The 142,187-nt window shown below is 41.5% G+C and overlaps 2 protein-coding genes and 2 pseudogenes across 11 annotated transcripts; 2 read left to right on the top strand and 2 right to left on the bottom strand.

Moving 5' to 3' along the window:
- The first annotated feature begins 998 nt into the window (after nucleotides 1-998).
- On the top strand, nucleotides 999-1,976 carry LOC129024655 (14-3-3 protein theta-like; annotated as a pseudogene).
- Nucleotides 1,977-26,862: 24,886 nt separating this feature from the next.
- CENPI (centromere protein I) lies at nucleotides 26,863-98,050 on the bottom strand. 10 transcript variants are annotated; one of them, XM_063660702.1, is made up of 24 exons: nucleotides 97,958-98,050; nucleotides 97,667-97,762; nucleotides 96,178-96,434; nucleotides 95,680-95,797; nucleotides 94,944-95,182; nucleotides 91,594-91,731; nucleotides 84,382-84,500; nucleotides 83,975-84,082; nucleotides 73,136-73,184; nucleotides 72,801-72,847; nucleotides 66,819-66,908; nucleotides 66,352-66,480; nucleotides 65,953-66,120; nucleotides 64,782-64,902; nucleotides 63,551-63,642; nucleotides 61,305-61,422; nucleotides 61,154-61,218; nucleotides 52,145-52,239; nucleotides 47,658-47,793; nucleotides 46,581-46,705; nucleotides 45,042-45,090; nucleotides 44,692-44,910; nucleotides 31,260-31,301; nucleotides 26,863-30,032 (listed from the first exon to the last, which is right to left on the bottom strand). In XM_063660702.1, the coding sequence occupies exons 5-24, from the start codon at nucleotides 95,167-95,169 to the stop codon at nucleotides 29,898-29,900; spliced, it is 2,271 nt and encodes a 756-aa protein (XP_063516772.1). In that variant the 5' UTR covers nucleotides 95,170-95,182; nucleotides 95,680-95,797; nucleotides 96,178-96,434; nucleotides 97,667-97,762; nucleotides 97,958-98,050; the 3' UTR covers nucleotides 26,863-29,897. The 10 variants fall into 10 exon arrangements, with proteins under 10 accessions (XP_063516772.1, XP_054328908.1, XP_054328907.1 ...); XM_054472933.2 differs by lacking the exon at nucleotides 95,680-95,797; XM_054472932.2 differs by lacking the exon at nucleotides 95,680-95,797 and having other exon boundaries at nucleotides 96,313-96,434.
- A 1,775-nt stretch (nucleotides 98,051-99,825) lies between these two features.
- On the bottom strand, nucleotides 99,826-116,909 carry TMEM35A (transmembrane protein 35A). Its single transcript, XM_054473141.2, has 2 exons — nucleotides 116,598-116,909; nucleotides 99,826-101,614 (listed from the first exon to the last, which is right to left on the bottom strand). Exons 1-2 carry the CDS (start codon nucleotides 116,715-116,717, stop codon nucleotides 101,231-101,233), a joined length of 504 nt encoding a protein of 167 aa, XP_054329116.1. The 5' UTR covers nucleotides 116,718-116,909; the 3' UTR covers nucleotides 99,826-101,230.
- A 9,824-nt stretch (nucleotides 116,910-126,733) lies between these two features.
- Nucleotides 126,734-126,867, top strand: LOC129025607 (U2 spliceosomal RNA; annotated as a pseudogene).
- Nucleotides 126,868-142,187: the final 15,320 nt, after the last annotated feature.

Below are 142,187 nucleotides of genomic sequence, written 5' to 3'. Positions count from 1 at the left end.
AGAAGACATGCAAATGGCCAACTTATATATGAAAAAATGCTCAACATCACTAATCATCAAGGAAATGCAAATGAAAACCCCAACAAAATACCACTTCACTCCAGTTAGAATAGCTATTATCAAAAGACAAAACAAAATGGTTGTTGGCAAGGATGTAGAGAAAGGAAAACACTTATATACTGTTGGTGGGATTGTAAATCAGTACAGCCATTATAGAAAATAGTATAGAGGTTCCTCAAAATATTAAAAATAGAACTTCCATATGATCCAGAAGTCCCACTACCGGGTATTATTCTAAAGAGATAAAAACAATATTTTGCAGAGATCTCTGCACTCCCATGTTTATTTATATTAGCCAAGATATGGAGTTAATCTAATGTCCAACAATGGATAAAAAATGTGGTATATATATACAATGTGTGAATATAAATATACACACACACACAAATGTGGTGTATGTATATATATAATACACACACACAATGGAATACTATCCAGCTATAAAAAAGAATGAAATCCTGTCATGTACAACAACATGGATGAGCCTTGAGAACATCATGTTAAGTGAAATAAGCCAGACACAGAAAGACAAATAACATCTGATCTCCCTCATATGTGGAATCCATTTTTTTAAAAAGGCTGATGTCAAACGGTCGCTTCTATCTTGGGCCGGCCGAGCGGGGGTGGTGGGAGCGGCGGCAGCTCGGGCTCCCAGCGCGCTGGGCCTCTGCACCGCCCCCGCCTCCTCCCGCCGCCGGCAGCGGCCTCCCCGGGCGCCCAGTGGCGGTGGGGTCGTGGGAGAGGGAAATTCAACCGGCCGCCCTGTGTCAGAGATAAAAGCGGGCTGCTGGCCCCATTGTCTGACGGCGCTCCCTCCCTGCTTTTTGTTCTCGCCTCGCCGCCCCACCCCTCCGCAGCTCTGGAGGCTCCTCCCGCTCTGGGTCGGCGGCCGCCCTGGCTTTCCGCGGCCGCCCTGGCTTTCCTCGCCCTCAGCCCGGGCAGGCCCGGGCCCCGCGCCCGCCATGGAGAAGACGGAGCTGATCCAGAAGGCCAAGCTGGCCGAGCGCTACAACGACATGGCCACCTGCATGAAGGCCGGGACCGAGCAGGGCGCCGAGCTGTCCAAGGAGGAGCGCAGCCTGCTCTCCGTGGCCTACAAGAACGTGGTCGGGGCCGCAGGTCCGCCTGGAGAGTCATCTGGAGCATCCAGCAGAATACCTACACCTCCGACAAGAAGTTAGAGCTGATTAAGGACTATCGGGAGAAAGTGGAGTCCGAGCTGAGATCCATCTGCACCAAGGTCCTGGAATTGTTGGATAAATATTTAATAGCCAATGCAACTAATCCAGAGAGTAAGGTCTTCTATCTGAAAATGAAGGGTGATTACTTCCGGTACCTTGCTGAAGTTGCATGTGGTGATGATCAAAAACGATAATTCCCGAGGAGCTTACCAAGAGGCATTTGATATAAGCAAGAAAGAGATGCAACCCACACAACCCAATCCGCCTAGGGCTTGCTCTTAACTTTTCTGTATTTTACTATGAGATTCTTAATAACCCAGAGCTTGCCTGCACGCTGGTTAAAATGGCTTTTGATGAGGCCATAACTGAACTTGATACACTGAATGAAGACTCATACAAAGCACCCTCATCATACAGTTGCTTTGAGACAACCTAACACTTTGGACATCAGACAGTGCAGGAGAATGTGATGTTGCAGAAGGGGCTGAAATCTAAATCCATACAGTGTGTCATCCTTCTTTACTTCAAGAAACCTTTTTACACATCTCCATTCCTTATTCCACTTGGATTTCCTATAGCAAAGAAACCCATTCATGTATATGGAATCAACTGTTTATAGGCTTTTCACACTGCAGCTTTGGGAAAACTTCATCCCTTGATCTGTGTTTGTCTTGGCCTTCCTGGTGTGCAGTTACTGCTGTAGAAAAGTATTAATAGCTTCATTTTATATAAACATAAGTAATTTCCAAACACTTATACAGGACTAAAAATGTATCTGGTATTTAAGTAATCTGAACCAGTTCTGCAAGTGACTGTATTACTGTGAAGATATGAAAATGTAGTTAATTACAGTTTGAAGAGTGTTCCACATAACTTAATTTCTACATTCCCTCCCTTACTCTTCGGGGGTTTCCTTTCAATAAGCAACTTTTCCATGCTCTCAATGTATTCCTTTTTAGTAGGAATCCAGTAATATTAGATTAAATGGAAAAGCACTTGCCATCTCTGACTGGGAGTCACAAATTGAAATGCCTCCTGTATCACATAAGGAGGTCATGTATATCTGTGGCAACAGGGAGTTTCCTTATTCACTCTTTATTTGTTGCTGTTTAAGTTGACAACCTCCCTTCCCAATAAAAATTCACTTACACCTCCAAAAAAACCAAATGATACCATAGAAGCATAAAGTAGAATGATGGTTACCAGAGATTGAGAAGGGGAGGGAAGAGAAGGGAAGATAAGGAGAGATTGGTCAATGGATATAAAGTTACAATTAGTAGGAATACTTTCCGGTGTTCTATTGTATAGTAGGGTGACAGTGGTTAACAATAAGGTATTGCATATTACAAAATAGCTAGAAGAGAGGCTTTTGAATGTTCTCGCCACAGATAAATGATTGTATGAGGTGATGGATATGCTGAACACCCTGATTTGGTCAGTATAGTATATATATAGAAACATCAAATTGTACCTCGTAAATATGTACAGTTACAAACTGTCAATTAAAACTACGAAATCACCAAATTATAATAAAATAAAATAAAATGAAAAAAAATCAGCCAGGCGCTGTAATCCCAGCACTTTGGGAGGCTAAGGCAGGTGGATGATGAGGTCAGGAGTTCGAGACTAGCCTGGCCAACATAGTGAAACACCGCCCCTCCCCCCCGTCTCTACTAACAATACAAAAATTAACTGGGCGTGGTGGCGTGCACCTGTAGTCCCAACTACTTGGGAGACTGTTGGGAGAAAAGCTGAGTGTTGGAAGAGAAGCTGAGGCAGGGCTTGCATGTCTGCTAGACTTGCTGGCTCCTTGCTTCTAGCACTCCCATTATCTCAAACAGCCATGTGCTTCTCATTCACTTGATACACTGTTTCCTTTCAACCCCCACATCCTCACCACCTGTTTCTTTGTTTGAGCACCAATAAATCATGTGGGCTTCCAGAGCTGGGGGCCTTCGCAGCTTCCACACTCGCGATGGCCCCCTGGTCCCACTTTCTCTCTCAAACTGTCTTTTTCTCATTCCTTTGACTCCGCCAGACTTTGTCGTCCCCGTGACCTGGTGTTGGGTCTGATCACCCCAACATTCCTGGCTGCCCAACGTGGGACAACAAAGACCCCGGTGAAGGAAAGCTAGAGCGTGTGAAAGCAGAGGACGCATCGTCAGAGGACACCCAAGGATGTCTAAAAGATGTCCTAAAAGAAGCTCGGTGGAAAAGCTGAGCACTCGGAAGAACCAGGGTAACAATGGGACAAAGTGAAAGCAGACATTCTGCTTATTTAAATTTCTTAAGGGATTTATTACGAAGAGGGGGAGTGAAAGTTAGTACTCAGAATTTGTTATCACTCTTTAGTATAGTAAAGCAGTTTTACCCATGCTTTCCTGAACAAGGGACTATGGAGTTGGATGAATGGGAGAGAATTGGAAGAGGTGTTAAAAAGGCGTATAAAGAGGGAGCAGAAATTCCAGTTTCCGTTTGGTTAGTGTGGGCGCTAATAAAGGCAGCTCTTGAGCCATTTCAAACAGATGATGAGGCAGATTCAGATGAGGAAGAGGAGGACAAGTGTAAAAATCTAACTTCAGATTCTGAGTGTGAGGAACAGCTACTGGAGGAGATTAAAGAAAAGAAAGGAAAACTAAAAAAAAGTATGTTTTACTAGCCCGTCAGCTCCACCTGCTGAATTAAGTGAATGACCACCTCCTCTCTCTCCCCTTAATGGGCAAGAAAATAAATTAGCTGAAAAACTTATTGCTCCTGTAGTTGCACCATTGAAACCTGGAGCAATTGGCAGTGCTATACAAAATTCTATTCAAAAAGCTAGAGCTGAGGGAGACCTTGAAGCATGGCAATTTCCCATTACTATAATCCAGCAGGGAGGAAAGAATATAGCTAATTGGGCCACTTTTCCTTTTAAGTTACTAAAGGAATTTAAACAAGCCATTAGTCAATATGGACCGAACTCTTCTTTTGTGCAAACTTTATTAAAAAATATGGCTCTTGATAATAGATTAATACCATATGATTCAGATACTTTGACAAAATCTGTTCTCATTCCATCTCAGTACTTGCAGTTTAAAACCTGGTGGGCTGATGAAGCTCAAACTCAGGCAAGGGAAAACACACAAGCACAGCCACCTGTGCCTGTTTCCTTTGAACAGTTAATGGGAGTTGGGCCTAATTGGGGTCGATTAGAGAATCAAGCAGTAATGGAGGATGTTGCCATTGTTCAGCTGCGCTTTGTGTGCTTACAGGCATGGGAAAGGATACATGTTACAGGGGAAAAATATCCTTCTTTCAGTTCTGTCTGCCAAGGACCTAAAGAACCATATATTGATTTTATTGCTTGGCTCCAAGAGGCTATGTATAAAGCCATAACTGATAAAATGGCTCAGGATGTTGTAATACAGCTTCTTGCACACGATAATGCTAATGCAGAGTGTCAAACTGCTATTAGACCCGAGAGGGAAGGCTCATTTAGCTGAATATATTAAGGCTTGCGATGGCATTGGAGATAACTTACATAAGGCTACTCTTTTAGCTCAGGCTATGGCTGGATTAAGAATAGGAAAGAATATGCCCTGTTTCTCAGGCTCTTGCTTTAATTGTCGGCAATTGCAACACACAAGAGAGGAATGTAGAAAAGGAAATCAAAAGGCAAAAATTACTACCATCAATCAACAGAAAAGTCCCGGTGTATGTCCCCGGTGTAAGAAAGGCAATCACTGGGCAAGTCAGTGTCATTCTAAATTTAGTCAAGATGGACATCCTCTTTCAGGAAACGGTAAGAGAGGCCCACCTCAAGCCCCTCAACAAACTGAGGCATAACTGGCACAGCCAGTGCCCTTACAAATGTACAAGAATTGTCCCCCGCCTCAGCAGGCAGTGCTGCTGTAGACCTGAACAGCACAATTCCCCTCTCCTTACTTCCTGGGGAGCCACCAAAGAGGGTCCCCATGGGAGTTAGGGGACCCTTACCCTCAGGAACAGTCGGTCTATTACTTGGAAAGTCTAGTCTAAATTTAAAAGATGTTACTGTACATATGGGAATAATTGACTCTGATTATACCGGAGAAATTCAATTAGTTATTAGTTCCTCGACTCCATAGTCTGCCTCCCCAGGAGAAAGAATTGCTGTTGTTGCTGTTACCTTACATAAAACTAGGAAGCAGCACAGTGAAAAGAACAGGAGGCTTTGGTAGTACTAATCCAGCAGGAAAGGCTGTGTATTGGGTTAATCAAGTGTCTGACAAAAGACCTATTTGCACAGTAACTATTCAGGGAAAAGATTTTGAAGGACTAGTAGATACTGGAGCTGATGTCTCTATTATTGCTATAAATCAATGACCCCCTCACTGGCCTAAAGAAAAGGCATCCATTGTTATTGTTGGAGTAGGAGCTGCCTCAGAAGTTTTTCAAAGTTCTTTGATTTTACCATGTCAAGGGCCGGATGGTTAGGAAGGGATAATCCCTATCATTACACCTATTCCTGTTAATTTATGGGGTAGAGACTTATTGCAACAATGGGATGCTGAAATATCTATTCCTACGGATCAATATAGTAATAATAGTAGACAAATGATGAAAAATATGGGATATTGCCTTGGAAAAGGACTAGAAAAAGATAAAATTGGCCAATCAGAACCTTGAGAATTAAAAGGGCAAACAGATCGGACCGGATTGGGTGTCATTTTTAGGAGCGGCCATTGTTGAGCCTCTGGCTCCCATTCCTCTTGTTTGGCTAACTGCCAAACTGGTTTGGGTGCAGCAATGGCCGCTGAAACAGGAAAAACTGGAGGCTTTAAAAGAACTGGTGCAGGAACCATTGCGAAAGGGACATATAGAGCCTACTTTCTCCCCTTGGAATTCTTCTGTATTTGTCATTAAGAAAAAATCAGGGAAATGGACAATGTTAACAGATTTAAGGGCTGTTAATGCTCTGATTCAACCCATGGGTGTACTACAACCAGGGCTGCCCTCCCCAACAATGATCCCAAAATACTGGCCTCTCATAGTGATAGATCTAAAGGATTGCTTTTTTACCATTCCTTTAGCTGCCCAAGATTATGAAAAATTTGCTTTTATTGTTCCCACCATAAATAATAAAGAACCAGCAGACAAATACCATTGGAAAGTACTGCCACAAGGCATGCTAAATAGCCCAACTGTTTGTCAAACTTATGTCAGGAAAGCTATTAAGCCAGTTAGAGAACAGTTTAAAAAATGTTATATCATCCATTACATGGATGATATTCTGTGTGCAGCTGAAACTAGGGAAGAATTGATGTTGTGCTACAAGCAGTTAGAAAAGTCTGTAAATGCAGCAGGGTTAGTTATAGCCCCTGATAAAATCCAAACTTCTACTCCCTTTCAATATCTAGGAATGAAGGTAGAGCAAAGTGCTATTAAGCCTCAAAAGGTTCAAATTCGAAGAGATAATTTAGAAACCTTAAATGATTTCCAAAAATTATTAGGAGACATTAATTGGATTCGTCCAACTTTAGGCATTCCTACCTATGCTATGTCTCACCTCTTTTCTGCTTTATGAGGTGATTCTAACCTTAACAGTAAACGCTCCCTGTCCAAAGAAGCATTGGAGGAACTTCAGTTAATTGAGGAAAAAATTCAGCAAGCACAAGTAGAACGGATTAATCCAATACAGCCATTACAGTTTTTAGTTTTTCCTACTAAGCATTCGCCTACAGGAGTTATAGTTCAACAGGATGATCTGATTGAGTGGCTTTTTCTACCTCACAATACAACCAAAACACTCACTCTGTACTTAGATCAAATTGCTGTGCTAGTAGGACAAGCACAGCTGTGCTCAACAAAGTTAATGGGATATGATCCAAATAAGATTATAGTTCCATTAACAAAACAACAAATTCAACAAGCCTATATTAATTCCCAAGAATGGCAAGTTAATTTGGCCGGTTTTGTTGGCATTCTTGATAATCATTATCCTAAGTCTAAAAGCTTCCAGTTTCTAAAATTAACATCCTGGATGTTACCTTCTATTACTCAAAAAGCCCCTATTGAAGGGGCCATTACTGTTTTTACTATTACTCAAAAAGCCCCTATTGAAGGGGCCATTAGTGTTTTTACTGATGGATCTAGTAATGGAAAAGCCTCATTTGCAGGACCTCAACAGCAAATTTTTCAAACTGACTTTGCTTCTTCTCAAAGGGCTGAACTTATGGCTGTGATAACAGTGTTAAAAACTTTTAAACAGCTAGTAAACAGTGTTTCTGATTCAGCCTATGTAGTGCAAGCCATGCAAAATATTGAATGTGCCTTAATTCAAAATATGACTGATGAACAACTTAATCTTTTATTTCATTCTTTACAGCAAGCAGTACAACAAAGGCATTCACCTTTCTATATCACTCATATGAGAGCACATACTAACCTCCCTGGCCCTTTAACTAAACTTAATCAAAGGGTGGTTGCACTGGTGTCTGCAGCCTTTGCTGATGCACAAACATTTCATTCTTTAACCCATCTTAATGCCACAGGCCTTAGAAAAAGATACGGTCTATCATGGAAACAAGCTAAAGAAATTGTGCAACATTGTTCTGCTTGCCAAGTCCTGCATCTGCCACATCAAGGAACAGGAGTTAACCCTAGAGGTTTATCTCCAAATTCCATCTGGTAGATGGATGTAACACATATTCCTGCTTTTGGAAAATTGTCCTTTGTTCATGTTTCATTAGATACCTATTCACATTTTATTTGGGCCACATGTCAAACAGGGGAAGCCACAGCTCATGTTAAAAGACATCTTTTATCTTGCTTTTCAGTTATGGGAATCCCAGAAAAATCAAAACTGATAACAGCCCAGGATACTGTAGTAAAGCCATGGCTACATTTTTTCAACAATGGAATATTACCCATACTACGGGTATTCCATATAATCACAAAGACAAGCAATAGTGGAAAGAGCTAATTGTACTTTAAAAACTCAAATACAAAAGCAAAAGGGAGGAGACTAGGAATATAAGACACCACATATGCAATTGCATTTAGCTTTATTAACATTAAATTTTTAAAATTTACAGAAAGATCAACCCATGACTGCAGCTGAACAACACCTGACAGGACAAAAGGAAAATTCAAAGGCTGGAAAAGATATATGGTGGAGGGATGCACATACAAAGAGCTGGGAAAAAGGAAAGATAATTTTATGGGGAAGAGGATTTGCTTGTGTTTCTCCAGGTGACAATCAGATGCCTGTGTGGGTGGCCACCAAACATCTGAAGATCTATCATGAGCCACAGCATCTAGTGGATCCACCTGTACAGTGCAAATTGAAGGTTTAAGGATTGTTTTTAAGCCTCGATTTGCTTTCTCTGTGCCTTCTGTTAGAAAGGGCCTGCTTCTTGTTATCAACGGTAAGTTTTACCCCGTGGTAATTAACCAAAGAGGCAGAAGCTGAGTTACAAATGCTTCAGCAATGGCATGCCTCCCGGCTACAGCCTCAAAAGTTTTTGCTTCTGTTTCAGTAGATTTACTAACATGGGGGGTGAGGGTATGCTTGTGTTTTTGTAGGAGATGAACAAACCATGTAGGTGCCCTCAAGATGTGTATGACCATGGAACATGAGACTGGAAGGACCCATGGATCCAACCATGGACTGGGTTCCCCCAGTACAAGCCACGCTGAGAAACTGCTGGAGCGCCAGGGTTTTACCTATAGATGCTTAATGGACCAATGCTTTCTGACTGAACTCCTCTCTACCCTGAATACAATAGACCCTAATAGGTAGGCAGGAGTATCATCGCCCCTATTCAGCATGAAGAAGTTACAGAAGACGGACCTTCATCCTTCTGCAGCCCCTAGGATTAAGGGTCCTCTTGTAAAAGGGAAAGGGGAGATATGTATGAAGCATTTAAACCAGAGCAACCCCATTTTGAATAAGGGCTAAAAAAAATGAAGCTGGATCACCAACTGGCAATTAAGGGCTGCACAGCCTGCAATTGTCTTGCTCAATTAATTTTTTTAAAAAAGGTCACCTTATGCTAATAATAATGATAGCTGTGGCGGCTTTTACAAAAAAGAGAAGGGGAGCATGTTGGGAGAAAAGCTGAGTGTTGGGAGAGAAGCTGAGGCAGGGCTTGCATGTCTGCTAGACTTGCTGGCTCCTTGCTTCTGGAATTCCCATTATCTCAAGCAGCCCTATGCTTCTCATTCACTTGATACACTGTTTCCTTTCAACCCCCACATCCTCACCACCTGTTTCTTTGTTTGAGCACCAATAAATAGTGTGGGCTCCCAGAGCTGGGCGCCTTCGCAGCCTCCACACTTGCGATGGCCTCCTGGTCCCACTTTGTCTCTCAAACTGTCTTTTTCTCATTTCTTTGACTCCGCCGGACTTTGTCACCCCCACGACCTGGTGTTGGGTCTAATTACCCCAACAGGAGACTGAGGCAAGAGAATCGCTTGAACCTGGGAGGTGAAGCTTGCAGTGAGCCAAGATCGCACCACTGCACTCCAGCCTAGGCGACAGAGCGAGACACCGTCTCAAAAAAAAAAAAGAAAAAATCCTAGAAAGACACAAACTACCAAAACTGACTCAAGAAAAAGGAGAAAATGTGAATAAATATGTAACAACTAAAGAGATTGAATTAGTTATTTTAAAAAACCTTCCCACAATTAAAAGTCTAGAACCAGATGGCTTCACTGATGAATTCTACAAAATATTTAAAGAAGAACTGATGCCAGCCTTCAGATACTCTTCCAAAAACAGAAGAGGAGGGAGCACTTCCTAACTAATTCTATGAGGCCAACATTACCTCAATACTAAAATAATCACAAGCAAAGAAAACTACAGATTAATATCACTTATGAATATAGACATAGTAAATTATCAAAAAAAAAACTAGCAAACCAAATCCAACCACATATAAATGGTACTACATGCCATGACCAAGTGGCATTTATCCCAGGAATGTAATGTTGAGTCAACATACAATAATCAATTAATGTAATACATCATATTAATAAAGGATAAAACCAAATCATCACATGTCAATAGACACAGAAAAACCATTTCACAAAATTCAATATCCTTTCACAACAAAAGCACTCAGCAAACAAAGAATAAAAGGAAACTGGGGCCAGGTGCCATGGCTCACACCCATAATCCCAGCACTTTGGGAGGCCGAGGCGGGCGGATCGTTTGAGGTCAGGAGTTCAAGACCAGCCTGGTAAACATGGTGAAACCTCATTTCTACTAAAAATACAAAAATAAGCTGGGCGTGGTGGCCCACGCTTATAATCTCAGCTACTTGGGAGGCTGAGGTGGGAGGATCACTTGAACCTGGGAGGCGGAGGTTGCAGTGAGCTGAGACTGCATCACTGCACAAAGTGAGACTCCATCTCAAAAAAAAAAAAAGGAACTGGGCCGGGAGCAGCACTCCTAGCACTTTGGGAGGCCAAGGCAGGAGGATTACCTGAGTTCAAGACCAGCCTGGGCAATATAATGAGATTCCCATCTCAACAAAAAATTTTAAAAATTAGCCAGGCCTAGTGGCACATGCCTGTAATCCCAGCTACCTGGGAAGCTGAGGTGGGAGGATCACTTGAGCCTGTGAGGTCAAGGCTGCAGTGAGCCATGATCATGACACTGCACTACAGCCTGGGCAACAAAGTGAGACCCTGTATCAAAAATAAACAAATAAATAGAAGAAAATGTCTTAAACCTATAAACAGCATCTACCAAAACCCAACAGCTGATATCATACTTTCTATTAAAAGACTGAAAGCTTTCTCCCTGAGTTCAGGAACAATAAAGGGATGTTCACTCTCCTCATTTCCATTCACCATTGTATTGGAGGTTCCAGCCAGGATAATTAGTCAGGAAAATGAAATAAAAGACATTCAGATTAAAAAGGAAGAAGTAAAAATATCTCTATTCACAGATGACATGATCTTGTATATAGATAATTCAAATAAATCCACTCAAAAACTATTAAGGCCATTAAATGAGCTAGCAAGGTTGTAAGAATCAAGATCAAATTACTAAAATTAGTTGTATTTCTATATGCTTTAATGACAAATGCAAAAATAAAAATATTTCATCTGTAATAGCATCGAAAATAATAAAATACTGAGGAATAAATTCAATAAAATAAGTATAAGACTTGTACACTAGAAACTACAAAACATTGTTGAAAACCATACCTAAATAAATGTAAAGACATCTGGTGTTCATGTATTAGAAAACTTAAAATTGTTTTAAGTCAGTAATTTCCAAAGTGATCTACAGTTTCAATGTAATTCCTATCAAAATTCCAACTGCCTTTCTTTGCAGAAATTGACAAGCTAATCCTAAACTTCATATGGAAATGTAAGGGACCCAGAAAAGCCAAAAGCAATATTGAAGAAGAATAAAGTTTGAAAGTCTCATTCTTCCCTATTTCAAAATTTATCACAAAGGTACAATAACAAAGACACTGTGGTACTGATCTAAGATGAGACATATAGATCACTGCAGTAGGATTCAAAGTCCAGAAAAAAAAACAGCTCCGTACTTCTATAGTCAATTGATTTTTGACAAAGATCCTAAGAAAATTCAATAGAAGGTAAGACTAGCCTTTTCAACAAATGGTGTTGCAACAAATTGATATCACCATGAAAAATAAATAAATTTAGACCACCTCATACCATATTAAAAATTAGCCTGATCCCATCTCTACAATAAAATAAAAATTAGCCATGTGTGGTGGCATGCCCCCATAGTCCAAGCTACTTGGGGGGATGCAGTGGGAGGATTGCTTAAGCCCAAGAGGGCAAGGCTGCAGTGAGCCATGATCACATCACTGCACTCCAGTTTGGGCAGCAGAGCAAGACTCTCTCTCTAAAACAAAAAACAAAACCATTAACTTAACATGGATAAAATACCTAAATATAAGAGCTAAAACTAGAAAACTCTCAGAAGAAAACAATGATGTAAATCTTCATGACCCTGGACTAGGCAACAGTTTCTGAGACATTACACCTAAAGTACAAACAATTAACAAAAAAGTTAATTGGACTTCATCAAAATCTAAATAGTTTGTGCATTAAAGGGCACTATGAATAAAGTATACAGATAACCTGCTATTTGCAAATCAGATATCTGAGAAGTGTCTTATATTCAGAATATATAAAGATGTCTTACAACTCGACAACCAAAAGACAAATAACCCAATTTAAAAATGGGCAAAGGCTGGCGGTGGTTGCTCATGCCTGTAATCCCAGCACTTTGGGAGGCAGAGGTGGGAGGATCACTTGAGCCCAGGAGTTCAAGAACAGCCTGGGCAACATAGTGAGACCTCATCTCTACAAAAAATAAAAAAATTAGCCGGGTGCTGTGGTGCACACCTGTGGTCCCAGCTACTCAGGAAGTTGAGAGAGAAGGATCACTTTAGCCCAGAAGGTTGAGGTTACAGTGAGCCACAATCATGCCACTGCACTCCAGCCTGGGTGGTGGAGCAAGACCCTGTCTCAAAAAAAAAGGTCAAAAAACGTAATTAGACATTTTTCCAGAAAAGATACACAATGGCCAACAAGACATGAAAAGTATGTTCAACACCACCAGTCATTAGGTAAATGCAAATGAAGCTATAAGATATTACTTCCTACCCACTGGCATGACCATAATAAAAAATAACAATAGTTGGCAAGGATGTGAAGAAAATAGAAGCCTCATACATTACTGACAGGAATGTAAAATGGTACAGCCACACTGAAAAAGTTTGGTGGTTCCTCAATAATTTAAACATAGAATTACCATAAGGTCTAGTAAACCCACTCGAAACCCACAAGAATTGAAAAACAGGCATTCAGGCCAGGCGCAGTGGCTCACGTCTGTAATCCCCACACTTTGGGAGGCCGAGGTGGGCAGATCACCAGGTCAGGAGATCGAGACCATCCTGGCTAACACAGTGAAATCCCGTCTCTACTAAAAAATACAAAAAATTAGCTGGTCGTGGTGGCAGGCGCCTGTAGTCCCAGTTACTTGGGAGGCTGAGGCAGGAGAATGGCGTGAACCTGGGAGGTGGAGCTTGCAGTGAGCCGAGATCGTGCCACTGCACTCCAGCCTGGGAGACAGAGCGAGACTCCATCTCAAAAAAAAAAAAAAAGAAAGAAAAACAGGCATTCAAATAAACATTTGTATATATGAATGTTCACAGCAGCACTATTCACATCAATCAAAAATGGAAACAATCCAAATGTCCATCATTGATGAAGGAATAACAAAATGTGCTATATTAATACAAAAGAATATTATTCAGCCATAAAAAGGAATGAAGTTTTGATACAAGTTATAACATGGATGAATCTTGAAAACATCATGCTAAGTGAAATAAGCCAGACACAAAAGGCCACATATTGTATGATTCCATTTATATGAAATATCCGGCACAGGTGAATTCATAGAGACCAGAATGCATATTGGTGGTTGCCTGAGGCTGGGAAAAGGGAAGGAATGAGGAGAAAATACTTAATGGGTACAGGGTTTCCTTTTTGGGTGATGAAAAATTTCTGAAACTAATATTGGTGGTAGTTGCACAACATTATGAATATACTTAATGCCATTGAATTGGACTTTAACATGGTTCCAATGGTAAATATTATGCAATGCGTATTTTACTAGAATAAGAAAAAGTAGTAAAATGCAAATCAGTTATCTTATCAAAACTCGCCTTTAAAAAATGCTTAAAGAAATCAAATAATTCTAAAACATAAATTATGAAATGTTTAAGAAATCAAAGTTAAATCTATTGGTATAGAATAAAACAAAATGCTAAGAAGAAAAAATGTAATGCTCACTGATAGCAAAGAAATTCTGAAATTTAGGGTAAGAAGAGCTACTGTAGTTATTAACCAATGTGAGTACTCTTATGTAAAGTGGCTTATAGGGTGAAAGTTCTTTAAGCAGCATAGATCCGGCCAGGTGCGGTGGCTCACGCCTGTAATCCCAGCACTTTGGGAGGCCGAGGTGGGTGGATCACCTGAGGTCAGGAGTTCGAGACCAGCCCGGCCAACATGGTGAAACCCCATTTCTAATAAAAATACAAAAATTAGCTGGGAATGGTGGCAGGCACCTGTAATCCCAGCTACTCGGGAGGCTGAGGCAAGAGAATCACTTGAACGCGGGAGGTGGAGGTTGCAGTGAGCCGAGATCATGCCATTGCACTCCAGCCTGGGCAACAAGAGCAAAACTCTGTCTCAAAAAAAAAAAAAAAAAAGAAGAAGAAGAAGAAGAAAAGAAGCAGCAGCAGCATAGATCCTAAGGAAGGGGCTTCAAGATAGCTGACTAGAGGCATCTGGTACTCACCTTCACAAAGAACCAAAGTAGCAAGTAGATAATCATATTTCAAACGGATCATTTAACAGAGAACACTGGAATTAGAGAAGTGACAGGAAACACCTAAAGCGAGGAAGGAGAGGGAAGCGAAGCAGCCTGCTACCTGGAATCAGCTGGGAACCTGGAGAGGCTCCAGGGGAGCCCCTATCCAGGGGAAAAGATATGTGAGTGACCCCCAGTGGTCCACATTTCCATTGCAGACTCCTTCTTCCTAGCCACAGGAAAGCCTCCAGACTCTTTCAGGCCCTGAGAATAAGCTGCCTGAAGAATGCATGAAGACACGGCTCCAGAGAGGGGGCTCACACTGGGTCCCATACATACTCCAAGCCCTAAGCAGCTACAGCAAGGCATCGTATTGGTTGCTAAGACTCACCAGACTGCATCCTGCCTGGGGGCCCAATAGCCCCTGCATCTCCACATCTTTGGAGCCCCCTTGACATTTCACACCCACAGCCACCATCGCAGCTCACTGTGCCACGAGGGCTAAAGCGCAAGGGAAGGCATTGGCAAGGATCCTGCTGCCCCCAGCAGTGAAGCTGCAGCACACCTTCACATGGCCTGAGGACAAACTCCCTTACCAACAGTAGCTACCACATCAGACTGCCTCCACCAGGCCCAAAGTGTGAGCACCCACCTGCATATGACTGCTACCAACTGAAAGCAACCTGTCCTCTATAGTAGCAGGGCTGTTGCACAGTTGCTGTTGTCCCCACTCAATCATTCTGCCTCGAGCTTGAGGAGTGCCCTGCCTCTACCTAACACAGCCAATGCCTAAACGCACCACCTGGGGAACAGAGGACAGGTCCACCCAGCCTGGCTCAATGCTCGCTGTGACCTACCATGCCGTCCAAGGGCCTAGAGGCTGCCCAGCAAAGCCCACCACTGGTGACAAATGGGCATTCATCTTGAAGGCCTGAGGTCGGGCCCACCCAACCTGCCACTGCGGGTACCCACCTGCAGCTGGTACTCACCTGCACATGCCACTTGCAGGCCTCAGGACTATCTTGCATAACCCATTACAGCCATCATAAATACCAGTGTGGATAGCTTGGGAGCAAAAGGCTTGTCCCACCACTGCAACTATCATTGACCACCCCATACCTGCATCCAGGGGACCAAAAACCTGCCCACCTTCCCAGCTTGCCACTGCCACTACTGGCACCCAAGAAAGCCACCTAGGAGCCCAAAAGACAGCCCCATTGGATCTAAAATAACACTGGTGTCAACATACACCATGCTGAGACCCAAGGACAGGTACATTCAGCCCGCCACTGGAATCAAGGGACCAAGGACAGGCCCATGTGGTGTCCCTGTCCCCAGGAAAACTTCACAACAGCCTCCACCAATAATAGCATCCTAAGCCACTGAGGAAATCACAAACATCACCATATACAAAATCAACTCAGCACAGTAAAGACTGAAACATAAGACCTGAAACTATAAAACATTGGTCTATGCAAAGAACTTATGGCTAAGACCTCGAAAGCACAGAAACAAAAACAGACAAATGGGACTATATACATAAAAAACTTTTGCACAGCAAAGGAAACAACCAACAGAGTAGAGACATCGTTGAACTGAAGAAAATATGTGCAAATGATTCATCCTACAAGGAACTAATATCCCAAATATACAAGGAACTCAAACAACTTAACAAGATAAAACAAACAAACCCATTAAAAAGTGAGCAAAGGACATGAATAGACAGTTCTCAAAAGAATACACACAATTTCCCATTAGGTATATGAATAAAAATGCTGAACATCACTAATCATCAGGGAATGCAAATCAAAACTATAATAAGATATCATCTCACCCCAGTTAGAATGACTATTAAAAAGAAAAAAATAACATGCTGGCAAGGATGTGAAAGGGGAATGCTTATACACTGTTGGTGGGATGGTAAATTAGTATAGCCATCACCGAGAACAGTAGAGGAGGTTCAAAAAACTAAAAATAGAACTACCATATGTTCCAGGAATCCCACTACTCTGTATTTATCCAAAGGAAAACAGATCAGTATATCAAAGGGACACCTGTGAGCTTACAGCAGCACTATTCACAATAGAAAGATATGGAATAAACCTAAGTGCCTATCAATGGACTAATGAATTAAAAATGCACATACATACACACATACAACGAAATACTATCATCTATAAAAGAATAAAATCCTGTCATTTGAAGCAACGTGGATGGAACTGGAGGTCATTATGTTAAGTGAAATAAGCCAGGCACACAAAGACAAATATCACATATTCTCACTCATATGTGGGAGCTAATAAAGTTGACTATATGGAGGTAGAGAATAGAATGACAGATACCAGAGGCTGGGAAGGGTGTGGGTTTGGTGGGGGTTGGGGGAGGATAAAGAGTGATTAGTTAATGAGTACATTCAGTTAGATAGAAGGAATAAGTTCTAATGCTTGACAGCACAGGAGGGTAACTATAGTTAACAATGTATTGTATATTTTGATAGCTAGAATAGAGGACTTGAAATGTTCCCAACACAGAAATAATAAATACTCGAGGTGTTAGACATCCCAAGTACCCTGACTTGATCATTACACAGTCTATACGTGTAACAACGTATCCCATGCACCCCATAAATATGTACAAATATTATGCATCAATTAAAAATAGAAGTATAGATACTAGAAAGGCTCAATTACTGTCCAACCTCTAGGAGCTAAGTTATAGGCCAAGAATCCTTCAGCTCTTTCCTTCAGCTCAATTCATTTCCAAACACAAGGGGAATAGTATTTGAAGTTAGGACAAGAAACTACAATTTTATTCTAACTCCTCATTCAGCACAACATGCTCATTTTCTTTCTTATTTTCTTTCTTCCCATCCATGGAAATGGTAGGATCATTTTCTTTACTTTAGCTTTCCCTGCAACTGTAGAGGCTAAGTTGCAGAGGCAGAATTCTTACTTCCTTATAATGGGGTAAATATCCAGCAGGGGTAGGTGGTAGATCTATATAAACTAAAAAGCTGTTGCACAGCAAAGGAAACAATCAACAGAGTAAAGCAATAACATGGGATTCTAAACATTGCTAAGATTTTTTCACACAGAGTATCTTAAAAAATGGGGTTGTTATTGAAATAGCGTAATTGTTACAATCCTCACCTGAAATTAAATAGATTAATACATTTTTAAAAAATATTTCAACTTGGTTTTTTTTTTTTTTTTTTGAGACGGAGTTTTGCCCCTGTTGCCCAGGCTGGAGTGCAATGGCACAATCTTGGCTCAGCACAACCTCCACCTCCCGGGTTCAAGTGATTCTCCTGCCTCAGCCTCCCGAGTAGCTGGGATTACAGGCATGTGCCACCACGCCCGGCTAATTTTGTATTTTTAGTAGAGACGGGGTTTCTCCATGTTGGTCAGGCTGGTCTCAAACTCCTGAACTCAGGTGATCCGCCCGCCTTGGCCTCCCAAAGTGCTGGGATTACAGGCGTGAGCCACCAGGCCCAGCCTAAAATTTCAACTTTTATTTTACATTCGGGTGGTACATGTGCATGTTTGTTACCTGGGTATATTGTGTGATGCTGAAGTTTGGGGTATGATTGACCCCATCACCCAAGTACTGAGCATAGTACCCAATAGGTTTTCAACTCTTGCTCCCCTCCCTCCCCCCCAGTAGTCCCCAGTGTCTATTGTCGCCATCTTTATGTCCATGAGTACCCAATGTTTAGCTCCCACTTATAAGGGTGAACACGTGGTATTTGGTTTTCTGTGCCTGCATTAATTTGCTAAGAATAATGGTCTCCAGCTGTATCTATGTTGCTGCAAAGGATATAAGGTTGTCTTTTATGGCTATGTAGTATTCCATGGCATGTATGTGTCATATTTTCTTTATCCAATCCACCACTGATGGGCACCTAGGTTGATTCCATGTTTTGCCATTGTGAATAGTGCTGCAATGAACACACGAGTGCATGTGTCTTTTTGGTAGAATAATTTATTTTCTTTTGGATATATACCCAGTCATGGGATTGCTAGGTCAAATGGTATCTCATGGGAGATACAGATATGGATATAGATATAGATAGATATAGATACACCCAGTCATGGGATTGCTAGGTCAAATGAATTGCTAGGTCAAATGGTTTTAAGTTCCTTGAGAAATCTATAAACTAATTTCCACACTGGGTGAACTAATTTATATTCCCACCAAGTGTATAAGCATTCCCTTTTCTCTGCAGTCTCACTAACATCTATTGTTTTTTGACTTTTTTATAATAGTCATTCTGACTGGTGTGACATGATATCTCATTGTGGTTTTGATCTGCACTTCTCTGATGACTAGTGATGTTGAGCATTTTTTCATACATTTTCTGGCCACTTGCATGTCTTCTTTTGAGAAGCATCTGTTCATGTTTTTTGCCCATTTTTAATGGGGTTGTTTTTTGCTTGTTAAGTTCCTCATAGATTCTGGATATTAGACGTTTGTCTGATAGAATTTGGCTGTGAATCTATCTGGTCCAGGATTTTTTTTGATTGGTAGGTTTTTTATAAGATTCAATTTTGGAACTTGATATTGATCTGTTCAGGGTTTTAATTTCTTTCTGGATTCAATCTTGGGAGGTTGTGTTTTCAGTAATTTATCCATTTCCTCTAGCTTTTCTTGTTCGTGTGCATAGAGGTGTTCATAATGGTCTCTGAGGATCTTTTGTATTTCTATGGGATTCATTGTAATGTAATCTTTGTCATTTCTGATTGTGCTTAAATAGATTAATACATTTTTCTACATAAATTACCATTTAAACACATGAGAAAGCTTCCTAATTCTATTTAAAACATCATCACTTTGGTTGCATCCTCATTCAGAACTGTGGAAATTCTGTATGCCTGTAGTCCCAGCTACTTGAGAGGCTGAGGTGGAAGGATCACCTGAGCCCAGGAGGTAGAGGCTGCAGTGAGTTGAGATCACACCACTGCACTCCAGCCTGGGTGACAGAGTGAGACCCTGCCTCCAAAAAAAAAAAAAAAAAAAAAAAAAAGAGGCCAGGTGTGGTGGCTCACACCATAATCCCAGCACTTTGGGAGGCCGAGGGCAGATCACGAGGTCAGGAGATCAAGACCATCCTGGCCAACATGGTGAAACCCCGTCTCTACTAAAAATACAAAAATTAGCTGGGCATGGTGGAGCACGCCTGTAGTCCCAGCTACTCGGGAGGCTGAGGCAGGAGAATCGCTTGAACCCGGGAGGCGGAGGTTGCAGTGAGCCGAGATCGCACCACTGCACTCCAGCCTGGCAACAGAGCAAGACTCCAGCGCAAAAAAAAAAAAAAAAAAAAATTCCTACAACTACTTAATAGGTGCACAATGATCATATACAATAGTCTTTGCATATTCCTAACTTCCTACACTGGAAGAGGGCATGGTAAGAGACAGAAGATAATCAAATAATGATTTTATGAGTATAATTTTTCTAAATGTATTATACAATTAAGATGATCACTATGCAAATATAAGAGCTTTAAAATTACTCATTTCATCCATTTCCAAAGGACTTAGTCCTTATAAGTTTTTAAACATTGATATGTTACATAACAATTTATCCATTTAAAATGTACAATTCAGTGGTTTTTATATTTACATAGTTTAAAACTTTCATTGCCTCAAAAAGAAATCTCTTATCCATTAAGAGTCACTCCCCATTACATGCCAACTATCCCAATCAGCCCTAGGCAACTACTTTTTTCTGTCTTTATACATTTACATATTGTGGACATTTTCATGTAAATAGAACCATAAAATATGTGTTTTGTGATTGGATTATTTCATATAGCATATTGTTTTTGAGGTTTGTCCATTTCATAATATGTTTTTTTTTCCTACCAAACAATATTCTGTTAAATGGGTATAGCATACTTTACTCATTCATCAGTTGGACATTTGCATTGTTTCACCTTTTGGCTATTAAAAATAATGCTGCTATGAACAATCTGTGTTCAAGCTTTTGTGAGGACATATTTTCATTTCTTTTGGGGATACGCCCAGTGGAATTGCAGGCTCATATGGCTACTCTATGTTTGAAATTTTGAGTAACTACCAAACTCTATTCACAACTGGCTGCAATATTTATGTTCCAAGCAGCAATGCATGACTATTTCAATTCCTCCGCATCCCCACAACACTAGTTATTGTCTGTCTTATTATGCCTGTCTATCTTACAGGGTATGAAGTTGTAGACCATTGTGGTTTTGACTTGAATTTACCTAATGACTCATAATGTTCAGCATTGTTCCATGTTCTTATTATCCATTCACATATCTTCCTGGGGAGAAATATTCAGATCTTTGGTCCATTTTTTAATTGGGTCATCATTATTTATTTATATATTCAGAATAAAATAGTTTTATCAGGTATGATTTGCAAATATTTCCTCTCATTTTGTTTCCACCTCACTTAATGGTGTCATTTGAAGCACAAATGTTTTTAACTATGATAAAGTTCATTTTTTTCTGTTATGTATGCCTTTGCTGCCATAGCTAAGATATCACTGCCCAACCCCATGTCACCCCATGTCACAACGATATACTCCTATGTTTTATCTAAAAGTTTTATAAGGCCAGGCATAGTGGCACACGCCTGTAATCCCAGCACTTTGAGTAGCTGAGGTGGGAGGATTGTTTGATCCCAGGAGTTTGAGACCACCCTGAGCCACAGACTTCGTTTCTACAAAAACTCAAAAATTTAGCCAGGCATGGTGGTGCATGCCTGTGGTCCCAGCTGCTCAGGAGGCTGAAGCAGGAAGATTGAGTGAGCCTGGAAGATCAAGGCTGCAATGAGCCGTGTTTGCGCCACTGCCCTCCAGCCTGGGCAAAAGTGTCACCTTGTTTCCAAAATAACAAAAAGTTTTCTGGTTTGGGGCTTTATATTTAGGTTTTTTAATCCATTTTAATTTTTATTTATGGTGTGACACAGAGGCCCAACTGGATTCTTCTGCATGGGGATATTCAGTTGTCACAGTACCATAATGAAATACTATAGTCTTTTCATTTTAAAAAAATTGTTTTATAATCTTTTCAACTATTATATTGTCCCAGTACAATGGGGGACTATTCTTCCCATTGAACTGTGTTGGCTCCCCTGTGGAAAATCACATTGGCCCTAAATGTATGGGTTTATTCCTCAACTCTCAATTCCATCCCATTGACCTATGTCTACCCTTATGCCAGTATCACACTGTCTTAATATAGCACTGTAGTCTTTGAAATTGAGAAATGTGAGTTTTCCAAGTTTTTTCAATATTGTTTTGATTATTGAAATAATATTGAAAAATATATCGTTCTGGGGTCCCTCAGTTCCATTTGAATTTTTGGTTCACCTTGTCAATTTCTGTAAAATGCCAGTTGGGATTTCAATAGAGACTGCATTGGAGGCCAGGTGCAGTGGCTCACTCTGTAATCCCAGAACTCTGGGAGTCTGAGGCGCGCAGATCGCTTCAGCCCAGGAGTTCAAGACCAGCCTGAGCAACACGGCAAAACCCTGTCTCTACAAAAAATACAAAAATAAGCTGGGCATGATGACACATGCCTGTAGTCCCAGCTACTTGGGAGGCTGAGGTGGGAGGCTTGTTTGTGCCCAGGCTGAGGATGCAATGAGACATGACTGCACCACTGCACTCCACCCTGGGCAATGGAACAAGACCCTGTCTCAAAGAAAAAAGGAAAAAGACTGCTTTGGAAAGGTATATCAGTTTGGGGTGTATTGCTATCTTAATAATATTGTCTTCTAATCTATGAACATAGGATATGTTTGCATTTATTAGATTGTCTACTTTTTAAAAACAATGTTTTGATATGGTGTATGATATTAACTACCTTTTGGATGTTAAATCAACCTTGCATTCCTGGGATAAATCCCAGTTTGGCATGAAGTATAATCCTTATGTAGTCCCGCATCTCTGAACAACAGTACCATGTCCTGAGAAATGTGTTAGGCGATTTTATTGTGTGAACATCATAGCGTATACTTACACAAGTCTATGGTATAGCCAATTACTCCTTGGCTACAAATCTGAACAGCATGTTACTGTACTGAATAGAATACTGTAGGCAACTGAAACACAATGTATTTGTGTATCTAAACACAGAAAAAGTACAGGTAAAACACAATAAAATAGGTACAAAGCAGTACACCTCTACAGAGCACTTAACGTGAATGAAATTTACAGGACTAGAAGTTGCTCTGGGTGAATCAGTGAGTGACTGTGAAGGCCTAGGACATTACTGAACAATACTGTAGACCTTATAAACACTGTACACTTAGGCTAAATCTATAAAAAGCTTTTCTTCAATAAATTAGCTTTAGCTTACTGTAACTTTTTACTATACTTAAAATTTTAAAATTTTTTACTCTTTTGTAATAACACTTAGAACACAAACACATTGTACAGCTGTACAAAGTATTCTTTATATCTTTATTTTGTTAGCTTATTTCTAATTTTTCACTTTTTTTAAAAAAATTAAGCCACAGAAACATACATTAGGCTAGGCCTACACCAGGGCAGGATCATCAATATCACTGTCTTCCACCTCCACATCTCTTTCTACTGGAAGGTCTTCGGGGGCACTAATAAGCATGGAGCTGTCATCTCTGATGATAATGATGCTTTCTTCTGGAATACCTCCTGAAGGACCTGCCTGAGGTTGTTTTACAGTTAACTTTTTAAAAGTAAGTATGAGTAGATGCTCCAAAATAATAATAAAAAGTACAGTAAATAAATAAACCAGTGACACAGTCGTTTATTCTCAAGTATTATCTGCTGTACATAACTGTATGTGCTGTTTTTATGTGAGTGGCAACACAGGTTTGTTTACACCAGCATCAACACAAACATGTAACACGTTGCACTATGACAGCACTAGGTGATGGGAACTTTTCAGCTCCACTATAATCTTATGGGACTACCACCATACATGTTGTCAATCATTGATCAAAATGTTGTTATGTGGTGGTACATGACTGTATATTGCTGGATTTGATTTGCTTATATTTCCTTGAGCTTGTTGGATGTGTAGATTGTTTTTCATCAAGTTTGGGGCATTATTAGCCATTATTTGTTTAAATATTTTTTCTGTCCCCTTCTCTCCTCTTCTGGTATTCCCATTATCAGCATATTTGTGTCCCACATTTCTCTAAGGCTCCATTCATTTTTCTTCATTTTCAAGTCCAGAATTTCCATTTCTGTGTATAGAAATGGTGTATGTGTATATTCTATACTTCATTGATACAATCATTGTCATCATATCTCCCTTTAATTATTTAAACATAGTTTCTTTAATTTCTTTGAAGATACTTATAATAGCTGCTTTGAAGTCATTGTTCACTGAGTTCAATATCTGGTCCTTATCAAGGTAATTTCTAGTCTTTTTTCCTGTGTATGAATCACATGTTCCTATTTCTTTGCATGTCTCATTTTTACTGCACTGAACACTTTAGGTACTACACTGCTGCAGCTCTGGATAACGATACTCGCTACTCCAGGATTTGTCGCTATTGTTTGTTTACTTATTTGGTGATGTGGCTAGACTAATCCTGTGAAGTCCATTTCCCCAGTGTATAGCCTCTAATGACCCCATTTAGATTTTTTGTTAGTTTGTTTTTATCTTTAAATCTGGCTTCCTAAGGGTCATCCTTAGGTCAGTACAGTTTAGCAGTCAGCCACTGATAGATCAGAAGTTGTGCTTAAGCCCCTTGAGCCAGTAAGATTTTTTGTTTTGTTTTGTTTTTGAGAGTCTTGCTCTGTTGCCCAGGCTGGAGTGCAGTGGGTGATCTCGGCTCACTGCAACCTCCACCTCCTGGGTTCAAGCAATTCTCCTGCCTCAGCCTCCCTAGTAGCTGGGATTACAGGCACACGCCACCATGCTCAGCTAATTTTTGCATTTTTAGTAGAGACGGGGTTTCGCCATGTTGGCCAGGCTGGTCTCGAACTCCTGGCCTCAAGTGATCCACCCTCCTCAGCCTCCCAAAGTGCTGGGATTACAGGCGTGAGCCACCATGCCCGGCCCCAATAAGGTTTCCATTCTTTACTGTTTGCTCTGTAGCTTGGAGACTGCTTTCACACTTCAGGGAGTTTATAATTTTGTCTCACATTTAGTCAGGAACTAATAGCAAAGCAATTCCTTCTTCAGTTGCTTCTGAGATAATGCAGATTTATGTATGTGTACACTTTTCCATATCACCAAGTATGACCGTGATTTTAGCAAGGCCTCCTTTGCTCTTTCTCTGATCTCCCTTTTAAACTTCTGGCTGGTCTTCCTCTATAGGTATTATACCATGCTGTTAGTCTCCACATAAAGTCAGGCCTCTCAGGAAGGGCCAGGGTCTTGCCAGTCTTTAAGGCTTGCCCTAACCCCCTCCCTTAGCAGAGCCTCTGTATTATGGAGCAGTATCTGGAGGAGATGGGAGTTCTACTTTGGACCACGCCCATTGGAATACTTCTTCCATAACAATAGTTCTTCCGCAACATGAAGTTGGGTGGGAAAGTAAGTGCAGCCTCTAGTTCAGATGTTATGACCTCCACTATTATTGAGTTCTGTAAATTTTGAATAAATTGAGTTTCAATTTTGTGAATCTTCTGATCACTCTCCAGAGACTCTGAATGATTGCCTTTGCTAATTTTAAGCAATGAAACAGGTATTTCTCTGGGAAGAAGTTCCACTGAACTCTTCACAGTGCCACCCAGAGGTACCCCACATTCCAATTTTCAATTGATTACGCAGAAAGTGGTAATCAAGTTTGAGAATTTAACCTAGTCCATAAAGCTGATTATAAATGCAAAAATGATTCATTTCTAATTTTTAAAAGCTGGAATTAAAGGTTAATTAAAAAAATTATATACTATGTTCTCCCTTATTACCCCAGGTAACAGTAAGTTGCATACAAATGGGTGCAAGGGCAACGTACAACACAAAAAAATCAGTCTTGTTCAATTTCGTAGGTGTCATTATATCCAAGGCTGGAGTACTCATAAATGCCCAGGATGTCAGTCTATTAAATACGTGTTCATTCATTCATACTTTTTGCATTTTGTCCAAAAAGGCTCAAGCAATCTGTTCACCCATGAAGATTCCCAAATGCAAATTATCTCAGTAAGAATTACAGAGAATCACTTTTCTAGTAAACAATTCTACTATGTTAATAAAAGTTATGTGTGACACCATAGCCTTACTTTTCTTTCCAGATCAACCCCAAGATCAAAAGGAAGGAGAAAGTATAACAAAAAGGAAAAAAAATGGGCCGGGTGCTGTGGCTTACACCTGTAATCCCAGCACTTTGGGAGGCCAAGGCGGATCACAAGGTCATGAGATTGAGACCATCCTGGCCAACATGGTGGAATCCCGTCTCTACTAAAAACACAAAAATTAGCTGGGTGTGGTGGCATGTGCCTGTAATCCCAGCTACTCGGGAGGCTGAGGCAGGAGAATCGCTTGAACCAGGGAGTCAGAGGTTGCAGTGAGCCAAGATCGCGCCACTGCACTCCAGCCTGGCAACAGAGTAAGACTCCATCTCAAAAAACAAAAGGAAAAAAATGTTAGAACTCTAATAGCAACTTTAGTATTCTTTAGTATTGAACATTAAGTCAATATTAATAATGCCACCAATTCTACACAAACACTGGGTAAAGAAAATACTTTTTTACAACTGCAATAATAAACCAAATTTTCCATTTCTTTTATCTTCTAGACATGTTTTGCACCAAAGCAAAATAGCTATTCTTTATTTAACTATTATGGTTTTTGCCATGAAGAATCTTTAAAAAATACGTTTTCAGATAACTATATTTGGCTTATTTGCACTGCCATATAATCTTAAGTGAGTTAAAAAATTAAAAGAAGGCTGGGTGCGATGGCTCATGCCTGTAATCCCAGCACTTCGGGAGGCCGAGACGGGTGGATCCCGAGGTCAAGAGATCAAGACCATCCTGGCCAACATGATGAAACCCCATCTCTACCAAAAATACAAAAATTAGCTGGGCATGGTGGCACGTGCCTGTAGTCCCAGCTACTCCGGAGGCTGAGGCAGGAGAATCGCTTGAATCTGGGAGGCAGAGGTTGCAGTGAGCTGAGATCATGCCACTGCACTCCACCCTGGTGACAGAGTGAGACTCCATCTCAAGAAAAAAAAAAAAAAAGTTAAAAGAGAAATAGACACAAAAAAAGGTATCCAGGTATGTCTAAGTATTTTATTTGTGGGGAAAAAAAGATACCCAGGGAATCATTATTGAACAAAAAGACAAACCTAAGGGAAAAAATATTTTTCATAAATTTTAGAAAAGTTTCTTTAATGATAAAATAATCAAATCCCTTCTCACAATGGAAAGTTATACATGACCTTAAGGACCAAAATATCATGATCTGAAAAGCAATATGGAAAGTTATTTGCAGTACAAACTATCACATTTACTTAAAAAGCAGCTGAAGTTGCTTTTTTCCAGGTATATAGGCAACATTCCACACCATTCAATACTACCTTCCTTTTGTGAAACATTTTCTTCTGATGGCTTCCAGAATACCAGCCTCCTGATTTTTCTTCTAGGTCACTGGTGGGTCCTTCTCAGGCTTTTGCTGGTTCCTCTTCTTCTCTACTTCTCAATGCTGGCATACCTTAGGTCTCTGTCTTTTGCCACCTTCTCTTCTCTAGCTGTACTAGGTGATCTCATCCAAAGTCATGGTTATTCCCTAATGACTCCCAAATTAATTTTCTAGTCCCAAATCGTACTCTGAAGTCCAGACTAGGATATCCAATTGCCTACACAGCATTTCCAACCTAACATAGCCAAAACAGAACTTAATCTCAGAGTTCACCCAATTGACAGGTCAAAAATCTGAGTCATCCTTTACTCCTCTCCTTTTCCTCCTCATATCCAAGCTATCAGCAGACATTATCTTCTCTACTTACAAAACAGAGTCTGAATCCAACCTCTAACCCCTCCCACCTCAACATTTATCACACTAGTCCAAAACTGTTACCTAGGACACTATAATAACCTAACCAGTCTCTGCTTTCCTCTTTAATCTTCTTCAGTCTAACCTTGACATTGTAGCTCCGTATTTCATAAAGGTAAATCAAATTATGTCACTCCTCTTCTCAATCTAATTGCTTCCCATTTACATATCCATGCCAGGCTATAAGGACCTGGCTTTCTTCCTTATGTCACTTCTTACCATTCTCTCTTAATCACTATGCTGTAACCTTACTGGCCTCTTTGTATTCCTCAAACATGCCAAGTAAGTTAACATTTTAGGGCCTTTTCACTTGTTTTTTACCTTTGTCCAGAATGCTCTTTCCCCAAATATTTATATGGCTCATATGCTTACTTCACTGGGGCCTCTGCATATGTCATCTCTTCAAACAGGCTTTCCCAAACCATCTTATCTAAAGTTTCAACCCTCTCCACATTCTGTCCCAGTGGGATTCATCCCGGGATGCAAAGATGATTCAATATACACAAATCAGTAAATGTTATATATCATGTTAACAGAATGAAGGACAAAAGCCATATGAAAATCTCAAAAGATACAAAAAAAGCATTTGACAAAATTCAACACATTCTATCCCTATTCCCTGCCCTTTCTTTATAGCATTTGATATATGTTATTGTCTGTCTTCTCCATTGGAATGTAAACTCCATAAAAACAGGTACTTTGGGCTGGGTGCAATGGCTCACACCTCTAATCCCAACACTTTGGGAGGCCAAGGCGGGTGGATCACTTGAGATCAAGAGTTCGAGACCAGCCTGGTCAACATGACGGAACCCTGTCTCTACTAAAAATACAAAAATTGGCTGGGCGTGGTGGCAGGTGCCTGTAATCTCAGCTACTCGTGAGGCTGAGGCAGGAGAATTGCTTGAACCAGAAAGTAGAGGTTTCAGTGAGCCGAGATCATGCCTCTGCACTCCAGTCTGGGCAACAGAGCGAGACTCCATCTCAAAAAACAAAAAAACAAAAACCCAGGTACTTTGTATTGGTCATAACTGTATAACCAGCACACATAAAGGAGCTCAATAAATACTTATTGAATCAATTAATGAGTCAATGGATGAATGGGATTTCTAGTCTGAACGCCATCCAATAATACAGTTTAGGGTTTCTTTTTTTCAATGGGGAAAAAAAAGAACCCCAAGTATGCATCCTTAAAGACAAAAATTAATTCAGCTTGATTCTTCTCAAATGATATGAATTTTATTAGAAGGGAGAGTTATTCAATAGCATTGAGGTAATTTTTTTTTTTTTTTTGAGACAGAGTCTCACCGGAGTGCAGTGGTGTGATCTTGGCTCACTGCAACCTCCGCCTCCCGGGTTCAAGCAATTCTCCTGCCTCAGCCTCCTGAGTAGCTGGGACTACAGGCACGCGTCACCATGCCTGGCCAATTTTTTGTATTCTTAGTAGAGACAGGGTTTTACCATATTGGCCAGCCTCATCTCGAACTCCTGACCTCATGATCCACCCACCTTGGCCTCCCAAAGTGCTGGGATTACAGGCGTGAGCCACCATGCCCAGCAGGCAAAATTTTATAGTACATTTTCAGCAAGATATTCTAGCTATTATTAATTTTTTTAAAACTTCACAATTCCTTCTAAAAGTAAAATTTCAGTTAGTTTATTTAGTCCTTACACTTAAAAACTGAAGCTACAGACACACACATACACACACACATACACATATACATAGACAATACACACAAACAAAATAGAGCAGTTCCATGAAATCAGACATATACGGGAATGTCTTGATTATCCAAGAAATCCTCTCCCCTTCCTTCCCTCATCAAATTGCTATGATTGAAGGCCCAGGAAGTTACCAACTACTTAGGGCTTTTAGAGTCATACATGTTGCATCCTGTTAACTTGGTGTTGGTGCTGTTGCTCACAGTAAGGAAAATGGCAATATCCCCAGAGGCAGCAAAGTATTTTGCATGTTTATGTCTGTGAATTAACTGTCACCACATATTGCCTGCTGTCTTCCATCAATGCAGCTCATAGTACCCCAAAATGTGAAAAAACCCTACCACAAAACAGATGTGTCTTTTTACATACAATTTGGTAGAACGCAGAGCCTGATGATGAAGGGGTCATTTTTCACTGGTAGGCTAAAAAAATCTAAATTTTGAAAAATCAGTTAGGCACACCAAGGCTCTCCTAAGCCATGAACAGAAGGCCAGTCTGAGTACTCCTTGAGGATGGCAGTCTGTCAGTGAAATGAAAATGGGAACTCAAGATAAGCCACTTTGCTCTAGCAATGAGGAGTGAGTTTAGTCCAGTATGCTCAGTTTATGTCAACATTCATTTAATATTGATTGTTGCAGTTTATGCCCTCTGCTCTGGGAACGGACGAATGATGAACACTACTTCTTATAAAAAGTTTCAAGCCTTGTAACCCCTGTGAAAATAAATAGTCCAAATACCAGCTCCATTTCTTTCCCTGCAGGCACAGAAAAAGGAAAATTACTTATCGAATATTTTACTATGCTTTTTCTCTATTTCCTCCTCTTTCCCTAGGAAGTGTTTGCAGCATCCTGCATGCACATATCAAAATTAGTTCGGGGTGGGGAAATGAGCTCAGTCACTAAGTAACATTTAAACCAGAAAGTACCCAATTCCAAGAGCTAAACGTCCATTTTATTATGTTGGCAAAAAAATTTAAGTACTGTGCAATGGAAATGTGTCATCATTCTCACACTCTAGGAGATAACATAGGAGCAGGTATTATTACATTACTGCCTATATTAAATGCGTAAATAGCAGTTTTTGATAATGAGATAATTATATATGTATTTTTTTTTGAGATACGGTTTTGCTCTGTTTGTTGCCCAAGCTGGAATGCAGCAGTGATCACAGCTCGTTGTAGCCTCGACTTTCCAGCCTCAAGCAATCCTCCTGCCTCAGCCTCCCAAGTAGCTGGGACCACAGGCATGCGCCACTATGCCTGGCTAATTTTTTAAAATTTTAGTACAGGCATGGTCTTGCTATGTTGCCCAGGCTGGTCTCAAATTCCAGGCCTCCGGGTGCGGGGGCTCACGTCTGTAATCCCAGCACTTTGGGAGGCCAAGGCAGGCAGATCACTTGAGGTCAGGAGTTCGAGACCAGCTGGCCAACAGGGAGAAACATCTTCTCTACTAAAAAAACAAAAATTAGCCAGGCGTGGTGGTACACACATGTAATCCCAGCTTCTCAGGAGGTTGAGGCAGGAGAATCGCTTGAACCCGGGAGGCAGAGGTTGCGGTGAGCCGAGATTACACCACCACACTCCAGCCTGGGGGACAGAGCAAGACTCCTTCTCAAAAAAAAAAAAAAAAAAAATCCAGGCCTCAAGAGATCCTCCTGCCTCAACCACTCCAAGTGCTGGGATTGCAGGCATGAGCCACAATGCCCAGCCTGTGTATGGTTTTGTTACACCAGTCTCATTACAATCATACTTTATATACATGCAACTGTAACTATCAAGAGTTATATCCTAGATAAGACTAGAAAGAATAAGTGCCAATAAATTCACATTAAAGTCACTGGAATGAATTTGGAAGGCAAACACTTCATTTTGACTTTGTGGAGGCAGCAGGCTTAAGGTTTGAAAAAGAGGAAAGGTATACATTCTCTTGATGAAATTAAGCTGTATGAAATCCCTCAACATGATGAAAGTAAATTTATTTACCCGAATAGAGCTCACGTTTACTGTCCTTTCTTCTGGGCTTTCCTTAAAAACAAACAAACAAAAAACAAAACAAAGCAAAACAAAAAAGAAGTAGGGAGATATGGTGATAGAAATACTTGGTTAGTACAAATCATCAGAAAATTAAGATGGCAATTCACTTGCTCATTTTCAAAGTTCTATTCCTACCATCACTCTTGGATTCCTTTCAAATATCCATCAGCTTTAAGAAATAACATTTTAAAAATTATTGCTAAGTGAAAACTCTTAAACTATGTAAAACAGGCCGGGTGCAGTGGCTCATGCCTGTAATCTCAACACTTTGGGAGGCCAAGGCGGGCAGATCTCTTGAGACCAGGAGTTCGAGATCAGCCTGGTCAACATGAGACCCTGTCTCTATTTAAATAAATAAACTATGTATAACACAATGCCTTTTTAACAGAATTGTTATAATGATTAAAATAGTTGTTTTAGATGTAGGCAGGTTTTTATCATATATCATTTTTATAAACATAAGATAGTAAATATAAACGAAATAAACTGGTGAAAGTACTTCTAAAACTTCATATTCAGAGTAAACCCCTCTATTCAGAGTACAACTCCTCTGAGTTGTGGGATGTCTGTATTTTTTCACACATCATCCTCTATGCCATAGAGTGTTGGTTATGTACCATTTCTTTTTTCTTTTCACTGACACATAATAATTGTACATATCTATGTGGTACAGTGCAATGTTTCAATATGTGTATACTTTGTTTAATGATCAAATCATGGTAATTAGCATATCTATCACTGTAAACATTATTTCTTTGCTGTGGGAACATTCAATGTCCTCTCTTGGCTATTGGAAATATACAATGCATTTTTTAAAAGAACTAAAAGCTAGGCTGGGCATGGTGGCTCACACCTGTAATCCCAGCACTTTGGGAGGCTGAGGCAGGTGGATTACAAGGTCAGAAGTTCGAGACCAGCCTGGCCAACGTGGTGAAGCCCCGTCTCTACTAAAAAAAAAAATACAAAAATTAGCCAGGCATGGTGGCGTGCACCTGTAATCCCAGCTACTTGGGAGGCTGAGGTGGGAGAAATGCTTGAACCTGGGAGGCAGAGGTTGCAGTGAGCCGAGATAGTGCCAGTGCACTCCAGCCCAGGCAACAGAGCAAGACTCCATCAAAAAAAAAAAAAAAAGAACTAAAAGCTAAGGGTGCTGGGGTCTCAATTATGTAAAGCTAACTACTTTTGGCTCCTGCTTTAGGAAAGTCCATTAACAAGTATGAATCACTGCTTCTGCCCTCCCTCCCTCCAAATCATTGGGTTTTTGAGGATTACAACAATGCTCCAATATTGTCTCCAGATTTTTTCCCCAAGCTGCTGACATCCATCCTGCAAAGTCTGATTCTGGCAGTCTGCCTGTGCACACTCCAATAGCAAATGACAAATATGCCATGATTCCTACCTGACTGACAATGATCACAACAATGTATCTGATCTCTTAGAAGCAGGAAAGTGGAAAAAAAAGTTTTTGAAATTGATGAATATACTACTCACTGATGAATTCATATTCTATTTATTTCTCTAGCGTGAACATCTCTTCTGAACACCAAGCCCCAACTGACTACTTACATTTTTTTCTTGGATATCTAACAAGCATCTCAAATTTTAGCAGGTCAAACAGAACTTGATTCTCAAATTGTCCTCCTCACAAAACAAGATACCTCTCCTGTTCTCTCATCAGTATTCCTCTTAATAATAAATGGAACCACCATCAACCCAACTGTTCAAGTCAAAAAACCAAAGAGTCAGCCAGGTGCGGTGGCTAACACCTGTAATCCCAACACTTTGGGAGGCCAAGGCGGGTGGATCACCCGAGGTAAGGAGTTCGAGACCAGCCTGGTCAACATGGTGAAACCCCGTCTCTACTAAAAATACAAAAAAATTAGCTGGGCACGGTGGCGAGCGCATGTAGTCCCAGCTACTTGGGAGGCTGAGGCAGGAGAATCGCTTGAACTCAGGAGGCGGAGGTTTCAGAGAGCCAAGATCATGCCATGGCACTTCAGCCTGGGCAACGAGAGCGAAACTCCATCTCACAAAGAAAAAAAAGGCCAGGCGCGGTGGCTCACACCTGTAATTCCAGCACTTTGGGAGGCTAAGGCGGGCTGATCATGAGGTCAGGAGATCAAGACCGTCCTGGCTAACACAGTGAAACCCCCTCTCTACTAAAAAATACAAAAAATTAGCCAGGCGTGGTGGCGGGTGCCTGTAGTCCCAGCTACTTGGGAGGCTGAGGCAGGAGAATGGTGTGAACCTGGGAGGTGGAGCTTGCAGTGAGCCGAGATCGCACCACTGCACTCCAGCCTGAGCGACAGAGTGAGACTCTGTCTCAAAAAAATAAGGGTCATTTTCTCATTCCCACTTCCAATCAAACTATCATCAAGTCCCATCTGTTCTACCACTGCAATATACCTCAAATCAGTCCATTTCTGTCAATTTCCATTACTATCCCTTGCATACAAATCACTGTCAATATCTCTTGTCTAGACTTCAGCAGTAGCCACCTAATTGGTGTTCCTATTTCCACTCGAGCCTCTTCTTATAACCCCATACTCCATAAAGAAGCCAAAGTGATCTCTATTGGCCAGGCATGGTGGCTCATGCCTATAATCCCAGCACTTTGGGAGGCCGAGGCGGGTGGATCGCTTGATGTCAGGAGTTCAAGCCCAGCCTGACCAACATGGCGAAACCCCGTCCCTACTAAAAATACAAATATTAGATGGGCGTGGTGGCGCAAGCCTGTAATCCCAGCTATTTGAGAGGTGGAGGTATGAGAATCACTTGAACCTGGAAGGCGGAGGTTGCAGTGAGCTGAGATCATGCCACTGCACTCCAGCCTGGGTGCCAGAGCGAGACACTGTCTCAAAAAAAAAAAAAAAAAAAGTGATCTCTATCACATCAACGCAGACCACTTTACAACCCTACTTAAAAATCATTCCAGCCAGGCATGGTAGCTCATGCCTGTAATCCCAGCACTTTGGGAGGTTGAGGCAGGTGGATCACCTGTGGTCAGGAGTTCAAGACCAGCCTGGTCAACATGGTGAAACTCCGTCTCTACTAAAAATACAAAAATTAGCCAGGCGTGGTGGTACATGCCTGTAATCCCAGCTACTCGGGAGGCTGAGGCAGGAGAATCGCTTGAACCCAGGAGGCGGAGGTTGTGGTGAGTGGAGATTGCGCCATTGCATTCTAGCCTGGGCAACAAGAGCAAAACTCTGTCTCAGGAAAAAAAAAAAAAAAAAAAAAAAAGCCATACTGCCCAAAGCAATTTACAGATTCAATGCTATTCTTGTTAAACTACCAATAACGTATCCATCAACAGATGAATGGATAAAGAAAATGTGGTAGCTATACACAATGGGATATTATTCAACCATACAAAATAATGAAATTCTGTCATTTGTGGCTAGATGGATGGAAGTGGAGTACATTATGGTAAATGAAATAAGCCAAGCACAGAAAGACAAACATTGCATGTTCTAATGCATATGTGCGAGCTAAAAAAGTGGATCTCATGGACGTAGAGAGTAGAATGATGGTCATCGGAGGCTGGGAGAAGGGGGTGGGGGACAGGTATGAAGAGAGGTTGGTTAATGGGTCCAAAATACAGTTAGATAGAAGGAATAAGTTCTAGTGTTTAATATCACAGTAGTGTGACTATAAGTAATAATTTATTGTATATTTCAAAGTGGCTAGAAGAGATTGGGGATGTTCTTAACATGAAAAAATGGTAAGTGTTTGAGTTGATAGATATCCCATTTACTCTAACTTGATCATTATATATTGTATGCTGTATCAAAATATCATATAAATACCCCATATTAAAAAAATGAAACAACCAAAAAAAAGTCCTTTTTTTTTTTTTGAGACAAGGTCTCACTCTGTCACCCAGGCTAGAGTTCAATGGAGCAATCACAGCTCACAGCAACCTTGACTTCCTAAGCTCATGTGATCCTCCCACCTTAACTTCCCAAGTAACTGAGAGCACAGGTGCATGCCACCAAACCCAGCTAAGTTTTTAAAATTTTATGTAAAGACAGCATCACACTATATTGCCAAGGCTGGTCTCAAACTCCTGGGCTCAAGCAATCCTCCCACCTTGGCCTCCCGAAGTGCTGGGATTACAGGCATGAATCACAGTGCCCAGCCCCAGTGTCCTCTCTTGCTTGTTACTGATCTAGGGTCAATTTACTCCACCTCTTTGAGTTAAGCTTCTTCTCCTGTAAAACAGGGATAGTGATAACTAGTTTTGAGGCCTAACACATATATGTACATTATAGTCCAAGTCTGGTGAGTCATAAGTCTTCAATAATTGTTAATTCCTGGCCATAATAAAAAAAAATAAAAAATAATAGATGTTGGCGTGGATGCGGTGAAAAGGGAACCCTTCTACACTGCTGATGGGAATGTAAAATAGTACAACCACCATGGAAAACAGTGTGGAGATTCCTTAAAGAACTAAAAGTAGAACCATCATTTGATCCAGCAATCCCACTACTGGATATCTACCCAGAGGAAAAGAAGTCATTATACAAAAAAAGGCACTTGTGCATGCATGTTTATAGCAGCAGAATTCGCAACTGCAAAAATGTGGAACTAACCCAAACACCCATCAATCAACGAGTGTGTAAATAAACTGTGGCATATATATATATACGATGAAATACTACTCAGCCATAAAAATGAATGAATTAATGGCATTTGCAGCAATCTAGGTGGGACTGGAGATTATTATTCTAAGTGAAGTAACTCAGGAATGAAAAAAAAAACATCGTATGTTCTCACTCATAAGTGGGAGCTAAGCTGTGAGGATGCAAGGGCATAAGAATGACACAATGGACTCTGGGGACTCGGGGAAAGGGTGGGAAGGGGGTGAGGGATAAAAGACTACAAATTGGGTACAGTGTATACTGCTCGGATGATGGGTGCACCAAAATCTCACAAATCACCACTAAAGAACTTACTCATGTAACCAAATAGCACCTGTTCCCCAAAAACCTATGGAAATAAAACATTGAAAATAATAAATAAATAAACAAATAAATAAATAATTGTTCATTATTTTTCCCTTTTAGCAATAAATCAGTCTTCCTGAGGCTATTCCTTTCACCTTTCAGATGGGAATAATGGTGCCTAACCTTACAACCTCACAGGACTGCTTTGATAATCAAAGAGTCAATGTATATTGTGGTACTTAAAAAAAGAGGATAAGGCGGGAGCAGTGGCTCACACCTGTAATCCCAGCACTTAGGGAGGCCAAGGAGGGAGGACCACCTTAGGTCAGGAGTTCAAGACCAGCCTAACCAACATGGTGAAACCCATCTCTACTAAAACCACAAAAATTAGCTGGGTGTGGTGGCGGGTGCCTGTAATCCCAGCTACTCAGGAGGCTGAAACAGGAGAATTACTTGAACCCAGGAGGCAGAGGTTGCAGTGAGCCAAGATCATGCCATTGCACTCCAGCCTGGGTGACGAGAGTGAAACTCTGTCTCAAAAAAAAAAAAAAAAAAAAAGAGGATAAGTTATTAAACAAAGGCAAGGCAAAACATTAGCATCATCATAATAATTATTATCATTACAAATATTTATGACTGCACTTGACTCACTTGTCTTTATGAAGTTCAATATTACATCATAAAAGTCTTACATGACAATGTAGCCTGAGCTATTTTCCAAACTAAACTGGTCACTTATATGCTTTAACATTTTTTCTTCAATAGTCAAATCTGTTTCCAAGAATCTATAAGACTTGTAAAAAGAGTTTTTGGTTGCCCTTCCTGAATTTAGTAAGCCTGTGTGCTATAGAGGGTTACAAAACAAAAAAAGTACCCAGTAATGTGTAAAAGGGAATTTTTATCCATCACCAAACAGGATTTATTCTAAGAATGCAAGGTTGGTTAAACATCTGAACCTCAATTAATGTAATATACCATATCAGTAGAATAGAGGAGAAAAACCACAAAACCACATTTATAGATGCAGAAAAATGGTTTCACAACATCTAACACCCATTCATAATAAAAAACATTCGGCCAGGTGTGGTGGCTCACGTCTGTAATCCCAGCACTTTGGGAGGCCGAGGTGGGCGGATCACCTGAGGTCAGGAGCTTGAGACCAGCCAGGCCAACATGGTAAAACCCCATCTCTACTAAAAATACAAAAATTAGCCGGGCGTGTAGGCGGGTACCTATAATCCCAGCTACTTGGGAGGCTGAGGCAAGAGAATTGCTTGAAACCGGGAGGTTGAGGTTGCAGTGAGCCCAGACTGCACTACTGCACTCCAGCCTGGGCAAGAAGAGCGAGATTCCATCAAAAAACACCATTCAACAAACTGGAAATAGAAGGGCAGTTCCCCAACCTGACAAATGACAAAGTGAAATGTTTCTCCCTATGATTAAGTGGCCATTCTTGCCATTTTTTTTGACATACTACCTGAGGTTCTAGGCAGTACAATTAGGCAAGACAAAGAAAAGGCATTCAAATTTAAAAGGAAAAAACAAAACTTCTCTATTTGCAGAAGACATAATCTTGTATATGGAAAACCCTAAGGAATATATCAAAAAGCTATAAAAACTAATAAATGAGTTCAACATTATGAGATATAAGATCAATATACAGATGCAGATCAACTGCATTTCTATATAATAGCAATAAGCAATCCAAAACTGAAATTAAGAAAAATATTCCATTTATGATAACATCAAAAAACACAGTACTTAGGAATAAATTTAGCCAAAGAAGTATAAAATTTATAATCTGAAAACTGCAAAACATTGTTGAAAAAACTGAAGACCTACATAAATGGAACGACATATGATGTTTATGCATTGGAAGACTTAATATTATTAGGATGGCAATACTACCCAAATTTCTACAGATTACAAGCCATTATCTATCAGAATCGCAGCTGGATCCGTTTTTTTGTTTTGTTTTGTTTTGTTTTGTTTTTTAGACAGCATTTTGCTCTTTTGCCCAGGCTGGAGTAAAGTGGCACGACCTCAGCTCACCGCAACCTCCGCCCCCTGGGTTCAAGCGATTCTCCTACCTCAGCCTCTCAAGTAGCTGGCAGCTGGGGTTACAGGTGCATGCCACCACGCCTAGCTAACTTTTGTATTTTTAGTAGAGAAATGGCCAACATTTCACCATGTTGTCCAGATTGGTCGTGAACTCTTGACCTCAGGTGATCCACCCATCTCAGCCTCTCAAAGTGCTAGGATTACAGGTGTGAGCCACCATGCCCGGCCTGGATTCTTTATAGAAATTAATAAGCTGGTCCTAAAATTCATATGGAATTCAAAGAACCAAGAATAGCCAAAACAATTTTGAAAAAGAAGAACAAGTTGGGGAACTCACATTTTCTGATTTCAAAGCTTACTACAAAGCTATACTGATCAAGACAGCATTTACCGGCATGAGGATAGACGTACAGATCCATAAAATAGAATTAAGAGTCCATACATCTATGGTCCGCTGATTTTAGACAAGGGTGCCTAGACATTTTAATGGGAAAGAGTAGCCTTTTCAACAAATGGTGTGGGTACATTTGTGTACTCACACACACAAAAATGAAGTTGTATACTTAAATCACAACATATACAAGAGATAAAATTGATTTAAAAAACCCAAATATAAGAGTTAAAACTATAAAATTCTCAGACAAAACAGAGGAGCAAATCTTTGTAACCTTGGGTTAGGCAGTGATTTCTTAAGCTCTGACAACAAAAGCATAAGCAATAGGAAAAAAAAGTGAAATTTCATTTCATCAAAATTAAAAACCTTTGTAAATCAAAAGACATTAACAAAAAAGTGAAGACAACCCACAAAATTGGAGAAAACGTTTGCAAATTACATATTTGATAAAGGATTTGTATCTAGAATATAAAAAGAACTATTATAACTTGATAATAAAATCACAAATAAACTCATTAAAAAATGAGCAAAGGGCCAGGCATGGTGGCTCACACCTGTAACCCCAGCACTCTGGGAGGCCAACCTGGATGGACCATTTGAGCCCAGGAGTTCCAGACCAGCCTGGGCAATATGGTGAAACCCTGTCTACAAAAAATGGTCAGGAGTGGTGGCGTGCGCTTGTAGTCCCAGCTACTCAGGAGGCTGAAGTGGGAGGATCAATTGAGCTCTGGAGTTCAAGGCTTCAGTAAGCTGTGATTGTGCCACTGGCCACTGCCCTCCATCCTGAGCTACAGAACGACCATCTCAAAAAAGAAAAAAGAACAAGAAATTTAAAAACTTTAAAAAAATTTAAAATGAGCAGAGTCTGATAGACAATTCTCCAAAGAAAATATATAAATGTTCAATAAGCACATGAAAAGATGCTAAACATCAACAGCTACCATGGAAACGCAAATCAATACCACAATGAAATACCATTTCACTCTTCCAGGATGGCTAGAACCAAAGAAACAGATAAAAAGTGTTAGGAAAGAGGTGGAGAAAATGGAACCCTCACATACTGCTGATGGGAATGTGAAATGGTGCTGCTACTTTGGAAAACAGTCTGGAAGTTCTTCCAGTGGTTAAACATAGAGTTACCATATGATCTAGTATTCCCACTCTTAAGTACATATACCAAAGGTATATATACCCAAGAGAAATGAAAACATATGTCCACACAAAACCTTTTACAAGAATATCTATTCATAATCACCAAAAAGTGAAAATAACAAAAATGTCCATCAATTGATAAATGAATAAAATGTGTCATATCTATATAAAGGAATATTATTTATCAGTAAAAACAAATAAAGTACTGATACATGCCATAAGATAGCTGAATGTTGAAAACATTATGCTAAGTGAAAGAAGCCAGTCCGGGCACTGTGGCTCATGCCTGTAATCCCAGCACTATGGGAGGCCAAGCAGATTACCTGAGGTCAAGAGTTAGAGACCAGCCTGGCCAACATGGTGAAACCCTGTCTCTACTAAAAATACAAAAAATTAGCCGGGCATGGCGGCACATGCCTCAGGAGGCTGAGGCAGGAGAATCTCTTGAACCCAGGAGGCACAGGTTGCAGTGAGCCGGGATGGCACCACTGCACTCCAGCCCAGGTGACAGAGCAAGACTCTGTCTCAAAAAAGAAAAAGAAAGAAGCCAGTCACAGAAGACCACATATTGTGTGATTTCATTGATTTGAAACTTCTAGAGGCCGGGCCGGGTGGGTCACGCCTGTAATCCCAGCACTTTGGGAGGATGAGGTGGGTGGATCACGAGGTTAGGAGTTCGAGACCAGCCTGACCAACATGGTGAAACCCCGTCTCTACTAAAAATACAAAAAAATTAGCCAGGCATGGTGGCACGTGCCTGTAATCCCAGCTATCAGGGGCTGAGGCAGGAGAATAGCTTGAACCCGGGAGGCGGAGGTTGCAGTGAGCCGAGATCGCGCCATTGCACTCCAGCCTAGACAACAGAGCGAGACTCCGTCTCAAAAAAAAGAAACTTCTAGAATAGGCAAATACATAGATATATAAAGTAGATTAGTGTTTGCTTAAGACTGGGAGGTGGGAGGCCCTGGGGAATGATAGCTAAGGGGTGTGATGTTTCTTTTGGGAATAATGAAAATGTTCTAAAATTGATGATGGTGATGGATGCACAGCTCTATGAATAAACTAAAAGCTATTGAACTGTATATTTGTTTTTTGTTGTTCTTGTTTTTTTTTTTTTTTTTTTTTTGAGAAGGAGTCTTGCTCTGTCATCTGGGCTGGAGTGCAGTGGTGCCATCTTGGCTCACTGCAACCTCTGCCTGCTGGGTTCAAGCGATTCTCCTGCCTCAGCCTCCTGAGTAGCTGGGACTACAGGCACGTGCCACCACGCCCGGCTAATTTTTTGTACTTTTAGTAGAGACGGGGTTTCGCCATGTTGGCCAGGCTGGTCTCAAACTCCTGACCTCAAGTGATCTGCCCGCCTTGGCCTCCCAAAGTGCTGCGATTACAGGCGTGAGCCACCCCGTGCCTGGCTTCATCATACTATTCTACCTTTGTTATGTTTGACATTTTCCATAACAAAAGGTAGATTTTTTTTTTAAAGTAACAAGGTGCTAATGCTACAGTAAGGAGTTACAAGGCCAAAATATAGAAGATGATAACCCAAAGAAGTAAGTCTAATACTCAAAATCACTTTTGACCTGAGGGAATTTGCCAATCCAGGGGAATTTGCTACCAAAGTGAACTGTACTTCCACAGCCTCAAAGAACTAAGGTAATTAAATTCAGAGCACAGGGTTTTCCAAAATTGGGAACTCTTATAAATCATGCCCCACTTTAAACTTGGAAACCCAATGGGCTATACCTTCAAGATAAGACATAACCAGAAGTAAATTAGTCCTCTCACAAGCTTGCAGTCTGACCTCCTATAGTTCAGGGAATCTCAGACACAGAACTTAGATTAGGGTAGTGCCAGACAAAGAACACCACTGGGTACCAGTGAGAAGCAAAGAAAAGTCCTCTGTGCAGAAATATATCATTTCAGTGTTCAAATTATTTCTATAAAATAACATTCCAAGTATCCAGCACATGGTCAAAGATAACCAGGCGCACAAAGAAACTAAGCAGTATGAGGAAAAAGCACACACACACAAAAAAGCAGGCAACAGAAACAGACATTCAAAAATTTCAGACATTGGAATTATCAAATACAGATTATAAAACAATGCTTACTAAGTTTAAAGAAAGGAAACACTGGATGAAAAAACAAAAAGCAATAGAAATGGTTATCTCAAGGCAGAAGATGGTAAAAGATGGAAGAGGAAAGGACAGAAGTGAGATTTTCATAGTATAGAATTATGCAAATTTTTACATATTTCAAAATAAAATTAAATAAAAAAAAAAAAGTAGCCAGGCACAGTGGCGCACACCTTTAATCCCAGCACTTTGGGAGACTGAGGCAGGCATCTTGCTTGAACTCAGGAGTTTGAGACCAGCCTGGACAACATGGCAAAACTCCATCCCTACAAATACAAAAAAACTAGCCAGGAGTGTTGGCGCACACCTGTAGTCCCAGCTACTTGGGAGGCAGAGATGGGAGGATCACTTGAGCCCCCAAGGTCAAAGCTGTAGTGAGCCGAGATTGCGACACTGCACTCCATCCTGGGGGACAGAGTGAGAATGACACCTTGTCTTAAAAAAAAAAAAAAATAAGGCAATCTGTAAAACATGAAAACAAACAGAAACAACAAATGTACCTAACTGCATGTAAAATACAGTATGTGCACCTTACATTTGTAGAAGGATTTAGTGCAGGGGGAAAAAGACCTGCAAACATTTAAAATTTCATCTAGTAGCCTCATATTAGTAGTAACATTAATATTATTAATTTGACGCAGGTTATTGTATATTGTATGATAAATCAAGTTATTATGAAGGTAAGAAAAGAGAAAAAGACAAGAAATATCAGAAAATCACTATAATGTCTCTGAAATTCTTCTATGTAGTTAAAAAATATAATTCTTATTCAAATATTCAAATCAATCAATATGGTTTCAGAGGCTTATGTATTATTTTCCTCAGCATCTAGTCCTTGACTACATTTCAAAACCTCATCTCCTATCATGTTATAGTCTAGCCCAGTGGCTCTCAACTCTGGTTGTATATCAGAACTATTTAAAAGATGGGTCCTGAATGTCACCCTAGAGTTATTAAATCAGAGTCTCAGCATGGGAGCAGCCAAGGATGTACACTTTGAAAAAGCACCACTGGCCGGGTGCAGTGGCTCATGCCTATAATCTCAGCACTTTGGGAGGCCAAGGCAGGCAGATCACCTGAGGTCAGGAGTTCAAGACCACCCTGGCCAACATGGCGAAACCCTGTCTCTACTAAAAATATAAAAATTAGCCGGGCATGGTGGTGGGCACTTGTAATCCCAGCTATTCGGGAGGCTGAGACAGGAGAATTGCTTGATCTTTGGAGGCAGAGGTTGCAGTGAGCCAAGATCGCACCACTGCACTCTAGCCTGGGCGACAGAGCGAGACTCCATCTCAAAAAAAAAAAAAAAAAAAGAAAAGAAAAGAAAAGAAATGGAAAAAAAAGAAAAAGCACCACTGACAATTCTGCTGCTCAGTCAGTGTAGAATCACTGCTCTAGCCCTACAATTCTACCTCATGTTCCTCAAACATGACAGGCTCTAACACAGAGTTCAGCCAACCACGGCCCAAAGCCCAAACTCCAGCCCAACACCTGGTTTTGTAAATAAATTTTTTACTGGAATACAACTATAGCCATTTGTTTATGCTTTGTCTACAGCTGCTTTCATGCTACAATGATAAAGTTGAATACTCTTGACACAGATCACGTGGCCTGTAAAATCTAAAATATTTACAATCTGGCCCTCTACAAGAAAAGTTTGCTGACTTCTGTTCTATCTTTGCTCTGCATCTTTGTACTTTTCCTCAAACTCTGCTCCTATCTTGACAAGCTCATGTTCGTGCTTCAAAATTCCAATCAGCATCATTTCTGCAAATCCTGAACTTAGCACCCCTTTATATTTTTTCATCATCCTCTGTACTTTCCCCTGTTACATCACTTATTGTTTTTTCTAAGATGTCTGTTTAATGACTGCCTCCCTGACTAGATGTTAAGCTCTCTGAGGACAACACTCAGAGTGTCTTATTCACTATAGTGCCTGGTTCATTGTATACGTATATTAAAATTTATTCAATGAATATCTCCCCCACCCTGCACACTTTTTTTTCATTTTGTTAGATTTCTCAATGTTCTCGTCTGTTAAGGGAATCCTGAGTCCAAATTCTTTCAGGGTATTTGTAACTCCACCCTGTTGTCTCATCCATGCATTTCAGATACTACCATTTGAGTTCTTCTCCATGTCACACACACATAATGTTGAAAGTGACAGGGCTGAGAATGAAGTCCTGAAAGGACACACACAAACATAAACCCTCCTCCACCTGCCTGCATATTGATATCAATCCATTAAATCAGCAGTCTTTGACTAAGACTCTAACTCTAATTGTATTATTAACTAGCCTACATTTTCTATCTTGTCTAGAAGGATTTTATGAGAGCTTCCACATCTATGAAGCCTTTCCTTACATGGCACCACCTCTACCCAGGCAGGACTGGACTAATCACTCCCCCATCTTTCTTACAACTGAACCTTTTCTCATTTTGCCACACTGTATTATAGTAATTTGTTTACAAGTCTGTCTCTGTTACAAGCTCAAGCTCTCTTAGAGGACAGAAACTTACTTAAATTAACTGGAATCCCTGAGCCTAGCACAATGCCCAAAATTTAGTTGTTACTTAAAAAAAATTACTAAACACATGTCTTACAATTCAGACACATTAAATTTATGGCATTTCCTATTTCTGCCACCACAGTATTACTATACAAAATCTAAAAATTCTTTAAATACCCTTACCTGTAGCAAAAAGGAAACAGCGTAACTCAAGAAAGAAGGATGATGGACTACATTTAAACTGTTTTTATATTCAGCCACTCCAGTTTTTTCTAGGATTTCAGGGTCAATATATATTCCTTTCCCAAAGGGTTTGGACGTCCACAGGCAACCAACCATTGATGTCAAATAGTGATTAAATTCTTGATAAGTCTTGCTGCTGAAATTGAACTCTGATTTTGTCTAATGGGAAAGAAATAAAAAATTGTCACTATCACCTATTCTCCCTTTCCTTCTTACTCCCATCAGGTCATACATATCTAGACTTAATTTTTAAACAACAGTGATTTAACACAGAGTTTTCTCATTCATACCTTTTGTACCAACTCATTTTTCTTTGCGGCAGTCAAATTTTTACGATACCTAACAGAAAAAACAAACAGAATGAAACATTTAACATGCCTTTGAATATAATGCTTTTGAAATGGTAAAATTTAAAAAAAAACATACATTTTAAATGTAAATATATGCAAATGTGCACATACACAAATATCCAGTTGTCTAGTTAAGGATTTTATCCTTTTGTGATACATTCTCCTCAAGTGAAAATAGAGGCTCAATAAGTTGTACACTTAAGATGTGTACTTGACTAAATAAAAAATAAGCAATGAAAAATGCTTTCAATGTTTCACTATTAAAAATGTAATAGAGTTCTCACTCATAAATGGGAGTTGAACAATGAGAACACATGGACACAGGGAGGAGAACATCACACACTGGGGCCTGTTGGGGGTCGGGGGGCAAGGGGAGGAAGAGCATTGAGACAAATACCTAATGCATGCAGGTCTTAAAACCTAGATGATGGGTTGATGGGTGCAGCAAACCACCATGGCACATGTATACCTATGTAACAAACCTGCACGTTCTGCACATGTATCCCAGAACTTAAAGTAAAATAATAAAAAAAAAATTAATAGAGGCTCAAAAGCAGTCAGTCACTGATATAGAACATGTTTTCCTAATGTAAAAAAAAAAGGTGCAGCAGATAGGATAAAAGGGAAATTCTTGTCTGAGAACTATTAACAACTAATTAGTTTTTAAACATTTTAACCTTGACATAGTCCTACAAGTTATGCCAACAAGGTCTACACTAAGCTGAGCATGGTAGCTCACACCTGTAATCCCAGCACTTTGGGAGGCCGAGGTGGGTGGATCACCTGAGGTCAGGAGTTCGAGACTAGCCTGGCCAACATGGTGAAACCCCATCTCTACTAAAAATAAAAAAAATTAGCCAGGCGTGGTGGCAGGCGCCTGTAATCCCAGCTACTCGGGAGGCTGAGGAGGGAGAATCACTTGAACCCAGGAGGCAGAGGTTGCAGTGAGCTGAGATCATGTCACTGCACTCCAGGGTGATAACAGCAAAACTCTGTCTCAAAAAAAAAAGTCTATACTTATGGACTGAAGAAAGTAATTTCAGTCCACAAGTGAAAGAATTAGAGGAGACCAGAAATAATACTTACAGTTTCACATAATTGGCAATAGCTCTCCTTATCTCCCAGAAAATGTCATTTTTACCAGAGAAGCTACAAACACTTAAAGCAATTATCACCAAATGACTAATTTTTCCTGAAGACACAGCAATTAGAATGAACAATGCTTAGTGCAACAGTACCATTGCACAACAAGTGCTTAACTATGAATTTTTTTTATTCTGTAGCCACAGCAGTGGAGGATTTAAAAACAACACAGCTACCATGGCCCCATATCGGAATGTCATGTCCAAAAGCAAGCCACATTTCTTATTTCCAGAGGCCCTGGCAGAAGACGAGTAGGAATATTTATTGTATTATAGCTGAAAGAGGAAGAGAGAATTATAATACACTGTTTCATAAAATGGTAAAAAGGCTTTGTACCTGTGCATAATAAAACACAGCTGGTTCAGGATGCTGGCATCCAGGCTGAGGAGTGCAGAATAGAAGATCCCAGGAGGAAACAATACCACTAATGGAAGGTTATAATTTATATATATGTCACACACCTTGGAGGAAGAATGATAACATCAGTATACAGAGTATTCCCCAGAACTCCTCAACTAAGTTCACCCAAACAATCATCAGTATAAGATAAGCAATAATATAACATTAGCTTTGGACATGCCTGACTCCTAAATAAACAAGTAACTACAAGCTGGCTTAAAATATACTTCACCAAACATCAACCACACTATAGAGGATTATTTCCAGAAGGCCATTACTCAAATCTTTCATTTTTTGGGGGGAAAGGTCTTAAAGTTAGGGGGACAGGGTAGATTAAGGAGGTATTTCTTTCTCCTTAAGTCCCATAATACTTACTTATCATATGAGTTAGCTGTCAACCTAGAAAACAAAGGAGCATGCTTCTAATGCATAACACAAGACAACTAGGTATTAGTAAAGAGAGGAAGCTGGGAAAAGTGAGACTATAATGGATACTTCATGGATAATATTAAATTGGTGCAAAAGTAATTGCGGTTTTTGCTATTGTTTTCAATGGCAAAAACTGCAATTACTTTTGCACCAACCTATGGTTCTGTCCACGTCATATACTATAAAATAATAAAAGGGTACTAGGTAGCAAGAGAAGTGAGGCAGTTGAAAGGTAGAAATGGAGATCTGAAGAAACAACAAGATATTTTTGGTTTCTGCCAGGAGTTGGGAATGGGATGAACAAAAAATAATGCTAACAATAGACTTCTCTCTAGGGCCAGTATTAACACAGGTCAATGTAGTGGTACCTGGCCCTAAATAAAAGCAATTGTTTTTCCACTTTGTTTATGAAAGTCAGTTATTCTGGCGAGAAAATAATCATGAACTTCAAAATGTGAGGTTATTTTAATGATGCTAATAAGATCATAGCCCACCTTAATGGTTGTGCATGAAATTTAAATAATAAGCCAATAAAGTGGATAGCCTTCACATAAATCCAAATGGGGAAAATGTAATGTGTACTACCTTCTCATAGAAATCCAAAATAAAGTGCAGCAAGAAAGTACTGTTGCTCTCCAAGCGCATTGCAGTAGTGGATAGCCACCCTACATAGTGGATCAGTTTAGACACAGAGTTCATGGATCCACCCAAAGTTGTCTCTCTGCAATAAGAAACCATAACATTCAGATACAGAGTAGCAATAGTGTTCACAATTTCCAAGCTAAAGCTGAATAATATAAAGCAAAATGTTTTATAATAATATAAAGCAAAATGAAGATTTTAAAAACTATCAGTGCTCCAACGTATAATTCACTTTTTAAAAAATCACAGTGATTAATCATGAAACTACACTTAGCCCTCCAGGGAAGCACTAAGATGAATTCATAGAACATTCTAAGCAATCAGACTCTACTAGTAAATACCAGAGAAATAAAGTATTAAGCTCCAAGCAGATACGAAAATTCTCAAGTGAGATATATAAAAACCATTAAAAAATAGGTATTCCATTAAAAGTTAAGTGGGAAAAAAAGTTCACATAAAAGTGACATGAAAAATTCAGGGCCGGGCAGAGTGGCTCACACCTGTAATTCCAGCACTTAGGGAGGCGAAGGTGGGGGGCTCTCTTGAATCCAGGAGTTTGAGACCATCCTGGGCAACATGGCAAAAGCTCGTCTTTACAAAAAATACAAAAATTAAGTGTGGTGGTGGCACATGCCTATAGTTCCAGCTACTCAAGACGCTGAGGTGGGAGGATCACTTGAGCCTGTGAGGCAAAGGTTGCAGTGAGCGAGAGTGTACCACCGCACTCTAGCCTGAGTGACAGAGCAAGACTGTTTCAAAAAAAAAAAAAAATTCAGGCCAGGTGCAGTGGCTCACACCTGTAATCCCAGCACTTTGGGAGGCCAGGGCAGTCAGATCACTTGAGGTCAGGAGTCCGAGACCAGCCTGGCCAACATGGTGAAACCCTGTCTCTACTAAAAATACAAAAATTAGCCAGGTATGATGGTGGGTGCCTATAATCTCAGCTGCTTGGGAAGCTGGGGCAGGAGAGTCGCTTCGGGAGGTGGAGGTTGCAGTGAGCCAAGATCATGCCACTGCACTCCAGCCTGAGCAACAGAGCAAGACCCTGTCTCAAAAAAAAAAAGAAAATATTCAGGATAAAATGTGAAAATGGACAAAATGATACAGTAAACTAGAAAAAATGAGAACTAATTTATCCCAACCAAATCAAAAGTGATTTAAAGGAATAAACATTAAAATGACTTCGGGAATCATTTCCTATACTGTTAGTAACATTGCAACACAGATCGAAGGAAACCTATAGTACACAAATCAAAACTCAGTTTTGCCTGAATTCCTGAGCTAAAATGCTATTAAACATATTTTCACTTGAATTTGGCGGGGGGCAGTGGCTCACGTCTGTAATCCCAGCACTTTGGGAGGCTGAGGCAGGCGGATCACTTGAGGTCGAGAGTTAAAGACCAGCCTGGCCAACATGGTGAAACCCCATCTCTACTAAAAATACAAAAATTAGCCAGGTGTGGTGGTGCATGCCTGTAATCCGTTACTTGGGAGGCTGAGGCAGGAGAATCCCTTGAACCCAGGAGGTGGAGGTTGCAGTGAGCCAAGATCGTGCTATTGCACTCCAGCCTGGCCTGGGCGACAGAGTGAGACTCCATCTCAAAATATATATATATATTTTTTTTTTCACTTGAATTCAATTCAACCCTAAAAGGGAATTAGCAAAATTTTTGGCATCTTTTATTCTTCTAGCAAAAAACAGATCTGGCTATTTTATATTCTCCCTGGATCAATGAATGGAGTCTCTTACAGCACATATGGATATTAGTTCAGTCCATCCATCTACTCACCCCTGTCCTTCAATCCAATGTTAAATGGATTAGGAAAAGACTTACAAATTTGAATTCATAGCTTTGCCCTCCTATCTAGGTAGTCAACAATGGTTATGCATAAGGAAAAGAACATGAATAATCTTAGAGTTTCAGAGATGATGATGACTCTACTACTGCCCACCACCATGATAGTTCAGTGCCAAGGCAATCAAGGAAGGATCAGGAGACCATTCAAATAGGCGAGCATCTACACATAGCCAGCTGGCTATTTGCAAAACTATATCTTTTTTTTTTTTTTGAGATGGAGTCTCACTCTGTCGCCCAGGCTGGAGTGCAGTGGCGCAATCTCAGCTCACTGCAATCTCCTTCTCCCAGATTCAAGCAATTCTCGTGCCTCAGCCTCCTGAGTAGCTGGGATTACAGGTGTGCACCACCACACCCAGCTAACTTTTGTATTTTTACTAGAGACAAGGTTTCACCATGTTGGCCAGGCTGGTCTGGAACTCCTGACCTCAAGTGATCCACTGGCCTCGGCCTCTCAAAGTGCTGGGATTACAGGCATAACTGTATCCTAACTATGATTTTTGGTAGCACTTGGCAACTGTGTCTGAAATAATTTGAAACAATGACAATTGCTCAGAACAGCCTCTTTTGAAGTGTTTCTCCACAAGACACTATCGGCATTTTGGATGAAACAATTCACTGTTCAGGACTGCCTCCTACTTCCCACCTACTGAAGCACATTGAGCATCCCCATCTCCCACATACTAAAGGATGGTTGCAACCTCTTCCCAGTCACCGTGACAACCAGAAATGGCCCCCTTCGAGAACCACTGTTGAGAAGTTTTCTACCCTTCTCTTTTTATGATATATAACTACAATTTACTCCCTTTTTGACAGTGATATGGCATATGGTCACATGATAAAAATAGGGCATTATACCTATACTTACTTAATAAAAAGAATTATACAAAACTTGAGCTATACTATACAATGCCAAATATTGATATGGCAAGCAAAATTATCCACATGTATCACCATTTATATAAGAATTTTAGAAAACAGAATTCCTTTTTAAATTGTCTGCCTTAACTTATGACACTAATAAAAGAGGAATCCTAAGATTTTTGAAAAGATAATACAGAAATTGTAAGGCAGCTATTTCAGGGGTACCAGAGACTTACACTGCAAGTTGGCCAAAGATTATAGATGCAAACATACTATTTTGTTAAATCTCTTGCTGATCCAGGGAATAGAGAATGAACAAATATGGGTCCAGGCTCAGCAGCCCACAGAAGGGAATGCAGGTTAGGGAGAACCACAAGTAAAAGAGAGGAATTTCGGACTGGATGTGGTGGCTTACGCCTGTGATCCCAATATTTTGGAAGGCCAAGGCAGGAGGATAGCTTGAGCCTAGAAGTTCAAGACCAACCTGGACAACACAGTGAGACCTTGTCTCTACAAAAAATAAAATTAGCCAAGCATGGTGGTGCACGCTTGTGGTCAGAGCTACTCAGGGGCTGAGGTGGGAGGATTGCTGGAGCCTGGGAGGTCGAGGCTGCAGTGAGCAAAGACTGCGTCACTGTACTCCTGGGAGACAGAGCAAGACCCTGTCTCAACAAAAAAGGTGGTGGGGGGGCAGGTGGAGGTAATTTCAAACGTACTGTTCTTAATGTAATTTAGGTAGAAGAGATTAAATGTTTAAGTGGAATTTCTTTATAATAGTGGTTCTTGGCCAGGCGCAGTGGCTCACACCTGTAATCCCAGCACTTTGGAAAACTGAGGCGGGCAGATTACGAGGTCAAGAGATCGAGACCATCCTGGCCAGCATGGCGGAACCCCATCTCTACTAAATAAACCCCATCTCTACTTAGCTGGATATGGTGGCACATGCCTGTAATCCCAGCTACTTGGGAGGCTGAGGCAGAAGAATCATTTGAAGCTGGGAGGTGGAGGTTGAGGTGAGCCGATATTGCGCTACTGTACTCCAGCCTGGGTGACAGAATAAGACTCTGTCTCAAAAAAAAAAAAAAAAAAAAAAAAAAAAATATATATATATATATATATATATATATGTAGGAGAAGGCAAAGATTTTAGGTAGAAAGAGTCAAAACAACCTGATTATGCAGTTCCTTGAAATTTAGTCTTTTACTTTTACTTTGAAGGTAAAGCACACATTTAACAAAAATTTAGGGCTCTTATTTTAAACTCCAAAGTTAAGATAAATTAACACATATAACCAAAATACAGCACAGAAACATAAAAACAAAGTTGTACGCAAAATTACTTTAGAGATTTTTCTAGCCATCATGAAAATTGGCTTTAAATATAAGAATATATTTTATAAAATGAGTTAAACTGAATGGAAGTCAAAGTTGCAAATTCTAATCTCATCTCTCTAGTGTTTTGTTATATTAACTCTTGAAAGAAGTCATTTAGCAGATAAGGGTTGCTTTCTGATTTAACAATAGGAACTTAGAGAATTAGCCTTCCTTTCAGGATTGTGGGGGAAGAAGAGTGAAAAGTCACAAAAAAGTCTTCCAAAAAAGTACTACTAAGCATTTACATGAAAAAATTAGGTTTTATGCCACACTATTAAACATATGCAAACATTTGTATACAGATCGTCTCTTGTGGAAGACCGTTAGATAACTCACAGAGGACTGTTTGTAACAGGTTTCATGTGAATGTCCATAGAAAGCCACAACAGCCAATTCTGCAACAGCTCTTTCAGACTCTGAAGAACACTACACTGAGGGGGACAAAATGAAAAAAGATTCATGAAATCATTCAGACATAACAGTGTTCAGAACTAACAGAGGCTTAGAGATGAAAAGGACCATGGAGATGACCACATCCAATTTTGAACCTAACAGCTGCTTCTACAACATGATTAGTCTCCAGAAGACAGACGAATGCCAAGTACAAGTTTATTTTGCCATTTTCTCTACAAGAAACATACTTCAACAGGACTGCCTAACTTATTAGCCTAGAACAGACTTTTCTCTAAATTACATCAATTTATAACAACTACTACATCATCAAATAAAAACAGCATCTTTATCATCTCCCCTCAGAGAACTTTTGAAGTTGCTACAGATATGAATTCCTCTCCCTTTCTACCTTGTAGTCTACAATTACAATTTGCCACCTTTTTGATGGTCATAAAAATTTATCTTATCTTCTGTGACTTTGAAAAAAAAAGCAATTCTAGTCTTTCTTTTCTCAGGCCTTGCCTTGATTTCCCAAGCCTCAATCACATACAAAAACATACAATGATGGGCCGGGCGCGGTGGCTCACGCCTGTAATCCCAGCACTTTGGGAGGCCGAGGCAGGCGGATCAGAAAGTCAGCAGATCGAGACCATCCTGGCTAACATGGTGAAACCCCGTCTCTACTAAAAATACAAAAAAAATTAGCCAGGCGTGGTGGCGGGCTCCTGTAGTCCCAGCTACTTGGGAGGCTGAGGCAGGAGAATGATGTGAACCCAGGAGAAGGAGCTTGCAGTGAGCCAAGATCGTGCCACTGCACTCCAGCCTGGGTGACAGAGTGAGACTGTGTCTCAAAAAAAACATACAATGATGACATAAATTCATACGGGGCATTTATGATGATAAACCGTAATATCTATAAATTTGAAAGCGATCCATATCATCCCAAAATCTAATACAGCAAACCTTTCTTAAAAATTCTTACTACATAATGGTCTACTAATTATTTGAGTGTTTCCAGTAATAAAGTGCTCACTGCTACTTCAGAGAACAGTTCAATTAATATACTTTTTGACAACTCACATTCAGGTTAGAAGTATGTTCTAGTTGAAAGCAACTCTGGAATCATCTAAGACAATAGTCTACTTTGGTGTCAACCAAGGAATTTTATCATTTGAAGATATTCAACATTACAATGTTATATTATCTTTTTTTAATATTTTATTTTTAATTTTTGTGGGTACACAGTAAGTATATACAATGTTATATTTAGAAAACAAAAATCTTGGCCGGGCGTGGTGGTTCACGCCTGTAAACCCAGCACTTTGGGAGGCCGAGAAGGGCAGATTACCTGAGGTCAGGAGTTCGAGATCAGCCTGGCCAGCATGGTGAAACCCCATCTCTACTAAAAATACAAAAATTAGCCAGGCATGGTGGCACGTGCCTGTAATCCCAGCGACTCGGGAGGCTGAGAAGCAGGAGAATTGCTTGAGCCTGGGAGGCGGAATTTGCAGTGAGCCAAGATCATGCCACTGCACTACAGCCTGGCCGACAGAACGAGACACTGTCTCAAAAAAAAAAAAAATAGGCTGGGCGCGGTGGCTCACGTCTGTAATCCCAGCACTTTTGGAGGCCGAGGTGGGTGGATCACCTGAGGTCAGGAGTTCAAGACAAGCCTGGCCAACATGGTGAAACCCCGCCTCTACTAAAACTAAAAAAAAAAAAAAAAAAAAAAATAGAAAACAAAAATCTTGGCCGTGCACAGTGGCTCACGCCTGTAATCCTAGCACTTTGGGAGGCTGAGGTGGGCAGATCCCTTGAGTCCAGGAGTTCGAGACCAGCCTGGGCAACATGGCAAAACCCTGTCTCTACTAAAAATGTAAAAATTAGCCAAGCATGGTGGCACGTGCCTGTAGTCCCAGCTACTCAGGAGGCTGAGCCGGGAGAATCACTTCAGCTCAGGAAGCAGAGGTTGCAGTGAGCCAAGATCGCACCACTGCACACCAGCCTGAGCTACAGAATGAGATCCAATCTCAGGAAAAAAAAAATCTTGGCTGGGCGTGGTGGCTCACACCTGTAATCCCAGCACTTTGTGAGGCTGAGGCAGGCGAATCACAAGGTCAGAAGATCAAGACTATCCTGGCCAACATGCAGAAACCCCATCTCTACTAAAAATACAAAAATTAGCTGGGCATGTCTGTAATCCCAGCTACTCAGGAGGCTGAGGCAGGAGAATCGCTTGAACCAGGGAGTCACAGGTTGCAGTGAGCCGAGATCACACCACTGCACTCTATCCTGGCGACAGAGTGAAACTCCGTATCAAAAAAAAAAAAAAAAATCTTTAATTCCCCACCTACCCTACCCCTGTCACCACATTAAAGAAAGGTATGAGGGGCCAGTTGCAGTGGCCCACACTTGTAATCCCAGAACTTCGGGAGGCCGAGGCGGGCGGATCACTTGAAGCCAGGAGTTCGAGACCAGCCTGGCCAACATGGTGAAATGCCATCTCTACTAAAAATACAAAAAGTAGCCAGGCATGGTGGCGGGCACCTGTAATCTCAGCTACTCGGGAGGCTGAGGCAGGAGAATCACTTGAACACAGGAGGCAGAGGTTGCAGTGAGCGGAGATCCTGCCATTGCACTCCAGCCTGGGCAACAAGAGCAAAACTCTATCTTTAAAAAAAAATAAAAAAAAAGGTATGAGGTTTTTATGTTCATGACGATAAGGGGACACAGGTTTTGTCTTTTTATTTTTTTGAGACAGGATCTCACTCCATCACCCAAACTGGAGTGCAGTGGCGTGATCTCAGCTCACTGCAACCTCTGCCTCCCAGGCTGAAGCGATTCTCTGGCCTCATCCTCTTTAGTAGCTGGGATTACAGGTGCGCGCTACTGCTACCCGGCTAATTTTTGTATTTTTAGTAGAGACGGGGTTTCACCATGTTGGCCAGGCTGGTCTCGAACGCCTGACCTCAGATGATCCACCCGCCTCGGTCTCCCAAAGTACTGGGATTACAGGCATAAGCCACCGCCCTACGGCCGGTTTTCTCTTTTTAAAAACAAAGTTGAGCCGGGCACGGTGGCTCACGCCTGTAATCCCAGCACTTTGGAAGGCCAAGGCGGTCTCATAATAATGTCAGGAGATTGAGACCATCCTGGCTAACATGGCGAAACCCTGTCTCTACTAAAAATACCAAAAAAATTAGCTGGGTGTGGTGGCACGCGCCTGTACTCCCAGCTACTTGGGAGGCTGAGACAGGAGAATTGCTTCAACCCGGGAGGCGGAGGTTGCAATGAGCCGAGATCGCGCCACTGCACTCCAGCCTGGCAACACAGCAAGACTCCGTCTAAAAAAAATAGAAAAAACACAAACAAACAAGGTTGAGAAACACAGCTCTACCCTACATGTGAACCTTTTCTACATAAATATCCTGAATAGACAGCCATTAAACCTCTGCCTGACCTACTCCACTGTCAAGAAATATATCACCTCTGAAAGTCCTTTATTCCGTCATGAGTCTGCTCTACCTGTTACGAGATACTGCCCTATATCTACCTCTGTTTCTTGAAGCCATACAGAGATCTCCTTTCATGTGACAATCCTTCAAATATTGGAAGGGAACCAGAAAATCTTAGCCTTTTTTCCTCCAGGCAAAATATCCCTAGTTCATTTACTATCTCAAGTTGGAAAGCTTCAAGGCATCTTAGCCTTTTTTCCTCCAGGCAAAATATCCCTAGTTCATTTACTATCTCAAGTTGGAAAGCTTCAAGTCATCTTGCATCCTTTACACTTTATCTTCAGTCACCATATTCTATCAATGTTTTTTCCTTCAAAATGTCTTACTTATTCATTTCCTTCCCAATTCCACTATAACTGTGAAGACCAGGCCTTCATACCTTTGAGGTCATTTTATCTTCCTAGCTAGTCTCCCTTATTCTAGTATCATCTCCCAAACCCCAATTCTTTTCCCATGGCTATTAGACTCTTGTTATTTAAGCACTCCATCCACTGCATCCTCCTTCTTTCCAAGAACTTGCAGTGTACATCCCATTAGCTAAGGAACAGCACCTTACTTTTCACCCAGTAATCTCACTCCTATAAATGTATGCCAAGGGAAGAGTTTAAGAAAAAAATCTATATCATGAAGATGCTCGAGGCTGTTATCTATTCCGACAAAAGAAACAAATTAGAAATAAATAATAGAGGCCAGGTATAGTGGCTCACGCCTGTAATCCCAACATTTTGGGAGGCTGAGGTGAAAGGATCATTTGAAGCCAGAAATTCGAGACCAGCCTGGGCAACATAGTGAGACCTTGTCTCTACAAAAACTTTAAAAATTAGCCAGGTTTGGTGGCACATGCCTGTAGTTTCAGCTACTTGGGAGGCTGAGGTGGGAGAATCCCTTGAGCCCAGGAGTTCAAGGTTACAGTGAGCTATGACCATGCCACTGCGCTCCAGCCTGGGCAAGAGAACAAGATCCTGTCTCTAAAAAAAGAGAGAGAAATAATAATAAATTATTAAATAAATTATGGTACTAAGGACTACAGTGCCACTATTAACAACATTATGTCGACTATGTGGAAACATGAAAATTATTATGCAATGTTAATTATGTATTCTGATTTTTTATGTCCACTATGTTTGCAACTCTATGGAAAATGATAAATCAGTAAGGACAGATATTGAAAAATTAACACTCTTAAAACAAATATAACAACATTAGTGTGGATTTGTGGGGCCTTTCCTATGCAAAATTCTTCAGTGAAAATAAGTTGCTTGCTGATAGGCATAACTGACCAGGCCCAAACAAAACGCACTAAAAATGTGAAAATATTTTAATAGACTTTAAAAATACTATTCATTTATTAGACTAAGCTGGGTAATCAAGCTATACAATAACAAGGCAATAACTAGTTACTACAGGCCTCGGAAACTAATGTTTAGCTAATTCTACCATATTTCACATTCCTGTTACCCTTAGTCACCTCCCAATATGTAAGCCCCTTTAGTCACTTATTATTCCTTGTCTCTATGCTTCTTGTCCTCTTTCATTGATCCTATCCTTTCCAAATCTCTCAACTGCAGTATCCAGAACCTCTGTTCTGTGGTAACCTAAACATACACCTTCATATTCTACAAAGTATGCTTTCTCTATCTTCTTACCTTAATCATATCCTAGCTCTCCTTCACCACCAAACCAGGACACTGTTTCCTCTGAATACATTTCCATATCTATCCCACCTTAACAACTAGAAGTAAGCAGTGCCCTATACTAAGCTTCCCACTGCTAATGTGGAACAGAATATAAGCCCCTTCTTTGAGAAGGTAAATATAAAATCAGAAATAAATCCTACTTTAAGAAGGAAATCAGATTTAATTTAAAGGATAATATACAGGCCGGGCACAGTGGCTCATGCCTATAATCCCAGCACTCTGGTAGGCCAAGGCAGGTGGATGGATCACCTGAGGTCAGGAGTTTGTGACCAGCCTGGCCAACGTGGTGAAACCCCATCTCTACTAAAAAATACAAAACATTAGCCGAGTGTGGTGGTGGGCGCCTGTAATCCCAGCTACTGGGGAGGCTGAGGCAAGAGAATCGCTTGAACCCACTAGGCGGAGGTTGCAGTAAGCCAAGATCACGCCACTGCACTCCAGCCTGGGCAACAGAGCAAGACTCCACTAAGAAAAAAAAACCATAATATACAAAAATCAAATGGATCTTCTATTTAATCAAGTGCCATGGAAAAAAATTGCCTTAAGATTGTTTACAAATAATTTGTGAGCTACAGAAAGAACCTCATTAGACAAACTACTGCTAAAAGCTGAATTTGTTAGGCTAAATATTTGATTGCATTTTGCTACAGTCAGTTTTTCTCATGAGTCTGACTATCCCTTGCTTTTCTGAACACAACACAAAAGGTATCTTCAACCCTATTTCGAAACCATTATTCCTCCTTCCTTGTGTAAAAAACCCTTTCTCCTTTGTTCATACTATCCAGCTACACTACCCTCTATTTTTTTATCTTCTCATATCTCTGCTATCACTTGGAATCTTATCCAGATTCACTGAGGACCTTAGAACTCTGCATCATGTCCTGTCATCAATACCTCAGTTACACCAGTGTCCATGCAAATGATCCCAACATTTCAGCTTCACAGTTCCTTGACTTTGAATCAAATAACCTTCACCTTCACTCCACCTTAGTTACCCACTCCCACAGCCACACACTAGATTCTGTCATAACCTGAACTGAACCACACCAAAATCTATTATTTTTTTCTTTGTTATAACTTCCTATTCCAGCTTTCTCACAGACTTAACTCCAACTATAGCTACTCATTTTTCAACATCAGAGATATTCAATCCCTTAATTCCTTTTTTAAGTTAAAAAAAATTTTTTTTTTTGAGATGGAATCTTGTTCTGTTGCCCAGGCTGGAGTGCAGTGGTGCAATCTCAGCTCACTGCAACCTCCACCTCCCGGGTTCAAGCGATTCTCCTGCCTCAGCCTCCTGAGTAGTTGGGATTACGGGCACGCCCGGCTAATTTTTGTATTTTTAGTAGAGATGGGGTTTCACCACGTTGCCCAGGCTGGTCTCGAACTCCTGACCTCAAGTGATCCGCCCACCTCAGCCTCCCAAAGTGCTGGGATTACAGGCCTGAGCCACCGCACCCAGCCAATTCCTTAATTTTTAACCTCCTTTTTCAGGTTTATCAGCCTTCTCCTGGCCTTATTTTCCTATCTAGACTAGACCACACAGCTGATCACAACTCTCTTGTACCCCATTCAACCAGCAAAACCCAAACTGATTCAATCTCATAATTTGCTTTCTCTTCTCCAACATCTAAGTGGAAGAAAACACACAACTGCAAAGATTGGCGTCATTCCAAATTGATGATCGCCAACTTCTGCTGGGCCCTTAATGATGCTCAATAATCCTTTTACTTGTCTTTAACCAGCTCTTTTTTCTCCCTGGCTGTCCTAAGCAGCTAACACCCTCCTGGAGTGTCCTACTTAATTCTGTTCTCTAAATCATGCTTCTTATTTTGAGAAATTTAACATTCTTAGGCACAAAGTACTTTAATGTTTTGCCCTTCTAACTTTACAAATATATCTATATATCCACCTATCCATGCATCCTCTCCCCAGTCTTAGAGGATAAATGGTGCCTCCCGATTCCTAACCACCCATTCAAGTAAATCTCACTACCTAGTTTTAAACCAATACCTTCATATTTCTTCTGGAACCTTGTACCATCAATTGTTCCCAATCTTTTCTCCATTTTCAACTTCTCCCTCTTCTCCACTGGCTCCTTCGACTCATCTATAAACACACTCACGTTTCTCTCATTTTAGAAGCCAAACAAACAAACAACTTCCCCTGGTTCCCAGTCCCCCTACAGCTCTCTCTACAACTTTTTATTGGTCAAACATTTTGAAACATATTCTATACTCACTGTCTTGACTTGACTTTTCACTCACTCCTCAACCCACACAATCTGACTTCTACCTCCCCTGAATATATTTCCATATTCCACCTTAACAACTAGAAGTTGTTCCACTGGAACTACTCACAAAGGAAGCCAAAACCTCTGTATTGTCAATTCTAAAAGAAACTTTTCTTGTCCATATCCTTCTGAACCTTCCTGGGATACTTGGCAACATCATTCCTTCATTCTTTATTGATATCCTATATTCCCTTTGTTTCCTTGGAACTATTATTCTCCTGGTTATTTTTATACTTCTGGCAATTTCTTAAGATTCCTTCAGACTGTCCTCCTTCTTGGCCTGAGAATTAAATACTGTGCATTCCCCTGAGTTCTGTTTTTAGCTTGCTGTCTGTTCCCTTCCTTCCTTCCTTCCTCTCCCCACCCCTCTCACTCTCAAATATACATGTCTGAATGTGTATATGCATATTAGGTTGAACCACGGCAAACTGCCAATCATTAACCACCTTTGACGTACAAAAAATGGCAATTTCCTGTGGTCCAGCCTAATGTTTAACCAGCTCTTTAGCGTGGAAGAATAAGAGAAGAAACAAAGAATAACCCAATTAGAAGATTGAGAGAGAATTGAAAAAAAAAAAAAAAATTCAAACTGAAGTCTCTGAAAATTTATTAGCTGGGAGAATTGGTGTGGATGTCATGTGAATGATGATATTGGTCAGGACGTAAAAGTTACAATTAGCATAAATAGACCTCAAATCCAAGTTAATATGATAGGTAATTAATCAAGTGCCATTCAATTATGACAAACGCTAAGCAGGACAACATGTTTCCTGTCAATGTGGCCAATAGTAAGTGATTTATGGTTAAAAAAAAAAAAAGTTATAAAAGAAACATTACTTAATTGCCCCTCTTTTAGAATAGGAATAACCATTCTATAAGAAAGTGGCTCTCAAAATCATTCAGGTAGAACTTCTGGAAGCCATAATGGTCTTCTTGGAGACCACCCCAAAATAGTAACATATTATATATAAGGTTGGAACAATTTTACTAGCAGAAAACGACTGTTACTATAAATATAAAATATGAATGTCACGGGGAGTTTTGTTTGCTTTGGTCACTACTATATTCCCAGTGTCAAGAAGGGTATATAGTAGGTGCTCAAAAAATATTTGTGAAATGAATAAATGTATCTACAAAAATATAAACCACAACAATCAAACTAAGTATTTCTCAGTTTGTTTGTTTTTATTAATATGCATCTGCCACTTGTTCGTTCACTATGTCATTTGCTACAAATGGAAACAGGTCAGGAAAACTGTATGCAACACAGCCTTAAAAAAGGAACATTCTATGCATTAACTTTGAGTTGAGTGATGCTGTACCTCAAAGCCCAGGTCCAAGAAAATCCTGTTATAAAACCATTGCTGTAATGTCAGTTTGGAATTGTGTACCACTAGCAATAGAATAATACATCCTATTGAATCTAAGCAAGGCAATTTTTTGTTACCTTGAAATAAATGGTTGATGTAAAGAAGAGCTGTGCTAGACGGTCAAAAAGTAGTGGTTTCACCTCTAGGAATCAAAAAAAAAAGATTATTCAAAATCCTTTCAATCACAGTACATTGAATCAAATGACTCCACATTTTCATGATACATACCAGAGAAGCTACTAAAAGGAATCCAGCTCACAAGCTGAAGGAACTGTGACCGACAACAAAGGCCATCCCAGAGAGGAAGGCTCTTATACAGGAATGCTTCACAGGAATAAAACCCCTCCTGTAACACAAGTGAATAGTAAATCCTTATATGGAACTCTTCAGTCATAAAATTATGCTCTAAACAACCAGTTTATTTTGTGCTATAGTTGCTTCACTCTTAGACTAATTTTTTGTCATGAATATAATAAAAGCCTTAGGTTAGGTGCCAGACTTCCTCAGAAAAAGGATGAGATGATTAGTATTTGCATACATTACCATCTTTATCAATATAGTTCTCAAATACCATAAAACTTCATCAATTGGAAAGAAAGTTAAAAGTTACAGAATATTTTTTAAAAGATAAGATTTATTATCTTGGGGTACATGCAGTAATTTGAACAGTCAATAAAATGTATACAATATTATGTAATAGGGCTAGAATTTCATTAGAGGCCATAGACCAACTCCCAACTCTGAGCAGCTCCATCTTTAGAGGCTCAAATGTCTAGGTTGCTTATATTTCCACCAGAGTGAGGATCTGGGACTTCCCTTTTTTCCGTTGTCACCTAAGCTTTTCACAGTGACATGCACCAGGACTCTATCCTAAGACCTTCTTTCCATGACATGAATTTTCTGGACAATCTCATCCATATCATAGCTAAAACCACTTTTAACATGAGGGGTCCTAAATCTGTGTCTCTAGCCCAAATATCATTCCTGAGATCTAGACTCATTATTTTACTGCATACTGGATATGACTGCTTTGATATCCCATTAGGCATCTCTTAAGTGAAACATCTTTCCTTCCAAGCCTGCTCCTCCTATATTTCTTTTCTCAGTGAATGTCATCCATCTTCCCAAGTAGGAAACATAAACGTCAACCTCAATTGCTATCCTCACTACCATCTCTGCACCCAGCTTCCAATTAAATGGTTTCACACCAAATCCCTAAAACTTGGGCTGGGTGTGATGGCTCACACCTATAATCTCAGCACTTTGGGAAGCCAAGGCAGAAGGAATGCTTAAGCCCAGGAGTTTGAGAACAGCCCGGGCAACGTGGTAAATCCCCGTTTTTACAAAAAAATACAAAAAACAAACAAACGAAAAATAGCCAGGAGCGGTGGTGCACACCTGTAGTCCTAGCTACTAACTAGACTGAGCAGGGAGGATCAATTGAGCCCAGGAGGTGAAGGCTGCAGTAAGCCATGATTGTGCCAGTACACTCCAGCCTGGGCAACAGAGCAAGACCTTGTCTCAAAAAAAAAAACAAAGAATTATTCCACAAACATTTATCAATCAAGCTGAACATCTATACATGAAGAAAAGTTAGACGTGGTTTCTGCCTGCTGGGAGCTCATAATGTGTGGAAAAATGGATGCTAAAAATGTCACGATAGAGGTAAGCACAGGGAGCCATGGTAGCACATAGAACAAGGAGCTAACCCACACTGGGCAATAAGTGAAGGCTTCTTGATGGTGCCGATACCTAAGCTGCAGCTTAAAATAAAACTCAGGGTTACCCAAACCAAATAGTCCATTTGCTGGAACATATTTGATGCTCAAAAAATGTTTGTTGATTATAAGAATATAAGTAGTGACCCTATGAAATTTACATTACTGGATAATTCAATTAACTGAATACATTTAATTACATCTTCAGTTTGTTCTCTTAAATTACAGGTTTTTCCGTTTTATTTGCATAATATAACATATTCTTTCTTCAAATCTAACAGTGCAAAGATAAAAGTCCAACTCAGCTTTATCTATAATGAGCTTCAAACTGAACAAATATTATTTACAAAAGATGTCAGGTACTAAAAAAAAGGGTTTTTTGTTGTTGTTGTTTTTGAGACAGGATCTCACTCTGTAACCCAGGCTGCAGTGCAGTGGCACAATTACGGCTCACTGCAGCCTTGACCTCCTGAGCTCAAGTGATCCTCCTACCTCATCCTCCTGAGTAGCTGGGACTACAGATGCATGCCACCGTGCCAGGCTAATTTTTGTATTCTTTGTAGAGATGGGGTTTTGCTGTGTTGCCCAAGCTGGTCTTGAACTCCTGGGCTCAAGTGATCCACCCGCCTTGGCCTCCAAAGTGCTGAGATTACAGGTGTGAGCCACCGCAGCCAGGCAAGAAAAGGTTTTCAATGGATATCTAAATAAATTTTAGTAAAGAGTGGTGGAGAGTGGAAGAAGCAAGTGAAATCTTACTTGTAAGAAGCACTCTGCCCTGATGATAGTATCCAGGAAGTTGGTAAATTCTTTTCCATGTTCATAATTATTCACCTTGTACCAAATACATTCTAGAGCAGAAACAGTAAATATAAGCATCTAGTTGTACCACAACAAAAAAGTGCACAAAACATAATTATCACTAAAGTGACAAGTGACAAAGTAAAAAAGCCATAAGTCTCATACATCCTAGCTAACTCATGATGTAGACTGGAACAGACACATGGAGATGATAGTGAGATATTCCTCAACTTGGTAATATAGGGAAAAGCTTATAGTGTAAATATAGGGAAAAGCTTATAGAAATGGAGAGAATTCACATATAATGAATATGATAAGCTTTATATCACATAGCAATCCAAGAAAGTATAAACATATGAATTGAAAGTTTTAGAATACCCTAAATTTCAATTAGAGTATGCTGGGTATAATGTAAGAGTGATACAAATTTAGCACGTGGAAATCTAATAAACTGTATCATATTCTGTTTAAAAGATTCAGAGAAGAAGAAGGAGAATTGGCCTGGAACCAACTAAAAGCAACTTTAACCACCAGAAGAATCAGGAGTTGCTTATCCAGTATCCAGTAAAGAAAGACTCAAATTTGGTCAAAAGAAATATTATCTCTAGAGAAATATACCCGCCCCTCCCCACCGCCCCCCACCATTGGAGGAATGAAATGCTCAGGCTTTACTACGGCTTGGATGAAAGACTTCTCACTGCCCTTTCATTTAATTCTATAATTAAGAAATCTTCTAATGACAAATTTGGCTCCCATATATGCTGATAGCAGAGGGGATATTCTAGTTGGCAGATATGAGCATTTTGCTTACCAGAAATAATTAATTTTATAATAAGCTGACATTCTGGCTTGTACATTTGTCTCTTCTGAGTTTCGTTACCATTAACAGGATGATTCTGGGGCCCTAACAGCAAGTTTCTGAACATACAAAGATGAAGAATCCTTGGGTGATAGTCATCAAAGTGGAGCCACCCAGTGAGTTTTGGTGGCCATCCAGCAGTGTTTCCTTAACAAAATCCCTCTACCTTCTTACTGCCTTAAAATTACAACAGAAACATTCATGCTCTAAATATAAGATTACCACAGACATAATTACAGCATATGAAGGCTCCTGTTCTCTAGAATTTGGCACTCTTATAAAAGAAACCCATTTGTTAACTATCTTGGTCCATCCTCACTCAATTCTTACCTTCTTGTAATGTTTGACTCAACCAGTAATAAAACCTCAGCAAGACTGGCTCATCTCTGACACAGTTAATATAGTGAAGCAGCAGAGAGTTGTTTAGCACTGAGCCCATCTGAGAAGGCAGCTGCAATGACAGAACAACCGATCAACAGTTAAGTATCTGAAAAGTGGATAAGGGAATCGTCATATAGAAAATATATAACAAAAATAGGCTGGGCATGGTGGCTCGTGCCTATAATCCCAACACTTTGGGAAGCCGAGGCAGGAGGATCACTTGAGCCCAGGAGTTTGAGGCCAGACTGAGCAACATATTTTTAGAATAATTTTTTTTTGTTTTGTTTTGAGATGGAGTCTCGCTCTGTCACCCAGGCTGGAGAGCAGTTGCTCCATCTCAGCTCACTGCAACCTCTGCCTCCCAGGTTCAAGCGATTCTCGTGCCTCAGCCTCCTGAGTAGCTGGAACCACAGGCATGCACCACCAAGCCTGGTGAATTTTTTTTTTTTTTTTTTTTGAAACGGAGTTTCGCTCTTGTTGCCCAGGCTGGAGTGCAATGGCGCGATCTAGGCTCACTGCAACCTCTGCCTCCCGGGTTCAAGCGATTCTCCTGCTCAGCCTCCCGAATGGCTGGGATTACAGGCATGCACCACCACGCCCAGCTAAATTTAGATTTTTAGTAGAGGTGGGGTTTCTCCATGTTGGTCAGGCTGGTCTCGAACTCCCAACCTCAGGTGATCTGCCCGCCTCAGCATCCCATAGTGCTGGGATTACAGGTGTGAGCCACCGCACCCAGCCCAATTTTTGTATTTTTTAATAGAGATGGGGTTTCACCATTTTGGCCAGGCTGGTCTTGAACTCCTGACCTCAAGTGATCCGCCCACCTCGGCCTCCCAAAGTCCTGGGATTACCGGCATGAGCCACCGCGCCCAGCCTGATATAAATTGTTTTAAAAATTAGCCAGGCATGGTGATGCACATCTATAGTCCCAGCTACTTAGAAGGTTGAGGTGGGAGGATCACATAAGCCCAGGAGTTCAAGGCAGCAGTAAGCCATGACCACGCCACTGCCTAGGTGACAGATAAGACCCTATCTAACAAAACAAACAAACAAACAAAAAAAACAAAGGTCATGAAATTCAAATAGAAAATGCAAAGAAGCACACGGTCCAGTCACATACCTCTAAGCAATGGATGTTCTGTAAAAGTTGGGGGAAGCTTTGAAGTTGTTCAAGTGGAAATGATCCACTTCTATTCAGACAATCAGAAAGACTCATCTCTTTTTTTCCACATTCTTTAGTGTAGCTACTGGAATTGAGCACTGGTATAACTGAGAGAGAATTCCACTTCTGAAGAAAGATAATAAAACAATCTATCAATGGACTAAACAGACTACAAACCATAAATATAAAAGCAGTTGTTAAGGTGTTTCAATTAAAGGAATCTGAATATGGCTTACACAGAATCCTGGGTAACTGACATATACTTAAATATCTATAATCTCCTCTAAGATCCGAATGGTTATTATTTGGATTTAATAAAAGAAAGCCATGCAAGTTGTTTGAGCTTTAGATACTTACTCTTTTTAGAGGACGAACATTAGCTGGACCTAACATCAACTTCAGAGGTTCTGGAGAAGGTCCCCGGTTTCTTTGCTTCACGGCAAGCAGAGCCGTCTTCCATAGATTCTCTGAATTCTTAAAATATATCTATAAATTTGGATAAAAAGTACAAGAGAGTAGGTACCCATAAACTGAAGCAACATAAAGTCTAAAATGCCTCATTAATTGAAAATATATTATGAAATCCTTTACACCCATACAAATGCACTTAAAGTATTTTTTTTCTGATTAGTAATCTATTAAATATACCAAATGGGATCAACACGAAGTACCAATTCCTAAAACAAAACTTTCCCAAAACAGTACCACAATACTAGATAGTAAAACAGTAGGCTGTAAACATTTTAGTTGAAATCTGTAAGTTAACTTTACCAAAAATAACATATTTCAATCTCAATATGATTTCTCTCTCCTTAATCCCTTACCTTCTTCCTTACAGGCAAAGATACTGAAATCAGAGCAGGAGCAAAGAACTTATACAGTGACAACAAAGCCTGGAGATGAGGCTGCATTCCCTGAAATAAAATAAGTTTTCCATTTTCAATTCTGTGGCTATTAAGAAACTGAGGAAACAAATACCAATAAGAAGGAAAAAAGTATATTCAGACCATAATTTCGCTGAGATATAGCTATAGGAAGATGCTATTAAAAATCAAGGAATGAGTAACCAGACATTTAAGTCAACCACCATAAAACAACCCTCTCCAAACTGTGATCTTCTCTCTTACGATCTTTTCCAACTTTACTTCTTCCTTGTATTTTTCTCTTCTCTTCCTATACCTTAGGCTGACCAGTCATACTTACTAGCATAGCATAGCTTATTCTCACTGGTAGCATACTCAGGACTCAAAGTTTACTCACCCTTGATTTAGACCTCAAGGAGATAGGACCAAAAGAGAAGCTAATACCTGATTATTATAATTCTTGGAAAATTATCTAGGAAATTACAATTGGTATGCCATAATCAAGCAGCTTTGATATAACTGAAACAAGTCTTAACAAAAGCACTAATTTCACAACGAAAGACGTGATTACTGCTAGATACCTGTTTTATACATCTGGCTATCCAGAGAAAACATACCACTAAAATGAATTCTAAGGAAGTAACCAAATTGTTTTATTATACTAAAATTTTATTGAATCGAATACTGTACAAAGTAAGGCAGCAAATGAGGCTTAGAAATACAATATTTTCATTTTATAACAGCTTCTTGAAATTAAACTTATTAAAACAAAACCAAAATGACCCAGTTTATCTATGTTGAAAATATCTCCTAGCCTCTGTACACCCATTATTAATGAGTATCAGAGCGTTTGTTTTGAGCTAGAATGCTTTTTAGAGAATACTTAGTTGTGCTAAGGCCTTTAGAACTTGTAGTCTAGTTAATTAAAACTATCTTTTTTGTTAAAAAGTTAATACTAAAAAAGGGAAGGGGGAGATTTCCAGTTAAAAATGGCATATTGAACATATGATTAATTCTGGGTTCTCCCAAAGCCCCATTTAAAAGACAGTAAAAGAATGAAAAAGGTGGCTGGGCACGGTAGCTCATGCCTGTAATCCCAGCACTTTGGAAGGCCGAAGTGGGTGTATCACTTGAGGTCAGAAGTTTGAGACCAGCCTGGCCAACATGGTGAAATCCCATCTCTACTAAAAATACAAAAATTAGGCCGGCTGTGATGGTGCACACCTGTAGTCCCAGCTACTCAGGAAGCTGAGGCAGGAGAATGGCTTGAACCTGGGAGGCAGAGGTAGCAGTGAGCTGAGATCGCATCACTGCACTCCAGCCTAGGTGACAGAGTGAGACTCCATCTCCAATAAATAAATAAAAGAAGAATGAAAAAGGATAAAGCAAAGCACAAGTTCAAAGAGAACAAGAGAGGAGACAACAGCATATGAAAAATCTAAATAAGATTTTGGAACCTAGAATGAAGATGGTCAAATAGTAACCAAGTTAGCAGAATAGATAAAATGAAATCTAAGGTATCAACAGAAAAAGCCTCAAAAAAATCAGATTCATGCTTGACAACTCCCAGAAAGGATCAAGAGTTGAGGGACCAGATATCTCTAAAAAGTGGGGATGCAAGAGGGACAGAAAACAGGAGTATTGCATGAAAGGCTACATAAGAAGCAGTTAGAACCCCAAATTCCTTCACTATACTGGCAAAACATTAGGGCTTTACTCTGAAAATGAAGCTGGACTCGGATACCAGGCACAGCCAAGGGAGGATACCAAGACCATTTCTCACCCCTTTCTAGTGCTCAGGTCTCAGAGTGCCAGTAGCCAGGTTTACACCCTGTGATGATGTATTAGCCCACTCTAACACCGCTATGAAGAACTGCCCAAGACTGGGTCATTTATAAAGGAAAGAGGTTTAACTGACTCACAGTTCCATGTGGCTAGGGTGGCCTCAGGAAACTTACAAACATGGCGGAAGGGGAAGCAAACACATCCTTCATCACACGATGGCAGGAAGGAAAAGAATTAGAGCCGGGCGAAGGGGAAGCCCCTTATAAAACCATCAGATCTCATGAGAACTTACTCACTATCACAAGAATGGCATGGGAGAAACCGCCCCCATGATTCAATTACCTTCCATTGGGTCCCTCCCACGACATGTGGGGATTATGGGAATTATAATTCAAGATGAGATTTGGGTGGAGACACAGCCAAACCATATCAGATGGTTAATTTTAAGTGTTGATTTGGCTGGTCCACAGGCTGCCCAGATATTTGGAGAAACATTATTTTGGGTGTTTCTGTGAGGGTTTTTTAGATATGATTAACATTTAAATCAGGAGACTTTGCGTAAAGCAAATTGACTGCCCTCCGCAATGTGGATAGGTCTCATCCAATCAGTTGACACCTGAATAGAAGAGGTCCCAGAAGAAGAAAATGTCCAACAGACTGCCTTCAGACTTTATTTGCAACAGCAGTTCTTCCTGGTTCTATAGTAGACTGCCACTTAACTCAAACTGGAACATCGGCTCTCCTGGGTCTCCAGCCTGCTGGCCCATCCTGTAGATTTTGGACTTACCAGCTACCATAATCAAATGAGCCAATTCCCTATAATATTATAAATACACACACACACACACACACACACACACGATTCTCTATGTACAACAGTGCAACCCCATAAGACAGGAAACAGGAGAATTCTGTTTTGAGAATATTAACATAGTCATCTGGGAGGATCCTCAACAAAACACCAAGATCCTACAATGAACAAGTCCTGCTCATACACACATTTCCAATCATCATGTTACTGTTTTACTTTTAAATATGAACAAACAAGCTTTACCAAGCATTGGTGAGCATTGGCTCACACCTGTAATCCCAGCACTTTGGGAGGCCAAGGCGGGAGGATTGCTTGAGCCCAAGAGTTTGAGACCAGCATGGGTGACATAGAGAGACCCTGTCTCTACAAAAAATTTAAAAATCAGCCAGGCCTGGTGGTGCATGCCTGTAGTCCTAGCTACTCCAGAGGCTGAGGAAGGAGGATCACTTGAGCCCAGGAATTCATGGTGGCAGTGAACCATGATCATGCCACTGCACTCCAGCCTGGGTGACAAAGTGAGACCCCCGTCTCTTAAAAAAAATTAAAATAAAATTTAAATTTAAAAAGTACCATGAAAGACCAAACAATCTAAAAACAGAAACTATAAGGAAACAGAGACAAAGCTTGAAACAGAAAAAAATCACAGCCCAAAGTGCATACACACAGGATCATGCCCGGTAGAGGGAGAACCAACCCTTAGAATGAGACCTAATTCCCCCTTCTTGTTCTAAAGATTGCTCTGGACAGGGCCTAGTGTATGTAGGAAAATGCCCCACTTCCTACTATTCATGCCTGCCACCAGAAATATAATTTTTGTGGTTTTGTTTCCTTCATAGATTGGGAGCTATGGGGCATGGATGGGGATAGACGGGATATATGCCTTTGCAGGTATCAGAAATTCACACATCCAATGTATTTCTCACATATGTTGACTATGCCTGTTACTATCATGCATGTTAGGTTACATATGAACATGGCTATGCCTTCTTTGTTTGATATTGTTGGACTTACCCATATTCATCAAAATTCAGCTAATCAAAACAATGTTATGTATGCATCTTTATAAATGGGTACTTATTGACAATGGAATAATTTAGTGATGTACTGTATAGAGTGGTAGTAATGAAGCCAGACATTTAGTGTCTCCGTTATAAATTTTTAGACAATCATCTCATAAATCATTTTTAACTTGAACATACACTGTGTTTCAGCTAATACAAAACAAATCAGCAAGATCTTTTGTTTGTTTGTTTGTTTTTTTGGAGACAGAGTCTTGCCCTGTCGCCCAGGCGGGCGTGATCTCAGCTCCCTGCAACCTCCGCCTCCCGGTTTCAAACAATTCTCCTGCCTCAGCCTCCCAAGTAGCTGGGATTACAGGTGCCCACCATCACGCCCAGCTATTTTTTGTATTTTTAGTAGAGACGGGGTTTCACCATGTTGACCAAGATGGTCTCGAACTCCTGACCTCGTGATCTGCCCGCCTCAGCCTCCCAAAGTGCTGGGATTACAGGTGTGAGCCACTGCACCTGGGTACTAAGATCTTTTATTATGGTAAGAATTGTCTTATTCCACTGAAATGTTTTGCTGTAGCATGGGAAAAGGTACATTTTTTTCATAATTTCTATTAATGTGAAATAAAATTCAAATTGGACAAAAATATTACCATTAATATCTTCAGAGAACTAAGAAAAAATAATCGTACCCATGGAACTAAAACAGAAGGCTACAAAAAAAGAATAATCATTGAACTGCACTAAGAGGAGACCTCACATTGGAGAAGCACAAATGTGTTCTGTGTTTGTGTCTTTCATTCAATAAATGCCTATAGGTAGGCCATGAAAGCTCCAGTTAGGCATGACCACTATTACTTCCTATTGTTTCATATCCAAAGCTTCACAGACTTCTGTTACCTGGCAGGTAAAGTGGAAATAACAATGCAGAGAGCTGTAAGGACCAGAGATAACAGTCAGAGAATATACTGAAGTTTAAGCATCCAGAAGATAATGTCTTAAAATGCTTTCCTAGGCCAGACTCAGTGGCTCACACCTGTAATCCCAGCACTTTGGGAGGCCAAGGCAGATGGATAACCTGAGGTCAGGAGTTCGAGACCAGCCTGGCCAATATGATGAGATCACCATCTCTACTAAAAATATAAAAATTAGCCTGGCATGGTGGTGTGCGCCTGTAGTCCCAGCTACTCGGGAGGCTGAGGCAGGAGAATCGCTTGAACCCGGAAGACAGAGGTTGCAGTGAGCTGAGATCGCACCACTGTGCTCCAGTCTAGGCAACAGAGCGAAACTCCATCTCAAAAAAAAAAAAAAAAAAGCTTTCCTAGATCACATCCATACAAAATATAAATTCATTTATGACCACTCCCTAACACTTACTGTTCCAGCCATACCAACCCAGCTCCCTAAACAATGTTTGCTGTTTGACATCTCCATGTCTTTGCTCATGCTGTTCCCTCTGGGAGGAATGCCCTTCTCTCCCTTTTTTGCCTACTTAAATCCTATTCATCCCTTAAAAATTCTCTCAAGCAGGCCGGGTGCAGTGGTTCACGCCTGTCATCCCCGCACTTTGGGAGGCTGAAGCAGGCAGATCACCTGAGGTCAAGAGTTCGAGACCAGCCTGGCCAACATGAAACCCCGTCTCTACTAAAAATACAAAAAATTAGCCGGGCACGGTGGCGGGCGCCTGTAATCCCAGCTACTCAGGAGGCTTAGGCAGGAGAATTGCTTGAACCCAGGAGGCGGAGGTTGCAGTGAGCTGAGATTATACCCCACTGCACTCCAGCCTGGGCAAAAAGAGTGAAACTCCATCTATAAAATAAAAATAAAAATAAAATAATTCTCTCAAGCATCACCACTCCTCCTTGACCCCAAGTCTGATTCTGATTTTTTATTTTGTTCACTGAGCTCCCCAAAAAATAAGTTCCTTAAAGATAATGAGTTATAGGCCAGGCATGGTGGCTTACGCCTGTAATCCCAGAATCTTGGGAGGCCGAGGCGGGTGGATCACCGAGGCCAGGAGTTCCAGACCAGCCTGGCCAACATGCTGAAACCCTGTCTCTACCAAAAAACACAAAAGTTAGCCGGGTGTGGTGACGGGTGCCTATAATCCCAGCTACTCGGGAGGGTAAGGCAGGAGAATCGCTTGAACCTGGGAGGCGGAGGTTGCAGTGAGCCGAGATCATGCCACTGCACTCCAGTCTGGGCAACAGAGTGAGACCCCGTCTCAAAAAAAAAAAAAAAAAAAGATCAAGAGTTATTTGATTTTGTATTCCCAATGCCTGGCTCAGTACCTGGCACATAGTACATTGGCAGGTCTTAGGTCTTTTTGGTACTCACTATTTTGGCCTGAAGATCAAGCAGTTTTCTCACACGAAATGGTTTGACTAGAAAACATAAAGGAAAGAGGTACTATGCATTTGGATTCAGAATAAAAAGAAATTGGTTATATTTAACCACCATGCAATTCATACAGTTTCTTCTTGTAACATATCAAGAAAATAAATACCCTGTTCAATTAAGCCATTAAGCAGATGCTCTTAAAGTACTAAAAAGCAATTTCCACAAAATGATTTCTGTCATATAACTAATGCTAATAGTTATTTTAACTTTATAAAGGCCAATACAAATGCTAATTCCACAAAGTATAATACAACTGTAATGAAAATACTCACCATTCTCTTTTTTGGTAAGTAAATATAACAAATGGCAAACATAAGGGCACTGTTAAAACATAAAAAAAAAAATAAGAGAAATGATAATATGTCTTGAACAGAGGGGCAACACATTTTCCTCAAATGTCAATCTTACGCTGATTAAGTAAAAAACCTTCAGGACTTCACTGAACAATAGTTTTACAAAAAGTCTCTTTTTCCTACTGTATAGTGATAAAAAAAACAATAGTTTTAATCAGCATTTCATTAGGTCATTTTTTAGTTATTTTTGGAATGTAAAGATATTGCAGAGAATTTGAAAAACAGAATTATCTATCATCCTCCTAACAAAAATTAATGTATTTCTTTCAATATTTGCATGTATATATTTAGTTACTAAATTCATACAAATATTGAAAGGAATGCATGAATTTTTGTTATTCCTTTCAATATTTTTACGTATGTGTATTGTTAATTGGTGGAGACAAGGTCTCACTATGTTGCCCAGGCTGGTCTCTAACTCCTGGCCTCAAGTGATCCTCCTGACTCAGCCTCCTAAAGTACTAGGATTACAGGCATGAGCCACTGCACCTGGCCCATACTTATTAAGACATAAACTTGAAACTTTTATCCTGATTTCCTATTTAAAACCATTTTCCCATGTTGTTTAGTCTTCAAAATTATCATTTTCAATGATGCTTCATATTCCAGTCAGTATATATACAAGAATTTAGTTAACAGCTTAGTCTTCAGTTTGGCAAATAGTATGCACTCAATTTGCTAATTAAATTATTGTATGACTGATTCCCTTCTACCATTTCATTTTCAGTGTCCATCTGTTGAGGTCTTACTCTAGATCAGGGGTCAGGAAACTATGGTCTACCTGTTTTTGTAAATAAAGTTTTATTGGGACACAGCCACATCATTCATTTATTTATTGTCTACAGCTGCTTGCACACCACACCAGCAGAGTTGAATAGTTGTGACAGAGACAATATGGCCTTCATGCTCAGAATATTTACTACCTATCCCTTTAAGAAAAAGTTTGCCAACACCTTCTCTAAATAATAGGAAAGTGAAAAAATAAAGTATTTAATAGTACTAGAGAAAGCAACAAGAGCAAAGACTTTCTTTAAACAAATTTGTATTTTTGTAGTCATGACTCTAAACTTTACAGTCTAAACTACAGCATATTCCATACTGCCTCTTCTGTACTTAGAAATGGTTTGAGAAAGAATCTAAACATACTTTTAAGAAGCATGAATTTAGATATGGAATTTTTTTTTTTTTTTTTTGAGACGGAGTTTCACTCTTGTTGCCCAGGCTAGAGCACAATGGCATGATCTCGGCTCACTGCAACCTCCGCCTCCTGGGTTCAAGCGATTCTCCTACCTCAGCCTCCCAAGTAGCTGAGATTACAGGCATGCACCACCACGCCCGGCTAATTTTGTATTTTTAGTAGAGACAGGGTTTCTCCATGTTGTTCAGGGTGGTCTCAAACTCCCGACCTCAGGTGATCTGCCCGCCTTGGCCTCCCAAAGTGCTGGGATTACAGGTGTGAGCCACCACACCTGGCCGGAATCTTTTTTTAAAAGAAAGAATACATGTTATGACCACATCTGCCATATACTACACAGAGAATAGCAATTTTCAGTATAAAAAATGTGTTACCTCATATGCTTAAGGATATGAACTATTAGCAACACTGTCATGTTGAATATGAAATGAGTGTTACACAATCACTTGCCCTAGACTCCAGCATTATAGGAAATCTGACATTCTCCTTTAATCACATCTAGAAAGGAAAAACTCATATATTTTAATCATTTTACGATTGCCTTTCTGGCAAATATTTAGGTTGGTGCAAAAGTAATTGCAATTTTTGCCATTTCAATGGCAAGTACTTTAATAAGTACTTGGGTTACAAAAGGCTCAGTCCCTGACTGGAAGAATTCAGTCTATTGAGCTATTAGAAGAAAGGAGAAAGCATATCTTCTTATTTCCTATTCTTTACAAAGTATGTTTAAACACAGAATTCATTTGTATTGCAATTTGGTCTGTTTATGAACAGAAACAATATGAGGTTAAGAGAGATGTCAAAGGTAAGAGAGAGACGATGACGTACCACTTGTCATTCAACCACATCTGTGCACCACAGGACATGCAGCAGGAATGAGCATCCTGCATCCTTACTTTCTATCGACACTTCCAAGGTTACCACTCTTTCACCCTTGTATAGAAAAAGACCTCCTCTGAGACTTAGTTCACCCAACTTTACTACCTCTACCTTACCTATACCCTGTCAGCTCACTACTAACCTAGTACCTTCCCCAAAATTCCATTAGGATTTGGGCATCTCACTCAGTTTTCAGCTCTAACTCTAATCCCAATATCATGCCAGATGACTTTAATGTCCATATCAACAAATCACCGTGGTCTTATAGTTTACTGACCTCAATTCCAATGACCTGATAACCATCTATAGAAATATTGTGTATTAGATACTCTGAATGACCCTGACTGGTTTCCTGCCAGCTCAGCAATGTTTTTGACATCATATCCAGCTGTTGAAGCATGTTTCAGAGCTGGCATGAAAACAAAAATCTGCAGTTCCCAAAAACAAAGTGAAAGTAGAAACACTAAATACTGAACAAGCTTTCTCACCAAGATTTTTTGCCAAACCTTAGAAACTTTGAACTTATGACTTTAATAGCTACAAAGGGAGGCAGGGGTAGGTTAGGCAGGGGATAAAGCTTAGGACCCACCCAATGTGTAGATTATGCAGAGGATCTATTATAATAAAAAACTGGAATCCCCAAGAGCTACACACTAAGTGTATGGTTGAGAAATTAAAACTCCACTGTGTTGAACAGGACAGCAAGTAAACTTGCTTGTCTTGACCTTGGAAATGGGTCAAAGGAAAATAAAACCTTTCCCAAGAATTTGTAACCACAAGCCAGCTCAAAAAATGTCTGCAGTTTGGCCAGGCGTGGTGGCTCATGCCTGTAATCCTAACACTTTGGGAGAGCAGGCAGATTACCTGAGGTCAAGAGTTTGAGACCAGCCTGACCAACATGGAGAAACCCCGTCTCTACTAAAAATACAAAATTAGCCAGGCATGGTGGTGCATGCCTGTAATCCCAGCTACTCGGGAGGCTGAGGCAGGAGAATCGCTTAAACCCAGGAAGCAGAGGTTGCGGTGAGCCAAGATTGTGCCATCGCACTCCAGCCTGGGCAACAAGAGCAAAAAACTCTGTCAAAAAAAAAAAAAAAAAAAAAAATATATATATATATATATATATATATATATGTCTGCAGTTTGAATTTATGCTAGTGGGATGGCCTGGAAAACCTAAAGAGAATAACTTAAAGTGGCTCTGACTTAGTTGTAACTCCCAGGTAAATCATATATCTTGTATCTAGGGACTTGTATCTAGAATACAGAAAGAACTCTTACAACCCTATAAGATAATGAACAACCCAATTTAAAAGTGGGCAAAGGATCCTAACAGACAATACAAATGGCCAATAAGCACATGAAAAGATGCTCAATATCATTAGTTATCAGGGAAATGCAAATCAAAACCACAATGAAAGACCACTTCACACCTACTAGCATGGCTATAATCAAGTCAGATAAAATAGCCAGTTATTGGTGAGGATGTGATGAAATTTGAACCCTGTTATAGATTGCTGGCAGGAATGAAAAATGGTACAGCCACTGTGGAAAAAGAGTTTGGCGATTCCTCAAAAAGCTAAACATAGAATTGCCATATGATACAGTAATTTTTTTCCTAGGTATATACTCAAAGGAACTGAAAAAGCAGGAACCTGAACAGATATTTATATACCAATACTCAACACAGCACCATTCACAATAGCCAAAAGGTGAGAACAACTCAAATGTCCAACATCAGATGAATGGATAAACAAAATGAGATATAGTCATCCCTTGTTATTAGCAGGGGATTGGTTCCAGGACTTCCCTTCCCCGCCACCATATCAAACTCTGCGGATTCTCAAGTTCCTTACATAAAATTGTGTAGTACTTGCATATAATCTATGCACATACTCCTGTATACTTTAATCAGGGGGTGCCCAGTCTTTTGTTATCTGGACCACATTGGAAGAATTGTCTTGAGCCACACATAAAATACACTAACACTAATGATAGCTGATGAGCTTAAAAAAAAAAAATCCCCCCAAAAATCTCATAATGTTTTAAGAAAGCTTATGAATTTGCGTTGGGCTTCATTCAGAGCAATCCTGGGCTGTGGGTTGGACAAGCTTGCTTTAAATCATCACTGGATTAGTTATAATACTTAACATAATGTAAATGCCATGTAAATAGTTATTACACTGTATTTTTTATTTGTATTATTTTTTATTGTTATATGTATCTTTTAATATTTTCAATCAATAATTGGATGAATCCATGGATGCAGAACCCTCAGACACAGAGGGCTGACTGCATATATATGAAGTAGAATATTATTCACCCATAAAAAGGAATGAAGTTCCGATACATGGTACAAATGGATGAACCTTGAAGACATTAAGCGAAAGAAGCCATTAAGCGAAAGAATCATAAACACTGTATGATTCCACTTATATGAGGTACCTAGAATAGGCAAATTCATAGAGACAGATAGTAGATTAGAGGCCACCAGGAGCAGGGGAAAGAGGGAATAGGGAGTTACTACGTAATGGTTAGAAAATTTCAGTTTAGGGTAATGAAAAAGTTTTGTAAATAGATAGTGGTGATGCTTGCACGACACTGTGAATGTAATTCATGTCAATGAATTATACACCAAAAAAATGTTTTAAAATGGTGAGGGTCAGGCACAGTGCCTCACATCTATAATCCCAGCACTTTGGGAGGCCGAGGCAGGAGGATTGCTTAAGGCCAGAAAATCAAGGCCAGCCTGGGCAACATAGTGAGACTCTGCCTCTAGAAAAACTTTAAAAATTAGCCGGGCATGGCAGCGCATGCCTGTGGTACCAGCTACTCTGAAGGATGAAGTGGATGACTCATTGTATGATATGCGAAATAAATCTCAATAAAGCTGTGTTTGTCTTTGTTTTTTTTTTTGAGACAGTCTCGCTCGTCACCCAGGCTGATCAATCGAGGCTGCAGTGAGCCATGACAGTGCCACTGCACACCAGCCTGCACAAGAGTGAGACCCCATCTCAAATTTAAAAAAAAAAAAAATAGAAATAATGAAAAAAATAAATGGCCGGGCTCGGTGGCTCAAGCCTATAATACTAACACTTTGGGAGGCCAAGGAGGGCGGATCACCTGAGGTCAGGGATTTGAGACCAGCCTGGCCAACATGGCGAAACCCCATCTCTACTAAAAATACAAAAATTAGCCAGGCGTGGTGGTGCAGGCCTGTAATCACAGCTACTCGGGAGGCTGAGGCAGGAGAATCACTTGAACCCGGGAGGCGGACATTGCAGTGAGCTGAGATCGTGTCACTGCACTCCAGCCTGGGCGACAAGAGTGAAACTCTGTCTCAAAAAAGAAATTAAAAAAAAAAATTTTTAAGTACTAATACACCAGCCGCAGTGGCTCATGCCTATAACCCCAGCACTTTGGGAGGCCAAGGCAGGCGAATCACCTGAGGTCAGGAGTTCAAGACCAGCCTGACCAACATGGAGAAACCTTGTTTCTACTAAAAATACCAAAAATTAGCCGGGCGTGGTGGCACATGCCTGTAATCCCAGCTACTCAGGAGGCTGAGGCAGGAGAATCGCTTGAACCTGGGAGGCGGAGGTTGCATTGAGCCGAGATTGCACCACTGCACTCCAGCCTGGGCAACAAGAGTGAAACTCCGTCTCAGGGAAAAAAAAAATAAAGTACTAATACATACTATAACACAGATGAAACTTGAAAACATTTTGCTAAGAGGCAAGTCATAAAAGACCACATTATTACATGAGTTCATTTATATAAAATGTCCAAAATAGGCAAACCTATAAAGACAGAAAATTAGATTAGGGGTTGCTTAGAGCTAGGGGGGTAATAGAGAGATGGGAGTGATAGCAAAGGGTATGGGGTTTCTTTTTTTCTTTTTGAGGTGATGAAAATGTTCTAAAATTGACTATGCTGAAATGGTTGTACATATCTGTGACTATACTTAAAATCAGCAAATTGAATAAATGGGTGAATTGTATGGTATGTGAATTAAATATCAATAAAGCTGTGTGGTTTTTTTTTTTTTTTTTTTGAGACAGAGTCTCGCTCATCACCCAGGCTGGAAAGTGCAGTGATGCAATCTTGGCTCACTGCAATATCTGCCTCCCCAGTTCAAGCGATTCTCCTGTCTCAGCCTCCCAAGTAGCTGGGATTAGAGGTGCCTGTCACCATGCCCGGCTAATTTTTGTATTTTTAGTAGAGACGGGGTTTCGCCATGTTGGCCAGGCTGTTCTCAAACTCCTGACCTCAGGTGATCTGCCCCCCTCGGCCTCCCGAAGTGCTGGGATTACAGAGGTGAGCCACCACGCCTGGCCTAAAGCTGTTTTTTAAAAGTAGCCAAAGAGAAAAGAAAAAAAGGATTACAATTAGACTGATTCAATAACATGATGGAAGCAAGGAGCCAGTGGAATAATATTGTCAATATCCCGAAAAAATTTAACTGTCACTCTAGAATTCTACATACACTAATACCAGTTTTCGAGAACAAGGGCAAAGTAGAGACATTTTCAGACAAAGAGTTTGCCATCAAAAGATTTTCAATGAAAGAATAAAAAATACACTTTTAGCCAAAGGAAAATAATCTCATCTTGAAGGTGTGAGATGCAAAAACAAATGATGAGCAAAGATACTGGGAGATATGTGGGCAAATCTAAACAATTATCAACTGTAAAAATAGTGTTGGCCAGGCGTGGTGGCTCATGCCTGTAATCCCAGCACTTTGGGAGGCCAAGGCAGGCGGATCACCTGAGTTTGAGGCCAGCCTGACCAACATGGAGAAACCCTGTCTCTACTAAAAATACAAAAAATTAGCTGGGCGTGGTAGCACATACCTGTAATCCCAGCTACTTGGGAGGCTGAGGCTTGAACCCAGGAGACAGAGGCTGTGGTAAGCCAAGATCACACCATTGTACTACAGCCTGGGCAACAAGAGTGAAACTCCATCTCAAAAAAAAAAAAATCTACTCTGTGTGTGTGTGTGTGTGTGTGTGTGTGTGTGTGTAAAGGGATGGAGAAAAACAAGGTAAAACTAAAACCAGACAACAACAGCATATAAGCCAGGAGCAGTGTGATGAGAGTTAAAGCATTCTTCGGCACCATATGACAGGAAGAGAAAAAAAAGAAAAAGAAAAAGAGAGTTAAAGCATCCTAAGGTTTTTGTATCCTATAAGATAAAGGTACAGATGCCAGTCACCTTTAGACTTAAAGTATGCATGTTAAGTAGATACGAAAACACTTAGGTGACTTCCAAACAAGAATAGAAAAGAAACTAGGGTCAATCCAAAAAAAGGAGGATAGAGAACACTAAGAAAAAAAAAAAAAAAGCTTATTTAGAATATCTCAAAATAAGATATCTGAATTTATTTCTACTATATCAATAATCACTACACCAAGGTAAATAAACTAATTCTCAGCCGGGTACGGCAACAGAGTGAGACTCCGTCTCAAAAAAAAAAAAAATTAGAGGACCCCTTGGCCGGTGTGGTAGCTCACACCTGTAATCCCAGCACGTTGGGAGCCCGAGGCGGGTGGATCACCTGAGGCTCACTGCTGCCTCCAACTCACAGGCTCAAATGATCTTCCCACCCCAGCCTCCCAAGTAGTTGGGACTACGGTGCATGCCACAAAACCCAGCTATTTTTTTTTTTTTTTTTCCAGTAAAGACGAGGTCTCACTAGGCTGGAATGCAATGGCATGATCTCAACTCACTGCAACCTCTGCCTCCTGGGCTCAAGCGATCCTCCTGCCTCAGCCTCCTAAGTAGCTGGGACTATAGGCACATACCACCACATCTAGCTAATTTTTGTATATTTTGTAGAGATGGGGTTTCACCACGTTGTCCAAGTTGGTCTCGAACTCCTGAGCTCAAGTGATCCGCCCGCCTTGGCCTCCTCAAAGTGCTGGAATTACAGGCATGAGCCACCACGCCCAGCCCATTTCTACAAATCTTTTTAATGTCTCTGGCTTAAGAGAACACAGTTGGAATCTGTGCTTCTATATTAATTCTGTTATGTTTTGATTGAATTGCATGAAGAAAATCCAGCCTCACACAGATACATAGTTGGAAAAGGTAGGAATATTTTAAAAGCCTTTTCAGAAAATTGTGGATATTAGTCTTTGATACTACACCAAAACTTGACAAGTGGTAGTTTCTTAAGGGTTAGCTGCAATGTGGAATCTGAAACACTCTCAATAAAAGCTCTGTACTCTGTTCCATTAAAATTCATTGATGTATCTTGTATTTTAAATGGATCTTTTACCCATGTATGAATTTAGAATATCGTACTTGTTCATCTGGAAAATATTGGCTCACTGAGTTATACTGAGCTTCCAAATGCTGACACATCTCATTACATGATAACTAAAAATCACAACATTAATACCATCACCAATTATTAGAAAAGTCTTTCAGTTATCTAAAAGCTGTCAGGTTCATAGTGGCAGATACAAATTTTCCAAACTTTGATTTTTCACTTGAATGCTCAAATTTTATCACTGGCAACAGATATGGCCAGTTGTTTTCTTTGAAATAACAGGATTGTTTTGTTCATTTTCAAGAAAACATCTTCCAAGTACCCAAGTCTGTATAACTATGGTTTGTATGTCAGTCATTCTTTTTTTTTGAGACAGAGTCTCACTCTGTCGCCAGGCTGGAGTGCAGTGGGGCAATCTTGGCTCACTGCAACCTCTGCCTACTGGGTTCAAGCGATTCTCCTGCCTCAGCCTCCCGAGTAGCTGGGACTACAGGCACGTGCCACCATGCCCAGCTAATTTTTGTATTTTTAGCAGAGATGGGGTTTCACCATGTTGGCCAGGATGGTCTCAATCTCTTGACCTTGTGATCCACCTGCCTCGGCCTCCCAAAGTGCTGGGATTACAGGCATGAGCCACCGCGCTCGGCCATCAGTCATTCTTTCAAATAAAAATGGAGCTAGTTTGGCTCACAACTCAATCACACAAATGCTTTTCCTCAGAATAACCATTGTACTTTAGCATGCAGGAGGACTTTGTTTGTACTTGCCATTTCATCACACAGAATATTAAAGATGTAGAGATTTAATAAAACTAACGAGTTAATTTTTACTGCTTCATTTGACATTCTTAAGTGAAATTAGCATTTTTTTTTTTTTTTTACCACAATGAAGAACATAATGAAGAATATGCTAGTATAGTTTGGTGCCACTGCCTTGATTCCTGTTAAATGGCCAGCAGTTTTACCCACCATTGCTTTAGCACCATCAGCGCTAAGGTGAACAAAGTGAAAATGGCAAATAATACCTTGGTATTATTATGAAAATAATTTTGACCTCTTGGACTTCCTGAAAGGGTCTCAGGAAGCCCCAGGGGGTCCACAGACCATATTTGAGAATTTCTTGTCTAGGACATCATGTTATACCTAGATTATCATGTCAGCTTCCTAACTAGTATTCCTGCCTTCAGCCTCTCTCTTAATTCACATTGTTGGGCACTACTAGATATAGCTTCCTACAAAGCTGCTTTCAACATATTCTAGCCAAAAATTTTCAGTGATTTCCCCACTGAATAAAGTTCAAATTCCTTAGCATCACATTGGAAGACCTGTACAATCTGTCCTCACCCAACTTTTTCAGGCTTACCACCTAACACCACCTCTAATTAAGTCAGGCTGGTCTATTTAAGGTCTCCTAAAACACAATTTACACACCTCACAACTTTGCTTGAAATATTCCCATCATATCAAATATCACTTTCTGTCATCAAATCCCAAATCCTATTCAACCTGTAAGGCCCAGCTCAACACCCACATACTTTATGGTGTTTTAACTAATCATTTTGATTTACAGTGCTTTCTTCCTTCCTGGAAATATCACAGCAATCATTATCCTCAAACTATTATATACTGTTTTTGATAATTTATGTGATTTCCTTAATTCCCCAACGAGATTTCAAGTTCCTGGAGTATAGAAACCCTATGCTAAACTTTGAATCTTCTACAGTGGCTAGGACAATGCAATGAACACACTGGAAACATCATTTTTAAAAAATAAAATCAATAAATGAATTCCCTTCCCAAAGGCAAGAGCAATACAGTTAGATGAGTGATGCACATGGTCTGTGAACTACTGATGGTCCTTGAAAGTCTTCCAGGTGGACAGTAGATTGATTTCTTAAAGTTATTAATGTTTTTAAGAGAAATAATTATGCTATTTAATCAAAATCACTCCATTGGCACTCATGAAAAGTAAACCTCTCCTTCTCATTAATTCTGATGAGGCTTTTGCAGTGTTAATCAAGAAAATGTAGAGTAAATGACTCAAAGGACTCTGTTGAAGTGGTTTAAAAGGGAAAAGATGGCAACGAGTGCTCTAGATCAGCAAACAAGACTCCAACGTAGAATCAACTTTATCTGTAACATTTTTATTTCCTTAAAAGAAGACATAAAGTAAATGTGATAAAAATTTTCTATTTGTTAATCTGAGAGACAGGTGCAAAATAGAATGTTATTATTTGCCCTTTTCTGTATATTTGATATGTCTATGTTATCTTGGTACATTTCTGTATGTTTGATATATTTTTAAAATAAGGAAAAACACATTGTGTAGCACACTGAAGCATATATGGTGCATCAATATACACGCATGTACTATTTGATTGATGCCTAATGCTGTCCAATTTTTACTTACCAGTGCATCATCTTGCAATGAAGCAAAAAAGAAGCCATAGAGCAAGTTAATTTGCTCCTTATGATCAATGAAGTCAAACATTGCAACCAGCCAACGATAAAAAAGTATCTATTGAAGAGACAAAATACTTATCTTTAAAGACATATAACTGGTACAGAAGAGTTTAATTCCGCCCCCCGTCCCCCGCCGCCAGGGCTATTTTAGAAGCTTCAGGCACAAAGTAGAATAATAGATTTTATTTCTCAGTAAAAATTTCTGTTTGAACATAGTCCTTGCATCAAGATATACTGTTCCAAAACTACAGGCTTTGCACAAAAGGCCAATGCCATTACTTCATAAGTGGCTCTTCCTTGCCAGCCCTTAAGTGGTTCTGAAGGACTTATCATCAAAGTGTTTAAAAAGATTACCTTGGTGCTACCAGAACACTTGCCAACACAAAGCCAGGAGACTGCCTTAACCACAGAATCTTCTGATATTACTGTTGCTGGGATCATGCACTTCAATATCCGTGTGTTTACAGCATTTCCTGGAAAGGAGACAAGCTAAATTAAACTACATTTCAGTGTCTCGATTGTTCTTTTACTATTATTCACTCTTGGATCTAAAAATCTCACATTAGGCTGGGCGCGGTGGCTCACACCTGTAATCCCAGCACTTTGGGAGGCCATGGTGGGCGGATCACCTGAGGTTGGGAGTTCAAGACCAGCCTGACCAACATGGAGAAACCCTATCTCTACTAAAAATATAAAAATTAGCCGGGCGTGGTGGAGCATGCCGGTAATCCCAGCTACTCGGGAGGCTGAGGCAGGAGAATCGCTTGAACCCAGGAGGCAGAGGTTGCGGTGAGCCGAGATCACGCCATGCACTCCAGCCTGGGCAACAAGACCAAAACTCCATCTCAAACAAACAAACAAACAAACAAACAAAAAACTCACATTATATTGAAGGCAATAAAAACCAACAGTATGTAAAATTCAGTATCTCTTATCATTAATAAACTGTTCAAAACAAAAATGTACCTTTAACTACTAATATACAATAAGGCAATAGTTAGGCACAGTGGTTCATGCCTATAATCCTAACACTTTGGGAGGCCGAGGCAAGCGGATCACTTGAGCCCAGGAGGTCAAGACTAGCCTGGGCAACATGACAAAACCCCGTTATCTACTAAAAATACAAAAATTAGCCAGGGGTGGTGGGGCAAGCCTGTAGTCACAGCAACTCGGGAGGCTGATGTGGGGGGAACACCTGAGCCCAGGGAGGTCGAGGCTGCAGTGAGCTGTGATCGTGCCACTGCACTCCAGCCTGGGTGACAGAGTGAGACCCTCTCTCAAAAAAAAAAAAAAAGAAAAGAAAAAAGAAAAAAAAAACTATAAGGCAAATTATTTGGCCCAAATATTTCTATTTAAAAAATATAAATGAGTACAGGGTTTCTTCTCGGGGTGATGAAAATGTTCAAGAATTAGATAGTGGTGATGATTATTACACAACTCTGTGACTATGCTTTAAAAAAATGCTGAATTTGGGGCCGAGCGTGGTGACACATGCCTATAATCTAAGCACTTTGGGAGGCTGAAGCAGATGGATCGCTTGAGCCCAGGAGTTTGAGACCAGCCTGGGCAACATATCAGGACCCCGTCTCTATGTATGGTGGTGCCTCCTGGGAGGCTAAGGCCGGAGGACTGCTTGAGCCTAGGAGTTTGAGATTAGCCTAGGCAATATAGTGAGACCCCAATCTCTACAAAGAATATAAAAATTAGCCAGATGTGGTAGCACATGCCTATAGTCCCAGCTACTTGGGAGGCTGACGTGGGAGGATCACTTGAGCCTGGAAGGTGGAGGTTGCAGTGAACTGAGATCACACCACTAGACTCCAGCCTGGGTGACAGAGTGAGACTCTGTCTCCAAAAACAAAAATGTTGAATTTTTAAAACAATGAATTTTGCCGGACACGGTAGCTCACACCTGTAATTCCAGCACTTTGGGAGGCCGAGGCGGGCAGATCACCTGAGGTCAGGAGTTCAAGACCAGCCTGGCCAAGGTGATGAAACCCCATCTCTAATAAAAAAAATACAAAATTAGGCCAGGTGTGGTGGCTCACGCCTGTAATCCAGCCTGGGCGACAAGAGCGAAACTCCGTCTCAAAAAAAAAAAAAAAAGAATTCGCCAAGTGTCGTGGTAGGCGCCTGTAATCCCAGCCACTCGGGAGGCTGAGGCAGGAGAATCACTTGAACCCAGGAGGCGGAGGTTGCAGTGAGCCGAAATCGTGCCATCGCACTGCACCCTGGGCTACAAGAGTGAAACTCCATCTCAAAAATAAAAAAATAAAAAATAAAAAAAAAAAATGAATTTTATGAGGGCACAGTGGCTCACAACTGTAATCCCAGCACTTTGGAAGGCCGAAGCAGGCAGATCATCTGAGGTCAGGAGTTCAAGACCAGCATGGCCAACATGGTGAAACCCCATCTCTACTAAAAATACAAAAATTAGCTGGGTGTGGTGGTGGGAGCCTGTAATCCCAGCTACTCGGGAGGCTGAGGCAGGAGAATCGCTTGAACCCAGGAGGCAGAGGTTGCAGTGAGCCAAGATCACACCATTGCACTCCAGCCTGGGCAATAAGAGTGAAACTCCATCTCACAAAAAAAAGAAAAGAAAAAAATGAATTTTATGGTATGTGAATTACATCTCCAAAAAAGCTTTCAAGCACAGGGAAATTTCAAAGATTTTTTTATTTAATGGCCTAATAGACTGATTTATTTAAAGCTACTGATGGACACTTTGCATGAGGTGTTACATTTAAGAATGTATTTGTTCATGAGAGAATGTGAACCAGAAATAAAAACATAAATATAAAATTAAAAATATATATATTTGTACCATCCACTTGCCCCAAAAAACTGGGGATAGTAGCAGAAGAGAACAGATATTCTTTTTTTTTTTTGAGACAGGGTCTGACTCTGTCACCCAGGCTGGAGTGCAGTGGTGCAATCATAGCTCATAACAACCTCAAATTCCTGGGCTCAAGCAATCCTCCCACCTCAGCCTCCAGAGTAGCTGGGACTACAGGCACGTGCCACCATACCTGCTTAAGTTTTTTATTTTTAGCAAAGACAAGGTCTCACTATGTTGCCCAGGCTGGTCTCACACTCCTGGGCTCAAGGGATTTGCCCACGTTGGCCTCCCAAAGTGCTGGGATTACAGGCATGAGCCACCGTGACTGGCCTAGAACAAGATATTCTTGGAACTGGCTGGCAGTAATACCATTCTACACTAGTCCAATCTTTCCACTTGATCTCAGGCCTCTATGGTGTTCTCCCATCTGGTAATAGAAATGATGTCACAGAGATCACCTGAGGTCAGGAGTTCGAGACCAGCCTGGCCAATGTGGTGAAACCCCATCTCTACTAAAAATCCAAAACTTAGCTGGGCATGGTGGCGGGCACCTGTAATCCCAGCTACTCAGGAGGCTGAGGCAGGAGAATCGCTTGAACCCAGGAGGCGGAGGTTGCAGTTAGCCGAGATCACGCCATTGTACTCCAGCCTGGGTGACAAGAGCAAAACTCCGTCTCAAAAAAAAAAAAAAAAAGATGTTATAGAGGCTGGCTTTGAATACATCCTATCTCAATTTCTGTTAATTAAAGCTTCAAGAATTAGAATATATCTCATCACTTTCTACACTACCATTCTGTGGAGAAGAAAGGAAGCAGTGATGATAGGTAATGAATCACAAAAATAAAAATCTCTGCTTTCCACTCTTATGGTTTCTTGTTTTTCTTGTTTTCTTTCTCACTCCCATCCACTAACTCTTCAAAATTTAAAATAGTCTCACCACCAACACATTACATGTGCACCAAATTCAAAGGGAGAATTCAATATTAATTCTATTTTTACTTCCAAGTGACTTACTTTTTAAAGAGTCTAAAGTCCCTTCGTACCTAATTATGATGACATTTCTACCATACCTGCCTCTAAATATGCATCTCAACTTACCAAAAGAGCTGCATGTAAAGATCTAGTAGGGATGGGGGACATCACAGAAATAACTATAATAAAAGGGAGAAAAGGAATTAAGGAGGCCACATTTGACCTCAGCAAATTCCAGCTTAACAGAAAAAAAAATGAAAAGTAACAATAGAAAGCCAGAGATTATTTTTTAAATTGCTATATAAAAGTTTCCCGAGTCTGAGGCATGCATTTTGAGACACCTCAAGTCCTGGCCGACATCAAGATAACCTAATCATTAATTTCTGAGCTATCAAAAGGAGGCTGGGTGCAGTGGCACACACCTGTAGTCCCATCTACTTGGGAGTCTGAGATGGGAGGATTGCTTGAGTCCAGAAGGTCAAGGCTGCAGTGAACCGTGATCATACCACTGCAGTGCAGTCTGGACAACACAGCGAGACTCTATCACGAAAAAAAAATTTCTAAAATAGAAAACATCTGTATACTCCATATATGTTGTTTTTTTTGTTTTCTTTTTTTGAGATGGAGTCTCGCTCTTCACCCAGGCTTGAGTGCAGTGGCATGACCTCGGCTTACTGCAAGCTCCGCCTCCTGGGTTCACGCCATTCTCCTGCCTCAGCCTCCCAAGTAGCTGGGACTACAGGCGCCCGACACCACGCCCGGCTAATTTTTTGTATTTTTAGTAGAGACGGGGTTTCACCATGTTAGCCAGGATAGTCTCGATCTCCTGATCTCATGATCCGCCCACCTCGGCCTCCCAAAGTGTTGGGGTTACAAGCGTGAGCCACTGCACCCGGCCCCTACTCCATATATGTTTTAAGGTGAGATGGGAATGGGAGAATTGATCTTGACAGACATTGTTCAGTTAAACATGGATTCCTGGAAAGATATTAGAACCAAACAATCTAAAACCATCTACAAGAAAAAAGCCAATTTTATTAGGTCTAATTTAACTTTCTAGGTAAACACAGAGAACTAATCAGATAAAAATGGAGAAACAAAATACTTGACAGTCATATGTTGAATTCAGTTAGTAATGCGTTGTTACTTTAAAATAAATACACACACACCCCTGCAAGTATGCTGCTAGGAATATAAACAAAGGAATCTAACATGCAACAGCCAGGAAATACTTAATATATAAAGCATTTGGTTTTGAGAGCTGTCTTAATTTTTCTTTTTTTTCCTAGAGACAGGGTCTTGCTCTGTGGCCCACAGTGGAGTATAGTGGCACCATCATAGCTCACTGCAGCCTCAAACTCCTGGGCTCAAGTGATTCTCTTGCCTCAGACTCCCAAGTAGCTGGGACTACAGGCACATGCCACTGCACCTATCTAATTTTTTTTTTAACACTTTGTAGACAAGGTTTCGCTTTGTTGCCCAGGCTGGTCTCAAATCTGGCTTCAAGCAATCATCCTGCCTTGGCCCCTCAAAGTGCTGGGATTATAGACATGAGCCACTATACCCAGCCTTAACTTTTTTTTAAGTAGAAAAAAAAGCAGCAATGTGGTACAGTATAAGCACTAGAATGGGAGTTTGGACATCTTTAAGCAAGTCTCTTTAACGACTCTGAGCCTCTTCTTCCTCACCTTTAAATGAGAGTGTTCAGAGTCTAAAATATCTTCCGACTCTGAATTTAAATGAGAAAAAGTTAAAAGGTTCAAGTAAATAAAATATTGACCAGGTGTTATTTCTAAGAACCTCTTCCAACCATCCCAACCACCATCAATGAATTTAGAACAGGAAAAGATGCATTTGCACAAAAGAAAAAGCATCTTAGCTGGGCACACTGGCTCACGCCTGTAATCCTAGCACTTTGGGAGGCCGAGGCGGGTGGATCACCTGAGGTCAGAAGTTTGAGACCAGCTTGGCCAACATGGCGAAACCCCGTCTCTACTAAAAATACAAAAATTAGCCGAGTGTGGTGGTGCATGCCCATAAGCCCAGCTACTCAGGAAGCTGAGGCAGTAGAATCGCTTGAACCCAGGAGGCAGAGGTTGCAGTGAGACAAGATCATGCCATTGCATTCCAGCCTGGGTGAAAGAGTGAAACTCATCTCAAAAAAAAAAAAAAAAAAGAGAAAGAAAATGAAGGTAATGAAGTAGACTAAGTGATCTTTTAAGATGCCTTCCAGTAACATTGTTTAAATTACTATGTATGCGTCTTAAGATAAATACTAAAAAATGGTTCTCATGTATTTGGTGACAAAAGTATGTATTTTGCATTTTATTTGTGATGATATATGGTAACTGGTTATTTTCGACATATGCACACAGAAACTTTTGGCCCAAACACACACACACAAAAAAACATTTTATAATCTTAACAGATTGGTCTTATGAAGAGTACAGTAAACATAAAAAACTGCAACTAATTCCAATGAACAATGTAATTCAAAGTCTAAAAGGAAGGTCGGACGCAGTGGGTCACGCCTGTAATCCCAGCACTTTGGAAGGCCGAGGCGGGCGGATCACCTGAGGTCAGGAGTTCAAGACCAACCTGACCAACATGGAGAAACCCCATCTCTACTAAAAATACAAAATTAATCGCGCGTGGTGGCACATGCCTGTAATCCCAGCTACTCAGGAGGCTGAGGCAGGAGAATCGCTTGAACCTGGGAGGCAGAGGTTGCAGTGAGCCAAGATCGCACCACTGCACTCCAGCCTGGGCAACAAGTGCAAAACTCAGTCTCAAAAAAATAAATAAACAAAGTCTAAAAGGAAAAACTAACAGCAAAGTGATGACAAAAGCATCCCAGGCTGGGCGCAGTGGCTCACACCTGTAATCCCAGCACTTTGGGAGGCCGAGGCGGGTGGATCACGAGGTCAGGAGTTCAAAACCAGTCTGCCCAAGATGGTGAAACCCTGTCTCTACTAAAAATACAAAAACATTAGCCGGGCGTGGTGGCAGGCACCTGTAATCCGAGCTACTCGGGAGGCTGAGGCAGAGAATTGCTTGAAACCGGGAGGTGGAGGCTGCAGTGAGCTGAGATTGCGCCACTGCACTCCAGCCTGGGCGACGGAGTAAGACCCAGTCTCCCAAAAGAAAAAAAAATCCCCTCGGCCAGGCACGGTGGCTCACACCTGTAATCCCAGCACTTTGGGAGGCCGAGGCAGGTGGATCACGAAGTCAGGAGATGGAGACCATCTTGGCTAACACAGCGAAAACCTGTCCCTACTAAAAAAAAAAAAAAAAAAAAATACAAAAAATTAGCCAGGTGTGGTGGCACGCGCCTGTAGTCCCAGCTACTCGGGAGGCTGAGGCAGGAGAATTGCTTGAACCCGAGAGGCAAAGGTAGCAGTGAGCTGAGATGGTGCCACTGCACTCCAGCCTGGGTGACAGAGCAAGACTCCATCTCAAAACAAAAAACAAAAAACAAAACAACATCCCCCTCGAGCCAGGTGCGGTGGCTCAAGCCTATAATCCCAGCACTTTGGAAGGCCAAGGCGGGAGGATCACTTGAGTCTAGGAGTTCGAGACCAGCCTGGGCAATATAGTGAGATGCTGTCTCTATTATAAAAAAATGTATATATATATATGTGTGTGTGTGTGTGTGTGTGTGTGTATGTATATATATATATAAGACTTATTTTTAAAAGAAAAAAATATAGGTGCTAGGTGAGTTAAAAGAAAAAAAAAGCATCTCCTCAACATACCAAATTTGCCACTGAGTGCAATATTTAATAGAACATCAATTTCTTCTGAAGCTAACCCATTCTTCCAAGCCACATTTTCCACAGTTTTCAAGTGTTTTTCCAAGGTTTTATCTTTATTCTGTGAAGCTTTAATGGGACCTGAAAAAAGAAACAATATTAAATAGTGAGACCTTTAAAATTATTTCAGTCTTTGGCCTCAATAATAACAATTTGGAACTCTTTAAAGGAATAGCTTAATAACCAGGCGTGGTGACCCACATCTGTAATTCCAGCATTTTGGGAGGTCAAAGTAAGAGGATCACTTGAGGCCAGGAGTTTGAGACCAGCCTGGGCAACATGACAAGACTCCATCTCTACAAAAAAATTAAAAACTAGCTGGGCATGCTGGCACACACCTGTGGTCCCAGCTCCTCAGGAGGCTGAGATGGGAGGATCACTTGTGCCCAAAAGGTTAAACGTACAATGATCATGCCACTGCACTCCAGCCTGGGCAACAGAGCAAGACCCCATCTCCAAAAATAAATAAAGGAGTTTATGTAAGAAGTGTCTTCCCAAAAACTGTTCAAAGATGTTTTTAACTAAAGAATATTTAACAGCGATAGCAACTTCAGTGAGGAAAGCTGGATTATGCCCTGACATTCCTATTCTAAACTAACTAAAAGCATTGAACTTAGACTACAACCTGTTTCAATACTAGGACAGTGGTTCCCAAACTTTGCCATACATTGGAACCACCTAGGAAGCCTTTAAAAAAATCCCTATGCCAGGTTGCATCCCATACCAATAAAATCAGAAAGTCTAAGAGTAGATGCCTGACATCAGTTTGTTTGTTAAAGATTCTCAGAGCCAAAGGGGTAGAGAGGGAAGAAAAAAAAAAAAGAAAAAAAGATTCTCAAGTGATCCCAATATGCAGCCGTTTGGGAACCACTCTGCTAGTAAGTCAACCCTTCATGCTAAAAACTCTCAATAAATTAGGTATTGATGGGACGTATCTCAAAATAATAAGAGCTATCTATGACAAACCCACAGCCAATATCATACTGAATGGGCAAAAACTGGAAGCATTCCCTTTGAAAACTGGCACAAAACAGGGATGCCCTCTCTCACCACTTCTATTCAACATAGTGTTGGAAGTTCTGGCCAGGGCAATTAGGCAGGAGAAGGAAATAAAGGGTATTCAATTAGGAAAAGAGGAAGTCAAATTGTCCCTGTTTGCAGATGACATGATTGTATATCTAGAAAACCCCATCGTCTCAGCCCAAAATCTCCTTAAGCTGATAAGCAACTTCAGCAAAATCTCAGGATACAAAATCAATGTACAAAAATCACAAGCATTCTTATACATCAATAACAGACAGAGAGCCAAATCATGAGTGAACTCCCATTCACAATTGCTTCAAAGAGAATAAAATACCTAGGAATCCAACTTACAAGGGATGTGAAGGACCTCTTCAAGGAGAACTACAAACCACTGCTCAAGGAAATAAAAGAGGATACAAACAAATGGAAGAACATTTCATGCTCATGGGTAGAAAGAATCAATATCGTGAAAATGGCCATACTGCCCAAGGTAATTTACAGATTCAATGCCATCCCCATCAAGCTACCAATGACTTTCTTCACAGAATTGGAAAAAACTACTTTAAAGTTCATATGGAACCAAAAAAGAGCCCGCATCGCCAAGTCAATCCTAAGCCAAAAGAACAAAGCTGGAGGCATCACACTACCTGACTTCAAACTATACTACAAGGCTACAGTAACAAAAACAGCATGGTACTGGTACCAAAACAGAGATATAGATCAATGGAACAGAACAGAGCCCTCAGAAATAACGCTGCATATCTACAACTATCTGATCTTTGACAAACCTGACAAAAACAAGAAATGGGGAAAGGATTCCCTATTTAATAAATGGTGCTGGGAAAACTGGCTAGCCATATGTAGAAAGCTGAAACTGGATCCCTTCCTTACACCTTATACAAAAATCAATTCAAGATGGATTAAAGACTTAAACGTTAGACCTAAAACCATAAAAACTCTAGAAGAAAACCTAGGCATTACCATTCAGGACATAGGCATGGGCAAGGACTTCATGTCTAAAACACCAAAAGCAACGGCAACAAAAGCCAAAATTGACAAATGGGATCTAATTAAACTCAAGAGCTTCTGCACAGCAAAAGAAACTACCATCAGAGTGAACAGGTAACCTACAGAATGGGAGAAAATTTTCGCAACCTACTCATCTGACACAGGGCCAATATCCAGAATCTACAATGAACTCCAACAAATTTACAAGAAAAAAACAAACAACCCCATCAAAAAGTGGGTGAAGGACATGAACAGACACTTCTCAAAAGAAGACATTTATGCAGCCAAAAAACACATGAAAAAATGCTCATCATCACTGGCCATCAGAGAAATGCAAATCAAAACCACAATGAGATACCATCTCACACCAGTTAGAATGGCAATCATTAAAAAGTCAGGAAACAACAGGTGCTGGAGAGGATGTGGAGAAATAGGAACACTTTTACACTGTTGGTGGGACTGTAAACTAGTTCAACCCTGTGGAACTCAGCGTGGCGATTCCTCAGGGATCTAGAACTAGAAATTCCATTTGACCCAGCCATCCCATTACTGGGTATATATCCAAAGGACTATAAATCATGCTGCTATAAAGACACATGCACACGTATGTTTATTGCGGCATTATTCACAATAGCAAAGACTTGGAACCAACCCAAATGTCCAACAATGATAGACTGGATCAAGAAAATGTGGCACATATACACCATGGAATACTATGCAGCCATAAAAAATGATGAGTTCATGTCCTTTGTAGGGACATGGATGAAATTGGAAATCATCATTCTCAGTAAACTATTGCAAGAACAAAAAACCAAACACCGCATATTCTCACTCATAGGTGGGAATTGAACAATGAGAACACATGGACACAGGAAGGGGAATCACACTTCGGGGACTGTTGTGGGGTGGGGGGAGGGATAGCATTGGGAGATATACCTAATGCTAGATGACCAGTTAGTGGGTACAGCGCACCAGCATGGCACATGTATACATATGTAACTAACCTGCACATTGCGCACATGTACCCTAAAACCTAAAGTATAATAATAATAAAGAAAGAAAGAAAGAAAAAAAAAAGAAAAAAAAAAGTTTTGTTGTGTCCCTAGTGCCTAGCATACTGATATGTAGTAATTGCTCAATGTCTATTAAATAAACAAAAGCACGAATGAGCAAAATTATGCTTTCCTTTAAAAATTAAGAAAAAAAGACTAGAATATTTTTACAGAAATAGGAGTTCCATAAGGAAAACAATCCACCTTTACCTTTCTCAAAATATCCCACTGCCATTTGCAAAGCATCTTCTTCAGCTTGATCATCAGCATGTTCATAATCTCCCACTGGATTGTTTTGTCCATGTTTTGAGATATTCTTTGAGTTGCTTGGATCCTGTTTTACTTTCCAGGCTGAAAGCGTGGTCTGAAAACTACTACTACCTTGTGAAGTCCTCTTTTGTGCCTGGACGTTCTTAACTCTCTTTTGAGGTGACATTACTGCATATGTTCTACACAGAAACAAGTGTTAAGTTATCATTAATCAGCCAAATAGTCCTTTTTTCTCCAGAGACAGGGTGTGTTTCCAGTATTTAGTATACAATAGCTAGCATACAACAGGCATGCAATAAATAAGTTGACAACAATCCAGGAAACAAAATCTAGAGGTTGACTTTCTCAGAAAGTCCTTGCCCTAAATAGAAATAGAAACAACCTGACAAGGTAACATTCATCAGCTGAACTAGCTTTCTAGTGGAAAAAACCAGTAAGAATACAGGTAACATAAGCAAGTTCTCTCTTAGAATGGCTATGTCATATAAGTGGGTCCAAAACTAATCCATCTCGGCCGGGCATGGTGGCTCATGCCTGTAATCCCAGCACTCTGGGAGGCCAAGGTGGGCCTGACTTGAGGTCAGGCGTACAGGAGTTTGAGACCAGCCTGGCCAATATGAGGAAACCCTGTCTCTGCTAAAAAATACAAAAACTAGTTGGGCATGGTGGCACACACCTGTAATCCCAGCTACTTGGGAGGCTGAGGCAGGAGAATCACTTGAACCCAGGAGGTGAAGGCTGCAGTGAGCAGAGATTGCACTACTGCACTCCAGTCTGAGTGACACAGCGAGATCCTGACTCAAAACAAACAACAAACAAAAAAACTAATCCATCTCAATAACTCAATCTTACTTTCTCCACTCCTATTTTCCCCACTTCTCCTTGATTTTGCTTTTAATCTTTATGCTCCTTAATTTGTCAGTGCTAAGTTAAAGCTGCATAGTTCAAAAGCCAAACTGGTGGCCAGACTAAGCATTTTCAGGAGACAAATATTCCCATTTATTCGCTTAATAAATAATTACTAAATGTCATCTATTTGCCAAGCACAAGTCTAGTTACCAGGGATAAAATAATAAAACAATCAAGATCTCTGCTCTCATCACACTTACACTGAAGGGGGAGGAGAGAGTCAATAAATAAGTATACAACTAAGACTGGGCATGGTAGTTCACACCTGTAATACAGCACTTCGGGAGGCAGAGGCTGGAAGATCCCTTCAACCTAGGAGTTCAAGACCAGTCTGGGCAACACAGTGAGACAATGTCTCTACTTAAGATTTAAAAAATTAGCTAGGCGTAGCAGCACGTGCCTGTAGTCCTATCTACTCAGGAGGGTGAGGCAGGAGAATAACTTGAGCCCGGGAGGTCGAGGCTGCAGAGAGCTGTGATTGCGCCACTGCACTCCAGCCTGGGTGACAGAGCAAGACTTTGTCTAAAAAAAAGGAAAAAAAGTAAACAATAATGAATATAATACACAGTGATGTGATAGAAATGAAGATGGGAAGCTACATTGTAACTTTGCAATAAGTGTTCAGAGAAAACCTCTCTGAGGTGACCTTTAAACCGAGATTTGAATGCCAAGAAGGAACCAGCCCTGTGAAGATCTGGTGGAAGAGTATTTCATGGAGAGAGAAGAGGAAGACATGCTAAGACTAAGACCTTAAAGCAAAAAGAGCTTTATGTGTTAAAGAAACAGCAGCTTGGCTGGGCAAGGTGGGTCACACCTATAATCCCAGCACTTTGGGAAGCTGAGGGCAACATAGTGAGACATTGTTTCTTTTTTTTTTTTTTGAGACAGTCTCACTCTGTCACCCAGGCTGGAGTGCAGTGGTGCGATCTCTATCTTGGCTCACCACAACCTCCGCCTCCCGGGTTCAAGCAATTCTCCTGTCTCTGCCTCCCAAGTAGGTGGAATTACAGGCGCACACCACCACACCTGGCTATTTGTTGTATTTTAGTAGAGACTGGGTTTCACCATGTTAGCCAGGTTGGTCTCGAACTCCTGACCTCAAGTGATCCACACCTGTCTCAGCCTCCTAAAGTGCTGGGATTACAGGCGTGAGCCACCACGCCTGGCCCAACTCTGTCAAAAGAAAGAAGAAAGAAAGGAAAGAAAGAAAGGGAGGGAGGGAAGGAGAGAGAGAGAAAGAAAAGAAAAGAGAAAAGAAAAGAAAGAGTAGTAACATCAGTCTGGAGGGAGTGGAATGAAAGAGGTAAAAGGTAATAAGCGATGAAGTCAGAACGTAGCCAGGGACTAAGATCATATTGGGATTTGCAGGCCACAGTAAGGAGTTTGGATTTTAAGTGTCATGGGAAAACACAGGGGAAGGGGGAAAGGTTAGAGAGGGGAGCAATACCACCTGATTTGTGTTTGACGATCATGCTAGCTGCAGTGCAGAGAAGAGAATGTTAGAGGTCAAGGAGCGGCAAGAAACCAAATAAAACGCTGTTGCAGAAGTCCAGAAGAGGGATGACTCTAGCCTGCACTAGGCCTAGGGTGTAGAGGTGGAAAATGATTGGATTCATGCAATGTTTTGGAGTTAGACAGAGCAGGCCGTGATAAAAGAATTGGATGTAGGGAAAAGGGAAGAGGAACCAAAAATGACTTCTAAGTTTTTGACTGCAAATAGGAAAAACTAAAGGAATGGTCGGAATGACACTTACTCAATCCCACCTCCCTGGAACAGATGAGGCCAGATCAGGAGAGGAATATGTCCAAACCAGTGGGACGTTACAGGTTCCGAGTTATTTCCTAGGTTCCTAGGAAAGAAGGGCAGGGGAGCAGCTTCTGACCCCACCCAGTTGAACCATCCCAGCGCTTCCCAAGGATCCCTGGAACGAAACTGGCTAGGGAAAACCCGACCGCAGTCACACCTTGCAGGATAGTCCCACCCTCAAAAGTTAAAAAATTCTCTTCGCCCCCATTTCGCGCGGTGCTTAAAAGTACCTCCTCACCTAAGACACTCTACCTGCAGCCCCACAGGCCTCTGACCACCGAATGCCGCCTCCGGAATTCAAAGAAGGTGACTCCACCCCACGCATGCGCTTCCGCGCAGACCCAGGGGGGGCGGCTGGGCGGAGCAATGCACTCAGCTGAAGCCTGATTGGCTAGAGGTGGCGGGTGGCTCGGTGGCGGGAGGTGGCGCGCGCGACGACGCTGACGTAGACCCAATTACGGAGAGCGGCTTGCGCCACCCACCTGGGCCTGTGAGGAGCGCAGCGAGTGGGCCGTTGCTGCTGGAATCAGCTGATTGGCTGGCGTTCCCACTGTGCTAAGAATATAATATTCGCATTCGTCATTTTGCGTATAACGGGACAATTCGTGTCTCGGTTCTTGAATTTAACATGATCAATTATAGTGATTATTTTGCCTAGGCTGACCCCAGATGTCGGGACTTTGTAGGAAAATGTGAAACCGCAAATTTCACAATAAAGGTGGCTTCTCCCTGACCGAGACTTCAGTTAAAGGGCCTGTCGCTTTCCCCTTGTGAACCCAGGGCGTGGGAAGAAAGAAAGGCTGGATCTGCCCTCCTTTTACCGAGAATGGGTATGGATATCCTCCAAGGTTTTCTAGAAACCGGCTGTCAACATGTAACTATTCCTAACCATGAGGAGTTAATTGACCTTAAAAACAGCAAGGGTTTAGTCTGAGCTCTCAGCTTAGTCCCTAATTTAATCTCTTATTAGAGTAGGAATAAGAGAGAAAAGATAAATTTAATGACTCTCACTGAGTTGTTGAGACCAAAACATACCTATAAACTTTAGGCAAACTTGGCGGGGGGCGGGGAGGACTGCAATCTTAGAGATGAATAATCAAAGTTTATGCAGTTGGGAAAGGATACAGCAAAAATAACTTTACCACATCATATATGGTTTTCAGAATAGTTTCACCAACTCTTATTTAATCATGCATAACAACTGAGGCTCTTCAATTTTTTCTGATAGATGTGTTCTTTAATAAAATGGAAAATTTCTTGAATCATTTTTCATGTTTTTAATCATGTTTCATAGGCTCAAAGAAATGTAAATTGGAAGTAAATTTAAGGTTTCAACATCCTTCTTTTTGTAGATGATGAAACTGGAGCCCTGAGTGGTGAAATATCTTGCCTAATGTGACAAGTCTGTGGCAGTGCAACTTGTACCACTTTGTGGAAATATATACATATATATAGTGAAAGATAGGATTCATCTTTGATACACCTTCAATTTTCTCCAAAATCATTTTTCTAACTTCCCTTGGCATCACCTAATTAAGCAAAACTCCTAAAACCTGGAAATTGTATTGAGATCCTAATTATGTGGCTTTCTGTCTTGTGTGCTAACATCACAAAAGTGTGGGGGAACGTAAATAAAATTGGAAAGTTGGGCCAGGCGAGGTGGCTCACACCTGTAATCCCAGCACTTTGGAAGGCTGGGCCAAGCAGACTGCTTGAGCCCAGGGGTCCGAGGCCAGACTGGGCACCATGGCAAAATCCCGTCTCTACAAAAAATAAAAAATTAGCCGGGCATGGTGGCGTATGCCTGTAGTCCCAGCTATTCAGGAGGCTGAGGTGGGAGGATCATTTGAACCTGGTAGATTGAGACTGCAGTGAGCTGTGATCACACCACTGCCCTACAGCCTGGGCAACAGAGCAAGACCATGTCTCAAAAAAAATAAGAAAAAGAAAAAAAAGAAATTGGAAAGTTGGCAACCTCATTAGCATATTAAGTGATTAAACTCCCTCTTCTCTTTCCTCTCCTCCTTCAGCCAGACTCAGAAAAAGAGAGGCTAAATCCTTTGATATGATCCTTACTTTCCAGATTTTCAGTATTTGTCCAGACAATTTCCTCCAAATTTCAAAAAGTTTTATTTTGAAAGAATGAGAGAAATAAAACAGAGAGGTATCAATTACCAAGAACAATTACACTGAAGAAAACACAATAATAAGTACTCTTCCCACACACCCCCCCCACGCATTTCCCCATCCCTGGCACAATAATATTAAAACCACCAAAGCACACCTAACAAGGAAAAACAACAGTACGTAATAAAAAAAGCAAATGTCCATACTGCTCAGTCCAACTAACCCTTATGAAATGTCCTTCCCCCAGCTAAACCCCACCCACTGGAATGAAAAAGAAGTGTAGAGACAACCCTAGGGGGGACTTGGAACTCTGCTTATACTAGCAAAGCTCAGTGAAGAATCAGTAAGAGTAGTGAATCTGTTTGGCAATGAAACACTGGATATAGCTTCTTTTTCAAATTTTGGATGATTGCAGAGAACAGGTAGAGTTTGAGGCTCACAGACTTCTAACAGGACTGATCCCTGTTCCCTCAACCCTAACAGTGGAGCAGCTGCCAAATCCTGGTTGGCTGCTGAGAATAGTGGAAGTGAGGCAACTTCGGGCTTAAGACAATCTGAAAAAGATGTCTGGAAACAAGTTTACTGCTTCAGTTTCAAACTGTGAGTAAAGGGTTTTAATAGGTGGGGCTTGGACAAAGGCAAGGTGAAACTTCCTATATTATCACTTGAAGAATTAAACTATCAATTTGACTGCATGAATCCCTTGTTTTAATTAAACTCAATATGGACTATTTAAAATGTAAACAACTGTTGGAATAGAGCCTAATTAATTTCATATATAACTCAGTGTCTGAAATTGAATTTTTTTTTTTTTTCCTAAAGTAGTAAGTTTAAGTTTTCAGCATCCATGGAGAGATCCCCGGCCATGGGACTATATGACTTGTCTTATATCAGGATTCTCTTTATAGGAAATTTGTTTTATTCTGCCTTTGCTGGAATCAATCTATAAAGGGAAGGATGCCTGTGCAGGATTAGTTCAAGATCAGAGCCTTCTCTGCTTGTGTGTGCGTGCATGCGCGCGCACGCACGCGCATGCACACACACACACACACGGAGTAGTTAAATACATTTTCCCACACACAATCTCACAGTCACATGCTTGTTGGAGTCCATCTCACAATTACACTTCAACAGTAGCCGTATACATGTACATGCAGCAAGATGTGAGAGTTGCCCCAGAGTGATTAAAGGTGGTGCACAAATGTCAATGTGGGGAAGTCATTTTAGCATATAGATGTACACAAGCCAATAGGGTCATTAACTTGCAGATTACATTTTTCACTTTCCCCAAGATAAATAAATCAAATGAAAAACACACACTGACATCTTCCTGGTGTCTTGGACGCAACTGCCTGGAAGGTCCACTCTTTGCACTTCCATTTTTCTATGACACCTTCACTTTGCCCTGAGGGGCCTTCTCATATAAGGAGGGTTGCTCCTCAGCATTTCCTGGCAAAGGCTTCTTCTCAGAAGACCGGTCTTCAGGCTTGCGAGCAATCAGCAGGCGGCAGGTGAGCAGGATTCCAAATACCAGAGCATGGGCGTAGCGTTTGAGAGGATCACCGACCAGCTGGTGGAAGAAGAGCACAGCCAACACCAGCAAGAGTAGGAAGAAGTTGGCCACATCTTTGGGACGCCCGGGCACAAGGGTCATGACGATGCCACAGGCCACTTCAAGGGCACCAATGCTTTTTCGGAGGAGAATGGAATTGATCCCCATTTTCTTCAGCAGAGGGAGGGCTCGAACATAGCTCTTGTAAGCACGTTTCTAGAGTGGGAATATTGTAAGGAAATTACTGCATTAACCATGATTTTAACATTAGAATGAAGAAAACACAAGCAGAGTCCTCCTTCCCTCCCTCCATTCCCCTTTCACACCAGCCACTGGTGTCCCATTATATATAATTTTTTATATCTTAATTATATGTAATTAAACTAAGAGGCCAGGCACAGTGGCTCACACCTGTAATCTCAGCACTTTGGGAGGCCGAGGCGGGCAGATCACCTGAGGCCGGGAATTGGAGACAGCCTGGCCAACATGGTGAAACCCCATCTCTACTAAAAATACAAAAATTAGCCAGGAGTGGTGGCGGCACCTATAATCCCAGCTACTTGGGAGTCTGAGGCACAAGAATGGTTTGAACTCAGGAGGTGGAGATTGCAGTGAGCCAAGATTGCACCACTGCACTCCAGCCTGGGCGACAGAGTGAGAATTCATCAAAAAAAAAAATCCAAACACAAGCAATCTGCTGGAATCCCTGTGATTTAAACTTTAGTAGCATCTTTGCTATGGTCTGAATGTTTGTGTCCCCAACAAAAACCATAAGCTGAAATCATAACCCCCAAGATGATGGTATTAGTAGGTGGGGCTTTGGGAAATGATTATGTCCATGAGGGTGGATTGTTCCTAAATGAGATTAATTCCTTTATAACAGAGGCCTCAGAGAGCTGACTTGCCCCTTCTGCCATGTGAGGACACAGTTAGAAGGCACCATCTGTGAAGAGAAAGTGGGCCCTCAATAGACACCAAACTGCTCCCACCTTGATCTTGGACTTCTCAGCCTACAGAACTGTGAGAAATAAATTTCTGTTGTTTATAAGCTACCCAGTTTATGCTATTTTATTATACCAGTCTGAATGGACTAAGACAAGCACCAAAGGTAATAAGGTGAATAATTTGATTTTATAGTTTAAAAACATTTATGATTATTAATCATAAATAGCATTAAGAATTTTTTTAGCCGGGCGCAGTGGCTCACGCCTGTAATCCCAGCATTTTGGGAGGCCGAGGTGGGCAGATCACCTGAGGTCAGGAGGTCTAGAACAGCCTGGCCAACATGGTGAAACCCCATCTCTACTAAAAATACAAAAATTAGCCGGGTGTGGTGGGGCATACCTGTAATCCCAGCTACTCGGGAGGCCGAGGCAGGAGAATCACTTGAACCTGGGAGGCAGAGGTTGCAGTGAGCCAAGATCATGCCACTGCGCTCCAGCCTGGTCAACAGAGCAAGACTCCATCTCAAAATAAATAAATAAATAAATAAATAAATAAATAAGAATTTTTTTAAAATTCACTAGGCCCATAAAAACTGGTACATGTTAGTCACATCCATATTTTCTAGTGCCTGCTTTGTCAAAACCCAGATGCATATGAATACTAAGCAAAATGAAACAAGGTAAGGCACGGTATGGTAAAGATTCACTAATTTGAACTTCCCTAAATTGGAATCTGTTATATTTCAGAAAAGAGTGAAGCTGGAGTTTATATTTGTAGAACCTATAAAAATGAAAGTGTTTGCTGAGAAAATAGAAAAATAAAAATGTATGCAAATGTCAGCCCTTTATATATCTTTAAAATATAGTAAGACAAAATCATTCTCATTTCATTGAGATAAATCCCCAAACCTTTATAAGAAGCTACTTTGGCTAGCTTCATTCCTTAATTTTTATTTTATTTTATTTTATTTTTTATTCTTTTGAGATGGAGTCTCACTCTGTTGCCCAGGCTGGAATGCAGTGGTGGAATCTTGGTTCACTGCAACCTCCGCCTCCCGGGTTCAAGCAATTCTCCTGCCTCAGCCTCCTGCATAGCTGGGTTTACAGGCGTGCACTACCACGCCTGGCTGATTTTTTTTTTTTTTTTTTTTTTTGGTATTTTTAGTAGAGATGGGGTTTTGCCATGTTGGCCAGGCTGGTCTCAAACTCCTGACCTCAGGTGATCCACCCACCTCGGCCTCCCAAAGTGTGGAATTACAGGTGTGAGCCATTGCGCCCGGCCTCATTCCTTAATTTTGATTCAAGAAATATTTATTGTACACCTATTATGGGTTTTGCATCAGTGATACAGAGGTAAATTAGACAGGGTCATGAAGCTTTCAGACTAATAGGGGGAAACAGATATGTAAACAACATAAAGCAGCACAGTTAGTGGTACATAAATAGAGATCTATATAAGATCACAAAGTAACAGAATTATATTGACCTTAGAGTTACAGATCATTCATATTTGTCACTATCCATTTTGGCCTGTTCCTCATTTTGAAGTAAATTGATGAGATTTTATCAAGTGTCTTATTGGGTTGGTCCACTGCTTTGTTTTCTTTTAGTATCCATTCATTCATTCAATGTTTATTTTCTTTTTCTTTTTCTTTTTTTTTTTTTGCTTTCCAGGAGGTGCTCTCATCTGAGTTCAATATTTATTAAGTGCCTCCTTGTGATAAGCACTGTACTGGATACTCTGGATATAAGTGTCAATTATTCAAAGGTCCTGTCTTCCTGAAGCTTGAGGTTTATAAGGGGAAGAGCGGATATGTAAATACACAAGTGCAATAAAGTGTTACAAGTGCTGGATACAATTATGTAGCAGGAACAGTATAGGCACACCGGAGGGAGTGGTCAAATCTCTCTAGATGGTGACAGAAAATTTGGAGTGGAATCTTAAAAGTAGAGTAGGTGAGGCCGGGTGCAGTGGCTCACACCTGTAATCCCAGCACTTTGGGAGGCCGAGGCAGGCAGATCACCTGAGGTCAGGAGTTCAAGACCAGCCTGACCAACATGGAGAAATCCCGTCTCTACTAACAATACAAAATTAGCCAGGCTTGGTGGCGCATCCCAGTAATCCCAGCTACTCGGGAGGCTGAGGCAGGAGAATCACTTGAACCCGGGAGGCGGAGGTTGCAGTGAGCCGAGATCGCACCATTGCACTCCAGCCTGAAACTCCGTCTCAAAAAAAAAAGTAGAGCAGGTGTTTGCAAGATAAAAAAGGAAAGGGCACTGCAGGCAGAGGAAGCTGGATGAGCAAAGACCCTGACACACCAAATATGGCCAAATACCACTTCAGTTCAGCATAGGGTGATAGAGGGAAGGGAAGGAGGTAAGACATGAAATAGGAGGGATAAATATGAATTAGATCATGGAGAACAATATCTGTTCTGCTGTGGAGCTGGACTTTGTCTTATAAGCCAGGAGGAACTTTTAAAGAAATTCCCTCTGGAAATAGGCCGGGCATGGTGGCTCACGCTTGTAATCCCAACACTTTGGGAGGCCAAGGCAGGAGGATCGATTGAGCCCAGGAGTGCAAACCAGCCTGGACAAGATAGTGAGACCCTGTCTCTACAAAAAGTTTTTAAAAAATTAGCTGGGCATGGCGGTGTGTGCCTGTAGTCCCAGCTATTTGGGAGGCTGAGGTAGTAGGATTGCCTGAGCCCAGGAGTTCAAGGCTTCAGTGAGCTGTGATCGTGCCAACGTACTGCAGCCTGGGCGGCAGACCAAGACCCTGTCTGGAAAAAAAAAAAAAAAAAGAAAAAAAAGAGAGAGAGAGAGAAAAGATGATCTGTGTAGAAATAGTGTAGAGGATGAATTGGGGGAAGTATGCCTGGAAACAAAGAGATCAGGTAAGAGATGTGGACTAGCATAATGACAGTGAGGACATGGGAAGGGGACAGAGCAGAGCAATGCTTTGAAAGCAAAATCTGGCCGGGTGCCGTGTCTCACGCCTGTAATCCCAGCACTTTGGGAGGCCAAGGTGGGTGGATCGCCTGAGGTCAGGAGTTCGAGACCAGTCTGGCCAACATGATGAAACCCCATCTCTACTAAAAATACAAAAAAAATTACCCAGGTGTGGTGGCACACGCCTATAGTCCCAGCTACTCTGGAGTCTGAGGCAGGAGAGAATTGCTTGAACCCAGGAGGCAGAGGTTGCAGTTACCTGAGATCATGCCATTGCACTCCAGCCCGGGCAACAGAACAAGACTCCGTCTCAAAAAAAAAAAAATCTACAGAACTTGGTGTCTCACTGGATGCGGGCACTGAGGGAAAGGGAAGAGTCAAGAATGATTCTCAGGTCTCTGGCTGGGTGCTGGAGAGATAGATAGGTGTTACCATTCTCTAAGTATGGGTATATATCAGATAATCAGGAGGAACAGAATGTGGGGGTCAGGGATCAGGAAAGAATGAGGAACTCAATTTGGGGGTTTTGAGTTGAAGTACCTCTAAGGCATCCAAGTGTAGATGACTGGTAAGGCAGCTCAGTAAGAGAAGTCTGGACTAAAGATAGAGAATGGATAGTCATTAGTATGCCCAGGGAGGGTATATACAATGGGAAAAAAATGCATGACAGACATTTAAAAAATGGAAAGAGAGGCCTGGCGTGATGGCACAAACCTGTAATCCCAGCAGTTTGGGAGGCCGAGGCGGGCAGATCACTTGAGGCTAGGAGTTCGAGACCAGCCTGGCCAATATGGCGAAACCCTGTCTCTACTAAAAAAAAAAAATACAAAAATTAGCCGGGCGTGGTGGCACGCACCTGTAATCCCAGCTACCCGGGAGGCTGAGGCACGAGAATCACTTGAGTCCAGGAGGCAGAGGTTTCAGTGAGTCAAGATGGCGCCAGCCCGGGCAACAGAGCAAGACTCTGTCTCAAAAAAAAAAAGAAAGAAATGGAAAGAGAGAGCCCACAAAGCAGATAGAAGAAAGTATGGTTAGAAAAGCAGGAGGAAAACCAGGAGAGACCAGGTCATGGACACCAAGATAAGTTTTAAGAAGAGAATAGTCAAAAGTGCCAAATGCTAGACAAGTGTAAGAATGAAGCAGAAAGCCAACTTGACCTCTCGGAAGCATCTGGCACTTAAAATAGTGTTCACACACTCTAGATTTGGAACAAATATTAACAAGCGAATGCACCTTTACTTAATGGATTAATTATCATGAGTGGCCCAAGATAATTGTCTATGAGGACTCTTAAAAGACTAATGGTTTAGAAAAAAGCATGGTTTGGATGCAAACAGACTTGGCGTCAAATCCCATCTCTACCTCTTTCTAGCCTTTTTTTTTTTTTTTTTTTTTTGATATGGACTGTCATTCTGTCACTGAGGCTGGAGTGCAGTGGTGGGATCAGAGCTCACTGCAGCCTCTACCTCCGGGGCTCAAAAGCAATTCTCCCACCTTACCTCAGCCTCCTAAGTTGCTGGGACTACAGGGTATGCACCATCATGCCCGGCTAATTTTTTTTTTTTTTTAGAGAAAGCACCTGGCTATGTGGCCTGCCTTAACTTTCCAAAGTGCTCCTGCCACTTTCTAGTTGGGTGTCTCTGAGCAAATTATTTGAAAGGTCCTGAACAAGCCTGAACTAAGGTAAAGTCAGCAAGGCTACTTACCTTGGGTGGAAAATTTAAGAGGGCACTAAAAACACTCACTGATTAGGTAAATAATATCCATGATGAACAAAATATGAAACTTTTAAATAAAGGTAGGCTCCGACGCTACACTTGCACGACCCTGCTTCACTCACTTCTCCCTAAACCTGCCTTGTCAGAGACTGTCCTTATTTAAAATTCCACCTCACCCTAGTTCCTACCCTATTCGAGCCTATATGGAAATACAAAGTGTTAGTCATTCTTCCTCTCTCTTCCCATCTTAGATTAAATCAAGGACTTTTCATAGAGAAATTAGGAGAGAGGTTGACCAGTAGGCGAGTAAAACCTTGGGCTGAAAGGAGCCAGACCCATGTGGGGCAGAGCTGAGCTGAGGTTTAGGGTACCTGGTGGTGGTGAGAAGCCTACTCCTTTCCTCTCATTAACCTGAATACATGCCACTTGCCTTATCCTTCTCCCTTTGCATCCTGGTGATGGTAGCAGGGGGACATTACGGGGAAAAAATGTAGACCCCAGAGGCTTCCATAACACTTTTTTTTTTTTTGAGGCAGAGTCCCACTCTGTCACCCACACTGGAGTGCAGTGGCTCGGCTCGCTGCAAATTATGCTTCTCTAGCTCAAGCGATTCTCCTGCCTCAGCCTCCCGAGTAGCTGTGTTTACAGGCATGCACCCCCACATCCAGCTAATTTTTGTATTTTTAGTAGAGACTGGTTTTCACCATGTTGGCCAGGCTCTTCTCGAACTCCTGACTTCAGGTGATCCACCTGTCTCGGTCTCCCAAAGTCTTAGGATTACAGGCGTCAGCCACCACGCCCGGCCTCTTAACACTTCTGAGGGTCTCGCTGTCACCCAGGCGGGAGTACAGTGGCACCATCAGGGCTCACTGCAGCCTTGACCTCCCAGGCTCAAGTGATCCTCCCGCCTCAGCCTCCCGAGCTAGCTGGGCCTACAGGCTTGTGCCACCATGCCTGGCTAATCTCTTTTAAATTTTTTTGTAGAGACTGGGTCTCACTATGTTGCCTAGGCCTGTCTCAAACTCCTGGGCTCAAGTGATCCTCCTGCCTCAGCCTCCCAAAGTGTTGGGATTACAGGCGTGAACCACCACACTTGGCCAGTAAGGGCCATTTCTAATTAGCAACACAAAGGTTCTCAAGAGGCAATTCCTAAATCCTAAGTGTAAACTTCTGATGTGATAAACACAAAAGACAGGATGAGTTTTTTGTTTTGTTTTGTTTTGTTTTTTTGAGACGGAGTCTGGCTCTGTCACCCAGGCTGGAGTGCAGTGGCATGATCTCAGCTCACTGAAACCTCTGTCTCCCGGATTCAAGTGATTCTTCTACCTCAGCCTCCCTAGTAGCTGCGACTACAGGCACGCACCACCATGCCTGGCTAATTTTTGTATTTTTATTTTTATTTTTATTTTTATTTTTATTTTATTTATTTATTTTTAGACGGAGTCTCACTCTGTCGCCCAGGCTGGAGTGCAGTGGCACAATCTCGGCTCACCACAACCTCCGCCTCCCAGGTTCAAGCGATTCTCCTGCCTCAAACATGAAGAAACCCCATCTCTACTAAAAATACAACATTAGCCGGGTGTAGTGGCGCATGCCTGTAATCCCAGCTACTCGGGAGGCTGAGGCAGGAGAATTGCTTGAACCCGGGAGGCAGAGGTTGCAGTGAGCCGAGGCCACACCATGGCACTCTAGCCTGTGCAACAAGAGCGAAACTCCTTCTCAAAAAAAAAAGAAGAATCCTATTATTGCGAACCCCCTCATTATGCTTGGTCCAGGCCACCTCAAGTTAAACAATAGAAGGGTCACATGTCTTCAGTCTATAGTAACTAGGTCTCTAAAGACTTTAATTGTATGGATAGTAAGAATAAAGAGAGTTGACAGATTCACTTTCTTAAAAGGCTCTTGCAATTCACTTTGTTAGGTCTGTGTTCTTTCCATTGCAATAACCCAGGCTCTGAAACCATAGTTTCCATATAGGGGGAAGAAAAACAGGAAAAGGACGGGTTTAGTTAAATGTTTCAGACCCCTGCAATCAAAGGCAATCATCTAGCAATATCCTTGAACCGGGATTCTTAAGCTGAATTCCAATTTTAGTTTTTCCACTAAATTGCTTGGAGAAAATTACTAAGTATTTTATTACCTCAGTTTCCCCTCAGATTCAATAAATCAAATGAGCATTTTGGAGATTTAGGTAAATAATCAAAGTGTCATAGCATCAGCTGAGGGCAACACACACACACTTGATCATTAACGAACCACAAAATTAGGCCGGGTGCAGTGGCTCACGCCTATAACCCCAGCACTTTGGGAGGCCAAGATGGGTGGATGACTTGAGGTCAGGAGTTCGAGACCAGCCCGGCCAACATGGCAAAACCCCATCTCTACTAAAAATACAAAAATTAGCCAAGCGTGGTGGCACACGTCTGTAGTCCCAACTACTTGGGAGGCTGAGGCAGGAGAATCACTTGAACCCGGGAGGCAGAGGTTGTGGTGAGCCAAGACCATGCCACTTCACTCCAGCCTGGGTGATAGAGCCAGACGCTATCTCACAAACAAAAACAAAAACCCACACAATTAGAAATCCATATTTTTGCAAGCCACAGTAATTATTTTAATAACAAAATCATTGATGAATCAAGCAGGTCCATTCTTGTGGTATGAGGACATTATGATTCAGACATGAGTCAAAAGCATATGGAGCCTTTTATTTTTTGTTATTTTTAAATTTTATTTATTTTTATTTTTATTTTTGAGACAGAGTCTCGCTCCATCGCCAGGCTGGAGTGCAGTGGCGCGATCTTGGCTCACTGCAACCTCTACCTCCCGGGTTCGAGCAATTCTCCAGCTTCAGCCTCCTGAGTAGCTGGGATTACAGGCATGTGCCACCATGCCCAGCTAATTTTTTTTTTTTTTTTTTTTTGTATTTTTAGTAGAGACGGGGTTTCACCATGTTGTCCAGAATGGTCTCGATCTCTTGACCTCGTGATCCGCCCGCCTCAGCCTCCCAAAGTGCTGGGATTACAGGTGTGAGCCAATGCGCCCAGCCTATGGAGACTTTTAATTTTTTTAATTTATTATTATTTTCTTTTTTTGAGATGGATTCTTACTCTGTCGCCCATGCTAGAGTGCAGCTGCACGATCTCAGCTCACTGCAGCCTCCACCTCCGGGGTTCAAGCAGTTCTCCTGCCTCAGCCTCCCAAACAGCTGGGACTACAGACGCCCGCTAACGCACCCAACTAATTTTTGTATTTTTAGTAGAGATGGGGTTTCACCATGTTGGCCAGGCTGGTCTAGAACTCCTGGCCTCAGGTGATCAGCCCAACTTGGCTTCCCTAAGTGCTGGGATTACAGGCGTGAGCGACTGCGCCCAGCCAGAGCCTTTCTTTAGTCATATCTTTTTTTTTCCTTTTTGTCATTTATTCTTCACCACACAGCAGGATCCATGATCTCATATTAATGATATTAAATTTGAACTGCTCAAAACTGTCAAATAATATTAATCTTTGATTACAATTAATAACCAGCCCAAGCCAGCTAACAGGACAAAATACAAAATGAGAACACAGGGCAAACAGTGTCCACTTCAGTTCATTCATGCCAATTAGGTAAAAGGAAAAGATAAATTGGCTAATATACTGTAGAATTCCATTTATATAAAATTCAAAATCAGGTACAATTGACTTATGTTGTTAGAAATCAGGATAGTACTTACCCTTGAGGGGGGTAGTAACTGGAAGGGGCCATGAGGAAGGTTTCTGGGGTGCTGGTCATGTGGGTTTTTTTGTTTTTTTCTTTTTGTTTTGTGTTGTTTGTTTGTTTGTTTTTTGAGATGGAGTCTAACTCTGTCATCCAGGCTGTAGTGCAGTAGTGCAATCTTGGCTCACTGCAACCTCTGCCTCCTGAGTTCAAGCAATTCTCCTGCTTCAGCCTCCCAAGTAGCTGGGATTACAGGTACCCGCCACTAAGCCCAGCTAATTTTTGTATTTTTAGTAGAAACGGGGTTTTGCCATGTCGCCCAGGCTGGTCTCGAACTCCTGATCTCAGGTGATCCACCCACCTTGGCCTCCCAAAGTGCTGGGATTACAGGCGTGAGCCACAGCACCTGGCAATGTGCTTTTTCTTAATATGAGTGCTGGGTTACACGGGAATGTTCTGAAAATTCCTTGAGCTGCATACTTATGTTATGTGCATGTTTCAGTATATATGTTATACTTCAATAAGATTTACAAGGAAAAAAATTATATGAAAGCAGAAGAAAGCACTGATAAAAATATATTTTGGCAAAAAATCTCAGCCTGGTTGCTATCTTAAACCATAAAGCCTACATAAGTGCTGCAAAATGTACTGACTCATGTGTGATTTTTCTGAATCTCTGTAAGAAATAAAGCCCGTGTGAATCATAGATCATTGTTTAAATGTAATAAAAAGCCATTACATATTTAATTGCCAAATTGCCACATGAATGCTAAACACCTTCTTTTTTTTTTTTTTGAGATGGAGTTTCCCTCTTGTTGCCCAGGCTGGAGTGCAATGGTGCGATCTCGGTTCACCACAACCTCCGCCTCCCAGGTTCAAGTGATTCTCTTGCCTCAGCCACCAGAGTAGCTGGGATTACAGGCATGCGCCATCACACCCGGCTAATTTTGTATTTTTAGTAGAGACGGGGCTTCTCCATGTTGGTCAGTCTGGTCTTGAACTCCCGACCTATTCTACTTTCCACTGTCATATAATGCCCACCTAAAGAGGAAGCTGGCATGCTTGATCCTACCAGTCAAAGTGGACCCTTCCCAGAATGCATCTTAGGGCAGAAGACTGACTCCTACTGTCAGTCAAAGATCTGTCTGAAACAAACTCAGCTTTTGTCCATACTGAGAGGCTACAAGCTCCCCAACATAAACTCTAATATGTAGTTTAGCTTGCGATGGCAGGCTGTGTGAATTAAGCAAAGCTGCTTCACATCTCAGGGTCTCGGTTTCCTCTCTGAAAATAAACGTACTGTACCACCTCAGAGAGCAGTGTAAACATCAGTAAATTACTATCTTATTACCTAGTTGGAAAGCAATTAATAGCAGTGATTGGAAGCTTAAAAGATTACCTATGGACATTAAATAAACTGCCCAAACATATTGTGAGTGTTTCCTCAGGATTACATAAACAGAAGGGCACTTAACTACACATAAACAAATAAATCAAATCAACAAACCTTTACTATGAGGGGATGCAAAGAATCAGGGACTTGCCCAGTCATCCTCAGGACCAAAATCTCTTGGCTTTATTGTCACCAGGATTTTGGTGTTTTCTTACCTTTTCATATGTGGTCCCCTGTGCTTACAGGATGAAGCCACTACTACAAAAAGCTGAACACCAGATTTAAAGCAAGCCAACTATTTATATGTTCCCAGTCACTGCACAGGAAACTGTGTCCCAGCACTTTTAAGGGCTGTCTCCCATTTTCAAGTGAACTAATAAAGGCATTTAGTCAAGGGAGTGGCCAGTCATGTTGAATTCACGTGGGATTTAGAGTACTCTATAATGATACTTGCTAAATCTGGAGGAGGTATGGGACAACACATGCCAAATGGGCTATTCAGAGATGCATCTGGAAGTTCTGCATGAGATCCACTGTACATTACACAGCGGCAAGTGTGGATTTTTCAATATTAATTGATTGCATAAAGGTCTGTCCACAAAGGCACATGAAAATAGCATCTTGTTCTTCTAAATGCTTGATTTCAGGCTGGGGGTGGTGGCTCACGCCTGTAATCCCAGCACTTTGGGAGGCTGAGATGGGTGGATCACCTGAGGTCAGGAGTTCGCAACCAGACTGGCCAACACAGTGAAACCCCATCTCTACAGAAAATACAAAAATTAGCCAGGCATGGTGGCACGCACCTGTAATCCCAGCTACTCCGGAGGCTGAGGCAGGAGAATCACTTGAACCCGGGAGGCAGAGGTTGCAGTGAGCCAAGATCGTACCATTGCACTCCAGCCTGGGCAACAAGAGCAAAACTCCGTCTCATAAATAAATAAATAAATAAATAAATAAATAAATAAATATATAAATGCTTGATTTCAGTCCCTTAAACTGGCTATTTAAATCAGTTAGGAAACCACTGCATAAAACAGAATTACTTATCATAATCACCTCACCCAAAGCATTTCTCGAACACATACTATAGCAAACACTGTACCAGACACTTTTATACATAATCTCAGTTAATATTTACAGCCTTCTAAGGTAGGCATTCCTTCCCCGCCCCCCTTAAGATGGTTTGTTTCTTAAGTGGTAGGCATTCTTATCCCCATTTTAAGAATAAAGAAACTGAGACACTAAGAGTAGCAGGACCTGAACCCAAGCCTGTGTGACTATAAAGCCTGCACTCTTTCCACTAATCCTTGCTGGCTTCTCCAGTAGAAACAGGAGAAAAGTTCATAGTCATTTGTTTGTTTTTTAGCAATGATTCTCCCTGGAGAAGATAACACCTAAGAATTACACAAATGATTTTAAAACAAGAAAAAAAAATAGTTGGCAGAAAAGCAAAAAAAAAAAAAAAAAAAAAAAAGAAAAAAAAGAAAAAGAAAAAAGAAAGAAATCAAATCAAAAATCTAAATTTTAAAAATTGATTTTGTAGTAACACAAAATTGAAAATATGGATTGGGCAGTTAAACTGGTACAGTAAAAGGAGGAAGACTGTGCCAGGTGTTCTCAAGAATCAGTTGTCAGTTCTGGCATCCATAAAAACCCAACAGTTTTAACCATTAATGATCCTTCTATTGGGAGTATTGAGTCATGGACTTGGTTTCTCATCTCTGCTCCAACAACAGCTTACCTTTCTGGCCTTGGATATGTCATTAAACTTGTTCTGCTTTAGTTTATCCATCAGTAAAATAAAAATAACGAATACACTAAATCTACCTCACAGACATGTTCTAAAGAACAAATAATCTTAAAACAACAACAGCAGCAACAACGCTTTGAGATCTTATAAGAAATGCCACTGCAGTCAATACATGACTAACCTCCTCGATGCAGAGGAATCACTCCTTAATGGGAAACAAAAAATCCCAGATAATCATCCCAACTGATCTAGGGTTGGGGTTCTGAGAGACTTTCCCTCTGAGAGACAGGGGCTTCTTAGAGAGTCCCTCTAAGAGGCAAGAAATGGCTCCTGAACCGCATAATCAAGAGCCAGACAGAGAAATCTGAAGGGTGGTAACAAGCCAAGGCAATGCTACAATGACTCATTCATTCACCCATCCACTCCACAAATACATATTGAGCACCTTCTCTGTACTAGAACTGAATTTCCCTCCCTTTCCTATGGGAACGAGAATAAAGCTCTGCCAAGCCCAGGCACTATGCAGTAGGCTTTATGCCAGAGAGCAATCTCCAGTCTATGGCCCGATGCTCAATGCAGGAGAGAACCCTGGAAAAGGGCAGTCTGAAAATCCTCTTCAAACTATTGTGACGTCTACTTCTCAGTTAGATACAATCTTTCCATTCCCTCTAGATGCCCCTAGCACAGAAGTGCAGAAGTGTGCATACACACCCACACACAATGGTTCTATATTGCTGTGTTACACTATATCTATTTAAATATGTTCCTATGTATGATATGAAATCTTCATATTTGTTTCTTCTGCCTTTCATTAGGCTGCACTAGACAGCTCCATTTCTAGGAAGAAACATACTGTAAACCCATTTGTGGCTGGTCCTCCTTGTGAGAGCCTGCCAAGCTGGTAGGAAGCTTCCCAGTGACTCCATCTTAGTTGGATTTCCTGCAGAGCCTAACACTGTACTTAGGGTGCAGCTTGGGGGGGCCTCTGAAGCAGCTGACTAGGGTCTGGAGGGCAGGGAGTATACTGAAGAAAGGTAGTGTGTCCCTAAGGCTAGGGAAAGCTTACAAATACCTATGATGCACACACACAAATATATAAATATATGTACATATGAAAAGTAAAGCAAGAGCATGTTCATTTATTCATAATCTAATACCAAACTGCTACCACCAAGACAGAAATATAGTGGCATTTCCCCTCCACCCTGTCCCTCTGTCCCAACCTCTTCAAGCCATTTGGTGGCTTCTGCTACCCCACCCTGTCCCTCTTCTCCCAGTGCAGGCTGCCTCAGGTACTCATTTTGACCTGATTTCAATTCCATCTGGTCAAACATGCTGGGAGGAGGGGAAGGGAGAAGGAGAAGCATGTAAGGATTTGCCATTGGGGCCAGACCTAAGCCCTTGCCACCCTCCCCCACCCTAGGGTGATCCTGCGGTGAGGAAGAAATGGAAAGCTCCAGCTTAAACCCTGAGACAGAAGCCAGAGCTGCCTGCAAACATTTTCTGAACATCTATTAATATAATTTGCCAGTCTCCATCCATTTGCAGCTCACGTTAAGGGGCCCTGGGAAGCTTTGCAGTGGGTTCAGGAGAGCTATGAATTCCTCGCAATGTGTAAGGCTGTTCCTCCCTGCCTCAGCCCTAACAGGGCTTGCCTCTTTTCTCTTTCCCCTTCTGTTCCTCCCCTAAGCTCCTTTCTCTCTTGACCTTGAGAGCCCAATAATGTGCTCCCTCCCATTACTGGAAGTCTGGCAAAGGCGACCAGAAGCAGGGTCCCTTCAGCTGGGGTGGGGAAAAGAAGAGGCAAAGTGACAGGGGAAGAAGGGACAGACCCGAAAGTGCTGGAAACATTCCCTGCCATCTCCTAGTACTCCACAGCATAAGAGCAAGTCCTCATCACGCCCTACTGGGGAAAGCAGCCCAGCCCCCAGGTTGCAGAGGAGATGTTTTGGCCAGTCACTTTCTGTGATTCCAACTCTGCAGAGGGGAAAATCTGCAGAGGGCCTGGCTCTGGTCATCCACAGAAGGCAAGGTGGGGATTACGGACTGTTTTGCAGGAGAGAAAAAGCAGACTTTGCAGATTTTGTAGATTACCCCGCACACAAAACAAAATAAAACAAAACATCTAGCTCTCCCTTGAGAGAAGGGGAAGAAACAAGAGCTTAGTGGCCTTTATTTGGGCCAATGCTTTGTCTCAAGGATCCAGATACACACCCCGGTGGCTGGAGGAATACTATCAGCTGTCTGCCTGGGATGAGGAATACCAGCCAGCCCCTAAAAATTGCTTGTTTTAGTAGCCCATTTTTCCCAGCTCTTTCCCTCTTTCCCCTTTGTTCTGCTCTAAAATAAATAAACTCTCCGCTTGCTAAACTCTTAGCTCACAGGTAGGGAATCAGACTTGTAGACTGGTTGCCCGGACTTTGGGTGTGTGCTGGAAGGAGGGAAGGGCTCCTGCCAATGACAGGTGCTACTCGGGTCTCAGCCTTCTGGTTTACTTGGGATGGGGGGTATTCGCTGCGCAACCCCTCCCCCAACTGGCATTCAGTGGCTCCAGAACAGCATAGCCCACAAAAGAAATCGCTCTTGCCCAGCTGCTCCTTCCGAGCTGCAAAGTTGTTGAGAAGGGAGGGTCCAGGTGGGGATAGGGGCTAAGCGGGTGGGACCGGAAACTGAGAAGGAAAAAAGGGGAGAGGTCCTCGCATTCCCATGGGAGTGCGCTCCTCATCACCCGTTTGCTTCACTTACCATCTCACTGTAGGCATCCTTGCTGAGCCTGGGGGTCAACTTGATAGTCCCCATGAAAACAAAGAAGAGTCCCAGGGCCACTGAGAGGGCCACAATAGTTACGGTTCTGGGGGATGCCATGGGGTCGCCAAGGCAGGTCCCAACTAATCCTTCTGATTTGGCACCCGCTCTGTCCAAGGCGCAGGCAGTTAGCACAGGGAGAGCTGGGGGGACGCTGCGGAGGCAGCAGGCAGCTAGAATGACAAAGGGAGAGGAGGGAGCTCGAGAGAAAAATTGAGAGATCGAGATTCAACCACTCTCACTACAACAATCGCTGGGTCCTAATGCCCTACGTGTGCTCACAGGCCAAAAGGACAGTCTCGAAGTTAAATGAAGCCCTAAACGAAAGACGGAAACTTCAAATCTTAAATGGGGAGAAGGGAGGTTATGTATGAGTTCAGTCACCAAGTGACCCCAGGAATGAGGAATTAGGGAAGACAGGCTTTGCTGCCACCTTCCCACCGGGCTCACTTTTCATCTCCCCCTCCCACTTATCATCCTTCAGTTATTCACTCCCTTTTTCCATCTCTTCCTTTCTGTCCCCCTTTCCTTTCCCTAAATAAAAATATTAGTCCTCAGAGAGTTGTTTCTGAAGTTCGTAACACTCAAGGATAAAACTGCAAATTTGTCAGTCTTCAATGCTGCCAAAGAAGGCTTTCTCTTTCTCTTGCTCAGAAATCTTTAATGACTCTCATAGCCAGTGGTTAACTCCAGTTTTAAATTTGGAATTCAAGGCCCTCCACATTTTGACCCCTGTCTCTCTTTGGAGATTTAGTTTTCAATGGCTCCCACTGCCACACGCCACCACTCATCTATCTACTCATGGCCTCACACAACCTACGCCTTACCACCTCCTCTACCTTTAACTCCCTATCTTTTGACCCCGCCCCCCACCATCACTCTTCATTAGCATTAAACCTTTTGTTTAATGTCACCTCCTCCATAAAGCCTTTCCTGATCCATTCTCAGTTAGATATGATTTCTCCCTCCTCCAATTTTCTATAACAATAACCAATAATTGTCAACTGTTTACTAGATGCTAGACGCTGCCCTCTACTTGTATTAACTAATTTAATCTTTACAGCAACACTATGGACTAAGTATGAGTCCCCATGCTATGAATGGGCACATTGAGGGGCTGGGAAGGTAGGTAACTTGCCCAAGAGTATACAGCTAGTAAGTGGAGAGCCAGGCCTCAAACCTAGGCAGTCGTTTCTAGAGCCCAGGCTCTTAACAATTGCTCTGCTGCCTCTCCTGTAATATTTTTCACTATTAGTGTGGTACTTAAAGTTGTTTAGCACTATAAGTGCTCACGCACACACACACAGAGTTTTGTTTTGTTTAGAGACAAGGTCTCACTCAAGTGATCCTCCATCTCAGCCTCTGGAGTAGCTGGGATCACAGGCACATGCTGTCATGCCCGGCTAATTTTTTTATTTTTTTGTGGAGTCAGAGCCTTTTGATGTTGTCCAGGCTGATCTCTAACTCCTGGATTCAAGGGTTCCTTCCGCCTCGGCCTCCCAAAGTTTTGAGATTACAGGCATGAGCCATGGAGCCCAGCCCTACACGATTTTTTTTTTGAGACCCTGCAGAGGGTCTCCCTCTGCAGCCTTAACCTCGTGGGCTCAAGTGAGAGGCTCTCTCTTGTAGCTGGGACTACAAATCTCTCAAGTAGCTGGGACTACAGGCACGTGTCACCACACCCGGGTAATTTATTTTTTATTTTCTGTAGACATAGGAGTACCTTATGTCAACCAGGCTGGTCTTGAACTCCTGGGCTCCAGCGATCCTTCTGCCTCGGCCTGCCAAAGCATTGGGATTACAGGCATGAGCCACCATGCCCAGCCCTAAACAATCATTTTTAATGATTGTATAAAACTTTAGCATCACTTGAATGTACTATAGTTCTCATTCATTTTGCATCTTATTGCTAGATATTGATGTTGTTTCCATGGTTTTTACTTTTACAAATAAAAATGTGATGCATGGCCAGGCGTGGTGGCTCATACCTGTAATCTCAGCACTTTGGGAGGCCGAGGCAGGCAGATCACCTGAAGTCAGGAGTTCAAGACCAGCCTGACCAACATGGTGAAACTGTAACCTCCCAAGGGGTTCACCTTGCCCGCTGCCTAGACAGAGCCCATTCATCAAGACAGGGGAATTGCAACAGAGAAAGAGTAATTCACGCAGAGCCCACATGTGGGAGACCAGAGTTTTATTACTCAAAGCAGCCTCCCTGACCATTCGGGGAGCAAAGATTTTTGTTTGCTTGTTTTGTTTGTGTTTTTTTGAGACAAAGTCTTGCTCTGTCACCCAGGCTGGAGTGCAGTGGTGCAATCTAGGCTCGCTGCAACCTCCACCTCCTGGGTTCAAGTGATTTTCCTGCCTCAGCCTCCCCAGTAGCTGGGATTACAGGCATATGCCACCACACCTGGATAATTTTTGTATTTTGAGTAGAGACAGGGTTTCACCATATTGGCCAGGCTGGTCTCGAACTCCTGACCTCAGGTGATTTGCCTGCCTCGGCCTCTGAAAGTGCTGGGATTACAGGTGTGAGCCACCATGCCTGGCCGGGGAGCAGAGTTTTTAAGGATAACTTGGTAGGTCGGGGAAAGCCAGTGAGCCAGGAGTGCTGATTGGTCAAGGATGAAATCATAGGGAGTCAAAGCTGTTTTCTTGTGCTGAGTCAGTTCCTGGGTGGGGGCCACAAGATCACATGAGCCAGTTTATTGATCTGGGTGGTGCCAGCTGATTTATCAAGTGCAGGGTCTGCAAAATATCTCAAACACTGATCTTTGGAGCAGTTTAGGGAGGCTCAGAATCTTGTAGCCTCCAGCTGCATGACTCCTAAACCATAATTTCTAATCTTGTGGCTAATGTTAGTCCTACAAAGGCAATCTAGTCGCCAGGCGGGAAGGAGGTCTGCTTTGGGAAAGGGCTGTTACCATATTTGTTTAAACTATAAACTATAAACTACGTTTCTCCCGAAGTTAGTCCAGCCTACGCCCAGGAATGAACAAGAACAGCTTGGAGGTTAGAAGCAAGATGGAGTCAGCTAAGTTAGATCTCTTTCACTCTCTCAGTCATAATTTTACAAAGGCGGTCTCAATCCCTCCCTTTGGGTTTTATAATACCTTAATCTTAAGGTGTAGGCTATGAAGATGGGAAAAGGCCATCAATCACTCTGGCTTCTTCCTGCTGACAGGGGATGTAGTGGGAATGGGAGTGAACCCCAAGGTGAGAAGAGTGGAACTGCTTTACAATTAATTGTCTGAGCATACTCATGCAGGCCTGGTTGAGCTTCCAAGGCTTGTATGGCAAAAACATTAGTGCTCTCATCTATAGTTTTACTACAGTGTTTAAGTGAACAGCCTATTTTACCTTATAAGGTAAATAATGAGTCCTAGGATGAGAAGTACAATTCCCAATTTTAAAAGCAAAAATTTGAAAGCATTAGTTTGGGGACTTCTAACCCACAAACAATTTAGAATTTAGTCTAAACTGCAGAAAAAAACTCAAGAACAGCTAACAACAGTGTACTATAGTTTTTCTTTTGAAGCATAATTTTTCTCTCTCCAGTCCCCATTTTTATTAAAAACAATGTGATAGAACTGATTTGTTTACAAAATAAGCTTTAGTCTTACTGTATGTGGCCTGATTATTTGCAAAAAGTGCAGCAAGAATATTTTTCACTTAGGCTTTTTAAATTGGCTTTGCTAGAACTCTGTTCCATGAAGAATATCAGATAAGACATTTTAAAAGCCGAGCCCAGCCATGGATTTGCACCCTCAAATACCTATGAGTTGGGCAAATTCCTCTCCTCTTGAGGTCCCAAGATAACTTGGGGTTCCTGGGCCTGTTAGAAAGTGACATTCTTTACTTACCACAGGACAGGAACCTTTCACAGGGACTCTGTGTGGATAAGGTATGAGGCAAGATACCTCAATGGGCTTTAATTTGCTCTATAAGTCAACTTTGATTATTTAAAGGAAGCATACCATTCCAGTCAAAGCCTTGGTAAAATAACCAATTTCTCCAATTGTGTCCTGTTACAAAAGAAAACAAATTCTTATTGAATTTATGCAATTAACTATACTGCCATAAATTGAGAATACTCACAAATAGTTTCCAAATTCTGGAGAAATCAGGTAGAGAGGAACAAATATGCTCCAAATTTTGTCCACAGCAGTATATTTTACTCACTTTTTAACAGTTGCAAATAGCTCTAAAGAAATAAGTTCTCTTGACTCTGAAAACAAAGGGTCTAGCAATGTTTAATACATTAGCTCTCTATGAGAGTCCTAGAAGATTGGTTTTTCCTCTATTCCAATAGCTCAATTTTTAAAGTTATCTGAGACCTGCAGAGTCCTATATCTGATTATAAACTGCCTTTTGAAAAGGACCAAAGGAAGACAAAATGTCTGTGGATGACAAAAGTCTATAGCCACTATTAAAGCTACAATTGACTAGGAATTTTGGTTACTTCTGTGGCATACAACAATTTTACATAACAATTATGGTTATTGATAATGTACACTAAATTATATCAACACTATAGAAGTTTCCCGTAATTTTGGAACACATACCAATAACATATTTATAAAAATACAGTCCAAAGAAAACCAAACACCATTCACTCTTCTATTTGAAAGTATTTTTCAATTCTAATTTTACAATCTCCCAGAGTAATTAATCAGAAACTCACATTTAGGAGCACCTGTTAAATTTTATAGCTGATTATAAAATCATCTTTTAAAGAGGACCAAAGTGAGACAACAATTGTCTGTGGATGACAAAAACATTTTAGGGCAGCCACAGTTAAAGGCACAATTGACAAGGAAATTTACCTCTGTGGCACACAGTCGTTTAACGTAATAATTATAATTATTACTGATAACATATACTAAGTCATATTAGAATTATAGCAGTTTTTGGCCGGGTGTGGTGGCTCACACCGTTAATTCCAACACTTTGGGAGGCCGAGGTGGGCAGATCACGAGGTCAGGAGATTGAGATCATCTTGGCCAACATGGTGAAACCCTGTCTCTACTAAAAATACAAAAATTAGCTGGGCATGGCGGCACGTGCCTGTAGTCCCAGCTACTTGGGAGGCTGAGGCAGGAGAATTGCTTGAACCCGGGAAGCAGAGGTTGCAGTGAGCCGAGATTGCGCCACTGCACTCCAGCCTGGTGACAGAGCCAGACTCTGTCTCAAAAAAAAAAAAGAAAGAAAGAAAGAAAGAAAAAAAGAAAGAAAGAATGAATTATAGCAGTTTTACATAATTTTGGAACATATACCAATGACACATTTACACAAATACAGACCAAAGAAAGCCAAACACCATTTCATATTTGACAATGCTTCCTGTACGGTTTTTGTACCAAGTAAGCCAAATGTCATTTTTGGACTTTAGAGGACCTAATATCTAAAATATTAGGTTAGAAAGAGACATAATTTATAATTTGATTTTGGAAAGTTTGTCAAATATCAAATTTTTTTTTTTTTTTTGAGACAGAGTTTCGCTCTTGTTGCCCAGGCTGGAGTGCAACGGCACGATCTCGGCTCACCGCAACCTCCACCTCCCAGATTCAAGCAATTCTCCTACCTCAGCCTCCCGAGTAGTTGGGATTACAGGCATGTACCACCACGCCTGGCTAATTTTGTATTTTTAGTAGAGATGGGGTTTCTCCATGTTGAGGCTGGTCTCGAACTCCTGACCTCAGGTGATCCGCCCACCTTGGCCTCCCAAAGTGCTGGGATTATAGGCATGAGCCACCGTGCCTGGCCTTTAAATAGCAAAGATTTAAAGCACTGGATATCACAAAATAGAATCCCAGGTTACTATAAGTCATTCATTTGACCAAAATGATAACTCCAAAAAATTGTTTAAAAAAAAAAACTTTGGCCTGGCATGGTGGCTCACACCTGTAATCCCAGCACTTTGGGTGGCCGAGGCAGGTGGATCACCTGTGGTCGGGAGTTCGAGACCAGCCTGGCCAACATGGCGAAACCCTGTCTCTACTAAAAATACAAAAAATTAGCCGGGCGTGGTGGTGCACGCCTGTAATCCCAGCTACTCAGGAGGATGAGGCAGGAGAATTGCTTGAACTCGGGAGGTGGAGGTTGCAGTGAGCCGAGATCGTGCCACCACACTCCAGCCTGGGCGACAGAGGGAGACTCCATCTCAAAAAAAAAAAAAAAAAGAAAACCTTTGCTCTGATGAAGGAGACTTAGCTTTCCAAACAAGACCCAATAAAGATAGCATGAGGCTAACTAAATTTGTCTCTTCTCTCTCCTCCCTTTTTTCCCTGCAATTTACTCAAAGAAAGAAATAAAACCCTTTTATTATCTTTTAACATTACATAAAAATCGTCTTCAAAGGAGAAAACCAAATTTCATGTTTGCATTAGTGCATCTTTAATGTTAAGGCTAGTTTTTTAAATAACATTTTATATCTCTATCCAGTTTTAATTAGTTGGACCGTAAGGTAAGGTTTTCATGAACTTTTTAGAACGCTGTACAATTTTCCATCAAAGAGATGCATTTTCTAAGAAAATCCTCTAAGAAACAGGGTTTTCTTAGAAAATTGATGGGCCTGGATTCTGGCCCCACAACAGTATCATTTCAACGTTTTAACCTATGGAAAAAGCTAAATAATTTCTTTTAAATCTTAGCCAACTTGTTTATATCCACAGAATTTTTTTTATAAGACTGACCCTTTACAAACCCTTTTTACTTTGCTTAAAACTTCGGTTTTGTTCTGTTACTCTTTTAGGTTAAAACAATCCTTAAGGCCAGGTGCGGTGGCTCAGGCCTGTAATCCCAGCACTTTGGGAGGCCGAGGTGGGTGGATCACAAGGTCAAGAGATCTAGACCATCCTGGCCAACATGGTGAAACCCCGTCTCTACTAAAAATACAAAAATTAGCTGGGCATGGCGGCACATGCCTGTCGTCCCAGCTACTCGGGAGGCTGAGGCAGGAAAATCGCTTGAACCCGGGGGCGGAGGTTGCAGTGAGCCGAGATCATGCCACTGCACTCCAGCCTGGCGACAGAGGGAGACTCCGTCTCAAAAAAAAGAAAACAAAAAAGACAATCTTTAAAACCCTCTGAACGAGACAAAATTACATTCCCTTTAACAAAAGCCACATTCCCAATGCTTTTACATGTATGTAAAACTGTTTCTCCAGTGTTCTCAATTACATGTTACAATGTTAACTCTTAGCAACTTTTATTTTTAGTGAAAAACCTCATAAGCAAGTAATTTTAATTAGGTACTAGGGGTGGAGCCTAGGACAGACGGAAATGAAGATAAGGTCTGACTCTTTTTAGCATAGCTAGCTGGCATAGCTCTCCATATGTCCCCAGGCCTTATCTATAAACCAATGCTCCAAAGTAGGTAAATCGAACAATTTTCAAAAGTCAAAGAAAGTTTGACCTTAAAGCATTTAGCAAATCTGATATCTGACCTTAATTTAGAACAAATGTCTACATTTTCAAGACATTTTATTTTAATAATAATCTTTAAAACTGTTTTTATTTCCAAAAGATTACTAAAGTCGTGTGAACAAAAAAGCATTAAAGTTTCTATTTTTCTGACAAAATATTTGATTTAAGTGCTTATTTTTCTAAACCAATTAATCAAAGGGTTTTTTGTTTGTTTTTGTTGTTGTTTGTTTGTTTTTTGAGACAGAGTTTCACTCTTGTCGCCCAGGCTGGAGTGCAGTGGCACGATCTTGGCTCACTGCAACCTCCACCTCCCTGGTTCAAGCGATTCTCCTGCCTCAGCCTCCTGAGTAGCTGGGATTACAAGCGTGTGCCACCATGCCCGGCTAATTTTTGTATTTTTAGTAGAGATGGGTTTCACCACGTTGGCCAGCCTGGTCTCAAACTCCTGACCTCAGGTGATTCCCCCCCACCTCGGCCTCCCAAAGTGCAGGGATTACAGGCATGAGCCACCACGCCCGGCAATCAGAGCTCTTTTATATATAAACATCACACACACACACACACAAAATATATACAAATACAGACAGACAGAAGATTCGGCACTTGTAAGAGCCACCGCACCCAGTCTCTATGCATTTTTTAAAGAGTTATTCCTGGCTGGGCGTGGTGGCTCACACCTGTAATTCCAACACTTTAGGAGGCCAAGGCAGGAGGACCACTTGAGCCCTCCTGGGCAACATAGTGTTGCCCAGGCACTATGTCAGCCTGGCAACATAGTGAGACCCCCGTCTCTACAATGAAATTAAAAAAAAATTAGCTGTATGTGTGGGCATGTGCTCATAGTCCCAGCTACTTGGGAGGTGGAGGCGGGAGGATCTCTTGAGCCCAAGAGTTCAAAAGAGTTATTCTTAGGAGTTTTATGCTATTTTTGTCATCATTAATGCATTTTTATTCCATTATATCTTCTAGCTGGTTGTTGCTGGCTTATAGGAAAACTATTGATTGTTATTTGGCCACTTTTTTGAACTCTCTTCTTAAATTTATGAGTGTTTCAATTGATTCCCTTGGGTGTTCTCTTGATAGACAAACAAATTAACTGGAAATAATGGTAATTTCTGTATCTTTTCCAATAGTTAGTCCTAATTTCTTTTTCAAATCTTACAGTATTAGCTACAAGTCAGCTTTTAACATTTACTTGGCCTGGGCCAAGAGTATGATTGGAGGCCTACTTACCACACATCAAGGAACCATGAATTGGAACACAAAGAGAAGCAAGAAAACCTATGCTTGTTACTATTGGGAAACAATCATTGTCATGGAAGAATCTATTGCTCTTGAGACAGAAAGGATTTGACAAGTTAATTTGTCTTTTCTCTCACTAAGCACATCTGCTACTCAGATTTTCCTTGTACTTCTAAGCAGTGTCTGATATCAGCAGCAGCACAACTCACAAAACTTCACGGCTTGTAGATGGATTTGCCTTTTGTTCTAAGTATATAGATTGAGAGATAGGAAGTATTCCCCTTAAGTTTGAATGATGTTAATCATGAGAGTGGAGGTTTAGGATTATGTGGTGTGCTGTACTAACACTAAGTACTAGATCCCAAGTGACACAAGTGCCTGTGTCTTTTTTAATAAATTTGAGTATTTACAATATGAGATATCTTTTAAAGCATGAGCCCTAGGGCAGAAGCCCCTCTTGCCCAGGTCTAAGGATGATACTGGTTATTCAGAACACTATTAAGCACTTGTAAATGGCAGCAGCCTAGCTTTGTCCTTGACTCCAGTGAGAATGCTTTTAGGTAGAAGAAAGCTATAATTTACAGAGGGTTTGGCCAGGCGCAGTGGTTCACGCCTTTAATCCCAGCACTTTGGGAGGCCGAGGCAGGCGGATCACCTGAGGTCAGGAGTTTGAGACCACCCTGTCCAACATGGTAAAACTCCATCTCTACTAAAAATACACACACACACACACACACACACACACACACACAAATTAACTGGGCATGGTGGTGGGCTTCTGTAATCCCAACTACTTGGGAGGCTCAGGAAGAAGAATCACTCGAACCCGGGAGGCAGAGGTTGCAGTGAGCCAAGATCACACCACCCATACTCCAGCCTGGGCGACAGAGTGAGGCTCTGTCTCAAAAAAAAAAAAAAAAAAAATTATGGAGGGTTTATCATGTATCAAGTGCCATTCTAAGTGTTTTGCCTACATAATCTCATTCATTCAATACAGCAACCCCTAAAAGTAGGAACTATTATTATTAGGTTTTGATTTATTATGTAATTTGCTCAAAGTCACATGCCTATATATTCCTGAGCTGGGATTTTTATATTTTTTTAATAAAAATAGGGACAGGGTCTCACCATGTTGCTCAGGCTGGTCTTGAACTCCTGGGCTCAGAGGATCCTCCCACCTGGGCCTGCCAAACTGCCGGGATTATAGGTGTGAGCCACCTCACCCACACATAAACTGAGATTTTAAACCCAGGTTGGTCTGAAACCAAAAGCCCATTTTATTAACTACCATATTTTTACTAACTTCCTTTTTCTCATTTATCATAATGTTGGCTGTTGGTTTGAGATGGATATGCTTTATCTTTACTTGGCTCTAGAGGCAAAATAGAATACTGGATTTTTTTTTTTATCGCTTCTCGGCCTTTTGGTTAAGATCAAGTGTAGAATACTGGATTTTTTATTTTTATTTTTTTCCAGATGGAGTCTTGCTCTGTTGCCCAGGCTGGAATGTAGTGGCACGATCTCGTCCCACTGCAACCTCTACCTCCCGGGTTCAACCAGTTCTCTTGCCTCAGCCTCCCAAGTAGCTGGGATTACAGGCACCCACCACCGTGCCTGGCTAATTTTTGCATTTTTAGTAGAGATGGGGTTTCACCATGTTGGCCAGGCTGGTCTTGAACTCCTGACCTCAGGTGATCCACCCACCTCGGCCTCCCAAAGTGCTGGGATTACAGGTGTGAGACACTGTGCCCCGCCAGAATACTGGATTTTTTACTTTATCTTGGAACTGAGCTGAGATCCAATACTTGATTCCCACAAAGGGGCGGCCTTCTTTATTGTCTGTTAAGGCCTAAGAAATTCTGCTGTTTTCTGTCTCATTCCTTACATCCTAATGTGTAGATTCTTGTAGTTTTTTGCTTAAACTATAAAGGTCTCTGGGTGGTGAGTGCACCAGGGGTCACCAATTCACATGCCTACAAGGGGTGAGGAATAAATGCATAAACCTGGTGAGATATTGGGCAATAGATATTAAGTTTTTTGGATTGTGACTCCTGAATACTCTGGAAATTCTGGGTTGACCACTAATTAGGCCACCAGTTATAGTGCAGACCATCATGTACTCTCTTCAGTGGTTCTCAGGATGTGGTCTGAGAACCCCAAGCGGTCTATTCTTTCCTCAAGGTAATTAATGGGCTGGTCTCTAAGAATATTAGTGTTATTTTGTTTCTGTTTTGCTTTTACTTGGTGTCTTATCCAAAGAAGCATCATTTTCCCTTTTTTTTTTTTTTTTTTTTTTGAGACGGAGTTTCGCTCTTGTTGCCCAGGCTGGAGTGCAATGGCGCAATCTCGGCTCACCGCAACCTCCGCCTCCCAGGTTCAAGCGATTCTCCTGCCTCAGCCTTCCCGAGTAGCTGGGATTACAGGCATGCACCACCATGCCCGGCTCATTTTGTATTTTCAGTAGAGATGGGGTTTCTCCATGTTGGTCAGGCTGGTCTCAAACTCTCGACCTCAGGTGATCCGCCCGTCTCGGCCTCCCAAAGTGCTGGGATTACAGGCGTGAGCCACCGTGCCCGGCTTTCCCCATTTGTTATGAAATAGGTTTCCTATGACATGTACCAGGTAGGTGGTCTGCATAGCCTTTACCTTCTCACAGGTGGTCCCTATTGAAAGACCATGAAATCCATAGCAGAATAACATAACCACACCTCCCATAGGGTCACAACTTCATGACTTGCTCTGCAGGATGAAAGGGGATGCCTTAATTTTTTTTTTTTTTTTCCTTTTTGAGGTGGAGTCTCTCTCTGTTGCCCAGGCTGGAGTGCAGTGGCACGATCTCGGCTCACTGCAACCTCTGCCTCCTGGGTTCAAGCGATTCTCCTGCCTCAGCTTCCCAAGTAGCTGGGATTACAGGCACACGCCACCATGCCTGGTTAGTTTTTGTATTTTTAGTAGAGATAGGGTTTCACCATGTTGGCCAGGCTGGTTTTGAACTCCTGATCTCAGGTGATCAACCTGCCTTGGCCTCCCAAAGTGTTGGGATTACAGGCATGAGCCACAGCGCCTGGCTGGGATGCCTTAATTTTATCACTAGCTATCATCTAGGGAGTAATCACTCTGTGCTAGACATTGTACAATTACAGTCCATTACATACACCAGTACATTCAATCCTTCATGACAGCCCATGAAACAAAACCCAGTGGGTTCTATCAGTATGCCAATTTTTATAGATGGAAAAATTGGGGCTCAGAGCGGTTCGACCATTTGTCCAAGGTCATCTTCTCATAAGTAGCAGAGCTAGAAATGAAATCTGAACAACAGCAGAGCCTATTTTTTTTACTATACTTTAAGTTCTAGGGTACATGTGCACAATGTGCAGGTTTGTTACATAGGTATACATGTGCCATGTTGGTTTGCTGCACCCATTAACTCATCATTTAAATTAGGTATTTCTCCTAATGCTATCCCTCCCCCTGCCCTCCACCCCATGACAGACCCCAGGGTGTGATGTTCCCCACCCTGTGTCCATGTGATCTAATTGTTCAATTCCCACCTAGGAGTCAGAACATGTGGTGTTTGGTTTTCTGTCCTTGTGATAGTTTGCTGAGAATGATGGTTTCCAGCTACATCCATGTCCCTGCAAAGGACATTGAACTCATCCTTTTTTATGGAGCAGAGCCTATTTTCTTGAATAGGTTCTTAACCTTCTCTGGCATTAGTATCACCTGGAAATTTGTTTTTTAATGCATATATCTGAGGCCTGCCCACAAAGATTTGTGTTTAATTGGTCTAAAGTAGGGTCCCTGGTACAGGTATTTTGAAAAAGCTTCCCTGCCGGATGCGGTGGCTCACACCTGTAATCCCTGTACTTTGGGAGGCTGAGGTGGGCAGATCACCTGAGGTCAGGAGTTCGAGACCAACCTGGCCAACATATGAAACCCCATGTCTACTAAAAATACAAAAAATAGCCAGGCGTGGTGGCAGGTGCCTGTACTCCCAGCTACTCGGGAGGCCTGAGGCAGGAGAATCACTTGAACCCGGAAGGCAGAGGTTGCAGTGAGCTGAGATTGTGCCACTGCACTCCACCCTGGGCAATAAGAATGAAACTCCGTCTCAAAAAAAAAAAAAAAGCTTCCCAATGACCTGATGTGCAGTCACCCTAATGAACACTGATCTTTGCTTCATTGCCTAAAAACTCAGTGACCTCAGCTGTACCTCTGGGAAATACAAGGCATAAGGTGGAAAAATTGAAATAAAAAGAGAAACAAGGTTATGGTAGTGTATTATCTTCAACGTATGCCTCTCTGTCTGTCTACTGTAGGCAATATATGTTCTTTATGAGGTAGGTGTGAATAGCAGCTCTGAGTTGAGCTTGCACGGTAATGGCTCTTTCCTCAGCTTCACAAGATAGTGCTAATCGAGACCCTCCACAGGATCAGGCTGAATGTGTCAGATATATCAAAAATCTCAGCTGACAGGTAGCTATACTTGGCAAATACTGCTCTTCGATTTTAACTCTTTGAGTTTCTTCCAAAAGAGAACTAAGATAACATTGTACATGCATTAGCTTTTGGTAGCAGTCAAGACTAAGAAACTGAGCCGAACCCGGGATATGCCCAGCTCTTTGCAGAAATACTGTGTTCTGTGAGCACAGCCTCTGTACTGTGTTCTCCTCCAGAGTGGAATCTCTTGCCTATTGTCTGGTCTTTCTGGAGAGATAGGGACAGACCTGAACATCCCCCAGGATCTCTGAACATTGAGCCCTAAGAAAAGCGCAAGCTCCCTATTGCACACAAGTTCCTTCTTAGCTTCATTACAGTGATAGGCTCTTCTGCCCGTTATGGGAAGCACTGGAGTACAAAGCAGAGGTCCTCTGAGTGTACTCTCCAGTCCAGCAACATCAGCATCACTTGGGAATTTTTTAGAAATGCATATTCTCAGGTCTACTGAATCAGGAAACTCTGGAGATGGGACCCAGCAATCTGTGTTTTAACAATACTTCCAGAGAATTCTGATGCACACTAATGCTTGAGAATCACTGGTTAAAAGTTGAAAGATAAAAAGTGGAGACATGGGGCCGGGCACGGTGGCTCACGCCTGTAATCCCAGCACTTTGGGAGGCTGAGGAGGGCAGATCACAAGGTCAAGTGTTCGGGACCAGCCTGGCCAACATGGTGAAACTCCATCTCTACTAAGAATGCAAAAATTAGCCAGGCATGGTGGTGTGTGCCTGTAATCCCAGCTACTTGGGAGGCTGAGGCAGGAGAATGACTTGAACCCGGGAGGCGGAGGTTGCAGTGAGCCGAGATTGTGCCACTGCACTCCATCCTGGGCAACAGAGCAAGACTCTGTCTCGGAAAAAAAAAAAAAGAAAAGAAGTGGAGATATGGGCATCAGATAGCTGAATTCAAGTTTTGGTTCCACCACTTACTGTGTGGCCTTGAACAAGTTAGTTACCCCTCTCTAAGTCTCAGCTACCTCCTCTGTAAAATACAGGTACCACTTTTCTCACGTGTAAAATAAGGACCCACATGAGATAATGCACGTTGTGCACTTAGCACAGTGTGAGGCACAGAGTAAGGATTCAATACATATTGAATATTCGTTATTGCATGTGTAGTTCTGGATAATCATTTTCATTTCCAAATAATTGTTTTTCTTTGGCAAAATAAAAATGATAAGTTCAGAAACTGGGCAGGCGTGGTGGCTCACGCCTGTAATCGAGCACTTTGGGAGGCCGAGATGGGCGGATCACATGAGGTCAGGAGTTTGAGACCAGCCTGGCCACCATGGCAAAACCCCATCTCTACTAAAAATACAAAAATTAGCCGGGCATGGTAGCACATGCCTGTAATCTCAGCTACTTGGGAGGCTGAGGAAGGAGAATCACTTGAACTCAGGAGTCGGAGGTTGCAGTGAGCTGAGATCACACCACTGCACTCCAGCCTGAGCAACACAATGAGACTCTGTCTCAAAAAAAAAAAAAAAAAAAAGTTCAGAAACCAAATAACACATCTTGATAATGCAATGGGGATGGGGCAGAAAGTATTTCATCTACCAGTTTCTTTCTTTCTTTCTTTCTTTCTTTCTTTTTCTTGCTTTCTTTCTTTCCCTTCCTTCCTTCCTTCCTTCCTTCCTTCCTTCCTTCCTTCCTTCCTTCCTTCCTTCCTTCCTTTCTTTCTTTCTTTCTTTCTTTCTTTCTTTCTTTCTTTCTTTCTTTCTTTCTTTCTTTCTTTCTTTCTTTCTTTCTTTTGATAGAGTTTCACTCTTGTTGCCTAGCCTGGGCGCGATCTTGGCTCACCACAACCTCCACCTCCTGGGTTCAAGCAATTCTCCTGCCTCAGCCTCCTGAATAGCTGGGATTACAGACATGCGCTACCACGCCTGGGTAATTTTGTATTTTTAGTAGAGACAGGGTTTCTCCACGTTGGTTAGGCTGGTCTTGAACTCCCGATCTCAAATGATCCGCCCACCTCGGCCTCCCAAAGTGTTGGGATTACAAGCGTAAGCCATTGAGCCCGGCTTCATCTACCAGTTTCTTTACAGAATCATGGAACATAAAAGTGAGGATAATAGCAAAGATATAGAGTCAACCTAAATGGCCATCAACGATAGACTGGATGAAGAAAATGTGGTACATATACACCATGAAATTCTGTGCAGCCATAAAAAAGAACAAGATATGTCCTAAGTGAATTAATGCAGGAAACCAAATACCATGTGTTCTTACTTACAAGTGGGAGCTAAACGTTGAGTACACATGGACACAAAGAGGGGAACAATAAACACCAGGGTCTGGTGGTGGAGGGTGGAAGGTAGGAGGAGGATTGAAAAATTTCCTATTGGGGCTGGACGCGGTGGCTCATGCCTGTAATCCCAGCACTCTGGGAGGCTGAGGCAGGCAGATCCCTTGATGTCAGGAGTTCGAGACCAGCCTGGCCAACATGGTGAAACCGCATCTCCACCAAAAATAGAAAAAATAGTCAGGCGTGGTAGCATGTGCCTGTAGTCCCAGCTACTCAGGAGGCTGAGGCAGGAGAATCTCTTGAACCTGGGAGGCGGAGGTTGTAGTGAGCCGAGATTGTGCCACTGCACTCCAGCTTGGGCGACAGAGGGATATCCTGTTTAAAAAAAAAGAAAAAGAAAAAGAAAAAAAGAAAGAAAGAAAAAAGAAAGACTACCTATCAGGTACTATGCTTACTACCTGGATGATGAAATAATCTGTACACCAAACCCCTGAGACATGCAATTTATCTATATAACAAACCTGCACATGTACCCCTGAACCTAAAATAAATGTTAAAAAAAAAATTTTAAAGGCCAGGTGTAGTGGTTCACGCCTGTAATCCCAACACTTTGGGAGGCCGAGCTGGGAGGACCACTTGAGCCCTGGAGTTCGAGACCAATCTGGGCAACATGGCGAATTTGATGTCTCTACCAAAAATTTTTTAAAAATTAGCTGGGGCTGGGCACAGTGGCTCACGCCTGTAATCCCAGCACTTTGTGGGGCCGAGGTGGGCAGATCACCTGAGGTCAGGAGTTCAAGACCAGCCTGGCCAACATGGTGAAACCCCGTCTCTACTAAAAATACAAAAATTAGCCAGGCGTGGTAGTGCACGCCTATAAACCCAGCTACTCGGGAGGCTGAGCCAGGGAGAATTGCTTGATCCTTGGAGGCGGAGGTTGCAGTGAGCCAAGATCGTGCCACTGCATTCCAGCCTAAGTGACAGAGTGAGAGTCCGTCTCAAAAAAAAAAAAAAAAAAAAAAAAATTAACTGGGTGTGGTGGTGCGTGCCTGTGGTCCCAGCTGCTTGGGAGGCCGAGGTGAGAGGACCACTTGAGCCCATGAGGTCGAGGCTGCAATTAACTGTGATCACACCACTGCACTCCAGCCTGGGTGACAGAAGGAGATCCTGTTTCAGAAAAAAAAAAGTAAGTAGACTTCTCCACTCCCACTGCTTCGCTTGACTAGTCTAAGGAGGGAGAAAAAAAGGAAGAAAAGTAGAAAGTAGTGTCTTTATTAAGAATTTACTGATGATGATTTGGAGAGGATGGAAATTATAGCCTCTGGGGAGTTGTAGAATTTGTGCCCTTGGTGTTGAGTCTCAGGCATGAAGCCCAGGTTCATGTACTGATGACATTCCAGTGTGGAGCAGGACCCAGGATAGAAGTTCCTATGCTATTTGTCTACATCTAGCTTTGAGGAATGAGCCACCAGTATTGGAATGCTATTAACATTGAATTGCAAATTTCAACACTATAAAAAGCAAAGGGTTGGGACTGTAAAAAGTGAGAAAATGAACATCTGCACCAGCCATGTAAATGTAAGGTAGTAAATATCTGTGTTACCCTAGAAACTAGAAGTATAAAGGTAGCTAGGTAGTTTGGTGACAGTTTCCAAGGTAATTCCTGCCACAGACAACGTAAGAGCTTTCCTGTTATGTTAACTTTTTCTCTACATGCCCACTGGACCTTCACTCAATTCCGCTATTTCCTCCCTCTCCCAAAAGACTCCCTCTCTGATTTCCCTATTTTTGTTAGTGGCAGTGCCATTCTCCCAAGTACTATCGTCAGAAACCCTAGATGTTTATCAGTGAACTGAAGGGCCCCCAAAGTAATATGTGTCTCCAAACTTAAGAGACACAGTTTAGAGGAAAATCAGACACATAATTTGGGAAATGATAAACTCTTCAACTGAAAAAATTTTAAAAAAAAAGGCTCACAGTTCATGAAACTAGCCAGCTGTGACTCTTCCCAGAAGCGACTTCTGGTAAATATAATTTGTAGATATATGCAAATAAGATTAAGATGCTTCCCAATATCTCACCTGGGAGCTACCAACCTAGAATGTAATTCACGTAAGACAGCTGTTACCTTGGAAACTGTGACATATAATGAGAACAGGAGGCAGGTAATATTGTAATGACAGAAGATTCTGATAACTTGTTACAGATGGTGAAAAAAAGAACACTGGAGAGTCAGTGTTTATGCACTACTATTCAAGTGACAGGAACACTGGTCTGGTACACAAATAACTCAGTCAAAGACCTCCCTTAAAACCATTCAGCCGGCCAGGCACCGTGGCTCACGCCTGTAATCCCAGCACTTTGGGAGGCCGAGATGGGCGGATCACATGAGGTCAGGAGTTTGAGACCAGCCTGGCCACTATGGCGAAACCCCATCTCTACTAAAAATACAAAAATTAGCCAGGCATGGTGGCACATGCCTGTAATCCCAGCTACTTGGGAGGCTGAGGCAGGAGACTCGCTTGAACCTGGGAGGTGGAGGTTGCAGTGAGACTAGATTGCACCATTGCACTACAACCTAGGCAACAAGAGCGAAACCTAAAAAACAAACAAACAAACAAACAAAAAACCCATTCAGCTCCATTTGTTCAAGTTACAAATGACCATCTGATTACTAGTTTGGTTTCAAGGGTATATTAATAGCTGGTAGGTATGACCCTAAATAATAGATAAGACAATCCCTGTCACTAGAAACTATATTTGTCACTGGCATTTATTTGACTTGTAAGCCAATATCTTATTTTTATTACCATTATTATTATTATTTTTTTGAGACGGAGTTTCACTCTTGTTGCCCAGGCTGGAGTGCAATGGCGCTATCTCAGCTCACCGAAACCTCTGCCTCCTGGGTTCAAGAGATTCTCCTGTCTCAGCCTCCCGAGTACCTGGGATTACAGGCATGCGCCACCATGCCCGGCTAATTTTGTATTTTTAGTAGAGATGGGGTTTCACCATGTTGGTCAGGCTGGTCTTGAACTCCCAACCTCAGGTGATCCACCTGCCTTGGCCTTCCAAAGTGCTAGGATTACAGGCGTGAGCCACTGTGCCTGGGCCTTTTATTATTATTATTTTTTATCGAGATGGAGTCACTCTGTCACCCAGGCTGGAGTGCAGTGGTGTGATCTCGGCTCATTGCAACCTCCACCTCCGGGGTTCAAGCAATTCTCCCACCTCAGCTTCCAGAGTAGCTAGGATTACAGGTGTGTGCCGTCACCCCCGGCTAATTTTTTTTTTTAATTTTTAGTAGAGAAGAGGTTTCGCCATGTTGGCCAGGCTCGTGTGGAACTACTGACCTCGAGTGATCCGCCCACCTCAGCCTCCCAAAGTGTGGGGATTACAGGAGTGAGCCACTGCACCTGGCCCATATCTCTATTTTCGTAGAATAGATTCCTACAGGGAGAATTTCTGGGGCAAATGCTATGAAATTTTTTAAGACTTGTGATTCTATTTGCTTTCTAGGAAGCATCAATTTACAATCCCACAGGCAGTGTGTGAAGGTTTCTGCCTCACTTCTCATGGTCTACTTTGAGAAATATGTGTTCCTTTTTTTTTTTTTTTTTTTTTTTTTGTGACACAGTCTCACTGTCTGTCACCCAGGGAGTGCACTAGCACAGCACTGTCATGGCTCACTGTTGCCTTGACCTCCTGGGCTCAAGCAATCCTCCCACCCCAGCCTCCTGCTAGCTGGGACCACATGCATGCGCCACCATGCCTGGCTAATTTTTTAATTTTTTGTAGAGTCGTGGTCTCTTGATATTGCCCGAGCTGGTCTCAAACTCCTGGGCTCAAGTGATCCTCTTGCCTCTGCCTCCCAAAGTGCTGGGATTATAGGCGTGAGCCACTGTGCCTGGCACAGTTCTTTTTAAATCTTAATTAACTTCACAGGTAAAAGAGTATTATCTAGTTTGTATACTTTGCATGTTCTGTGATTACTAGTGAGTTAGAACAAAACAGCTTACTGAGCAATCAGATTTCTTTTCCTGGAAATTCTCTCTCCATGCTTTTGTCAAAGTCTTTATTGAGGACATCGTGTTCTTCTTGTAAGTTTATGTAAGCTTTTTATCAAGAAAGATAATGACTCTTTGCTATACTTGTATATATTTTTCTGCTTGTTTTTTATGATTTCATTTTGTTAATTATATTTTTGTCATGTCAAGTTCTTAAGGTTAAGTAGTAAAGTCTACCTACTTAGTGGTTTTTTTTCTGCTGCTTTTAAGTTTATGATGTCTTCTCCCATCCAAATTTCAGATGCATAATCATCTACGTCTTATTCTAGGGCTTTTTGGTTTGATTTGATTGTTGCCCAGGCTGGAGTGCAGTGGTGCCATCTCAGCTCACTGCAACCTCTGCTTCCTAGGTTTAAGCAATTCTCGTGCCTCAACCTCCTGAGTAGCTGGGATTACAGGCATGTGCCACCATGCCTGGCTAATTTTTTTTTTTTCTTTTTTTATTAGAGACAGGGTTTCACCATGTTGGCCAGGCTGGTCTTGAACTCCTGACCTCAGGTGATCTGCCCGCCTCGGCCTCCCAAGGTGCTGGGATTACAGGCGTGAGCCATTGCACCTGGCCTATGGTTTGATTTTTTTGATCTCCAATTAATTCATCTGAGATTTCAGTTGGTGTGTGGTAGTCGGAGCTCAGATTTTAATGGGCATCACCTGGTATGCTTGTTACAAACCTAGATATTCCTGAACCCTATAACTGCCCTATGGGTTCTTCCTGCCCACTGCACAAACAAAATAGACCATGGCATTGCAGTAGAGAAAGAGTTTAATTGACACAAGGCCGGCCAAACCATCTCCTCAAAGTATCAAAGTATCAAAGGTTAGGGGTTTTTCAAAGGTAGTTTGGGGGAAGGGGTGGGGGTGGCTTGGCAATGGGTGCTGATTGCTTGGGTTGAAAATGAAATCATAGGGATTGGAAGCTCTCCTTTTGCACTGAGTCACTTCTGGGTGGGACCACAGGAGTGGTTGGTGGGTACAGGTGGAGCCATGGGTGTCAGACATCCAAAAGACCTGGAGACATCTCAAAAGGCCAATCTTAGGTTCTACAATAGTCATGTTATCTGCAGGAGTAATTGGAATAGTTGCATATTTTGTGACCTCTGGAATAATGGCTGGTAATCATTTAACTATGCCTACATCTTAGTAGAATGCAGGCCCCTCTCATCCTCCTAACCTGGTTGGTGGCCTTTCATTAGTTTTACAAGGGTGGTTTAGTTTTTGGGAAAGGCTGTTATCATTTAAACTATAAACTAATTTTCTCTCAAACTTAGTGTGGCCCATGCCCATGAATAGCCAAGGACAGCTTGAAAGTTGAAGGCAAGATGGAGTCAACTATGTCAGATTTCTCTTAATGTCATCATTTTGCAAAGGCAGTTTCAGTGACCTGGAAGCTGAGGGAGACTGTTGCATACATTCAGATGGGAGGTCATAAGTTTCTGTGCTAAGGCAAGCTATACTGCATACTGCAAAAGTTTCTCAAAATATGGTCAGGGCACATCTGCAACATAATCAGCTTGGATGATTGTAACACATATGGATTCTGAGTTCCACCCCACACTTACTGAATTGTCCCACCCCACACCTACTGTGGTCCCGACCCAGGAGCAGACTCAGTCCAAGAGGGCCATTTTCCATATCCCTATGATTGCATCCCCAACCAAAGGGGAAGAGAAGGTGATGAAAGTTGTACAGCTGTGTATGCATATAACTATAACTGCCTACCAAACTATCTTTGAAAATTTCTAGCCTCCAAATTTTCAGGGAGATTGATGTGAGTAATAACTCCATCTCCCACATGTTGTGGCCGAGCTCTCATCAATTAAACTCTTTTTTTTTTTTTTTTTTTTTTTTGAGATGGAGTTTTGCTCTGTCACCCAGGCTGGAGTGCAGTGGCGTGATCTTGGCTCACTGCAACCTCCGCCTCCTGGATTCAAGTGATTCTCCTGCCTCAGCCTCCCAAGCAGCTGGGATTACAGGCACCCGCCACTATACCCAGCTAATTTTTGTATTTTTAGTAGAGATGGGGTTTCCCCATGTTAGCCAGTCTGGTCTTGAACTCCCAACCTCAGGTGATCCGCCCACCTCGGCCTCCCAAAGTGCTGGGATTACAGGCATGAGCCACCGTGCCCGGCCTAAACTCTTTCTTTACTGCAATGCTGTGGTCTCAGTGAATTGATTTTGTCTATGCAGTCAGCAGGAAGAACCGGTCAGGTGACTGCATCACTACATCCTAAAATCCATCTATATACAGCTCCTAGAGTTATCTTGCAGAAACATCTTATGAAAAAAAACCCAAAAATTCTTCACTAGCTTCCTATTGTTACAAGAACTAGCTCAAACTCCTCATCCCAGCCCTCCAGACCCTTTGTTATTTTCCCTGACCTGTCTATCTGATCAGCCAATGGCCAATGGCTTAAGGATCAAACTCTCATCTAGCCAGGTCTGCCTCCTCATGGGCCTTGGACAATTATTACTCATTTCCTCTTTTCATGCTGCAGCCCCAGTTCCTCTCAGATTATTCATATCCTATGCATTCAACTCAATTATCACATTCTTTTCCTTCCTTTGGTACCAAGATGATGGCTGTTTTCTGAGACTTACCAAAGCCCCAATTGTTGTGTATTCTCACACTGAGTATTATCTTCCTATCAGGTCATACAATCTTTGAGGGTGTGGTCTGTGAATCTATCCCTCATAGCATATAGCACGGTCCTAAGTGCACTGAAGAACTTGTTTAATGGAACCAAACCAGCCCTAAATGCCAACTAATTTTTGTAAGAGTTAAAGAAAGAGGAAAGAAACATGAAAAGTGGCTCAACAGTCAAAGACAGGTTTATTTTGGATAATCAACCGGAGAGGGTCTTCTGGCCGATTTTGGTCAGGAGTGCTGTCTCTTACAGACTAAGAGTATTTATTTGTTTTAGGGTGAGGAAGCTTATTACAGGCTTGGAATGTTACTGTCGAGGGGAGAAGTTTATTGCAGGGTTGGAATGTCTCTGGTTGGAGGGGAGGTTACGTGGGGCTGGCATGTCTCTGGTTGGGGAGGGGTTTATCTTATGGTTGGAATGTTTCTGGTTGGAGATGTCATTTACGGTTTATGGTCATGCTGACCTTAGCCATTAGGCTGATGCCCTTTGCATTTAGGTCTTTTTTTGTTTGTTTGTTTGTTTTTGTTTTTGTTTTGAGAGGGACTTTCATTATTGTTGCCCAGGCAGGACTGCAGTGACGCGATCTCAGCCTACTGCAACCTCTGCCTCCTGGGTTCAAGCAATTCTTGGCCAGGCACGGTGGATCATGCCTGTAATCCTAGCACTTTGGGAGGCCGAGGCAGGTGGATCGCCTGAGGTCAGAAGTTCAAGACCAGCCTGGCCAACATGGCAAAACCCCGTCTCTACTAAAAATACAAAAAATTAGCCAGGCGTGGTGGCAGGTCCCTGTAATCCCAGCTACTTGGGAGGATGAAGCAGGAGAATTGCTTGAACCCAGGAGGCGGAGGTTGCAGTGAGCTGAATTCGCACCATTGCACTCCGGCCTGGGCAACAAGAGTGAAACTCCATCTCAAAAAAAAAAGGAAAAGAAAATAAAAAAAAGAAGAAAAAAAAGCAATTCTCCTGTTTCAGCCTCCAATAGTGGGGATTACAGGCATGCACCACCACGCCCAGCTACTTTTTGTATTTTTAGTAGAGACGGAGTTTCACCATGTTGGCCAGGCTGGTCTTGAACTCTTGACCTCAGGTGATCTGCCCGCCTCAGCCTCCCAAAGTGCTGGGATTACAGGCGTAAGCCTCCTTACCCAGCCTTAGGTGGTTTTTGATCAAGGGGAACTTTAGAATGGTGGTGCTTGTCCAAGATGGTGATGCTCCTGCTTGGTCAATTTTAATATATGTTATTTCTGAGAGCGAATGCTGTAGCCTCTCAGCTATCTTTTCCTTGCACCAAAATGAGAATGTTTGACAAATTCCTAGGGATTTCACTTTGTTGTGATTTGGTTTGCTAATAACAAAATTAAGATAAAAGGTTATCTTGGTTCCAGCTCTTATTTGAGTTAACAATATTCCTTATCATCTATGACATATCCACTTACTGACTTTCTGGTTGAAGGGTCTAACCTTTCCTATAATACGGGGTATTTCTTTCCCCTCTTACAAATGTAATGATTTCGCTTTTATAGTAGAACATGCTTTACCAGATTAAATAACTACAAAGGGGTTAATGGCTAAATAATTACATTATAGCTGCTTTAATCTCTTTTCTCTCTCTACCCCTCAGGGTTTTGCCTCCTTGAATGACAGGCCTGCTTTAAATGAATTTACCTGGATGCTCAAAATAGGTGGGGGTGAGGGAGGAAATACCTTCTCTCTTTCAGCAGACAAGATGGAATTCAGTTTAATTAATCAAATATTAATATTTATTGAGCTCATATGGGACACCTGACTCTGTGCTAGGCACAACATGGAAGGCCAAAATGAGAAGTGATAAAGGAGCAGAAAGGCTTGGGAAGGGGAAGAAAGGGGAAGAGGAGGTGATAAAAGGTGTAGAGCTGTCTAGCCATATAAGAGGGGATTAAAAGATGAGAAAGGGAAAATAGAGCCAAAGGTAAATTCTCTGGCCTGGTCTCACTTGATAGCCCTGCATGGGCCTAGAAAGCTGAAGCAGTGGTTTGAGTTCAAATTTTGCTTATGAGCCATGAGAGCAGTTAGGATAGCGGCAATTTGAGTCAAACATTTACCTCCTCAAGGGTTTAGGATGGAAGTAAAATCTCTCTTTAAAAAACAAGAAATATACACGTGTGTGTGTGTGTGTGTGTGTGTGTGTTGTGGGGGCCAAAGTCGTTGGCCCCTGAAGTTTCACTAAGATATCACTGATATGAGGCTGATTCATAGGAGAAAAGGCATACAAATTTATTTAACATGTACACATGGGAGCCTTCATCATGGAGACCCAACCTCCCAATAATTAACAGAAGCTTATATATCATCTTGAAATTACAGAAAGAGGCCAGGCGGTGGCTCATGCCTGTAATCCCAGCACTTTGGGAGGCCGAGGCGGGCAGATCACGAGGTCAAGAGATCGAGACCATCCTGGCCAACATGTTGAAACCCTGTCTCTACTAAAAATACAAAAATTAGCTGAGCGTGGTGGTGCAAGCCTGTAGTCCAGCTACTAGGGAGACTGAGGCAGGAGAATTGCTTGAACCCGGGAGGCAGAGGTTGCAGTGAGCCGAGATCGCGCCACTGCACTCCAGCCTGGCAACAGAGCAAGACTCCATCTCAAAAAAAAAAAAAAAGGCCAGGCGTGGTGGCTCACGCCTGTAATCCCAGGACTTTTGGAAGCTGAGGCGGGTGGATCACGAGGTCGGGAGATCAAGACCATCCTGGCTAACACGGTGAAACCCCGTCACCACTAAAAATACAAAAAATTAGCCGGGTGTGGTGGCGGGCGCCTGTAGTCCCAGCTACTCGGGAGGCTGAGGCAGAAGAATGGCATGAACCCGGGAGGTGGAGCTTGCAGTGAGCCGAGATCGTGCCACTGCACTCCAGCCTGGGTGACAGAGCGAGACTCCATCTCAAAAAAAAAAAAAAAAAGTAAGAAATTACAGAAAGAATGTGGACAGACTCAGACTATATACAAAAACAGGTTTTAGTGGCAAGATAGGTTATGGAAGAAAGGAAGAGACTTGGTTTGTGAAGGTGGCCTTGTTATGTAGAGGAAGCCTCCTTCAGAAAGAATAGGTGGTAAATGCTTCTTTTCAAACTTTTAAAGATGTCAGATTCTCAATCTCTCCTGGATCCAGGTAAGGCATAGAAATGGGAAGCTTGGCTGTATTCAAGGAGGTTCTCTACAGATGCAAATTTCCCCCATCTCAGTCCTCTGGTCCTGAGGCAGCCATTTCAAACATATGGCAAATACATTTATTTTGGGGTAAAATATTTTGATTTTCTTCAGAATGTATGAACACACAGTATATCAACTTATTTTGAATGATAATAGCTAACTTTGTGTACTTACTGTATTCTAAGCACTTCGTGTGTATTAACTCATTTAATTGT

This window comes from Pongo pygmaeus, chromosome X (assembly GCF_028885625.2).
Source record: "Pongo pygmaeus isolate AG05252 chromosome X, NHGRI_mPonPyg2-v2.0_pri, whole genome shotgun sequence".
Lineage (NCBI taxonomy): Eukaryota > Metazoa > Chordata > Mammalia > Primates > Hominidae > Pongo > Pongo pygmaeus.
Note: the sequence above shows the minus strand (reverse complement) of the source record. Positions and strands in the feature narration are given on the sequence as shown.

Bases quoted from the DNA above. Each gene is read 5' to 3' on its own strand.
- CENPI (XM_063660702.1), bottom strand. From the start codon at position 95,169: ATGTCACCTCAAAAGAGAGTTAAGAACGTCCAGGCACAAAAGAGGACT. The intron at 66,481-66,818 runs GTAAGGGATTAA...CCAAATTTATAG, and splicing joins CTTTGCCTGTAAGGAAGAAG to ATATATTTTAAGAATTCAGA. The intron at 63,643-64,781 runs GTAAGAATTGAG...TTTCTGCTCTAG, and splicing joins GAGTCAAACATTACAAGAAG to AATGTATTTGGTACAAGGTG.
- TMEM35A (XM_054473141.2), bottom strand. From the start codon at position 116,717: ATGGCATCCCCCAGAACCGTAACTATTGTGGCCCTCTCAGTGGCCCTG. The intron at 101,615-116,597 runs GTAAGTGAAGCA...TTCCCACTCTAG, and splicing joins AGGATGCCTACAGTGAGATG to AAACGTGCTTACAAGAGCTA.